Source organism: Martes martes, assembly GCF_963455335.1.
Source record: "Martes martes genome assembly, chromosome: 6".
Taxonomy (NCBI): Eukaryota; Metazoa; Chordata; class Mammalia; order Carnivora; family Mustelidae; genus Martes; species Martes martes.
In genome coordinates, this window is record NC_137893.1 from 39,997,141 (window position 1) to 40,141,319 (window position 144,179).

The 144,179-nt window shown below is 37.8% G+C and overlaps 1 protein-coding gene across 2 annotated transcripts; it reads left to right on the forward strand.

The window, feature by feature from the left end:
* The first annotated feature begins 29,630 nt into the window (after positions 1 to 29,630).
* Positions 29,631 to 102,745, forward strand: MAP3K7 (mitogen-activated protein kinase kinase kinase 7). Of its 2 annotated transcripts, XM_080805522.1 has the most exons (17): positions 29,636 to 29,943; positions 43,300 to 43,410; positions 46,496 to 46,561; positions 47,060 to 47,105; positions 48,189 to 48,327; positions 56,517 to 56,641; positions 59,606 to 59,734; positions 61,505 to 61,635; positions 63,451 to 63,532; positions 66,224 to 66,354; positions 67,015 to 67,144; positions 70,634 to 70,714; positions 79,359 to 79,423; positions 91,669 to 91,774; positions 97,150 to 97,211; positions 98,327 to 98,442; positions 100,570 to 102,285. In XM_080805522.1, the coding sequence occupies exons 1-17, from the start codon at positions 29,824 to 29,826 to the stop codon at positions 100,748 to 100,750; spliced, it is 1,821 nt and encodes a 606-aa protein (XP_080661648.1). In that variant the 5' UTR covers positions 29,636 to 29,823; the 3' UTR covers positions 100,751 to 102,285. The 2 variants fall into 2 exon arrangements, with proteins under 2 accessions (XP_080661649.1, XP_080661648.1); XM_080805523.1 differs by lacking the exon at positions 70,634 to 70,714 and having other exon boundaries at positions 29,631 to 29,943; positions 100,570 to 102,745.
* Positions 102,746 to 144,179: the final 41,434 nt, after the last annotated feature.

Consider the following 144,179-nt stretch of genomic DNA (forward strand, 5'->3'; position numbering starts at 1 on the left):
GTCTAAACCAAACCCAAGGCCTGTGCTATATGGTGTAACAGACATAGGAAAAAGAACACACTGGAGGAAAGGACGGGCACAGAAGACACACTTTGCATTCTTTACGGTCTTTCCTTGGGGGTGGCCTTTCCTATGGTCTCTGAATATTTTAATCTAAACAAATAAATGCAGACTCCAAATCTTCAGGATGTAAGCACAGGGAGCAACAAAATAGTTGGTAATCAAACCTTAATCAAAAGCACACTCTAGTTATCCTGTCATTTTATTACAATGTCTGTCAATTCAACCGATCACATAAAAGGACAAGAATTCATTCCTGGTGAAGCTGTAACTCACTGGTGCTGGGCCTTGTTTCATTATGTATTTAATTAGAAGTTTTCACGGCGTTGTTTTCCTTTCAGCTCCAAGAATAAAAAGTGAAAAATGAGAAATGCGAACTTTTCAGATGATCCTATGACTTTGAAGCCACATATCGGAATATATGATCTCTTGCTTTTGCATTTAGAAGCCCTGGGGAGGAACATTATCAGATTGATTATGAATGCATATATTTTCATAAGAATATGCAATCTTAGCCAGCTCAGCACAGGACACTGAAGTGAGTAAGTATCAAATTAAAGATTATTCTTTTTTGTGTGGAATTCACTCCAGCAAGAAATTGAACAAGGGGATTTAAAATCCAAAAACAGTAGGACCACCTCCTGAGACATTATTAATTATTAGTGGGCCCCAGCCTTCCAGTTTCTTATCTCCCTCTACACCCAATGCTCCCATTGCTTTAAATTATTATCATTATTTGTTAAATGCCTTCAATGTGCTTAGTACCCTGGCAGGCACAGAAAAAAGGTACCATATCTTCCCAGGGGCTTTCTACCTAAATTGCACAGATATAATTTAAGTTTGAAAATGGGTTGTAGTTGTCAGTTACAGTCTTTTCCAAAAGCTTAGAAGCAATAGAACAAAACTAAAAGTATGTAAGTTCCTATCCATTGCTTTTTCCTCCTGGGTCCTTCTTTATATTCCACAATATGTTTGTGGAATATATTCCACAATATTTCTGTGGAATATATTCCACAATATTTCTGGGTGGTGTACTCACCCAGAAAACAATATTGTAGAAACGTGCCAGAGGTCAGTAATGGGAGGTCAAATTAACAACACTTAGAAACAATCTTGTGTGTCTGACTTATCACCCTGCTCCCTACTGTCCTAGACTGAGGGTAGTGGGTGGGGAGAGGGAGGCTGCTGGGGAGCCTGTATTCAGAAGCAGTGGCAACTGAGGAAAGGTAAGTGGAGAGCAGAGGCCCAGAACTGACTTTTTCTTCCCTATCCTCAACTTTCCCCACCCAGTCCAACCTGCGACATGGCCAGCAGTGCCCGTACCTGTTCCAGATCTTCACCCTCCTCTCGGAAGACTTGTCCTTCCCTGACGTCTTCTCCAACTTCTTTGACAAATAACAAACATGAAATCTGAGACTTAGTCTCTGACTTAGATCCTTCTACATATATTTTTGATTCCGTAAAAATTAGTTGTTTAAAAGAAAGGAAAAATGGGGATACTCTCACACCTCTATCTGCCCCCCTGCTTTCCCATTATTACTAATAAAAACATTCCTTTTTAAAAATAAAAAAATGCTGTATTTGCTTCAAGGTCAGATGGGTGATAGGGCAAAAGCAGTGAATTGGGGCTCTATTCCACCATAGAATGAAGAAAAACGCACACAAAAATTGTAGGAAACAGATGTGGAAAAGGAAAACATGCAGACCAACCCTTGGGCCAGTGAAGAAAACAACAGGAGGATTGGTGGATGGGAGGAGGTATTAGGAAGTGTTCTAAGGCTCTGGAGAATTACTGGGGGTTTACTAAAAAGTTTCCCACCCAATAACCCCACTGCCACTGCAGTCACCACCAAACTGATAACATCCCCCAAGCCCCACCCCAGCCTCCACTAGTAGCCTTGGGATCTACCACCAATGGTTTGGCATTAAGGAATTCCCTGCTTCCACCATCCAGCAGAGAAGAGAGGAGTTCTTCTTGATTGCACAGAACCACAAGGTACACACAGAAGTTCAATGACTGAAAGCCATTTCCTGATACATCATTATGCACAGTGAATTATCTAAATTCAAAAATATATGCTTTTCCTTTAAAATACATATTCCTTGAAGGCAAAGCTCTTATAAAGTGACCAGTGCATATGTATACATTTCCAATGTATACATGCATATGTATACATGTCCACTGCATTATTGCCTACAAGTTTTACCCACTGCTCTAATTTCCAGAGCCAGTGCCTCAGTCACTGCAACCCAGTAAAACACCACCAATTATGCCCATTTCTACAACTAACAATGTCCAATTCTGCCACCTCCTCTGGCCTTCTCTTTTTTGTTTCCTATCTGTATTCATTCTGTCCTACATTCTCTCCTGCATGAAGGTGTTACACAAACAGTCATTATTGATGTGAGAATTATTCACTGAATGCCTACTATGTACAAGACATTGTGCTGAGTACAAAGCATTGGAGTACCTGGAGTTTTAGCATTCCATTCGTGTCTGCTCTAGCCCACCAATCTCTAAAATGTCAACCAGGTCTTAGTCCACTGATGCAATATGAACCTAAGTTCTTATTCCTCATACTCCTGGCATTTGTCTAGAGATTGTTGAATGCATGCATAGTTCTTTTCTTACTGATCCTTGGTAGTCTTATTATGTAGACCACAAAAACCCTAGCTCATTTTTTGAGAATGAACCTCAGTTGTTCAATCATTTAAATAAATGAAATTGCCTTCAATAGATAGTTCTGTGTTTTACAGAGATTATATAAAAGTCACTTTTTAAATAGCTATGTTCAGAGGTAATTCTGAAGAGATAAAGGGAGCAAAAGGAGATGAAAACTATAATAAAAGTAAAATAATATTAAAATAACTAAAATCCTGAAAGTAAGAGGCATAACTGTGCCATGTTTACTTAAAAACACCAATTTTCAGGGCAGAAAAAAACCGAAGCAGAGGTGAATTTTCACTTGACAAAAAGATTTACAGTATCACTTTCCAATATGAATAAAGTACAATTCAATTAGTAAAAAGAGAATATACATGCTATTTTCTAGTATATATCAATATAGCAAATCTGCAGTATTTGTACACTTTACTCAGCATAAGTTTGATAATTGATAATTGATGCCCACCTTCTCAATTTCTGGCTCCTACTTCATTTTCAAAACCTTGCCAAATATCTACAAAAATAAGAATAACCAGGTGAGCGGCACATTCTAAGAACAGGTTAAATGATTTAAGATTGGATCAGTCCTCTGCTTCTTCTCAGCCACCCAGACAAAGGCTAATATATGATTGTCAGATCTGGAATCCATAAATGTCATAAGCACAAAGCTGGATAATCCATATCAGTGCGCAGGGCTTGAGGGAAAGTGTGGGAAACAGAGGATAGAGAGGCAGAGAGATTACATTTAAAGAAAAAATTTTATAATCATAGTTTCTAAATGTTAGTTAAAGGAACATTTTAATCTTATTATACTGTATTTTTCTTACTTTTTGTACTGCCCGAATTCTTTCAATTCAAATTTCTGCTTAAATGTTATTCTTCCTGGCTAGTAAATTCCCTTTTTTTTCTCCTTCTTTTCTATAGATCTTTTATGTTCCTTCAGATTTTCTCATCCTTGCTTCTTTTCCCCTTTTCATTAGTCTATGTAATCTATTCTTCTCTCAACCACTTTATTTCTCATTTTTTTTCTCATCTTAAATCTGGTTTGCATACAATCAGATCTATAGATAACAGTATTAGCGAATACAGGATGATACAAATAAGCGTAAGATCAAAAGCATCATTCTAGTTTTATTTTTTTTTTGTAAATCAGCTTTGTGTTTTTCCTCAAGGCTTCTACCTTATTTTCTTTTTATTGTTATAAGCATCTTTATTCAGTTAAATGTATAAATGTGAATCAGTGTTTCCAACAAGAACCCAAACCCCAAGCTAGAAACCCAGAGAATTCAGGGTCTGTAAAAATTTGCCAGTGCCTCCACTTTTTGATGAGAATAGATTTGGGTCTGGATGAAGTCACCGATGTGTCTCTGAAGAAACAAATGTCAGCACGACCTATTAAAGTCAACCCAGAGCTAGGTAGCAACAATGAGCTGGGGATTAGCATTGACAGCTCCCTTAATGTGATTCTTTTGGACAGGGATTAATTTAATGTGTTGCTGTCAAATGAAACAAAAAACGAGATGGATTTACTAATGACTCTATTCTATACCACACACTTTTCCACCCCTGATCTATGTCAGAATGAATCTGACAGCAAAAGAAAATAATTTTTAAGATGAAAAGGAAGAAGACATTGCCTTCTTGACAAACTTCCAAGAAGGGAATTTTTACTGGGCTCCCAAGAGGGAGGATGAGCGTAGGGTAGGGGGCCAAGTGAAGGAAGACAATGGGAACGGCTGACCACCACTCCAACAAAGAAGCAGAGCACAAGGGTGGGGATCTGGTGTTGGTCCCATGCTTTAGCACAAACTTGCAAGATGCCTTTAACTTCTCCAGGCCTCTTTTACCTCCTGTGTGACAGTAAAGGTTGTATGTGCTAGGAGGCTTCTCAATCTCATCTTACTTCTAAACTGCTAAACTCTGAAAGGGGCCCCAAACCAACTGGGAGCATTAGCCTTGCAAAGACAAGCCTGCACTGAGGCTATGACAGAGAGGGGGCGAATCAAAGAGCGAAGGTTGATCTTTTAGCAAAACGGTTTGCCAAGTCAAATGCTAAAGCCTCCTTAAAATAATTTGGAGTCTTCTTTGTTCTCCCTAACAAAGAAACTTTAATTCGCAGTTCTCTGCGAAGACAATGTAGATAAGCCATTTTCAGGTGAAAGGTGTCTCGTCAATTAATAATCATTGAATAATCACTAAGAATTGGCAGGAGGTATTCATCAAAGTTTGATGCTCATAATATGAAACCGCATTCACCTACAATACAAACTGGGCATCCCTCTTCCTTGTGATTGTTTTGTTTTTACTTCCTATGAGGTACACACTTCTCTACTCACTTATTTGTATATCCTCCTGTAAGTTACCATGAGGCTAGTAAATAACCTCGGCTTCCCTGTGTCTGCGTCTGGGCTCACTGACAGGTACGCTCCACCACAGAGTGTGAGCACAGGCGCTGGGAAACACTGTCCTCAGAGCCCTGTCTGAAGAGTGTGGTTAACTCAGTACCCACCCGGAACAGGGTCCATCCCCAGCCCGCCCGTCGGTGGGTCCAGGTGGGGGTGGAGGTACAGGCCACGAGAGGGAAAGCGGAAGCACCTCGCGATGGCTTAATTGGGGGACCCAAGTGCGGAGCAGGAAGCACCTGGTTGCGACGGGGAGCAGAGGGATGAGACACCTCTCCCCCTGCAGGACCCCAGTGCCGCTCGCCCTCACTCCTCTGCCCAGACTCCGACTGGGGTTATCTCTGGCTAGAAATAACCCGTGCTGCGCCCCTGAAAAGCGCCCTTGGTTGGGGAGGTAATGACTGTTCCCCGCCCGGCCGCCTGCGCGGCGCCCTCCTGGAGCAGGGACTCCAGCCCGGCGGGTCCTTCGCTTTGCCTGCCCTGTGCGCCCTTTTCCCTGGGCCGCTGGCACGATCCAGCCAGACCCCGATCGGGTGAGAATCCTGCCTCCGGTTCTTAGCTCGGTGACCTTGAGCAGTTATCTAACCTCTTAAGGTCGGTGATTCCCACCCGCTAAACGGGACCGAAGATGCGGTCTCCGCGGCTCCCTGTGGGATGAAATGAGAGGACCCTACGTCCGCCTTGGACTCCTAGTGCCCTGCCCCGTCTTCGTTCAGTTCTGCTTCTTCCTCTTCTATGATCTCCTTCTCTCTTTCCTGGCTTTTGCTGTTATTTTTGATCCCGTGTTTTCCCTTGATTTTACCTCTCTAATCTCTCCCAGAATCCTTTTACTGCTTTTTCATTTCTCCTTTTCCTTCCATATTCATTATTGTAGCCAACAAATTCATCAAAGATTTGTTTCCACTTCCTAGACTTTGGGATTCCCAAGGCAAATCCCTATCATCTCTACTGGCCCACTCCCCGGGCCACCCCAAATAATCAGGCAGTCAAGGAAGAGCTCTGCTTACTATGTAAATGCGGTCTCAAGATATACGTGCCCTAGCCTCACTTCCAACCAGTAATTTTCTGCTATGCAGGACCCCTGAGACCACCGTTGCCCTAAAGGCAAGGGCCGCTGTGTTATCTTTGTCATTGTGTCCCTCTGCCAGGCCCAGAAATCTATGCAAGGGTTTAAGAACACAAGCTACCAGCAGGCAGAAACAGGAAACTGAAACTGGAACCCAATCTTGAACTGACTTGCCTTGATTCCTTACTAAAGAGAAAAACAAACTTATACATAAGGTTCTATATTCATATAGGAACACTTTTTTCAAATCTTCGATTAAGCTGAAAGATAAAGTGTAAAAAGAAATAGCACAAGATTTACTCAAGTGTTTTGTTGTCTTTTTCTAAGCCATGTTCTGTCATTTTTACCTGTAGAACTGAAGTTTAAGATCAAGTTCTTTGTTGAGATTGGTTAGAACAGGAAGAATATTGCATTGCTTAAAAAGGAGGAGTTACATTTATGTTCATTTATTGAAACATTTTAAAAGATGTCTGATAATGCTATTTTTTGTAATAATGAAAACTGCTACTCCATACACTATCATAGTATATATAATATAAAAAGTATAAATAAAATACCAAAAACTATAACCAAAGTTTGTATATGAACTTTTTAAAAAGAAGCAAAAAGCTAAGGGGAAAAATTCTTCTAAAGAAGACTAGAGAATTTTTAGTTGCTTGCCATTTACTTCAAACTTAAAAGTATCAAGTTTCCCTTAAAATTATTTCTCATTTTTATTAGAATCTAATTATAGATCACCTGTAAAATGTTGGGGGAAGGAAGACAAGTGGAGAATCAATTCTGTGCTTAGATTTTTGAAAGAGTAAAAGAACCACAGTACCACCTTGTGGGGAACTGAGATTTTTTTCATCTGTATTATGGCTGTTTTATGTCCCTTCACTATATAGTCACATACACACTCAAATTTTAAATAAAAATAAAACCTTTTAAAGTACAGAACAAAAACTTGGGTCTATGTGAATAAATTATGATAATATGCCTTCTCTATTATTTTAAACACACTAGCATGTTTATGTCAAAATAACTTTCAAGTTTTATTAACAAACTAACATAACAATATGCTAGTTTGTTCTTTCAATAAAGAAATCTTGCTTCTAATACTAATCCCAGAAATCAAATGTTAGGCATGAAACACTAAATATAAAATTATGTACATATCCCAAAAGAAGAATGTCTTTCAAAATTGGTTTAAATTTTATTAAATAGTATTTATGCCTTTTAAATTTCTTTGTTCAGTTGCTTAGACTTGAAAGAGGGATATTCTTAGACAAATACAAAACAATGTTTTACTTTTTTAAAGCTGTTTGTTTCATTACGTTTAAGACTGGTAGAAAAGCCAGACGTGTATAGAGCCTATATTTGTTAGTTTAACAACTGTTCTAGTCATTTAGTGCATATGAAAAGGGCATAGATCATAAAGATTGCATTTTAAGATTATAAGACTCCAAAGCCAAGAAATGCAAAATAAAAACTGTGTCTCTTCTATTGTACATCTGGAACTATCTTACATGACATGGATGTCTCCTGCTTCTAAACGCGTTTTCTGCAAGGCAAGAGAGAATTCTGGGGTTACCTGTAGGCATTCTTTATTCTCTGTGCTTTAGAATCACAGAGCTAGGATATCCCTCTGACCTTCAGGAAGGACTAAATCAAAAGCATCCCAGGAAGAGAACAGTGTATTTCAAACTGTGTTCGGCAAGCCCTAGGGTCTGTCAAAAGATTAGAAGGGGAGGGGAACACCAGCAGAGGCCCCTCACTCCCAGGTTCCACCAACTGACTATGATTTCATCATTTTCACTCTGATTTTCATCATTTAAACAACAGGCTCTATGGCTTTAAAAGTGTTAGAAAATCACTAATCTAACATAGCTTATTTTGTAAAAGATTAGTGAAGAATTGCTACAAGAAATGTCCTGATGCTTCCTGTACATTTACTAACAAATGCATTTTAGGAGCAGCCCACTGTGTTTCCATATAAAACATTCTTTTCCTTTAAAAAAAAAAAGTTTATTACAAAATGAACTAAAATTTAAAAGTTTGGATGTATTTTTTAAAAACTCAGTTAAAACATAAGTATATTAAATAAAAAATCTCTGTATCACCACCTCAACCTGCTCACTTCCAAAGAATAACACAATTAACAATCTAGTTTGTACCCCCCCAGACACTTTATCTCTGTGAGCACAGATACAAATGTGCGTGGGTACGTACACACAGATACATACACACAGTGTTTGTTTCAAAAAAACAGGATTTTATCATCTGTGTTTTTGCCCTAAATAAAACAATAAAGAATATCTTTCTGTGTCACTGCCTACAGAACCACCTCATTTCTTGTATTGACTCCATCTTATAACTGACTCCATATAAACTTAATTTCATTTCAAGTGTTAAATATTTGGATTTTTGTTTGTATATTATGTATTTGCCCTTGCTCTTCCCTGATCCAAAATGCATTTCTTACATTCCACCTGGCCAATGCCTACACATATAAGTTTCAGTTTTTTATGTCATGTTAGAGTAACCACACTACCAACCTCTAAGGAGCAACAATTTCAAAATTTTGAAACATAGTTTCTTAATACAACTTACTTTATTCTCTACCTGAACATTTTAAACACAGTAACACAGGATTTTTCAAAGCATATAATTTCTTTACATGAAAATAATAAACCTACATCCTTTTTGGATTTTCCTACCTCAAGAATTGGATTTATGCTTTTTGGAGAGCAATCTGCTTGCACCTATCAATAAAGTGTGGATGTTAGTTCTCATGAAAGAGTGGGAAGAAGGAAAGGAAGGGAGGGGAGGACAAAGAGACAACAACCCAGAGAGATTATAGGATATTGGGATAAATCTGCACTGGATAAATAATCATATAGTATGTTTGCCATTATTAATTTTGATAAATAGTAATAAGAATATTACATTATGATAAACTATTTTAACAAATTGGGTTTTCTTCTCAAAGAGCTGCAAAATGTTACAAAACCTCTCATTCTTCTTTACCTTTTTTTTTTAATTTTTATTTATTTATTTGACAGACAGAGATCACAAGTAGGCAGAGATGCAGGCAGAGAGAGAGGGGGAAGCAGGCTTCCCGCTGAGCATAGAGCCCGATGTGGGGCTCGATCCAAGGACCCTGGGATCATGACCTGAGCTGAAGGCAGAGGCTTTAACTCACTGAGCCACCCAGGTGCCCCTCCTCTTTACCTTTTAAACCCAATCTTTGGTGGTATATTTCTAAAGCATCCCACATATGTTCTTTCCTTTTTAAAAAATATATCTCAACATACAGATAAGCCCCTTGTAAGTCTAATGAATCTTTGATTGAAATTTATAAGTCATTGCTTTCATCTCACTTAATGATTATAGTCTTTGTCCTAAATTTATTAACATATTTAGGCCTTTGTTTCTTACCAGCCCATTCATTTTTCTATTGTTAATTCATTTTTCAAATAAAGATAAAATATAATTGGATATTCAACTGTTAAATAAATATTGCTACTTGGATAAAACCAAGGATACAGGTGAAGCTAAAGTTTTGGTTGATTTCTAGATCAGCGCTAATAAGATGGTATATAAGAGCCCAAATTCAATATGCTCCGTAGTTTAGGAGTGTCAATGTTCAAATGTCTTAAGTCTTCACTTTAATACATGAAGAGGAATGTATGAAAGCTAAAGGTCAACATAAAACATAAAGTGTTTTCCATAGTATTAGAGGAGTAACAACTAGAAAAAAGGTGTGCCCTTATCAGGGGTTTAGTTTTCAAGGATATCATTTGTAATAGTAGCAGCAGCCACCAAGATAAAGCTAAACTATGAACCCAGAGAAAATTCAGAAAGGTCTGAGTATACATATCTCGAAGACAATTGGGATTAGGTTGCCAAAGGCCTATTTCATTTTTTTCTTTTCTTTAAAATTTTTATTTTTTTAATTTCTTTTCAGTGTTCCAGAATTCATTGTTTATGTATCACACCCAGTGTTCCTTGCAATACGTGCCCTCCACAATACCCACCACCAGGCTCACCCAACCTCCCACCCCCGGCCCCTCCAAAACCCTCAGATTGTTTTTCAGAGTCCATAGTCTCTCATGGTTCGTATCCCCTTCCAATTTCTCCCAACTCCCTTCTCCTTTCCATATCCCCATGTCCTCCATGTTATTTCTTATACTCCACAAATAAGTGAAACCATATGATAATTGACACTCTCTGCTTGACTTATTTCACTCAGCATAATCTCCTCCAGTCCTATCCATGTTGATACAGAAGTTGGGTATTCATCCTTTCTGATGGAGGCATAATACTCCATAGTGTGTGTGGACCACATCTTCCTTACCCATTCGTCCATTGAAGGGCATCTTGGTTCTTTCCACAGTTTGGCAACTATGGCCATTGCTGCTATGAACATTGGGATACAGAAGACCATTCTTTTCACTACATCTGTATTTTGGGGGTAAATACCCAGTAATGAAATTGCCGGGTCATGGGGAAGCTCTATTTTTAATTTCTTAAGGAATCTCCACACTGTTTTCCAAAGTGGCTATACCAACTTGCATTCCCACCAACAGTGTAAGAGGGTTCCCCTTTCTCCACATCCTCTCCAACACACGTTGTTTACTGTCTTGTTAATTTTGGCCATTCTAACTGGTGTAAGGTGGTATCTCAATGTGGTTTTGATTTGAATCTCCCTGATAACTAGTGATGATGAACATTTTTTCATGTGTCTGTTAGCCATTTGTGTGTCTTCAATGGAGAAGTGTCTGTTCATGTCTTCTGCCCATGTTTTGACAGGATTATCTATTTTGTGTGTGTTGAGTTTGAGGAGTTCTTTATAGATCCTGGATAGCAGCCCTATGTCTGTATTGTCGTTTGCGAATATCTTCTCCCATTCCGTGGGTTGCCTCTTTGTTTTGTTGACTGTTTCCTTTGCTGTGCAGAAGCTTTTGATCTTGATGAAGTCCCAAAAATTCATTTTCGCTTTTGTTTCCTTTACCTTTGGAGACACATCTTGAAAGAAGTTGCTGTGGCTGATGTCAAAAAGGTTACTGCCTATGTTCTCCTCTATGGTTCTGATGGATTCCTCCCTCATGTTGAGGTCCTTTATCCATTTCGAGTTTATCTTTGTGTATGGTGTAAGAGAATGGACCACTTTCATACTTCTGTATATAGCTGGCCAATTTTTCTGGCACCATTTATTGAAAAGACTCTTTTTTCCATTGTATATTTTTTCCTGCTTTGTCGAAGATTATTTGACCATACAGTTGAGGGTCCATATCTGGGCTCTCTACTCTGTTTCACTGGTCTATGTGTCTGTTTTTATGCCAGTACCATGCTGTCTTGGTGATCACAGCTTTGTAGTAAAGCTTGAAATCAGGCAACGTGATGCCCCCAGTTTTGTTTTTCTTTTTCAACGTTTCCTTAGCAATTTGGAGTCTCTTCTGATTCCATACAAATTTTAGGATTGTTTGCTCCAGCTCTTTGAAAAATGCCCATGGAATTTTGATCAGAATGGCTTTGAAAGTATAGATTGCTCTAGGCAGTATAGACATTTTAACAATGTTTATTCTTCCGATCCATGAGCATGGAATGGTCTTCCACCTTTTTGTGTCTTCAATTCCTTTCTTGAGTGTTCTGTAGTTCCTCGAGTACAGATCCTTTACCTCTTTGGTTAGGTTTATTCCCAGGTATCTTATGGTTCTTGGTGCTATAGTAACTGGAATCTATTCTCTAATTTCCTTTTCTGTATTTTCATTGTTAGTGTATAAGAAAGCAACTGATTTCTGTACATTGGTTTTGTACCCTGCCACATTACTGAATTGCTGTATGAGTTCTAGTAGTTTGGGGTGGAGTCTTTTGGGTTTTCCATATAAAGTATCATGTCATCTGCGAAGAGAGAGAGTTTGACTTCTTCACTGCCAATTTGAATACCTTTTATTTCTCTTTGTTGTCTGATTGCTGTTGCTAGGACTTCAAGAGTTGAACAAGAGTGGTGAGAGCGGGCATCCTTGTTGTGTTCCTGATCTCAAACGGAAGCTGTGAGCTTTTTCCCATTGAGGATGATATTTGCTGTGGGTTTTTCATAGATAGATTTATGAAGCTGAGGAATGTTCCTTCTATCCCTATACTTTAAAGTGTTTTAATCAGGAACGGATGCTGGATTTTGTCAAATGTTTTTTCTGCATCAACTGAGGGGACCATGTGATTCTTCTCTCTTCTCTTATTGATTTGTTCTATCACATTGATTGATTTGTGAATGTTGAATCACCCTTGCAACACAGGGATGAATCCTGTTTCTAAAATAGACCAAGGATGATCCTGGGAAATACATCTTTAGGTTATCAGAAACTTCAGGAGTACCAGTTTACCCAAATGAAGGTAATAAGCTAGTGTTAACACAGAGGGATGATTTTGATCATGTTAGCAAGATTATATATGACATGTATGGGGACTTCTTAAAAGCACTGGTAAGAATTTAAGAGACCAGAATGACCTTGGAGTGGCCTGGGGCAAGGGCTAAGGGGAGGAAGGGGGGCAGAGATAACCACTGAAATACTGTTTGCTTTCTGTTACAGTGAACTGTAACACTTTGTCCTATCTATATTCTGTATCCGGGGCACCCTGAGAAAACGTGAGTTAGATAATACAACACTAGGCTCCAACTGGTAAAATTCATTATGAGACAGACACTGCGCCAAGTTCTTTCTTTCAAAGTTTGATTGATTTTTAATTTTGGAAGCACAATTTTTATTTGAATCATGAGAAGAACAAATAACTTCTAAAGAAAAATTATTTAAGGGCTCATTAATGACCGTAATTTGTATAAACTAATGTCTCCAAACTATGATAGGGAAACAAACAAACAAACAAAACCCAAAAAACAGAACAGCCCTGGCCTTTGAGACCTTTGGGGCAGAAATCATCTGGTAAAGGGTATAAGGGAATATACACAGATGATGGCAATGTTTTATACCTTAATAGGGTTTGGATCATATAGAGGTATTCACTTGTCAAAACCCAGCAAATGGAATACTAAAGATTTGTACATTTATTGTATGTAAAATTTACCTCAAAAGGTAAAAAATGTAAAAAATACTGAACTCTTGTTAATGATATGAATGTTGAAGCACTTAAAGGAAAATGTACCATCTTCTATTACTTTCACCAGTGAATATATCAAAAGTTAAGATACATCAATAGGTGGATAAAGGGTTAACTATATGGACAGGTAATAAAACAAGGAAAGTAAAAATGTTAATGTTAGACTCTAGATGGTGAATATTTAGGTTTCACAATAAAAATACTTTTCAGTTTACTGTACATTTGAAAACTTTCATAATGAAACACTGGAGAAAAAAATTAATGTCTCAGATCTAAGAAGATTTGAAGTCTAAAAGGGATCAGAGTGGGCTGATAGGTTGTGTTTATAACCCAACTAAAATAAATAACCAGTATGGGTTGGGAATAGGAAAGAGCAGTATGTCAGCTCATCTCATTTTTACTGCCTCCAATTCCCCCAGTATTCCCCAGCACCTCAGATTATTTTGATTCTCCCACCTTTGCCTGGTTATCCAGCCATTCTGTGTGTCGGGCAGTCAGTATAAAAATAATTACAGCTTTCCTCCATACCACCTCCAACTCACACCAACATCACACTTCAAACAAACAAGTTTAGACGCTGACACACTTGCCCATATTCCCAGTCTCATCACTGGCATTTATGTTGTGGCCTGAAGCTCTTTAGCCCACAGTCAGGTTTGGGATTCAGTGCTTCCATAATGACCAGTGGTTTTCTGGGATTACCCTGCCCCTTTCAATTCCAGTTCTGAAAAACTCTAGTTGGAAGGGTGGAGTTTCTGTTTTGGTTCCATTTATCTCATCAGGTTTCTGTGGTCACTCTCCCAGTTTGGTGCCTGCAGCCCAGACCATCACATAAACAGATAATGCCTACTGTACTAGAATGACCTCTAGGATAAGCAGCTTAAAGAAAAGGGCTACCAAGGGTCCTTGACATGGAAAGCATGTGTCTCAAAGAAGGGTTAAGACAGTAAAAGATAAATCTAAAGAGGCTGTGGTTAGGGTGCCTGGGTGGCTCAGTGGGTTAAAGCCTCTGCCTTTGGCTTGGGTCATGGTCCCAGGGTCCTGGGATCGAGCCCCACATCGCGCTCTCTGCTCCACAGGGAGCCTGCTTCCTCCTCTCTCTCTGCCTGCCTCTCTGCCTACTTGTGATCTCTGTCAAATAAACAAATAAAATCTTAAAAAAAAAAAGAGGCTGTGGTCAAGCCACATAGTTATGCAAGAAATATATTTAAGTCCCTACAATGTGTTGGGTACTATGCCAGGCACTGAGTAATTCAGTGGTGAACAAAATATAGTCTCTGACCTCACAGAGAGGCAGAGGTAGTAAATAAACACTAAAAAACAAATATATATAAATATATACATACTAAATTTATTACAAATACTATGAAAAAAGAGATCAAATATTAAGGAGACCCACTTTAGACTGGGTGGGGAGGGAATGTCTCTCTCTGAAAAAGTGTCATTTAAGCTGTGACCATGTGAAGGGTCAGGAGAAGAGACAGACAAGATGGAGAGAAGATGTGAATGTTTGTGAGACAGATCAATGTTCAAGGAAGGAAAGAAATCTTGTTTGCCTGGAGCAGCATGAGTAAGGGAATATAAGTTCTTGGATAAGGTTTTAGACAACTGAACATGATCCAGATCCATGCAATACTGGTAAGCATGTTACAGCCTCTCAATTTTATTTAAGTACAGTGGGAAACCATTGGGTTTTAGGCAGAGGAATTAAGTCCTCCTGAGTGCCACCTGCCCCAAAAATGGCTCCAGTTCTGGGTACTAAGGCTTCTGAAATAACACAAGGATGTCCGCTTCGAAAGTTCAGAGATTTTTATCTGTATTGCTCTTTCCTCTATTTCCATCAGGAACTTGGCATACATTTGTTGAATAAACAGTGTATCTCTAAGCATAAGAGGTCTTCTTTATGATTGCAGATTTAGGTCATACTCAGTTTCAATGGCTTTGCTCTCCTTTAAGCATTATAGACTCTTCTTATTGCTTTACAGAAGAGAGAGCTTAACTCTCTAGCATATATCCCAAGAGCCAAAGGATTTTTAAAATGTAAGTCCATGTGTTTGGTATTTTGATGATAAATCTTGTTGGGGGAAGGAAAACAATGGCTTCATATAGTGTATACAGTATTACAAACCCTACAGTTGCAAGTGAGAAAAAAATGCAAATTGTGAAGGGGTGGTGGGGACTATATGGTGGAACAGTTGGAACTTAATGGTTCATGAAAGTAACAGTTCAGGGGTAGAACTCCAGGCACCTCTGAACACAGATGCTCAGGCATTGTCATTAGGATCCTGTCTCTTTCCATCCATGCTGCAATTCCCTTACAGGTTTTGTTCTCAAGCAAGTTCTCCCCAAATGGTCATAAGAACAGTTAGTAGTAGCTCTGGGTATACAAACTACCAGTCTAGCAACCCTAGCAGAAAGAGAATGACTCTTTCCCATAGTTCTAACCAAAGTCTATTGGCTCTGATTAGCCTGACCTGGTTTACATATCTACTCCTGAACCAGTCACTGTGACCAAAGAGAGATACTATTCTTTGTAGCCACACCTAGATGGTTTTCTCACCACTGAAAGTTGGGGTGGAGGGTGGAGCAGTCAACCTCACCTGAAAACCAAGTACAGAGAAGGGTCACTATTCGAAGGAAAACCAAGATGTTAATGCCAGAAGAAAGGGAAGTGAGTATTAGGTAGACAAGTAAAAAGCCAACTACAGAGTGTTAAGAATCATTTTTATGTCAAAAAAAAAAATATTAAAGGCAGGGGTGCCTGGGTGGCTCAGTTAGTTAAGCATCTGCCTTCAGCTCAGGTCATGATCCCAGGGTCCCAGGATCAAGTTCCACATTGGGCTCTCTGCTCGGCAGGCAGCCTGCTTCTCCCTCTGCCATTCACCCTGCTTGTGCTCGTTCTCGCTCTCTCTCTCTCTCTCTCTCTCAAATAAATAAATAAATAAAATATTTTTAAAAAAATTTTTAAAGGCAGAGAATGACTAATAATTTTTTTATGGACCATACATATAAATAAGTAAAAACCTTTAAATAACAGACTCTGTGTGTATAAACTTCCTATTTCCTCAAGATTCAGCTGAGTGAAAATTTCAGGTGAACACTCCAATCAATGCACGCACTTGAAAAAAAAAAAAAACAGCTTTTAACTTATAAATGTTTATCCTGACATGACAGGAAAGCAATAAACATTTACAAGAATGTTATGCATTTCTAAGGAAGTTTTAACTTAATATTTTTTAACTAAGCTGAAATGTGAAAAGCTAAATGTGGCATGTCATATAGCAATCAAACTGCTATATGCTATTCTGCATAGTATTAAGAATTACTAGTGTTTTGGACCACTTATTTACTTAATAAAAACGTATTCAGTTTTAAGTATTTTTATACTTAATCAAAAACTTAAAAAAAAAAATCTTAAGTATAGGGGCGCCCGGGTGGCTCAGTGGGTTAAAGCCTCTGCCTTCGGCTCAGGTCATGATCCCAGGGTCCTGGGATCGAGCCCTGCATCAGACTCTGCTCAGCAGGGAGCCTGCTTCTTCCCCTCTCTCTGCCTGCCTCTCTGCCTACTTGTGATCTCTGTCTGTCAAATAAATAAATATTAAAAAAAATCTTAAGTATAAATATGGCTGAACCAAATGTGATAACAATGAAAAATGCTAATTGCAGTGAGACATTCCTAGAATAATAAAGATCTTGAAACAGAGTCTACAGTAATGAGGTCATTCTTGAAAGAGAATTCTTATAGGGAAGAATATCTGTAACTGAAGAGGGAAAAAAAAGAACTGATTAAGTAGAACTACCAGATATGCAAAATCAGTAAGCTGCAATCAATACGGAAAAGCATAATCGAGAAAATGTATTACAACTTTGAGTTTTGCAATGCAAGTACTAGGGAAAAGTATTAAACACATTGAGTGAAACCAATAATTTATTAACAACTATTAAGATTTGTAAGAATAGTATGTAAACAACAAAATAAGCAGCTCAACTTTAAGTTTCCATAAAAGGGTGGAGAGTTAAGACTAATCAATAATCTCATTAACTGCTGTGAATCTAAAGCCTGGAATAGTACCTGACACATAGTGGATGTTCAATACATTTTGTTCAATTAAAAAAATGGCATATGTAATCATTCCAGTTACTTCCATTAGTTAAAGTGAACAATTTGGTGGATCATTTGGTGAATCCAATACAGCATTTACTAGAATGTGAATTTACAATTGAATATATCCAGTAAGGTTCTGCCAGTCATATGTTGGGGTATATAAGTTCTCAGTCCTGCAAAAGTAAAAAAAAAAAATCATACCTACTATTTGAATTTTATAGACCTGCATGGCTACAACAAGACTCTATCATTATTGTTTAGAGAATACCAAGTTCTTGGTTAAGTATCCCCTAAAGGCAAATCCTGAGACAAGGATTTAATGCACCTTGTTTATTTGAAATAGTGACCTTGACAAGGACATGAGAAGATAATGCAGAAAAGGAAAAGCAGCTGATACATGGTGCATGTACCACCAACTACCTCAGTGGACACATAGGGAAGCTCTAGAATTATGCCAGTAAAGGGGTGAAGAGCCTTGTATTTATACCTCAATACCACGGTAACTGGGTTAAGGGTGATCAACTAAGGAATATTACTTTTCATGCATTTTCAGAGCACCCAAGCACGTCAACAAAGTGAGTTTTGGTAACCCAAAGTTAGCCCCCACAATAAAGATGTAATAGCTGGCCCTTAAAAAATCAAGTTGGCATGCTTGGAAATACTAAAAGAATCTGAGGGTATGAATATGGCACTCATAGTGTCTGCTACAACAGGCAAGAAATGGCAACTGGTATGTGTAGTGGAAGAGGCTCTAGAGAAAATGAGAGGATATGAAGATAAAACTCTTCATAGCACCATGCTAACTAGCTTTTAAGGGCACTATAGTAGAAGTAGCTACTACTGTCTATACTCAGTAACTCACTGCTGCTTGATGGAGGAGTGGATAAATGATTTAGGACTGTGCTACCCAAGAACAGATAAAACCAGAACACTACAGACAGCCATGGCAGCTCACTGGCAGAGAGCTCTAAATTTTACTTTTTAATGTTTACTTTTGACAACCTAGCTAAAAGGGCATGGCTTTGAGGTAGGACTTTTTCTTCTAAGAGTTATATACAGTTTTAGCTATAAAATATCAAAAATAAAAGTAATAGATTAAACCCCAACACTTTCTCCTAATATAAACACAATTAGTCAATTAAAAATCTAAAGTAAAAAAGCATCTTGAAAGAAGTGTAGTAATTTAACTCCTTATTCTCTACATATCCTAAATCTCCCACATTCTTTCTCAAAATCTAATGACATTTCACGACTAAATTTTTTGTAAAGATTTCATTTATTTATTTGACAGAGAGAGAGTACACAAGTAGGCAGAGTGGCAGGCAGAGGGAGAGGGAGAAGCAGGCTCTCCGCGGAATAGGGTGCCTGACGTGGAGCTTGATCCCAGGCCGCTGCAATCACTACCAGAGCCAAAGGCAGCCTCTTAACAGACTGAGCCACCCAGGAAGCCCTCAAGACTACATTTTTAACCCAGATTTCACATCTTATTACAGTCCTACAGCTGAATCTTGCTGCTTTCAGAAATCTTTTGTATGTCAGTTCAATATGCTTCAAATGGAGGTGAATTATCAATTCTGATGATATACTTTTTTGGGGGGTAAATTAAGCTAGAGACACAGGAAATAACGTATTCTTTGTTTAGAGGTTTACTAAAGTTGATAATGAGTCCTTTAGAAAAAGCAGAAATCAATTCTGAGCAAGAAAGTTATGGTGAGCTATATTATATGAAATTGAAACCAAAGATGACTCCATTTTTGTTAGTTTAATAAACACCGTACATCAATTCAAATATATGTTATCATTTCTCTTTTAATGAAGATAGCTAATATTGATTAATAAACTTTTGAATTGTATGGATATATGAGGAGGTGTAAAACTTACTCTCATTTAGATTGATCGAGCGTTGCTTCATTTGATCCCAGAATGAAATTTCTCTTTAGGCTGTGAATCTAGTTTGATCAGGATAATGACATACTAACCTAAGCAAGTGCCATTTATCAAGGAAACACAAGTATTTACTAGGAAAGTTAAAAAAAAAAGTAGAGATTTAAAACCCTAACATAAACTGAATGATAATATTTTTCATTATCCCCAAATTACCAATTCCTACTTAATGGCCATGCAGTAAAACAATATTATTAGATATACTCATTACAGTATGACCATATTCCTAAACATCCCTGAAGATTCATTCTTAATGATTAATTGAACCTGTACTCTTTAAAATGTTTTACTCCACTTAAATTTCATCTTTAATTTCTTCTCCCCGAAACCAAAGAATCTCACCACAACATCTGTAAATGATCAGATGAGAATGGAAATCCTATTGGAAAACTCATAGTGATGCAATCCTAAAGTATAATTATCTCATCAAATAACTGGAAAAGGTTCCATATTTTTCCAGGGTAGGCTCATATTCAAAAAATATCCTGCAAATAAAGTTACAATTAATCTATTTTTCTTAAGGGACCCCAATATACCCCAAAGCAATTTGATCATCTGAGAGTTTAATATGCAAAAGCCTAGAACTGGATTGTTAGCAGCTACAAGTAGTAGTAGAATCAATTCAATAGCTCAATAGAAGCTAGGACTAATAATCTGGCCCTGAACTTTCAGGTAAATAGATTTTGGTAATTTTACAAAGAACCTCAAGTGTCCATTAAAATGAAACATCTTCCTACAGTTACAGTGCTGGTTACTGTCTTTACAAAAGTGTCCAGAGGATGTTGGTAAAATGATTTCATAGGACACTGTGGTGAGTTCATCACAACTGTACCATAATCTTTAATACACCAACTCTTTCAAGCCTCTTTTCTTAACATATTCTATTATTAGAACTAGGTTCCCTTTCTCCAGCCTCTCACTCAGAAGCACCATACTATAGCATTGGCTTTTTAGTTCTTATGGTTACTAGTGGTTTTGCCAAGCAGGAATCTAAAGCCTAATCATCTTTGAGTGAACCAATAAAATTGAGTTATTGAATTTATAAAACCAAAGATTACAGTCAAGATCAATGTGTTCTCACCAAGGTGAATTGTTCCATAGATGCTACTGGAAACAGTCTTCAACTGCGGCCAAAAGAAATGTATTACAAATCAGGACACTAACTTCACTAACATCAATTTTTTCTTTTAAACAATAGAAAAATTGGCCCAAGATTACTGTTGTATAATTTTTAATTCTTCAAAATGAATTATTAAAATACATGCTGCTACCTATATGTGACCTTAACAATCCTCTACTCTGACCAGGCTGTGAAATAGAAGCTTAAGGCTGCCTCAGTCACATTTTAGACCTGATCAGATTCTCCAGAAGTAATACTCACTGACAGAACTCTAGGCTGTGGCTAACATTTGTTATCACATCATGTTCCTCTATGTAGTATTTCATTCATATTAACATTTCTGAACACCATATATCTTCCAGGCACTGTACTACATACTTTCACATATTGTTTCATATACATTAAGATTTAAAGATGGATTGACATTTTAATATTTAACTTTGATGTGATTCATATTCATAACAACACAAAAGAAATATTGTAATATTAATAGGAATATAGCATAACTTACAGGGTAATTCATTTAACTCAATAGTGACAGTGTGGTCAGTCAGCCTTCAAATAATAAAAAATTATTGGATTATTTAACAATTCAAGCTAAAGCTACCGGCATGAATTTAATAATCCATGATATTGCACTACAAGTAGAAAATTCCATTTAAAGAATAATCATCATAATTCCATTTCCTGAATTCTTCTAATACTTCCAGTATTTCTTCAAATATCTGAGCCTTAAATATTGATTTCCCAAACTTATCAAGTATGACAGAACAAGTGAAAACTGAAGATCAAGCTAAAACACCACTGGGGGGGCGCCTGGGTGGCTCAGTGGGTTAGGCCTCTGCCTTCGGCTCAGGTCATGGTCTCAGGGTTCTGGGATCAAGTCCCGCATCGGGCTCTCTGCTCAGCAGGGAGCCTGCTTCCCCTCTCTCTCTGCCTGTCTCTCTGCCTACTTGTGATCTCTCTCTCTCTGTCAATAAATAAATAAAATCTTTAAATAAATAAATAAATAACTAAAACACCACTGGGGGATGATTTTCATTTAGACTTACTTCCCTTAACTTTCTGAATGCCTCTGGGCATAATCGAAAGACCCTGTTTCTTTTCCTGTACTATGTGTTAACGTTTAAGTGCATTACATAATTGAATTGATTAAGAATTTTTAGAAGATTAATTAGCATCTCAACAGAAATTTAACAGAACTTTTCATTAATACCTTAATCTTGATAGTACCAATTTCCTTCGCAGAACACTCTAAATTCCCAGAGATGGCTTCTAAATATGGAGCCTCTATTTACTTAATGGAGCTTTGCACCACTGAGAGTAGCTCTGTGGGGTACTGGGGAACTCAGAGGAAAATGTGAAATGGGCTGCTTAGGAATAAGAATGCAAAGTAGGCCCCCTCAGCCTTGCAGGTTTCAAGCACTATATATCCCTTACCCTGATTGCAACTTCAGCAGAGTGGAGTGGTTTGTTTGTTGAAATAATGAATAGTAGATGGCATCCATTTTAGTGGAAAGTTTTAATTTGTGATTCCCTGAGGCTGTGTGAAATAAAACACCCTCATTTATTCCCGTAAATGAAGCCAAATTGCTTTCTGGAATTTCTTCTAAGATAGACCATCTAAGAACACTGATTTGACATATTAGTCTGTGAACTAACACATTTAATGAATGCACTTTTGTAGTGAAGAGCACTATTTCCATGAAGGTTATTTTTATTTCTGAAGTATATTCTTATCTGATTAAGTTTTTGCTTTTAAAAACCAACGCTAAATATATCATGATGTTTTAAGTTTGCCTCAGAAGCCCAAAAAATAAAAACCTGCCTATTCTATTTGATTGTACATCTGTTTTATTTATTATTATTTTAAGTAAGCTCTCCATCCAACATAGGGCTTGAACTCAGGACCCTGAGATCAAGAGTTTCATGCTCTACCAACTGAGTAAGCCAGGCACCCCGATTTTACATCTATTTTCTTTAAAATACCAGTTATTTTTGAAAGCAATCATTAGCATCACAGTAACATTTCAATTTCAAAATGCAATTTAAATGCGTTGCATTGTAATGAGTATTTGGAAAAAAGAAGAACGAGTTTATCCTTGAAAAATCTAGAAACAGAAATATCCTTTTTTAATTTTTTTTTTTAAGATTTTACTTGTCTATTTGTCAGAGAGTGAGAGAGAGCACAAGCAGGAGGAGCAGCAGGCAGAGGGAAAAGCAGACTTCCTGCTAAGCAAGGAGCCCAATGTGGGACTTGATCCCAGAACCCTGGAATCACAACCTGAGCCAAAGGCAGATGCTTATCTGAGTGAGCCACTCAGGCGTCCCCAGAAATATCTTAAAAATGAATCATTTTAAGATTGGAGAAAGATTTAAATAGACCAGGAGAACAAAGCATTTTCAAAACTCTAAAATACTTAAGAAATCTTGATGATAAACAATTGATATGCTATTTATCAATTTAGCCATTTATTAAATCTACTCTCAATGATAATATAGAAAATATGTGATTAACTCATTCCTTATACCTGAAATAAACAGTGTTTGCTTAGAAATAAAGATATTAATTTACATTTTATAAAATGATTAAATGTCTACTACTTTTCAGGTGCTGTTCTGAGTCCTGAGACAGTGGTGAGCACGATGCTTATAATCCCCGTCCCAAGTGGAACTAACTAACATCCAGTGAGCAGGAGTGGGCAGGGGTAGGAGTACAGAAAATAAACAAGGAGGCAAATAATTAAATAAGATGATGTCAGATAGGTAAGGGCTAGAGTAAAACTGAGTAATGGATAGAAAGTGAAGGAGTATGTTGCTGAAGGGAGGAAATTTGGGAAATCGCAAATCCAAGTTGAGAACAGCTTACCTGTAGACTAGCATGTAGGAATAGAAACCTAACACACAAAAAACAGAACTTCTCCTAATATGTATGGGTCCAGGGCATAAATGCCTGGACTCACATGCTACATTTCTTTTTTTCTTTTTTTTTAAAGTCAATCAGATTTTTTTTTAATATTTTATTTATTTATTTGACAGTCAGAAATCACAAGTAGGCAGAGAAGCAGGCAGAGAGAGAGAGAGAGGAGGAAGCAGGCTCCCCGCTGAGCAGAGAGCCCAACATGGGGCTCGATCCCAAGACCCTGGGATCACGACCTGAGCCGAAGGCAGAGGCTTTAACCCGCTGAGCCACCCAGGCGCCCCTCACATGCTACATTTCTAAATATTTATAGGTTATAACTTGAGATAACAACCTGGTAAAGGAAATATATTCCATCCTTCTACTTCGATGATATTAAGTTCACCAGAATGTGGTGGTATAAGCAAAGCTTGCCTTCAGCTCCTGACCTAGACCCTGTTTTCCTATTTTGGACTCAAGTCTATACTGTAAGGAACCTTACATACCCACATGTTTTACTTCCTGTAAGTACTGAACACCGAAACACCCTTCTATCTTGGTTTCCACATCATAATTTTTAGTTTTCTACAAATTCTTTGGCAATTCCTCTGCATCCACCCATGCCTTAAATATTTCATTCCTTAAGGCTGTTTTCTATCCTATTCTTTTTCACTTGACACATCCTCCCTAGGTGACCTCATTCATTTCCATGACTTAAATTATTGTCAGCAGGCCAGTACCTGTTTCCCTAGTGCCATGTTTTTCCCTATTTGGTAATTACACTTGGAAGTCTCTCAGGTATCTCTAGCTCAATGTGTCTAAAGCTGATTTCTTTATTCTTTTCTCCCACAACCTTGTTCCAGTCTTCTCTGCTTCTGTAAATAGCATCCTTCCTATCCAAGTTGTACAAATGAAAAATTTGGGAATCATTCTTTATATTGCTCTTTTCTTTCTCTCCCTGCTTCCCATCCAATTACTAATTCCAATTCCATTTCCTCAGTATATCTCAAATCTATCCATTTATCTATAACTCCTATGGCCCATATCTCTACTGTTCAAACTACTAATTTCTTGCTTTAACTACTGCAACAGCTTCTCAGTGCTTCTCAGCTTTTTCATACAGAGAATAACACTGTAAGATACTCTGAGATGAACTGTGAAGAATTTGGAGGTATCTATTTGGGGCTTAATAAAAGAATATGTTTGCTTTCCTCATACTATGAAATTTAAAAAAATCAATAAATACAAAACATTAGTGGTGATGTTAAGCATTGAATTTATATAAATATCAAATATATTTTTCAAAATTTTAATAGGAATTTTTAATGTTTTTCCTTCATAAATTTCACTTTTTACTATAAGATTTTTTGCTTAAAATGCCTACTATCAATTCCTGATCAGATCTTTAAGGATGTTCCCTTCAAACTCTTGATAGTCATCATCAAAGAGAAACTTTGTTCACACAAAGAAATGAAAAAAGTGTTTAAATACTTTTCCAGCCATTTTAAAATTTGCAACAGTTGAAATCATATTTAAGACTCTAACAGCTCTTCCTCTTTTTAAAATACAAATGTAATGTTCAAATTTTTATGATACTATGAATGGATTTTGAAACCAGTTGAACTTTTTCTTATCAAATATTTCAAAAACAAGGGAGATTTTATCTGCAGGACATAATGGCACCATCAAGGCAGTTGTCTTACAGTCAGCTTAGCTGAGGGAGTAAAAATTAAAACATTAGTTAGCTACAAACAGAAATGTCTGTTATATGTAATGTCGAGAATGCTTTAGAACTCTACCTACCTCTACTACTCCCCCAGGTAGTAGAGGCCTACCTTTACCATCCACACTGTGGGCATGTGAAACACAAACCCTTTCTGCAGCCCCATGGGCTGCGAAAGACCTGGGATAAAGATGTCGGGAGTAGCAAATATGGAATAAACTCAAATATTTAAGAAATGCATGAATTTGGGGAGTTGCTCTCCAGCAGTGTCACTGAATTACTAAGTCATTGGCTATCCTTTGTGTATTGCAGTTTTGAATATTTGAACAGAACAATGAATACTGTTACACTGAAAATAAATAAAAAATTGAAAAAAGAAAAAAAAAAAAAAAAAGAAATGGTGCTGAGAGGCGCCTGGGTGGCTCAGTGGGTTAAGCCTCTGCCTTCCGCTCAGGTCATGATCTCAGGTCCTGGGATTGAGCCCTGCATCAGGCTCTTTGCTCAGCAGGGAGTCTGCATCTCTCTCTCTCTCTCTCTCTGTCTGCCTCTCTGCCTACTTGTGATCTTTCTCTGTCAAATAAATAAATAAAATATTAAAAAAAAAAAAAGAAATCTATTTCTGAACTACCTGGAAAGAATATTTGATCAGGTTGGGCTAGTTTGTTTCTAGGACAGGCAGTAAGGATAATACTTTCTAGATACTTAGCTCAATCAGAATAGACATACGAATAATGAACATTTGTTGGTTGCAAACCAAACAAACATTCCCTGCTTTTTCTAGATTTTTCTTCTGGTTGGGAGCTTCAGATTTCAGATTTTTCTTCTGGTTGGGAGCTCCTCCTTCCCAAAGCCCATGACTTGTTGAGTCCTCACTCTAAGTTATACAAGATATTTTCAACCTCAAACCTCCTGTCCCCTACTGGTCACTCAAGGGTACAGTTGCCAAGAACTTTTTGAAAACAGAAGTTCCATGCTCTTCTGAAATAGCTACCAAAAGAGATACTCTGTCATTGTACTGGAGTGTAACTGAACAGCGAAATTTCTAGAGCCTACATTCTCAATGGGGGTGAAAATCGGAGAGAGAGAAAAAAATCTTACTCTCTTTATGTATAAAGCATAAAATAGGCATACAGTCCATAAACAGATATGTACCATATCTGTGGTATTAAAACTTGGGGGGGGAGCATTGAGAAAAAATATTTTAAAAGGCTCTTTGGGGGAGCATTAAACATAAAAAGATGGAGAAACAATGTTCTAGAGCAATGGCAAACACCAAAAAAGGCAGAAGACAACAATGGAAGTAAATTATTGATGCTATCACTAAGTTTATGAATCAAGGTTTATGACACGAAAAACCTGTTCTAGCTCAACTTTCCACTTAACTAAGCAAATACATTCCTTTTATTGTTTAAGCCATTATGTGTTGAGTTTCCTGTCATTTATAACAAATGTCATTAACTGACAAAATATGGAATTCATTATCTGATGTATTATACATGCCGATGCAACAGAACACTAAAGTGGAACTATTTTAGTCTGTTTCTGCTAAGTCTCCATGAAATTAGGTGCCAGATATCTTCATATCCAAAATGAGCCAAGTAGGATGAGATTCCCACTTAAAACATGCAAAGAGATAGTGGGAAATGGATTTCAAAACTCTTGGTCCTCATCCCATGGATAGTGCAGAAGAGTTAAAATTGAAGACGAGGTTGAAGGTTAAAGAGTAGTGATTAGGACACTGACACGAGGGTGGTTGGTGGAGAGTGCTCAAATTGAGAGAGACATCAAGAAGTTCCTTTAAAACCTTACTTATATCTCTGGAAATGTGTGTAGACAAAATTAGACTGGTAAATAAAATTCAAATTGTGAGGTCCAACCATCAATTCTCAACTCATGGAAGTTAAAGAAGTTAAAGGGAATACAAAGTAAAAATTGAGGTGAATTAAGAGAAGTTCAGCCCCACCCCATCATTTCTCTGGATTCAAACTGAATTACTTAGGAATCTTTGATTGCAAGTGACAAAAATACAACTTGACTTGGCTTAATTGAAAAATGGGAATTTACCATCCACATAATCCAATCACAGGAGGTGATCTGGACTTTGGGGATGACTGGATCCAGACATGATCAGTGCTGGCACTTTGAGAAGCTAGTGAAAAGGTTCCGGGCAGACCTCCCTGCCTGCCCTGTACCCCATAAAAAACAGTCTGCGAGCACACAGGGGAACTGACTTTAGACTAGTATCAGTGTCATAAGTCCAAATCAATGGATAAAATATAGAAGCAGAAATACTGGAGATTTCAAAATCATGTAGGAAGTTCACTTTGAAATGCATCCACCAAAAAAAATGATAGAAGTATGTGTGCATGGTTAAATAGATGGGGGGGGGAAAAGACCAAAAAAAAAAAACAAACCCCAAAACAAAACAAACACACACACACACACACACACACACACAAATAAATAAATAAATAAATAGATGGACAAATATAGAATAAATCAAGTAGAGTAAAATGTTAATGCTAGAATCTTAGTGGTAAGTATATAGGAGTTCACTGTAAAATTCTTTCATGTTTTCTGTATGTTTGATTTTTTTTCCCAACAATATGTTGGGGGCGGGGAGAGGAAATCAAGCAGAATACCATCATGGCTATAAGGATTAGTCCCTTGTCAGCAGGATACTAGTTCTAAACTGAAGGTACAGAAAAGAGACCTTACACCCCAGGCAAAGGGAGAATTAGCAAAACCTATTCATTCAACCAGAACACAGAACAAACATTTCTTGAGCTTCCACTTGGTAAACCCACTGAATTAAGATCTAGTTGTTAAAGAGAAATTAGTAATGACCTGCAGAGTGATAGCATGAGGTAATAGATGACCATCCTAATTTGGGAAATCCAGAAATGACAGGTGAACATGGTTATCCCATTGACTTAATCTGTTTTGATTTAGTTATTGGTGCACTAAGCATCATTTTAAATGTATAAATAAAGCTCTGATTTCTCACTTGGACAAATGAGTAGATGGATATTATCCTTCACAGAGACAGAAAATGCACACAGAAAAACATATTTGTACTGGGTAACTTTTGCATTTGCTTTTGGAATCTTGAAGTTTAGGTGTTTATGTCACACCTAAATAAAGATGCTCACTAGGCTGGGAATGCAGGTAATATTTGAGCATTGCGAGAGACTGGGCATCATCATAAAAGTGGTCTAGGTATCCAAGACACTGTGTATCATCCAGGGTGTATATGGAGAAGAAATTCTTTCAATCTTTTTATAGCCACTCACCAAACTATCATTATTACCAGAACTACAAAAAATGACGTGTTTTTCAGTTCAAAACTTAATTTCCAAATCCAATGGCCCATTTGTTATCCCAAATATGTTTCTTACTTCTGTACAGCATTTACTGGGTTGGCTACTCTTTAATTGGAAAGCTCTCCTCCAGTGATATTCCCGTCACCATTCCCCTCTCTTCCCCTGTTCTAACTGTTCCTTTTCTGTCTCTTACCTTACTGAGTCTTAGAATTTGGCATTTACAGGGTTTCATCCTTGGTCCTTAAGCCTTCGTTTCTAACTCCAATTTTATCAGTTCAGTTTTAGGTCAAATTTACTAAATAAAGTTTAAAATCTAGTTTAAACTAAAAATTGAGTTAATAGCACAACACAGGCAACACCTTGGAGCTACACTGACCTAGCTTCTTATAGCCTGTGACGTTCATAATCTTTTTCCTCTCTCTGAGCTTATTTTCTCATGTCCTTAAAATGGCAGCCAAAATATTTAGTTTGCAAGGATATTAATGATTAAATTATAAACGTAAATCATCTGGGTGCTCCGCACTCGATAAGTACTATTAATGCAACCCATAACTTCAGACGAATACAAGTTATAAATATCTACCTTACCTAATATTAACTTCTGTTCGTGTGCACTCAGCCTATAGTTATTCAGGTTACATGCGTTGGCTCGCTCTGTATTATTTTCTTTAGAATCTCTCATAGCGTCAAGTACTGCCTCAAAGTAACAGTAGCAACCGCTTTCTTGCATACACCGCATTGAGGGAAACACATTTCCCAAGACTTCTTAAAGAAATAGTTCAGTTTAGCTTAGAGGTGAAACTGAAAAGCTCCGTCACAAAAACTTAGTCCAACACTAGCCCATCCGTCCGCAGGTCTCTGAGAGAAAAGGGAGCAGAGATACAACACAGTTTATCAAGCAGAGTTGAAAACTTAGTTTTTATCTTTCCCGCGGGTGTCTGAACGACCAACCGCATTAATATACCGTCGTACTCTGCGCCACTTCCGTTCGCGCATTTTAATTACGTCAGTGCATCAGCTCTCGCGGTATCACCCGATGCTGCAGCCCCTTAATAAAGATCTCGCGAAATTTGTTCTACAGTTCCAAGTCGGCCACTCACTCTCCCCCACCCCACCCCCAATCTGCCCTTCCTTTCCCAGTCTCAGTCACAAAATTCTCTCCTCCCCTTTCTGGAGCTCCCAGCCCTCCACCTATTTCCGATTTCAGGCCGGAACCGGAAGTTCGGTGGGCGGGCCCGACGGCGGAAAACGCAGAGGAGCCGGAGCCGGGACTCGGCTGTGGCCGGTGTCCCTGTCCCCGCCACGGATCACCGTGGCTTCAGTCTGAAGGTCGGTCCGGAGACGGGTGGGCGCGGCTCTCCCCCGGAGTGTCGGGGTGGCAGCCTTCCCGGGCCCCCCGGGCTCCGTGAGGGATCATGTCTACAGCCTCCGCCGCTTCCTCCTCTTCCTCGTCTTCGGCCGGTGAGATGATCGAAGCCCCCTCCCAAGTCCTCAACTTTGAAGAGATCGATTACAAGGAAATCGAGGTGGAAGAGGTGAGTGAGGCCCAACACGGGGGCACCGGAACCGGCCTTTGGGTGGTGCCGACTCTATAAGGTGCTTCCCCTGGCCCCTCTGATTCTCAGGGCTCCGTCGGGTCCACTCGGGAGTCCCCACACAGGCTAGTAGGTATAGAGCATACTTTGCCTTCAGATGTTCTGGGGAAGCTTGCTTTTTCCTCACTTCGGCACTCTTGTGTTTGGTCCGGTGCCTGGAGTTGGGTTATCTCAAACAGCTCAACTGGTGAGATGGTGTGGTCCACCAGTTCTTTTATATATATGTGTTTGGGGGGGGGGGGTAAATTCATCAAAGACCATGGCCGTCTTGGAGTTTCAGTTCACTGAGACTTGTTTTAAGGGCCAACGATTGTATTATCTTTGACTTATATCAGTGCCCGGTACGTAAATGCTTGTTAAATAAATATATCATCGTGTCTAAATAAAGTGTTTCCCCAGCTACTGAATGGTTCCTCACTTTCGCTGATTCTGTAGTGTAGTAGTCATAATATTAAATGTTCTACCTTCAGTTGGACTAATTTGGATAAATTTTACTGTTAGTAATGTAGACTATGATGAAAAACTACTTCAAGGTAGCATATTCCGAAGAGATAATTAATGATTTCGGTGACAACCACAGTATAACACCAAACCAGAAATCACTATTAGAAAACCCAAATCCATTCTTCATTCTGTAATAAGTTATTTTAGAGAAAGATAATAATGTGCTTTTAACATATTGTTTGTTTATAAATATACAGTGTAGATTGATTCTAAGGACCACAAAATTTAGAGAAGTAAAAACTGTACATATTTTAAAGATGCACTTTAGAAAGTGTTAAACCTTTACCTGAAAATAGTGTCTATCAGTTGCCTTTTATTCTTCATTTTTAAAATTTGTTAAATACTTTGCAGTATATATGCCATAAAGAACACTGTGTGTCCTATGTTGCAGACTTACAGCGAATTATCTCTACTTTGAAAATCCAAAATTCTTTTTAGACAGTGGCAAGCTAAAGTAGTGAGATAATTATCATTAAACAAATAATTTTTTCTAAGCATGTTTTGGAAGAAAAATGGATTCCTTAATCATATCTTTTTGTGGCATAAAGTAATCGTTGAGAATAGCCTCATTTTGCAAGGTAGCATAAACAAGGCTTTTGGAGTTAGCCATGTGATTTGAAGCCAGTTTCCTAACTAATCCCTTTGAGCATTGTAGCTTTATCCCTTAACTATAAAACATGGATGATAATTTCTATTTAATTTTATCTGTGTACTTCCTATTAGGCAATAAAATCAAAACACCCAACACAGTACCTGACACTTACTACTAGGAAACTGAGTTCCAGAGAGGAACAGTAACCCTCTTTAAGGTCACATGGCTAAAAGAAGGCCCTATATTTTGAAGAGTGGGGAATTTATTTGTGATCATGGGGGTGTGTGTTTTCTATTGAGGCTATGATAAATTCCTTTTTCAGAAGAGGATAGTTGATCTGCTTTCATGGCTTTCTTTTTTAAGAATAAAAATTCAGTGAGTCAGTATAAAAGAATTGCAGTTTTTAAATAAGCATTTACGTCTACTCTGTGGCAACCTGCTGTACTTGTAGACTACTATAACAAATTGTTATATAATAATAACTTGTACTTCACCGTCTACCAAATGCTTTCACAGAGTTACATCATTTGATTCTTACAACCTTCATTTTCTCACACTACTTTCTAAAGCATTTTACATTATTGCTTCTTGCAAGAATGGAAGTTAGTGAGGGGACATTCATTTTACTGCTCTTCCCAGAAAATCGTTTAACTTCTGATAAAGTTTTACGTTTCTAAAGATATTTCTTTCAGTTTAGATATTGTTTCAGCCTTTCTTTAGTATACTTAGGATATTCCTGAGGAGTAAATTTTTGTTTTCAGATGAAAATTTCTAATACTAGTTGGTTGTCTATTTTAGTTTTCATTTTTTTTACCCATGTTTTTAAAATTTCACTTTAAAGATTGAATTTGGACCTTTCTGTTGTTGAAAACATACATAATTCCCATTACATTCATTTGCACACATTAAAACAGTGTTCTATAATCCAGCGTTTACTATAAGTACTTAGTTAATAACTATTTCTGAACTTAGATTTTGCTTCTAGATTAAAATCAAAAATAAGAGAACAAAGAAAGATGACCAGAAACAAAAAGTATTTTACATTGCTTTTAGTATTTCATATTATACAAATACATTGTCTATAAATAAAATTAAATTTGTATTTCTTAAGTAACAGTGTAATTGAAGCAGCATTATATTGATTCAGTTAGAAACTGTGTAAGAAAAATACGCCAACCACAAGCCACATATGCAGTCATTTCCTAGATGCGTATTTTTAAGGCATCAGCTGATTGTAATCCTTACATTCCTAATCTTGTGACTCAGTAATATCAGGGCAGCACTTCCTAAATTCAGTTCTGATATCAAATTATGTGAGGTCTCAGCCTCAGAAACTTATGTAGGTTTTTGGGGTTTGGGGGTTTTTTAATTATTTTTGTTTTTTGTTTTTTGTTCTGTTTTGTTTTGTTTTGTTTTAAGCCACCTGGTTTTTACCATTCTGGATCTAAGTGAAGAGAATGTTAGAATAAATTGTGAGGTATGTACATTGAAGACAAGGTTGCAAAATTGGTAAAAGCAGTGTGGTGTGGTTAAAAGTGTGCTGCCTGGGTATTTTAAAAAATTGAATGCCATACTGATTCTAGCGTAATATATTTCAGTAGCCTTGAACAGGTAACTTAATTTTTCTGGGCCTCTGACTTTTCATGTGAACTGAAGGATTAAGTATGATCATTTAAGGTGTCTTCCAGTTCTAAAATGAAAACACATTTATTATTTCTAGTATTTTTGCTCTGTTTCCACAGTAAGCTTTACATGATCTCTTATGGAATGTAGTTGGTAACTAACCCTGGTTAGACAAGACAAATATCCCTATTTTACAGATTCTGACAAATGGTCATAGAGTTTGATTTACTAGAATCAATTACTAGAAGCCTCATACCTAAGTAAATGGTAGAGCTGGGAAATTTGAATTTGAGATATCTCACTCATGAGTCAGTTGCTCTTTCTACTGGATTTACAGTGAAGCACTCTGACCAAACCTTATTCTGAGAATGGAGAAACAAAATACTGATTTTCTTTATGGTGGTTGGTCCTACACATTTAGTGAACATTCTCTTCTGTGTACAATACAGCTAAGGTACTGTGGAAGATGAATAGAAGAATGCTAGGATACTCTCCTTGAAATTTTTTTTTTAAGATTTTATTTATTTATTTGACAGAGATCACAAGTAGGTGGAGAAGCATGCAGAGAGAGAGAGAGAGAGAGAGAGAGAGAGGAGGAAGCAGGCTCCCTGCTGAGCAGAGAGCCTGATCCGAGGCTCCATCCCAGGACCCTGGGATCGTGACCTGAGCCAAAGGCCCACTGAGCCACCCAGGCGCCCTGACTCCTTGAAGTTTTTGACTTATTGTGAGACTAGAATAAACACAGAACAGTTAATAATTAACATTTTTAGAACCATGAATTTAAAACTGTGGCTATAGGTAACTGAGTACTGAAGCCATAATTTGAAAGTAGGGTTAATCACAGAAGACTTCATCGTATGGAAGATAGTTTGAAGCCAGATTTTGAATAAAGTAAGCATCACACATTGGGAAAGGCACAAAGTTGAATTTTCTTTGCAGTTGCTCCTCTACCTAGCATTCTTTTCCCCCAAGAACTTAACATAGCTGGCTCCTCTCACCAAGTCCCAGCTCAAATGTTTAATCCTTAGGGAAACTTTCCCAGATCTTCATCAGTTACGTTATCCGTTGTGGAACTTAACCAGTAAACAAAATTATGTATCCCCCAGCAAAACATAGGGTGCCTTATTCATACTTGTAACACCAAGTTGTAGCACCTAGTTTTTCTATAAATATTTGTTGAATGAGTAGTTGAAGTTATCACAGCATAATCATGAAGATTTAGTGCTCATCCAGTTCTTTCATATTGCATGTGATAAAACCAGAGGTTGCAGTAAGTTTGTGATTTGGCTTAGGCAGCGTTTACACTAGAAATGAAATCTGATTCTCTGTCTAAATGTTGATTCCATTATACTCCATTATACCTAGCAAATACATTTGTTTAGCAGGGATTTTAAAAGTGCTGTGAAGGGTCAGATGCTGTAAGTAAACCATGTATTGGTGGGCTTTTACTAACATCCTGAAAAGACCCTATTTGACATGGCTACTTTTTAAAAGGGAGACCTATAGTGTTGACATCAAGTATCATAGGAGCAATGTACATATTATCACTACAGTACTTATATGTTGTTAAGCTTTATTATAGAGACCCAAAGGGTTTGTTTTAAAGGGAAATATAGAAAGAACTTTGGCAGTGATGTATATTTTGTAATTTTAGAGGTATATCGGCAACATAATGGAGAAAAACCTCGTTTATAGTGGCCTGAAAAAACTGAGCCTATAGATTTGTGAGTCAGTACTTAATTGTTGATATCCAGAATTATTAATAAACTCTTCCATGTGAAACTTAATGATCTTTGGTTTCATTAGAAATCTGAAATTGTTATCACAATGAAGAGGTAGGTACATGATAACTTTTGTGTGTGTGTGTGTGTGTGTGTGTGTGTGTAGCTTAAAAGGTGACATGGGCCTATTACTTCAAAGAAAGGCCTACTAATTAGGTCAGGTGTCTATGCCAGATTTTAAAAGACTGCATGAAAATTCAAAAGTAAGTTTGGATAATCAAAACTTTACTTTTATGTTATCAAGCCTGTCTTGTCAGCAGATGGCAGTTCTATTCTGCCACAGTTTATTAATAGATATTGAAGTTCTAAGTTCTGAAATACTTGGAGGCTCTAAGTTCTAACAAATAAATATAAGATCTGCACTTGTTCTGTCATGTTCCATATTTCTAGCCAGAGCAGTGGCAGCACAGCCAGGGACCATTCACATAGTCCACAGAGCAGGGCCAAATCAAAGTGACAACTATAGTCACTGAACTAAAAATAACATGAATTGGGGACAATTAAGAAGAATTATTTCATAGTAAATTAAGAGCATACAAGCATCCTTCACCATCTAGTATAGCTTAGGTGGGCTTTTTGTTTTGTTTGTTTATTAGTTTTTAATAATATGACTTGGATAAAGGAATAGTCTTCCATCCTAAAGAAATTAGTTTTTAAAGGAGTTGCTTTCCTTAAACACACAGAATGAATTCTGATTTTGATTTTTGTGCTTTTTAATATTAATTGCATATAAATATTCCCATTATCTCTCATATTTTTCTGTCCTATTTTTTCTTTAAAAATTAACATTTAAACTTTGCTTTTACTATATGAAACTAAAGTTGTGGACCCAAAACCAAGAGGACTACACCACAGGGGAAAGATGCATATCATAAAAGAATTAATCTAACAACATTTTAATTTAGAGAACATTCATTAATTTGGAGGAAATATTTCTAAATTAACTTCCCTTTTAAAACCAAAATCCTCTTAGCATTCCTCTGTTCTTCTATTTTTACAGAGGAGAGATTGTGAAAAATAGCTAATATCTATTTCTGGGTTTGCCATTTTGTATGGATGTGTGTAATGGGGGAGATACTTGTAATTTGGATGGGTGCCCTTTTTACCGCCTTGCCGAAAATTGATCTTTGGTGAAAGCAGTCGTTCAGAATAATTGTTAATGATGATATGTCAAAGAAACTTACTTTATTTGGATATGAATGCAACCCAGAAAGCATATTGATTTGTCAACTTGAATTAGAAATTTAGTAGCAAGTAAAAAGTACTTCCTTTCCTTGTCTTGTAATTTGAATATTAGGTTTTTCATTGTTTACCTCAGTTACCAATGTGTCTCAACTTGTCATCTATGCCACTCATTTCTACTGACCTACCTGTGTGTCAAGAAAAACACTGGGTTGCTCACAAGAATCCCCTTTTCCTTTCTTCCCGCCCAAGGTAGCCTCTTGGCTACTGGTCTATGTGATGGCTTCCACCAGAATATTTTGTTTCACTATTAATTATGTTTCTAATATGACCTAATGTTGTCGTTCTCAAACCAGAATCACCTGAAGAGCTTATTAAAACACAGATTGCTGGACCTTACCCTCAAACTCAGTACTTTTGGGTTGGAACCTTAGAATTTATATTTCTCACAAATATTCTGGTGATGCTGATGCTTTTGATCCAGAGACCACACTTTGAGAGAGCCATTGAATTAATGCTTTGCTGTTTTTGCATTTGCTTTCTTGTGACACTCTTCTGGTTTGCCTGCTACAGTACTGACTGTTCCTTCCCAGTTTTTGCTGGTTCTTCCTCCTCTGTGTTCTAGATGTTGAAGTTCTTTGGAACTCAATTCCGGGTCCCCAGTATTTAGATACTGTTTTTTGGTAATCTCACCCAGTTGATTGACTAGAAATAACCAACTAAATGCTGTTATTTAGTTGCTAAATGTGTTATTTTAAAAAACATATTTCGTATATATATATAAAAAATTTCCTTGTTTTCCTTAGTTAAGCTGTTGCTTAATCTAGACATTATCCTTAATTCATCTCTTCCTCTCCACCCATCCTGCTGCATGCAGACCATCAGCAAGCTTTCTTTTTTTTCTTTTTAATTTGAGACAGAGGGGAAAAGAAGCATAAGCAGGGAGGCAGGAGCAGTGGGAAAGGGAGAAGCAGACTCCCCACTGAGCAAGGATCCTGATGTGGGGCTTGATCCCAGGACTCTGAGATCATGACCTGAGCCGAAGGCAGTCACTTAATCAACTGAGCCACTCTAGTGCTCTGCAAGCTCATTTAACCCTACTATAAAACATATCCCAGATCTGCCCATTTTTCTGCACTACCATCAGTCTTGTCCTCACAGCTCTTCTCTCTTGCTTGAGCTGCTGTAATAGCCTCGTATCTGGTCTCTCTCTATATTCTAGCTTCCCTACAATCCATTTTTCATGTAAGAGCTAGAATGATTTTTTTAAATATAAAATCATATCACATCGTTTCTTCTTAAACTCCTTCTGTTTCTTCCCATTGCACTTAGACTGAAATCCAAACTCCTTTTCATGATGGAGAGAGTCATTCAGGATCCAGACTCTGCCTATCTCTCCAGCCTTATCTTGCATCACTCTTCCCTTCTCCCACTATGCACCGCCCACACCAAACCTTCCAAGTATTTCTCTAGGTCATCACTAAAATGTCACCTTTCTCAGTGCAGCTTTACGGACTACACTGTTTGAAGTGGGGGGGGGGGTGTAGTACATACATATTTGTACACACAGTATTTTTCTCCTTTTCTTCTTAGCACACTTGTGATTTACTAAAATATATGTGTTTTCTTGTATATCTTGCTTCCTTTATATTTGTCTTTCTCCACAAGAATATAAGCAGTAGGAACAAGAATTATGGTTTATTTTGTTCACTTCTGTACCTTGAGTGTCTAGGATACCACCTAGTTTATAGATGGAGTTCAGATGTTGTTGAATAGGGAATAGTGGGTTATTTCCATCCCTCCTTATGGCCTTCATATTACTTGTTTCTTCTTTGGTTGGTTCCTTCGATCATTCAAGTACCAAGTTAGTAACATCCCAAGGTTTCTACTAGTCTCTGTCCTCTCGTCCTCATTTTGTGTTTTCTGCATGGCATTTTTTGCAGTCTGGTATTTTTCTCATTCATCTTTTTGTCTGTTGATTGTCGTCCCCCCACCTCCCTTAATTAAAAGCACATTCAGTGTAGATCAGGACCTTTGTCTTGTTTATTGCTGTATCTCTGGTATCCTAAATGGTACCCGGACATAGTAGCCATTCAGAAAGTACTTGTGTAAGGAGTGAACAAATGAAGTTCATTATTCTCTTGGCATGAACCTCACCTTTACCCCTTTTGAAAGGAGAACTTACTTGTCCTTCCTCCATTGGCCTACTCTGATTCTCCAAAACTGCTGAGCTCCCTGTATTTGAATTATCTGCCATCCCACAGTCTGTGATGTAGGTTCCAACAATTTGCTCTACAACAGCCTCCTTCCAACAGGGTAGAAAACTCTAATTTTCAGTTGCCTCACTTTTCTCTTGATAAGAGTTTTTTGTATCATTTCCATGTTCTCTTGGGGCTGAGAGATCCTGAGTAGGGCCTCCCTTTGTCTGCCTGCCTTGCATTCTCCATCATCTGTAGCTTCCCTTGTTAGCTAAGCTGCATGAGGCAGCCTTCTCTTAGGGATCTCTTTGAGAAGTGGAAGGGATAAGTGCTTTCTGCCCTCAAATCCCTAAACCTATCCTGAATCCCTAAGCCTATTCCCTGAAGAGGAGGGGGTGTTACTTTAGCCACCATCGTAGACTAACCTTTGGCTTACTTTAGTGGTTAAGTACTTAAAAAATTATTTAACTGTTGTTTTGTCTTGAATTATTTTTCTACCTCACAAGGTCAGTTCCTTTTTTTTTTCTTGTTAACTCTTAATGTCTCTACATTTATGCCTTCAAAAAAATGGGAGGGTTTTTTTTGATACTGCATTCTGAATGACCAACTGTGTATTTCTTAATATATATTTGACCTTTTTCACAGTTCCTGGTTCACAGCTCCCAAAACCCTCAAAAGTTCATAAGTGAAGAGAGATATAAAAATCTCTCTCTCTCTCTCTTTCTCGTGTGTTTTGTCTTTGTGTCTCTCTCTCTCATATGTTGGTATTGTTTACAATAGTCATTATTGTATTTATTGGCATTATTTATATTACATTATTTACAATAGTCAAGATATAGAAGTAGCCTAAGTGTCCATTGACTGACGAATGGATAAAGATGATGTGGTATGTTGGTATGTTAAGAGGCTACTTTGAACACTACCAAAGGATGGGGGTTGGTGCAAGGAGAAGCTACTTTGTGATTAGAAGGTTGGAACTTTCATTGCCATCCCCCTGACCTCCAAGGAGGGGAGAGGAGAAAAAAGGAGAGGGGCTGGAGGTCAGACCACTTGCCAATAACCAAAGATTAATCGATCATACCTGTCTAATGAGGCCTCTATAAAAACCCAAAAGAACAGTGTTCGGAGAACTTCCAGGTTGGTGAACACATAGAGATGCTAGGAGAGTGGCTTTCCTGAAGAGCTCATGGAAGCCCTCTACCCTTTCCGCATACCTTACCCTGTGGTTCTTTTCCATCTGGCAGTTTCTGAGTTATATCCTTTTATAATAAACTGGTATTCTAGTAAGTAAAATGTTAAAGTTTTGTGAGCCACTCTAGCAAATTAGGTGAACCCAAAGAGGGAGTCATTGGAACCTCCAGTCTGTAGCCATTGGTCAGAAGCACAGGTGACACCTGGGCTTGTGACTGGCATCTGAAGTTGTGGGAAGAAGGGGCAGGTTTATACAACTCAGCCCTTAACCTGCAGAATCTGATGCTATGTCCAGGTAGATAGTGTTAGAATTGAACTGAATTATAAGATAATCCAGCTGGTATCTGAGCATTGCTTGGTGGTGTGGAGAAAGTCCTCTTTGTTCATTGGAAATGGTGATCAGAATCATTTGATACACAGAAATTTAATTCTTCAAGCATTGATTCTGTGCTTCTAACGTCACTCCTTTGAATTCACAGCAATTATTTTTTTAATCATGAATTTCAGTTTATGTATACAACCTTAGGCATCTTATACTTTCTTTACTATCATTTTGTATATGTGAAGTATCTTATGGCCCTAACATGAGTGGAGGCTTTTTTAATAAGCCATGGACTCTCATCTTACAAGAATATGCCTGTTTTATGTTTCAGTGTTCCCAGAAATTAGTTTCTTTAGCAAATGGAAGAAAGTTTATCATGTCCTTTTTTGTTCACATTATGTTCCCATGATTTTAAGTTGAAAACTCAAGATTCAGCCATTATCTCAGCATTAGATGGCACTTTTGCATCACAACTAGTCATACAACACCTAACAGTTTTTGTGACAAGTGAATGATCCACAAATGTAATGTTTGGAATTCCTGCATGGGCATTCTTGAGAATAGGAAAATGAAACAGGAGGAGACTTACTAAGTACCAGTTGCTTTGAGGTATTTTTAAATACATGGTTGAAGAATATTTTAAATTCATAATCATTATTTCATAGTAATATTAATAGTCTGGTCTCTATCCATACCTTCTTAGCCTAATGTTGCCATAAAGTTGAAATTTCTTTCAGGACCTTTTTGCTACCCATCAGGGCTAATTGTGAGACAAATGAGTAGTATAGCTCCTTACACTGTTCATACCTAACTCTAAGTACTTACTCTTCTGTAGGATTTAAGAAAATGCATGGGTTTGGCTTTCTTAAGAACCCTATAGATATCACTGAGGACACTGTAAGCATCTCCCTTTTACTGTTGAGAAAACAGAAGTGCAGAGATGTTAATCTCCCCAGCATTAATAGCTAGTAAGTAGACAGAACCTGTATTCAAACTCAAGTCTGTTGGGTTTTAGAGCCGAGATCTGCTCTTTCCTTTACTCTGATGGTGCCAGCTTTAGCCAATACCTATTCATGTTAAAGTAACTGGATTACTAGTGCAATGATTGATGTTGGTTTCTTTCTCTTACAAGAGATATAACTCAACACCCAAAAACAACCCAATTAAAAAATGGGCCAAAGACACAAACAGACATTTCTCCAAAGAAGACATATAGGTGGCCAGCCGTGTGAAAATATGATCAACATCACTCATCATCAGAGAAATGCAGTTCAAACTATAATGATATATCACCTCACATCTGTCAGAGTGGCTAAAATCAAAAACAGCAAGAAACAGCGAGTGTTGGTGAGGATGTGGAGAGAAAGGAACCCTTGTGTGCTATTGATGGGAATGCAGACTGGTATAGCCATTGTGGAAAACAGTATAGAAGTTCTTTAAAAAGTTAAAAAAAAAAAAAAAAAAAAAGAACTACCCTGTGATCTAGTAATTGCACTACTGGGTATTTACCCAAAAAATATGAAAACACTAAAGGGATACATGCCCCCCCCCCCAGGTTTATTGCAGCATTATTTACAATAGTCAAGATATGGAAGTAGCCTAAGTGTCCATTGACAAATGGATAAAGTTGATGTGGTGTGGATATGTACACATGCACACGCATGCACAGGAACATTATTCAGCCATAAAAAAAGAATGAAGTCTTGCCATTTACAACAACCTGGATATAGCCAGAAAGTATTATGCCAGGCTAATCAGTCAGAGACAAATACCATATGGTTTCACTCATATGTGGAATTTAAGAAATAAAACAGAAGAACCAAGGAAAAATAAAAAGACAAACCAAGAAACAGACTCTTAACTATAGAGAACAAATGGATGGTTACCAAAGGGGAGGTGGGAGGGGGAATGGGTGAAATAGGTAACAGGGATTAAAGAGTATGCTTACCATGATAAGCACTGAATAATGTATAAAATTGTTGAATCACTATATTGTACACCTAAAACTAATATAACACTGTATGTTAACTATTCTGGAATTAAAACTAAAAACTTAAAAAAATGCTTAGAGATGACAAAATAAAATAGAGAAGAATGTGAGAATAGAGGAGAATGCATGAAAAGCTCATAGACTAGTACCTGGCACGTGGTGAACATTCAATAAATGGCCTATGGTTTAACCATTTGGGTAGTTTTATATATTATTTAACATGAGAAACATCTGTACTGCTTTGTGTAACGTATGAAATAGAATTTGAGCTATGGTTAGAGTGGCCATATATCCCATTTTACAGCCACCGTCCTGGTAATTACTAGCACTTTCTTCTTACTCTAAAAAGAGTTCTGATATAAATAATAAATTACCTAATCACCCTAGCTATAGCCAGCTTTGCTACAGAAGAGCTTTGTACCCAGGGATTTGTTCTTGAAAGTTCGTCTAAAGTAAAAACTCCTCTAAGGAAAGATAACTGGTACTTTTCTGACATAGAATAGAGATATGTGTGTGTATATTAGCATCCTTAACATTCTGGTGTTAAACTCTCTGGCATCAAACTGCAGATTGCTCTTTACGAAGGAATATAGCCTTGGGCAAGTTAGTTTCCTTCTTTAAAACTAGGTATTTTATCTGTAAAATAAGAATAGCATTAGTACCTGTCTCCTATGGTTGTGTAAATGGGGTAATGTAAGTAAAGCATTACATAGAAAGTGCATCATAAATGAGAGATGTACAGAGGTAGATATTTCACTTAAGGAGAAAGCATTGATACAAAGTACTTAGATACATTGGGAACTGAAAAATTGGAGTAGGTGACACTTAACTAAGGTCCTTTACAGTGATAAAAATCTAATGGTTTTGATTTACAAGGATAAAAAGCTATTCTTTTGTTGATTTTATATTACGGCAAATTTCAAACATTTGTGAAAGTAGAAAGCATAGTGTGAGACAGCAGTGAACCCATGAGGTACCCATCACTTAGCTGTCAACAGTAATACAATACATAGCCAATCTTTCTTTTATAATTTTCAAAAAATAACTTTAATGAGATATTTTACATATCATAAAATTAACCCATTTGAACTATTAGTCATTGGTACAAATTTGCCAAGTTATGGAACTGTCACCATAAATCAGTTTTCAGACATTTTCATCCCTTTGGTAATATTCATTCTACCACTTTACAGTTAATCCCAGTTTTCACAGTCAGTTCCAAGCAACCACTGATCTACTTTCTATCTCTATAAATTAGCCTTTTCTGGACATTTCATGTCAATGGAATCATACAGGATGTGGTTTCTTGTGTCCAGCTTCTTTCACTTAGTATAGTGTGTTTGAGGTTCATTCACATTATAGCATGTATCAATTAGTAGTTCATTTCTTTCTCTTGAACAGTGTATTCTCTTGTATAGGTAATACCTTGTTTCGTTTGTCTTTGCAGTCCCAGTGTTTTATCATCTGTATTTTTATCCTTTCACGTCTGTTTCATACCCCTACTGAACTATACAAAAGCTGTGTTTAATTTCATGAATATGATAGCTTAAAAACATTGATTGTATGTTCTTGCTTTTTATATTTATTTTCCCAAACGTAGTCTTTCTGTCCTCTCATTCATCTTGCCAGTTTTAATTTGTTTTCTTGCTCCAGGGGTCTTTGTTTTTTGTTGTTTGGTTTACCTGACAATGAAGAGCTGTCTAGACCATAAACTTTCAGAGATGGAGATAAGTTCATTTCTTTATTTCCTCACTTTAATGAAACATTGTACTTGCTCAGTGGCAAATCCAGATAGTGATGATTTCTAAATCTTTTAATAAGTCTTTCAAGTTGGCTTCAGTGTTCTATGTTGGGCTGAATCTATTTATTTCTGATTCTCATGGGTGTTTGTATTTTGTTTTGTTTTAACTCAGGTTGTTGGAAGAGGAGCCTTTGGAGTGGTTTGCAAAGCTAAGTGGAGAGCAAAAGATGTTGCTATTAAACAAATAGAAAGTGAATCTGAGAGGAAAGCTTTTATTGTAGAGGTAAGTTGAAATGTTTTTTCTAATGTATAATTCTTTACCAAAGATATTCTCTGAATTTAATATTACGAAAAAGTTATTTCCCAGTTGTCATTTCCCTGTATACTTGAACCTTAGCAATTTGGTTGAACCAAAGATAATGCTGTAGAAACATTTTTCATTCACACTCTTAATTCTAATTAAAAATTGGGGGGAAAAGACTTTCAACCACATAAATGAATTCATCCCTGAATTAAAATACAGATCATCTGTGTAATTCAGATCTATTTCAAGGCATAGGATTTAAATTTTAAAATAGAAATGGTATTCTACCCCATTATCTAAAATTAAGAAGGGAAATTTTATGCATTCATTATTGACTGAATATTTTTAGAAATTCAAATGAGATCACTTTACAGGGAAATAATTCCAAATTTGCTTTTTTTTTCTCATTTAGCATGAAAATATACAACTCTGTTCTCTTACAGATTCAGTGATCAAGAATTCAATAATCATGAATTTAATAATCAATAATAATTGTATTATCAGATTTATTCTTTATTAATTTTGAACTATTTTGTATATTAGATCACAGTAGTTCCTTAAATTAGTGGGGTTTTTCCCCTCATTGGCCAATGGATAAGTGGTCTTTACCTTACAAACCTTTCTGAATTTATGTCTGTGATTATATTTAATTATAATTTGCAATATACTTTATGATATTTTTAAACGTATAATATGGAGAATGAAAATTTAGTTGGGATACAATGAAGGGGATTTTTGTAATTAATTGAATGAGTTGAGAAATGTTGATAATTTGGGGTCCTCATGAAGAAAAGGTGATCTCTAGTAGTATGCTCCAAGAATGGCCTCAGCCTTGCCTTATTCATGATTTTTGTTTATGGTTGAGATAAGGTCTAAAAGTGCATTGGCACTTTCACAAAACTAGCTAAGAGCATATGTGTTAAATGCTAGGAATTAGGAGTCAAAACATTATAATAGCTTGGATAAAAAAATTTTATCAAGGTTATACATACAGGTAATTCAGATTGTCAAATAGTTCTCCACATAGTCTTATTTTTAAAACTTTTTAATACCCAAACCTCTTCCCATCAAGTTTTCTGCTTATCAGAGGCAACTACTTTGAGCTCATCCCTTAATTTTGTTTGTGTCCCCCAATCCAAAGACTCTAATCATTGGGATGATAAAGAGGCAGTCACTAAACTGAAGTCAGAAAAGGAGAGAATCTGGTCTGCCTTTCAACTAATATCTCTGTTCCTTTGTTGGCTTATTTGCATGGGTTCCTGGTAGTACCACCGGTCCAACCCTTTGGAGGTTTTATGAAGTTAATCTCATTTCTGCTCACTTTTTCTCATTTTTTTTTTAGGTCTGCTGTGTCAGTTACTGCTAGTCATTTGCTTTTCAGCTTCCAGAAACATGTGCTGTTTCCTCATTTGACATTCTCTTCATCCTTCTGAATTTGTGCCTTGAAAAAATGCCTTTAATATCTTGGTAGGATTTGGGGATGGAGCAGAAATAAATGCTTAAGGGACACCTGGGTGGCTTAGTCGGTTAAGTGTTTGCCTTCGGCTCAGGTCAGATCCCAGGGTCCTGGGATCAAGTCCCACATTGGGCTCCTTGCCCAGTGGGGAGCCTGCTTGCGTCTCCCTCTGCCTGCTTCTCCCACTGCTTGTGCTCTCTCTCTCTGACAAATAAATAAAATCTTAAAAAAAGAAAGAAAGAAATGCTTAAATAATGTGCCATCCGAAGCTCAGTGCTAAACCTTTAGGAGATGAAATACAATAAATATATTTTTTGTCTAGTAAATGAATATAATAAATAGTAATTGTTGTGTTAGGACTGAAAATACACAAGTGTTGACTATAGAGAAATACAGCTTTCTAGTGACATATAGTAAAAAGGTTTACCTTCATATGAGCCGGCTGTATAGTGTGGATAATAGAGAAGAGAAAGAGAGGGGAAAAGACAGAAAAGAGAGGAGAAGGAAGAGTAAGTGCAGTTTGGAGGGACACATTAATAGAAGTTTGAGGTGTAGAGCAAGAGAAATAGTACAGCCAAACTTCTCACTGACCTCAGTGTGATTCATTGGAATGGGGAAGATTATTTGCATAGGTACCTGGTACTACCATTAGGAAGTAGGGAGAACAGCCAGGAAAATGCCATAGTGATTACTGCAACAATTCATGTTGGAATTACTGAGGCAGTGGTAGTGGGAATGGAGAGGATGCGATTAATTCAAGAGATGGGAGAAGGAAGAAGACCATACACATACGCAGAAAGAATGCAGATTTTAAGTTGGATGAACCAAAGTTGAAACCCTGGCAGTAGCTATAGGTCATTTAACCTCTCCTTTAGCCCTGTCTGAGCTTTATCTTAAAGGTCCCTTTTCTTTTCTTTTAAGATTTTATTTATTTATAACAGATAACAGGGAACATAAGCAGAGGGAGCTGGAGAGGGAGAAGCAGGCTCACTGCTGAGCAGGGAACCTGAGATATGGCTCAATCCCAGGACGCTGAGATCATGACCTGAGCCAAAGGCAGCCACTTAACTGACTGAGCTACCCAGGCGCCCCAAAGGTCTCTTTTCTTATAGGCAGAAATGATAATAACTACCTTGCAGAGTTGTGAGAATTATATAATATCTGTTAAGTGCCCACCAGGACCTGGCACAGAGTGAGGTAGGCTATACAGCCGTAACTCTGAAAGTGATGATGGTGACATAGCTTCTTTTGCCTTGGATAATGAAGCTCAGTGCCCTCTCTGGGATGGTGTACTAATATTTCTTGTTAAAGTTTATTTTTTCTTACTTGTACTTATCATGGCTTGTTCATACTCCTGTTATAGCACTTCGCATTTTGCCTTAGTTATTCGTTTACATAATCTGTCTCCCAAGTAAAGTGTGAGAGCTCCAGGGCAGGGAATCTTTTCCATTCTGGGCAGGCATTTATGACACAGCGCCTGCTACATAGTGAATAATGATTGTTAAATGATTAAACTAATGTTTTATATACCCTAAAATTGTAATGACATAATGTAATCAATTCCTCAAAAATTAGCATCTTTTAAAAATAAACCTTAATTTGTTACAGCTTCGACAGTTATCCCGTGTGAACCATCCTAATATTGTAAAGCTATATGGAGCCTGCTTGAATCCAGTAAGTTTGTCACTTTTTCATTGTCACCTGTCTGTAAGCATTGACATAGTAAATGTTTGCAGGTGTGTAGTTTATGAAGCTATTTTGATCTGTTATTTTTTCTTAAATTAAAAGTGTAAAAATTACCCTTTATGTATTTGTAGTCTGTTAGCAACACAGTATATTGCAGGAGTTATCTTGGGTGGTCTTATCCACTAACCTCATCTTATGAGGCTCATGATGTTCTGTGCCAGCATCTACTCAGCACTGGAGAAAGCTTTCGAAGTTCTGGAAATTATCTTTTTACACACACCTGCATTCTTGGACAGTGGACCCCTACAAGACAAGGCCTTAGATCATAGATCCCCTTCTTTTTCCATTAGTACCATTCACATAATAGAAATCAAAAGAATAACTTCTTGTGCATTTATAAAATTAAAGATTGAACCTAGTTCTCTCTCAAGTCACCTAAGATGTTATAGCCCTGTGGTTAATTATACTGACATATGTTTCTTATAGGTATGTCTTGTGATGGAATATGCTGAAGGGGGCTCTTTATATAATGGTGAGTGTCATTAGACCTGTCTTTATCTAATAGAGTAAAATCATTGAAAAGCTTTTCATATACACCGTTAGTGACTTAATGTTCTTTACAGCTTACCTTCAGAATCTCAAAAGGAGGTAATTAAAAATAAATCTGCTAAAGATAAGAAATGAAAAGAACATTAGTATGTGAAATTTAGAAGTCTAAGTATATCAATCTTTTCAATTGATGGTACTTTTCATAATGTTAAAAGCATTTAAGTCAAGTAAAATTTGCTTTTTAAATAGATTTTAAAATATCTTCATACTTTTAATGTTTTTCTTTTTGTCCTCTCTTGGCTTTGAGCCTCCTCATTTGAGAACTCTTTAAGCATACTTTCTTCCATTTCATTCCTCTTAATTTGCTCTCTTTACAAAAAATGAAATTGTGAAAACTTCAGAAAGCATTTTAATTATAACAAAGAAACTAGGTCATTTAGTTATATTTACAGAACAGAGCTAACTTTTTCACTCTTAAGAAACACCAACCATATAGTAAGTATATTAATTGTTGCATTTATATAAAATAAATGGTTGTATTTTATTTTTTTAATTACCATTTTATTTAAATTTTTACTTCTATTCACTGCCCATGTGTTCATTGTTGATGGGTATCTCTAATACTCCATTGTCTTACTTGGTTGAATTATTTCTAGTTTTTAGCTATTGTAGAAAGCATAATTTTAAGTATCTTGACACACGTTGTTTTCTTTTTGTACTACTTGTCTGTACTTTTCTTACAGTAGTATGCCATCACATTGCTTATGTCATATTATTGTGTGAAAAACTCAATGTGGAAAAGTGTGGTGATTCATATTAATTTTGCTCAAGTGTAGGTATAACATTTAATAGGAATACTATTACATTTTAGTTGCTTATGTGATAGTTACCCATTTGAAATTATTAGATATTTCCATCTTTGTATTTAGAAAAGAATTAAAAGCAGAAGTGATGGGGGCATGAGTAGAAAAATACCCAGTCATGTGTTCCAATAGTGCTCGCATTCACCTTGTGTCTTTTTTTATATGCAATAAAGTTCTTTTTAGGTTGTGCCTTTCTTTTGCAGTGCTGCATGGTGCTGAACCATTGCCATATTACACTGCTGCCCATGCAATGAGTTGGTGTTTACAGTGTTCCCAAGGAGTGGCTTATCTTCACAGCATGCAACCCAAAGCTCTAATTCACAGGGACCTGAAACCACCAAAGTAAGTTCTAATAGTGTGGTGTCTGTCTCTGTCTCTACCGCCCAGCCCTCCACCCACTTCCTAATTCAAGCTAATTGTTGCACCTGACTTTATCTTTTCTCTTCCTTTTTGGCTTGTTTGAGAATGTTTATTTTTAACTCACCTTCATTATTTAGTCATTTCTGTAAGCTTGCATTTTAAAATGTTGTCTTTACTAGGATTTAAATCTTCGTCAGATTTTTATTTTAATAATTCTTGCTGTAGATTAGCGTACTTCTACAGTTGGTTAGCCTATAAATCTTATTTTGTGCCTGCTGTATATATTGTCACCCCCAGATAGTCAGTTCCATAAAAGCAAAGACAAGTTTGTCTTATTCCCCACCATATTCCTAATAGCTAGTACAATGTCCACATGTCATGGACATTCTGCAAAAATTTACAGAGTGGTTATTATTTGCTGTTTTAGAGGAAGGCAAAAGGACATTTCTGGCTTCTGGGTAGAAAATGAAAATATTCTGGATTTCTTCATATTAAGGATCCTAGGACTTTGAAAGAACTTAAAAACTCCCTAAATAAGTACTTTAGAAGGCTAAAACTTTAGGGGTTTTTTGTTTGCATAGGTACTCAGTTAAAGAAAACACACGTGTGGGTTGTCCCCTTTTCTCTCAGATTTTTTTTCTTCTTTATCCACTTGTGACAGAGTTTAAAAAAAGTCCACATGCCAGTCTCTCTCTTCCCACTCCCCTGCCACCACATCAGTCCTCGTGTAAGAGGTTTCCCCTAGGAAATCAGTCTCAAATATTGGATTCTCTTAATACAGGTAGCTTTAACGTGTCCCTTCTGGGTACAACTTGTCACTCTCATGTCTGATCTGATATGTTCTACATAGGTTTCAGCTCTTGGAATGACTGTTCTCACTAGTGTACCTTATTTCTACTCTCAGACTTAAACTGATTTCTCTTGCCCCAGGTTCCTGGTCAAATAATGTTTAAGACCCAGATTCATGATTATATATATATATACACACACACATATATGTATATATATATATTTTTTTTAAAGATTTTATTTATTTGACAGAGAGAGATCACAAGTAGGCAGAGAGAGAGGGGGAAGCAGGCTCCCTGCTGAGCAGAGAGCCCGATGCGGGGCTTGATCCCAGGACCCTGAGATCATGACCTGAGCCGAAGGCAGAAGGCCCAACCCACTGAGCCACCCAGGCGCCCCATGATATATATTTTTTTAACTTGACTCCTTGAGGCTATTGCCTTAGCTGCCTATCTTGAATAGTGAAGAAGAAACCACTTTGTCTTTCTTTCTTTTTATGAAGCGTGAGTCCTCTTTTGCTCCTCTTAATTAACACACGCTGAATTTTCAAAACAAATTAATGAGAATCATAGCTCTTATCCAGCAACAAATTGACTAATGATTCAAAAGATATAGGCAAGCATCAGGTACATAGCATCTTTTTCTGAAAGATCCAGAAACTATCAGATGGAACTCTTCAAAAGTATCCCTTTTCTTCTGCATTAGGTCACATTTCAGCTCTGAAATAACTATTTTTAAACAATATACATGAAAATATCTCACAAAAGGAAGTCTTTTGAGTTTTCCAACATCTTTTCTATTCCATAATTTTACAACTAAAATAACTACCTTCATTCTCCATCTACCTGTACTCCATAAATCCATAAATATTAGATGTATTTACCAAACCTACTTAGACCAGTTATGTCCTACTAAAATCATTTGTAGATATGGCCTCTAACTTTTGCTAATAAATACCGTCAGTATATTTACAGGAAGTCTGGTTTAGGTCATGCATTTCTCTTGGGCATCCTTATGTGTGCACTCATCCTGTAGTATTTCAGATTATCTTTGGGACATCATATACAAACTGGGCTTTAGAGTTAGAACTGATTTTTCAGAATGTATTGGGAAGAAGGTTCTTTGAAATGGCTGTGTTTTCATATGAAATTGTATATACAAGCACATGTACTATGTTATTGTCACTGGAAAACCTGTGGATTCTGTGGTCCGGAAGAATTCCTCTGAATGGCATATAAAGAAGGCACCTGATGATTTGGTTAGGTATTTTCTATAATGTCAGTTTGTGCCCTATTTTATTCATCTTTTGCAGGTTCGTTCACATGTACTTCAGAAATAAAAGTGTGTTTTTGATCCCAGCTGTGTGAATGTAAGCCTACAGAGAATGTTTAGGTGCATATTTCAGTGAGCCTTGAATATCATGCTCATGGCTAGTGGCATATTAAAATCTTAGTGAAGGAGTACTAATTAAAATAATAATAATGTAAAAGTCATTCAGAAAAAATTGAATCTATCAAGATGAAACAAGGAAAACCAGTTATAGTTCTTTTGTTGGGTAAAGAGTAGTTAGAGCTGGAACAAGAACAGTGAAACAGGAAGTTTTTTGTTGATGTGCATATAAAGGTAAATTGCATTTAGCATTCCTTCCACTTCAGTTATCATTGAAGTATTTGTGACATTATGGAAATGTTTATAGCAGTTTATCTGGTTTATCATAGTCGTTGGACTAAAAAGAAACTAATTTCTAAATAATCTCTCCAGTTAGAATTTTAGTATGAAATTATATATAAGGAATGTATAAAAATTGTAATTTCAATGGACCCCATATACTGCTATTGAATATTACTACAGTGTGATGGTACAACTTATCTTTATTTCTGTTTGTCATCAAGAGGAAAACCTAAGTAAGGGTGTACTACTTGGTGACTATACTTGGGTAATATAGCACCTAGGAAAATCGGAATCTTAAGTTCAGAAAATTTTCTGGAAATCTTTCATTAAATTTTTCTAACCATAATAAGAGTTATGTTCCTCCCACACACACATTCAAAGCATAAGAACGGTTTTGGGTTTGAACATTTTTAGAAGTATCTTAAAAATAAAGACATTTAAAATAAGGACCATTTTTTTCCTTCTTCCTTATAGGTTATTTTACTTTTTTCTTTAAATTATATGTTATTATTCTCAAATAATACATGTTTGTGATTAAAAACAAATTCAAATAGTTAGAAAAATATAAAGCAAGTCTTTCCTGCCTCCTATTCCTCAAAGGTAACCACTGTTTTGTTTTTTTAATGATGTATGGGTTATACTGTATATAATGTTGCTTTTTTCACTTACATGGACATCTTTTCATATCATTGTATTCAAATATTTACCTCTTTATTTTTTAACCTCAATTTTAATAGATAAATAATATTCCTGTTACCTCTTAAGTAAGTACTTGAAACTATTCTTGGTCTTATAAGCAGTCTTAGACTCAGAAGACTTGGTTTATAGAGCTATTTTTAGAAAACAGAGTGCTACTGAGTCTTTTAATGTTTTGAGATTCTGCATAGTTTTTAATGCCCTAAGTTGGTGCTTCTCAAACTTTTCTACCCCTCAGAACAAAGTTGTGATATAATGTAACCTCAGCCATTCTAAGACTAGGGGCAGAGCCCAAATAACCCTTCTTTAGGAATTTTGCATGCAAATTTTACTTCACCTGCATATATTATGTAATTTGTTTTAAAGTCAATGTTAGGATGTTAAAAATACTTAAAACTGAGTGAAAGTGATGGTCCATGGAGAAGTGCTAGCTTTAACCTAAGGCTTTGTAGACTCCCTGCCACTTATCCTGGCATACACTGATATAATGGCAAGGTTTCATACCCTGATTTGAAAACTGCATAAAGTTAAGCCATGATATCTATGCACTTAAATCCTAACAACCTGTGTGTGCTGATAGAGATTGTATAGAAATGTGGCTTTGATTCTTATGCTCACATGATAAGAATTTTGACACTCCACAGTATGGCGAACCAGATCAACTGAAAAACCATCCTACAACAAACACCCAGAGATAAATGCGTATGACAACAAATATCCTTTTACATGTATAGGCAATCTTACAAGAAAAGGGAAATCATCAGGGCAAAAAATGGAAAGCACTGAATCCTGAGAGAATTTAATCCAAGCATGGAAGCTAAAGACTATTGTGAGCTGTCATTATCAAAAATGAAAAGCCCTGGTGTTAATGACTCTTGTGTAATTGGAGGTAGGTCCTGTGTTCTGCACCAGGTGAAGTAGCAGAACTGAGATCTCTCCATAAATTTAGGATCCCTGGAGGGAACAACTTAAAAGTGGGCTAGAAAAAATACCAGTTTTCTGACTAGGCGAACATTTATTTCTTAACAGAGGTCTCCCCATATGTTGTTGCGAGTTGAATTTGCCCTGCTTGCACAATCCAGAAAAATCCCAACAAAATAGATTAAACGTGTTTTGGGGTTGGTAGTGTCCCACGGCATCTAGTAGTAATTGAAACTCCATTTTAAAGTCCTATGTTTTGGGGCGCCTGGGTGGCTCAGACGTTTAAGCATCTGCCTTTGGTTCAGGTCATGATTTCACGGTCCTGAGAGCGAGTGCTGCGTCGGGCTCCCTGCTCAGTGGGGAGCCTGCTTCTCCCTCTGCCTCTCTCTCTATCTCTCATGAATAAATAAATAAAATCTTTTAAAAAATAATAAAAATTTAAAAATAAAGTCCTATGTTTTCAGTCCAGATTTTAATTATTCCAGATTAAAATTGATCAGATATGAAGCCACAATAAAAATTACCACATCTATAAGGGTCCAAGTTACCATGGGTAAAAGTGAGCAGAAATAACACAAAGCAGAAGTAAGCCCTCAAATATTAAGACTCCAGATATTTTTAATTATCAATATGAAATATAAAGTAAATATGCTTATATAATTTACCCCCAAAAAGGAATTAAAGTGTGCAAGGAATGAACTATATACAAAATGACCAAAAGAACAAAATACAACATTTAAGAATAATTAAAAATTTAAAATAGCAGATCTGAAATAGGTGACAAGAGAATTGGTGAGCTGTGAGATATATCTGTAACTACCCAGAATACAACACAAACAAATAAATAAATGAGAAAAATAATAGGTTAAGGAACACAGGGAAAGGAAAGATAGGACTAACAGCACAGAACTCCAGTAGAAGAAAATAGGATGGAGAGAGTTTATAATTCAAGAGAGATTACGGGTACTTGGATGGTTCAATGGGTTAGGCCTTTGCATTCGGCTCAGGTCATGATCTCAGGGTCCTGGGATCAAGCCCTCCATCGGGCTCTCTGCTCAGCAAGGAGCCTGCTTTCCTCTCTCTCTCTGCCTGCCTCTCTGCCTACTTGTGATCTCTCTCTCTCTGTCAAGTAAATAAATGAAATATTTTTAAAAAAGAGAGAGAGGGAGATTGGCCAGGAATTTTCTGGACAAAGGTATGATTTCTAAACAGGATAAATGAAGTCTACCCTGTGACACACCTTAGTGAAGCTACATAAGAACAAAAACAAAAGGGAGATTTTTAAATCAGCTGATCAGAAAAGAGATTACCTACAAAGTATTGACAGACTGAAGTACAGTTTACAGCACCATTAGTAGAATCTGGAAAACTGGAATCATAACTTCACAGAGCTGAGAGAAAATAGTGTACCTGCCCTAAATTACTTTCTAAGGAGAAGGGTGGGAGTTAAAGATATTTTGAAACAAAACCTGAGAGAATTCACTATAAATGGACTTTAATTGAAGGTAGTTGGGATAGAAAGAAAATGGTTATGTAGGACAAGTATAAGATTCAAGAAGGAATGGTGAAACAAAATAAGTAAAAATAAATTAAGATAAATGTTGGCTATGTAAAACAAAAATATCTTTTTGCATATAAGAGAAGGTGGTTGAAAGGGATTCAAAATAATTATTTTTTTATAGAAAACAAGTAGAATTACTTCCACTTGTTTACACATGACTTTCAGCTTTTTAGGTAATGATATAGAGAGTGTTTTACACATTTATTTTAAATGTTTAACTTTTGAGTAAGGTAACAAAACTGTCTTTTACTTTCATAGTTCTTTTTGCACTATTAAAATACTTTATATTGATTTCAGTTTTTATAGGAGTAATAAGTTACATTGGGGTATAAAGAACCTAAAACTCTTGAGTATCAGTTTCTTTAAACGAATCCTAATAGCTAGGAATATTAGTTAAAACCAGCTGCTGTAGCTAATACTGGGCTTATCACAATAGAAATTTATTGCTCATGCATGTGAAATCCAAAAGAGGGGTTCCTGTTTGGCAGATGATCTTCCATATTGTCATTCAAGGACCCAGTTAAGCTCCCTCCGTTTTGTACTTCTGCCATCCTCCAGGACTTCGGGAACTTAAGCATTCAGCCAGAAGATAAAGAGAATGGAGATCACATATGAGAGGTTTTTTGAACAAGGCCTGGAAGTGACCCTCCCACTACCTACGTATCAGTGGCCACAACTCAGTCTTAGGTATAATTACCTACAGTAGAAGTTGGGAAATGTATGCCCCAGAGGCATAAGGGAATGGCTTTTATGAGCAGATGGCCAGTCCCAGTCACCCAGAGTATTTACTGCTCTAACCACCGGTTAGAACCACTCACGGCTCTTCGCCAGTTAAACATCCCAAAGGCTCTAACAGTCACCATCCCGTTCACCATCCGGATGAACAGCTCAGGATGACATGCAGTCCTCCACCTGGTCTGGATGTGGCCTTCCATAGTTCGGAAACAAATGAATTGAAAGGACAAGTTATCTGTCACCTCTCTCTCTCCCCATTCACCCAATACATAATAGCTGAAAGATGAGACAATCAGTAAAACTTTCCACTGGGGAAAGGGAAGCATGGAGGCATACAGTAGTTCCTAGTCTCTAGCGGTGAAGTCTTGGCATTGTCTGGTCCCTCTACCCGGATTTGTAAGAAGGGTCTTGATCAGACCTTTGGCCCTTGAAAAGGAACTCCTTTATCCATTGCTCATGATTCCAAGCTTCATCCTTTTGTGGGTTCCCCCTTGTGCATTCTTCATACCATGCCAGAAGTGGGTATTGGTGTATACTCTCCTCCAAAGCTGTACAGATTTCACAGCTGCACACTGGTTATGTAGATCTGGGCTCCGGAGAATTGTTGTAAGACTCAAAATAATCAAAAGTCTTATTTAGAAATTTGTGGTTCATTTGACAATATTAATTTCCTCAATAGTAGGCTTATGATTGCCCTGGTTCCAGTCAGTTTCATATGCCCATGACTATTACCAGAATTCTTTCTTAGGCAAAATCTTGAACCTGGTTTATTTGATTTCTGGCCATATTGCCTTTTCTTAGCGGAACATTTTAACTAAACTATTACGTTCAGGTAGGAAGTACTTTCTCTTAATTTGCTCTTTGCTGCAGTACTGAGTCTTAAGGGCTTTTGTCAGTCTTATTTCCTGCTGTTTGGAGTTTAGAAGCAGTCAGCTTTTCCAGTCTTTCAAGGCCACAGATTATCATAGGAGACAATTTTTACAAAATGTTTTGCCGTGTCATTACATGGATCTGTATCTTTCCAGCCTCCAGTTTTAGCTTTCTTGCTGCCTGTTGCTAAGCTAATATCAAATATATTAGATTTTCGTTACAGCTGCATCCACTTCTATACCAATTTCTTGTATCGGTTAGAGTTGCACTGTTACAATAGGTAAGCTCTGAAATCTCATGGCTTTACAAAATACAAGTTTATTTTTTTTCACTCATGTGAAGTCCAAAATGAAATAGTGAGTTTCTCATATGGTGGCTCAGGATCCCAGGCTCCTTGTAGCTCAAAGTCCTCTGCACTCCATGGCATATGAGGAAAGGAAAAGGAATATATATATGTGGGAGATTTTTATGGCCAGGCTTAAAAGTGAAGTACATCACTTCCACCTACAGCCCATTGGCTTGAAAAACACTGCAATAGGTAGATTGAATTTAGGGGACAAGTGACTTACAAAAGTATTGATATCCATTTACTTCCATTTTAGAACACATAATGTTGATCTACTAGAACTTTTTTAAATCCATATTTTATTTTGGCCCAGAGAGATGTATAGTCAGGAAAGATTATGGAGATAGAGATGAAGACATCAAAATGTGGATCTAGCAGTCTCCCTAAGAGAACTAGGTTAAGGTAATTTATTTTTTGCTAATACTCCTCTGAACCATTGAGCTATTAGAGTGACCAAGAAGTGTTTGACAAAAGTTGGTGACATTTTGCTTAACCATTTCTATTACCACAAATGCCTCCTTTTTTATTGTAAATAATCAAGTGTTGGTCTTACAACCTTTGTTTTTGTTATTTTGTAAACAGCTTGCTGCTGGTTGCAGGCGGGACAGTATTAAAAATCTGTGACTTTGGTACAGCCTGTGACATTCAGACTCATATGACCAATAACAAGGGGAGTGCTGCTTGGATGGCACCTGAAGTTTTTGAAGGTAAATGACAAAAGCATGTCATGATTGATAATCTGCCTTCTTACTCCATGTACGTTCAGAGTGTGTTTATGGCTTTACCCTGTTTCAGTGGTTTTATTTCTGCATAGTACATACTGGAAAGGATATACAGTTGACCCTTGAACAACAGAGAGGTTATTGGTGCTGACCATCCCGTGCAGTTGGAAATCCACATGTAACTTTTGACTCCCCCAAACTTAAATACTAATAGACAACTGTTGACCATTTATCACCATTAGTGATAAAATAAACAGCCTTTTAACACATATTTATGTATGTATTATATACTATATTCTTACACGAAAATAAACTTAAAAAAGAAAATGTTATTAAGAAAACAGTAAGGGAATTACATTTATAGTATTGTACTATATTTCTCAAAAAAAACAAAATCACATTTAAGTAGACCTTTGCAATTCATACCAGTATTCACAGGTCAACTGTACTAAAGTCTAAGAGGCAGTAAATAAATACAGCCCTAGATCTTAAATCTCATAGCAAGATTTGTGTTGTCTAGCAGTGTCCTGTGCAAGTTCAAGTATATGTACAGTCAAGCCTCATGTTCATATTCCACCTATTGCTACTGTAAAACATGCCTATTTCAACCTGAAAATCAGTATTCATGGTGCTTTCATGGTTATTTGCAGGCATGTCTAGAACAGGGGAACCTTTTGAGTCGTCCAACATATGTTCCCAGCTAAGGAGCAAGACAACACACTGCCTTCTTATTTCGGCTCTTATATTGTGTCATTTTAATGATCTACTTAGTGCTGTGTTTTTTTCCTTTTTTATGTGCTTTTTGTTGGTGATTTCATGTTTAAGATGGCCTCCAAGGGCAGCATTGACGTGCTTTCTAGTGGTCCTAAGTATAACAAGGCTGTGATATTACTTAACAGAAATATTCTAGCTGATCTTTATTCAGACATGAGTTATAGTGCTATTCCATGAGGTCAGTGTTAATGAACTCGCATATATATTAAATAAGGTGTCTTAAAGAGAAACCCATATAAAACAAGGTTATATACTGATCAGTGACATTAAGAGGTTCACAGGAACCTAACCCTGATTGCCCCCATGAGCAAATGACTCAGCTTTCACTAGTCCAGTCTTCACAGAAACTTTATAGAACATAAACACCAAGAATAACAAGAATCAGCTGAACTTTGTATTGATTTCCTAGCAATTAAAAATTGACAGTCTAAATGAGCATGCCTTAAAAGGATTGCAAGTAATTTCGTAGAAATATGATACTGAGAAAGACAAGTAAAGGATGAGATGTTTAATTTCTTTTACATCTCTGTATCTCACTCAAGTTCTAAAAGAATGATCCATGAATTTCATAATACCTTTCTGTATGAAAACATCAAGTTATCTTTTAAATGAGAAAAGTTGAACTGAAGATGTGTGATTTGTGTGTTAGGAAGTATGTCCATTAAATTCAGATATGTTCAGTAATCAGATTCTGATTATGGCTTATTTCTTTTATTTTTGATGAATTTAAAGTGTTTTTGTTTCTTTGTTTTTTAGCCACCTGAGAGAAAGAGAAATGTGTCATGCAGTTGGTCTGTTGAGTGGAACTGTTTTGCCATAAAATTCAGTTAAAAAGTGAATGAACCAGCAGACGTTAAATTGTACAAAATTAAATAGTGCTTCCTGTTTTTAAGTTCATATACAGAATACATTGATTTAAAACTATTCAGTTTTTTTAAAGATTTTATTTATTTGTTTGATAGCACATGCGTACAAGCAGGGGGAGTGGCAAGCAGAGGGAGAGGGAGAATCAGGCTCTCCATGGAGCAGGGAGCCCTACGTGGGGCTCGATCCCAGGACCATGGGATTGTGACCTGAGCTGAAGGCAGACGCTTAACCAACTGAGCCACATAGGTGCCCCTAAAACAATTCATTTAAAATGTTTTCTGTGGGGCACCTGGGTGGCTCAGTGGGTTAAAGCCTCTGCCTTCGGCTCGGGTCATGGTCCCGGGGTCCTGGGATCGAGCCCCACATCGGGCTCTCTGCTCGGCAGGGAGCCTGCTTCCTCCTCTCTCTGCCTGCCTCTCTGCCTACTTGTGATCTCTGTCTGTCAAATAAATGGATAGAATCTTAAAATGTTTTCTGTGAGTTAAAATCACATAGTATTACTGTAATGTGAAGAGCAAAAAGACTTATTTATACCAGAGGCCAGCAATAATTCAGAGTAATAAAGTTCATACTGTAAGGCTATAGTGATTTCTTCATTTCTGAAAGATGTCAGTCCCTATTACCCAAATTAGATTTTAACATTTTAGTGCTTACAGTATACTTCTTAGTGCGTGTGTGGTAGTATAGTCATTCTTACATGGATTTTGGGGGTTTGGGGAGTTTTTTTGCTGTTTATTTTGCTAATTGACCCAATTTAGTGATCCTATAAATTTTGCAGCATAATCTGCTTACTATAAATTTGTTATCCATCATTTTCATTGCTTACAACTTTAAAGTTTGCAAATTAAGAATTTTGCCTTGCCAGATATTGAAAGGAAAGTTTTATCATTTAATTAGAAATTTCTGCTGTGATAGTAGAGTAATGAATGGGGGAGGAAAATTTAAGAATGAAATTAAATTCTTAAAATGAAAGAAAGGAAAGTACAAATTTCTTATACTCTGCCCCACAGAAAGTGAAAGTCTGAATAAATAAAAGACAAATCCTGTGCCTCTCCGTGAAAAGGTAGAAAATGACCACCTTTCTAAAGTGGGTTTTTTTAGTGCATCATTAATATTCAGTTCATAAATAAATGTTTTGTTGCAGAGACTTAAGTTACTTAAGAAATTAAGAAAGAGTAATTTCTCAGCTATACATGCAGCATCCTCCTATTTTTGTACATAGTGCTCATTCTTAAAAATTTATGAAAGCAGTTGTTCCTGTAAGTCATGTGGAAAAGAGTCTTGAAATTATACCACCTTTTTCTCTAGGTAGCAATTACAGTGAAAAATGTGATGTCTTCAGCTGGGGTATTATTCTTTGGGAAGTGATAACACGTCGGAAACCCTTTGATGAGATTGGTGGCCCAGCTTTCCGTATCATGTGGGCTGTTCATAATGGTTCGTAAAAAGAAATTTTTCTTTTATATATTTTGTATATTTTCTGTGTGGACAATCATATCTACCCCAAAGAAGACCATTTATCTCTAACATTAAAATGTCCAATTCTTTATTACCAGAATACTTTGCTGTCATCAGTCTCCTACCCTCCTCCTCACCCCCAGAATCAGGTAGGGCAGGACTGAGAGTGGTCCTGTCCTTTGCCCAAGGCTGAGGAGGTCTGCTGATCCTAATAATTAAGGAAAGGACATCAGTAGACAGCCAGAGCCAACTGCCGAGGTTGGCTTTCTTTAGGGGATAGAGAAGCTTCAGATTGGACTCTGTGGAGAAAATAAAACTTAAAAATAAATAAATAAATAAATAAAATCTTTATCAAGGTTAAGGTAATTGAGGAGGTATAGCCTTTTCTCCTGAGGGAGCAAAGAATAATAATAAGAATTGTTACTTCAGCTATTCATAAAGGCAAAACACAAAGTGCTTCACATATGCTTTCTTGTTATCTTCTCGTTCATCCTTATAAGGGGAGTATGTTATTGCTTCATTTAACAGTTATACGATTTTCCAGAAACCAAGCCTTAGAGAGGGAAAGGAAGTTACTCAGGGTCATTAGATTAGTAAAGTATTGCTGGGATTCCCATCCAGATCTTTTTGATTCCCAGTGTCCCTATTTTTAACTTACATTGACTTATGAACTCAGTGTCCTTTATCCCTCCTGCTTTTTTTAGACATGTAGTTGTGATGTTTCTAACCACTGAGGATATTAGAATACATGTTCTTCATTAATCAAGTAATTTCACATTTGATTTGGGAAAATAAACTCTTCATGGAGGGAAATTGCTTAACCTTTTTAATTTTTATGTCATTCTCTAATATTTAATTTCTGTCAATTGGTTATAATCATTCTGATTATTGCATTTAAATTTTATTGGTATTTTAGTACACTATTCCACAGATCATACAAATACCTGCCTAACTAGGTCATTCATAGACTTGTCCAACGGTACCATCATATGAGTAATCCTGAGTGTTCTTTTTAGTTTCCTGTACTGCCTTTCATTTTACTACCTTTAATGTCATTGTAGAGAATGCTAGAGCATTGACTAAGACAGTGTGTTTTGTTTTTCTATTAATTGTCAGTAAATAATTGACTGTCAGGGAAGTACAGAATAAAAGAACTAACTTGTTAGTTGGTAAAATTACAAAGATTTCATTATATTTGAGGCTCTTTTTCAGTTAGGGACCTCTCTGTTAATCTTGGTAGTTACACAAAAGTTGACAGTTTTCAGTTGGTGAAGTGATGGATTCATAGCAGCCAGAAAGGTCTGCCACTGACAGAAGAGTCATTTAGAGATCAGTGAGTGTAACACCATAGTTGATGACTTTTCTGCTATGGAAGGTGATTTTTCAAACACGTTTTAAATTTTTATAGTGAACCTGAAAACCTAGTTCAAGTAAGATTACCTCAGAGCACCCATTAAGCCATTACTACTTGTTAAAACAATGTTTAGAACAAACGAGATATTATTTCTCAGTCTTACTCCTACTGTACTGCATATAAAAATTTAATTTAACTTTGCGAAAGGTGTACCTTCCCCTTTATGAAAATATAATATAAACCTAATAGACCAAAAAAAGTACTTTTATTATTCCAAAATAAATCTTAAATTACAGGATCTATAAAATAAATACTGTATTGGGAGTACATATAAAAAGCTTACACCATTCTTTGGGTAAATCCATTCTTTCCTCCCCTCTAATTTTCAATTATAGGTACTCGACCACCACTGATCAAAAATTTACCTAAGCCCATTGAGAGCCTGATGACTCGTTGTTGGTCTAAAGATCCTTCTCAGCGCCCTTCAATGGAGGAAATTGTGAAAATAATGACTCACTTGATGCGGGTATAATCCTTCTTTTGAGGGGCTTTGGATTTAGGGGAATTTGATATATACTGAGTTTGGGATTTTAAAGTGAAAAGACATACTGCTGTTTTCTGCTTTATACATTCCTGTATTGTCCAAGTTAGAATGGGCATTTATTACTCATATAATCAGAGGAGAAGACTTATTTTGGGGGAAAAAATCTAGTTCTTTGTAATGGAAGGATAGCTTAACTAGATTTCTGAACTTGCTTTTTCCTCCTGTTTAATTTAGTGAACAAATGTGTTTATTTGGGGGCCTGTTGCCTCATCTGTAATCTGAGAAGCTAAATTAGAGATCTTTATACAGGACTTAGGTATTTTCTTACTCTAATACTTGACAAACTAAATTTGAAATTTTCTTGAGTATAGATCTTCATCAAGCAGTCATTTATGCAAGGCAATAGAATGATTGTATTCCCAGACACATGTATTTCATGATTTTTACCTTTTGGTGTTTTATTACATATTTTTAGCTTCTCTTGTACCATTAAAAAGTTAAACATCTAGGATTTAATAGATAGAAATTTTTAATTTAGAAAAATCCTTTCAAATGATTATCAAAATTTCTTAGTCTATACGCAGACACTTGGAATTATTTGAATAATTTTAGGCCTCTAGTATTTGGTACATTAACAAAATCTCCCAAGTGGTACTTTGACTTTAAAAGTTCACATACTTATGAAAGTGCCTGAATTTTAGAACAGTAGAATAATATTGCTCGGTAGAAGAACCTTTCAGTCTCCTTAAATGTAGACTTCCTAGATGGCCAAAGATTTGTTTATTCTACTGAAAATGATTTAGGCAAACCAAGCTTGAACTAATTTGATTAAAGCTTAACCCATCATATGTGGGTACCAGCTATATGTAGAATTCTAGACCCTAAAGATGTGCTCATAAGAAAACAACTTAGTTTCCATAGTGAGATACCTTAAAACATTGGGATATATAAATTTGTCAGATTGTAATTGTACTTATATCTGCTTTGTCTGATTTGAAAAGAACACCTTTCTTTTTTTCTCTGAATTCTAGGTTTTTGGGTTTTTTTTAAGATTTTATTTATTTATTTGACAGACAGAGATCACAAGTAGGCAGAGAGGCAGGCAGAGAGGTGGGGGGAAGCAGGCTCCCTGCTGAGCAGAGAGCCCCATGCAGGGCTTAATCCCAGGACCCTGAGATCATGACCCGAGCCAAAGGCAGAGGCTTTAACCCACTGAGCCACCCAGGCGCCCCCTGAATTTTAATTTTTGAAGAGCAAAATTTCCAATATTGTATCTCCATTTTATAGAGGAACAGCCATAATCTGTCTTTGATATTCAAAATATTCTAACAATTATTCTCTGGCATACCAAGCTCAGTTGTCAGACTGACAATAATTTTAACAATTTGAAAGTTTGTATCGATGCTATGAGAACATAAATACATTTTACCTAATTATGAGGAATGATACTATTATATTTGATATGTTCCTCTAGAAAAATATAGCTGTTTTCTTGAGGAGTATCTAGGCTCTGTGTAAAATAGATACTACTTAAGTACATACACAGCATTGATCACAGTTGAAATTTAAAAGAGTAGCACATTATCATCATCTTTGCAAAATCACAAACTTAAGGCATATACTGAGTTTAGACCTCTATAAATTTAGTATATGCCGTAGGGAAAATAAACCACCATCTCCGCTACTTTCACATCCCAGGACAAAGAAATAATTAATGTGTATTCTTCAAGTTAATTCTTACAGTATTTATTTTGTATTAAAGAAATTTTAAACTTTGATTTACTTTTTCATATATAGTACTTTCCAGGAGCAGATGAGCCATTACAGTACCCTTGTCAGTATTCAGATGAAGGACAGAGCAACTCTGCCACCAGTACAGGTAAATGGATAGATTGGAAGAGTAATAATTTTTTTTTGTCTCTGTTCCCATGAAATTATAATCAAGAGGCACTGAATGATGTCTCCATTTGCATTTTAATTTCTTCATTTCATATGATTGACTGCAATTTGGATTTCCAGGTGCATCATTCTTCAGGAAGGTACCCAGATTAAAGAGTTACTAAAGTCTTGCTTCCAAGTCTTAGAATTCTTGTATAGTTAAATATAAAAAGATAGTATATTGTATTGCTGGGAATGTCATTCTTTATTTGAAAAATAATCATTTTTACACAGATATGGGTAAATCAGATAATATTAGAAATCACTGTAAATTTTAAAAACAGCATATTTTTCGTCATGAACACTCTACTTTTTGGTCTTTGTAGAAGAGTCTATAGAAACTCTTATTTAAGAACTCTTATTTTTAGTTCAAAGTTCCTTAGTTTTCTAAATACAAAGTAGTAGTGGGATCTGTAGTTTGTGATCATCAGAAGAGAAAGTAGAAATAAGTCTCTGACTTAGAAAAACTGTACTTTTCAAAATATATGGCATTTTAAGCACTCATTAATTTAATTACAACTAAGATACATGTGTATATGTACATATATATTTATCCCGTACTTAAAATTTTATTTTTACTGAAAAATATTTTTGCTGATGTTTCCTTCACCTCAAAAATAATTATGTTTATTTTAAGCTGGTTTAATAGTTTTTCCCAAATTCTATTTTTACTGAGTTGCTCTGAATTCTAAAGTGAACTTCTCTAAAATTCCTTTATTTGTTTCTACCACCACCTCCAAACTCTGTCCCTGTTTAAGTACTGTGACCTTCAGGCCTTTGATCCTTCCATCTTTTACTGAGCCACAGTTCCCTTAGATCCTTCCTTTCATCCTCCCTTCACTTAATTCCAGATAGTTATTATAATTTCTTGTCTTAGGCTTGTTTGACTAAACCACAAGTGGTTCAGTCTGACGCTCGGCTTGCCGTTGCCTGTAACTGTGCAACTGAATGTGGCTGGAGACAACACGTGTTTACTGTCTTCAAATGCTTTAGTGATAGAGTGATGCTGGACGGTTTTACTATAGTTTAGTCTGTCTCCTCTTGCCTAGATGACTTAATTTTACACTTTAGCATCTCTCCTCAAACTTCAAATACCTCCTCTTCACTCCTCACTTTTAGCTGATCCTATTTGCCTATTTCTTTGAAAAATTGGAGTGATCAGAAGATAGCTCCCAGAGGCTCCCCCACTACATCTGCCCACCTACCTATGTATCTGTGCCCATCTGCTCTACATTCTTTTTGTTACTATGGCTGAGCTCTCCATGCTCCTCACCAGAGGCAAGCTTGTCTACTTGTGCACTATATCCCATCTGCTCTTTGCAGCAGTTCTTCCCTCAGTCTCTTGTATCACCAGCCTTTCTACTGGAATCATTCCCAGGGCATATATAGTCTGTATTTTCATCCTCTTAGCTTCTCTCTTCCTCATTCTCTATTGCCCAGTCTATTGAGTCTTTTATTATACCACTACTCCAGAATTGCTCTTGTCCAGGTCACCATTTGTCTCCACTTGACTAAATTGAAATGATTTTCAGTTCTCATCATTCTTTCTAAAATAGATTTATTTCAGAGGGAGGGAGGGAGCAAGTGCATCCATAAGCATGGAGGAAAGGCAGAGGGAGACGGGGAGAGAATGTAAAGCAGACTCCCTGATGAGCACAGAGCCTGACTTGGGGCTCCATCTCATGACCCTGACATGAACCAAAACCAAGAGTTGGATGCTTAACCAACTGCGCCACCCAAGCGCCCCCAGTTCTCATCTTTTTTGGCTTTTAGCAACATTTGACACAGTTCATTACTTTCTCCTTATATGTAGCACTTTCTTTAGTTGGTCTCTTGGATATCATACTAGCCTGGATTTCCATCTTCTTTCTCTGGCCACTTTCTCTGATAGTTTCCTTTGCTGGTAATTTTACCTTCCCAACCTATTCATGTCAGCATGCCTAGGGCTCAGTCATTAATATTCTTCTGACTATCTCTCTATACTCGTTTTCTCAGTAGTCTCATCCAGTATTACAGCTCTGTATACCATCTATTTGCTGATATTTTCTTCCCTCCCTGACCTGAACCTCATACTTCTGTATCCAACTCCTTACTTGATATCTAATAGGAACTCAGTTAAGCATCTGCCTTCGGCTCAGGTCATGATCCCGGGGTCCTGGGATCGAGCCCCATGTTGGGCTCCCTGCTCGGCGGGAAGCCTGCTTCTCCCTCTCCTACTCTCCCTGCTTGTGTTCCCTCTCTCACTGTGTTTCTCTCTGTCAAAATATATACAAATCTTTAATAGGAACTCAAACTTAACATTTTCCAAAAACTAAGTTCCTGACATTCCCCTCAAACTTAATTTCTCCTGTTGTCTTCCCAACTTTGATTATTGGCTGCTCTGATTTACTAGCTGAGGCTAAGAACCTTGTAGTCATCCTTGATTTTTAGAAGACTAAACATTTTGGTTCCCTTTTTGTGTTATCCTTAAAATTCATTTAAAATGGGTTTGGATCTCTTCATTGGCTTGAAAAGTCTTATTTTGTTTCTGTTCATGTCTTGTTAGTTTAGAAAAGAGTTTAAGTTACATATTATTGAATGAAGCCTCTGTATTATTCCCAACCTGTAGTCATAAATATTTCTACTTTCCTAGGCTCATTCATGGACATCGCTTCTACAAATACCAGTAATAAAAGTGACACTAATATGGAGCAAGTTCCTGCCACAAATGATACTATTAAACGCTTAGAATCAAAATTGTTGAAAAATCAGGCAAAGCAACAGGTTTGTTTTGTTACTAAAAGTAAAATTATGTGATGACCTTATTAGTAGTCATAACTTTATACTAACTGAAATTATTTGTTATCTTCCATTATACAAATGCAGACAGATAAGAATAGAGACATAAAATGAGATTCTCCTACCATTTATCACTGATGAAATTATTTTCCCTTCTGATGTTTGCTGCCTTTGCCAACAGTGCAGCTCCCTGCCTGTGATGTTCCCTAACTTTAATGGTTGATGATTAATAATGTAAAAATGCAAAAAAAAAAAAAAAAAGGTAAAATGCTTATTTCTTGGTTCTGCTACCCAGTTAAAGGAGTTTGTCCTGAGTCTATCGTTTCATATTGTCCAGATATATTTTTGCTATTATTGTTTTTAAAGTATTTTAAGTGATTTCATTCATCTTACCTGCGGCATTTAGGTTAACTAATAATTGTAGCCTTTAACTCCCAACTCCAGTGACTACCCTTTCCTAAGGCCCCTTCTGGAGCTTGCTGTCCCTTACCCCTGCAGCTTCCTCTCCCTTAAAACTTCCCTTTTCTTTCAGAACAGAACAGAATCCATTAAGGATCTCAGGTGATATCTTTCTCATCCTAGGCTTCCCAGGATTTTTCAATTTAAAGAGCTTCAGTAATTCAAATTGACCTATAATTTTAACAGAGTGAATCGGGACGTTTAAGCTTGGGAGCTTCCCGTGGGAGCAGCGTGGAGAGCTTGCCCCCAGCCTCCGAGGGCAAGAGGATGAGTGCTGACATGTCTGAAATAGAAGCCAGGATTGCTGCAACCACAGGTAAAAAGGAAATAAAAATCTGAAGAGGAGTAGAAAGAGTAGTTTTAATTGTTTCAGTAGTGGGAGTATTGGGTTTTTTGTGTCATAAAATTTTTTAAAGCAGGAAATAGGCTTACAAGATACTTTCTAAGCTTCTAGCAGATAATTTATGTTTTTCTCCAGTTCCAAATAAAGCAGATATGACTTGTAAAATTATTTGGATCATAAAATATATTTTTATCAAATGTAATTCTTTCAGCTCGAACATGAACTGAAAATTTAAGTGGAAAATTAAATTTTGCCAAAACCAGAATGTTTTAGAGGATTTTTCGTGATTCTACTAGAATTTGTGCTGACTTCAAATAATAGCAAATACTTCGTTTTGAAATTAGTAGAAAAATGTACTCTAGATCCAAATATGATTTGGCCTTACTGTCTGCTCCTCTTCCTTCCAGTAGCAAAAATAGCTAAGTTGGGTATAGCTAATTCTTTTAATTGCTATATAAAAGATTGTGGTAATTTTATTCAATCTTGGAAAAGCTAGCATTTAAATTACATTTTTTCAGTTCTTAAAAGGATTAATTATAAAAGCATTGGTTAGCACAAGAACAATTACAGTTGACCCTTGAACATCACCCAGGTTTGGGGCATCAACCCGCATGCATTTGAAAAACCACATGTAGGGTGCCTGCCTGGGTGACTCAGTGTCTGACAGGGAGTCTGCTCGAGCTTCTCACTCTTCCTCTCTCACCCCGCTCCCCCGGTTCATGCTGTCTCCCTACATAAATAAATAAATCAAACCTAATAAAATTAAAGAAATAAATAAATGAAAATCCAGGGGCACCTGGGTGACTCAGTTAAGTGTCTGACTTCAGCTCAGATCATGATCTGAGGATCAGGGGGTCGAGCCCTGTGTCAGGGAAGAGACTCTCAGTGAAGAGCCTAGCCTGCTTTTCCCTCTCCCTTTGCTCCCCACCCCCTCACGCTCTCGCTCTCACTCAAACAAATAAAATCATTAAAAAAAAAAAAGGAAAGAAAATTCACATGTAACTTTCAACTCTCCCAGAACTTTACTAATATTGACGTGAAGCCTCACCAGTAACAAATAGTTAACACATGTCTTGTATATTATATGTATTTTCTACTGTATTCTTACAGTAAACTAGAGAAAAGAACATGTTATTAAGAATATTGTAAGAAAAATAGGGGCACCTGGGTGTCTCGGTTGGTTGGTTGGGTGTCTGACTTTGGCTCCGGTTATGATTCCATGGTCCTGGGATCGAGCCCCGCATCTGGCTCCCTCTCCCTCTGCTGCTTTCCCTGCTTGTACTCTTTCTCTCTCTGTCAAATAAATAAATAAAATCTTAAAAAAAAAGAAAAAGAATATTGTAAGGAAAATACATTTATAATACTATACGATATTTTTTTAAATCACATATAATTGGACCCACGCAATTGAAACCCATATTGTTCAAGGGTCAAGTGTATATGTTTTATTACCTGAGTGAACTTGTAACCTTTCTAACCAGGTTTCAGCTTAGTAATGCTGGCTTAATTTGTTTTCTTTCAGTTCTTCCAGGGGTAGAGGGAAGCTAATTATAAAAGTAAATACATTTCTTTTATGGAAAATGTGGAAATGGAAACAAACAACCAAAAAAACAGTTTTCCATAATTGTCCCACTAAAAAATAAACACTTAACAGTTTTGTGTCTTTTAACCATATATGTGTATACATGTGTATTTTCATGTATCGTGTATTTTCATACACATTTTTTAACTTAGCTAACCAGGTTGGTTGGTTTGTTTTTTTAGGTCTTTTTTCTCATTCATTCGTTTTGTTTTGTTTTCTAAATAGAATATTCTCCTTTTTTTGTGGAGCTCTTTTCAGAAAGAAGTTTTCCAGAGGACCATTATACTATACTTGTTTTCATCTAATAATGAACACTGATTGTATCATCATTAGAATCAGCTAGCTATAACAGAATATTCAGAATAACAGTGTCTTGAACACATAAGCTTTCTTTTTCACACATAAAGAAATTTGAAAGTAGGCTCTAGGATCATTAGGTACCTGAGCTCATCTGTCTCTGGGCCACAGTCCTATTGTGTGGCTTCCATCCTCAAGGTTACTTTGTGCTCCAGAATAGCTATCATAATCGGCAGTCATCACATCCACAGTCCAGGCAGCAAGAAAGGAAAATTAGGGAAAGGCCAAAGGGTCCATGCCCAGGCTCTTTGAAGGATCTTTACCAGAAGTTCCCCTTAACAACTTCCATATAGATGCCTTCGGCTATAGTAATATGGTCGAATGGCTACTCATGGCTGCAAGGGAAAAAAGGATCTGTGATCTTTTATCTGGGAACACTGCTATCCTGAGTAAAGTCAGGGTTCTGTTGCTAAGAAGGAGGGAAGAATAGAGATTGGCAGGGGACTGGCAGTCTTGGCCACACAGAAGATCTTTATAAATCATCAAGTTGAATGAAGCTCACCAGCCACTAACAAGTCTTCCTGGTCTCTGAATCACAGGTGTTTTTCTGTGGAGTGACGGCATCTCAGTGTAGTGGCAGATGAATAATGCACACAATGATAGATCTTCACACTTGGGGAACCTTTTCACTTGAAGGGTATCATTCAAGTTAGAACTGCTAAATAATGATTGCTACTCTAAAAAAAGAAGTGGTGTTATAACGGTTTTTATATCTTTGCTAGTGTCAATTTTCTAGTCAGGCACTGGTTTATAATTCCTTACAGAAGTGATATTTCACTAGGTTAAAAACAACCATATTTAAATTATCCTACCCTCTCTAAATATAGAACAGATGCTGTTGAACGTCACTGAATTTTATATAGTTGATTTTTTATGATTGTCTTACTTTGAAAAACTCATATTCTCCAGCTTTTAATACTGTTCACATTTAATGGAAATGCACCTTGAACTTTGGAAAGTACAGTAAATACTCAGTTTAATAGAAGTATATGTAAATATTTATTTACAAAAGCATAAACATTTCACACTTTAATTCAGTAATTACATTTAATCACAAATTTTACTTTATAGCACACTTCAAGAAACATCTGATTTGAACATATATTCCTGTGTTTGTGTAATTAAAACAAATATGGCAGCTTATTTCTTTTTAACTTCTCTCTCCCTTCCCACTTTTATCCTGGCCCTCCCGTTGCTTGTCAGTGATTTCACTTAGATAGTTTGTTTCTGTGAACATGTTTGAATTTTAGCTTTGTTATTACCCTGCAGCTTTGTCTCTGTCCTTTTTGTTTTCTTTTCCTGCTAATAAAACTAGTATGTGAAACATCTTTATTGATAGTTTGTTTCTCCTAAATCATGCCTTTTCTAAGCATGGATAAAAAGTTAGATAGTTCTGCATGCCATTCTGCATGAAGTATTATTAACATAACTATTTGAAAAATATTCTGTTTTTGTAGTTAATCATTTTCTGTGTTACTGTTTGTGGTTGTTTGCATGTATACTGTATATATATGTTTTTGCAGCCTATTCCAAGCCTAAACGGGGCCACCGTAAAACTGCTTCATTTGGCAACATTCTGGATGTCCCTGAGATCGTCATATCAGGTATCATAGACCAACTCAGGTGGTCTAATAGCTGTGGGACCGAAATAATGAGCCCTGGTACTTATGAAATGCTTCTTGCTCCAATTCGTCTAGGACATAAAAATAGATACCTTGCATGCAGTGACTAGGAAGACAGATTGAAAACTATACATTTATATATACTGAAGCAGACTTGACAGGATACCTTAAATCTCCAAAAAGGAGGGTAGTAAACCTTTTCCCAGAAGGGACAATACTAGCCTAGAATTTTACCAGCTTGCTTGCTGCTTTTAAATGAGCAGATGAGCTGAACCAAGACTTTTTTTGCACCCAGCAGAAAGAGGAAACAACTATTTAAAAATATTTGTTGTTCCTTGGCTCCTTTCCTTCCTTGTTTTCTACTTTTGGGGTTCCCTCTAGGCTTACTATCCCAGCCTCTTTCTGTTGGTAGCAAGTGAAATTTGAAGTTAAGAAAAAAAGAATTGCTGAATATCATTTTGCCTTAACCTAGAAAATAGAAACAAAGTAAAACCAAATGAGATTTGCTGCATGGTATCCTGCCAAAGAATCATGGTCAATTCTGATTCTTATATGCTATCAAGAGAATCTTCTTGGAAATTTCATGTTTTTATACCTAACTCACACATGGTACTTCATCTCAAATTGGTAAATTGCTTTTGTTTGTTATGGTAATAATTTCATAGATGAATCTAAATTACCATATTTGACAGAAAATTAAATGGCATATGTAACCTTCATTATTGGTTAATATATGTCATCAAAATTATCATTTATTTCTCCATCTCCTTTGGGTGTTCCTCCATCTCTTACCCAAAAAGAAATACACAGTTTTCCCCACACACATTCATGGGTATGATTTGGGTAAATTCCTCAGCACTCTATACATTGCCTGTAATTGTGCTTTTAGCATAGTATTGTATCATAGTTGAAAACCTGGAGGTCATTTTCTCCTCTAGTAAAATGAAAACAAAATAAAAACCATGTCTTTGTTACTTACTATTGATGGTATCAGCAGTTCTCTGACACAGTGCCTCACACATAGTGTTTAATAAATATGTGCTTATTAAATGAACAAACTGTTATTGACCTCCCATGGCTAGGAACTAGGATACGTATAAAATCTGTATAAATTATAAATATGCATAAAACATAAATAATACAATTCTTAGGCATTTTGTCTGTATAAAACCATTTTGTATTAAAGTAATTTTTATTCTTTCAAAGTGCTTTATTCTGTAACACCATCACTATTGCTGTTCAGAGAAAAGAGTTAACCCATTTCTCACATAGTAATTTCATTTATTGAGTCATGGCCTACTTGCAGAATTAACAGAGTACTTGAGATCATTTTACCTCTGTACTGAAAGGTACAGTGTTTAAGGGAATAATATTTTGACTAAAGAAGTGGGAACACTTAAACATGCATACTGTTAAGCTGTGATTACTTTAAATGTTTGAGTGAATCAGTAGAATTTAGAATTTGGCAGTATAATCTTAAGCCATGTCTTATGAGTAAGCATTAAGAACACATACACACACATGCATTGAATGATATAGCCAGTACTGTACAAAATAATGAGGGAGAAAAAAGAGAAAGGATAGTCTTAATGGTTCTCAACCAGGATGAATTTGCCCTCCAGGGGATATTTGGCAACATCTGGAAACATGTTTGGTTGTCACAAGTGGCAGGTGCATATATGGTGAGCAGGACCCTGGGACACTGCTGAACATCCTACAGTGTACCAGATAATCTTCCAAAAGCCAAGAATTACTGAGCCTAAAATGTCAACAGTGCCAATGCTGAGAAACTGCTTTGATACTCTTGTGTGGCCTGTAAAGTAGTTTAGAGTACACCATCCTAATTGACCTCTACAACAGTCTTATAAGTGGGTTACCAGATTAAATTACAGCTCTTTTAGGAATGAGGAACTCAGATCTAATGGGTTTTGAGTAGTTTTCCCAGAGACACATAGCCAGGATCCCAGCCTAGATCTGACTCCAAATCACATCCATTTTCTCCTCTTTTGTTTGAGTCAGAGAAGACAGTAATTCCACCTTGCTCCTGTTTAGTGTTCACATTGAAGAGAGCTCTTTGGCCAGCAGACGCTTTTTTGACACCTGAGTCCTTGTTGGAGTCAGGAAACCTTAAGTCTGCTCTTAATTGCCAGAGCAACAATGCTGTTCAAATAGAGATGGTATTCAGTAACACATTTTATTAAATATTCTTGGTGACTTCCCCCACCCCAGATAATCCAAACATTAATCAGTTTTACTTTCTTTAATAAAAGAATACAAGCACTGAAATTAACAACGATTGGACATAATAGCCAGACATTAATGTGTTCTTAAGTTGTATTTTTAAATTAAATTAAATATAAAAATATAACCCATGCTTTGGGAATATTTCAAATGTCTTACATGGCCATTTTAATTTATAAAGGAAGATGATCCTTAATTCCCAAAATTTCTTTGTACCTTCTAGAATTTTTTTCCTGAAAGTCCATTTCCCATAAGCTCTGTGGTCAAAACCTCTTGCTATATCCAAACAGGTATTCATGAATACTGGATCCCATTTGTAAGCATTTTTTTTAAATATAGCTGTTTTCTTATCTTATCTGTTATGAATAAGTATTTTGAATAATACTATCCATTGCCCAAGTGTAATATACTGAGTCTAATGTACTTCTTAGAATGAGCTGCATCTTTTAATAAGAGTGTTCTTTTGAGCATCACGAAAACTTTTATGTGTACTTTTGGCAATGTACAAATACAAGTTTTTGAAAGTGTGTCTTGCTTGAACTTTTTTAAATGTACCAAGTTTTTAAAATTGTAAAATACACACTGTTACTCTAAAAAAATACATTTTTATAGTAACTGAAATGCCTAATCTAGTCAGAGGTGAACAAATTCAGGTCTTGTTTTTTGCTTGCTCTTCAGCACTGTTTTGTATTCTGCCATCCTTCAAGCAATCTGTGGCTTACAATAACTTTTATTAATGTATTAGTCACTCAGGTCATGCAAAAATAGACCTTTAATACCTCAGGAGTTCCTATGGATTAAGCTACACAATTTTTTATACTTTTTCTACATTGACCCTGGCTCTGAAGAAGTGTTGGCGAAGTTTGTTGCAGATGACTCCCTTCTACTTTTCTCTGCCCACAAAGAGTGGCTATAGATCAATCTGGCTTTTTATTACCAAGTGACACATAGTTAAGAGCAGATTGCCGGTAGAGTATGACATTTTGCTAATTCTTCATTTGTGGAGAGGGCCCTGTGAAATAACAGTGTTCTACCTAAGCAAAGTAAATATAAGTATAGAAGTGTCTTGCTCAGGATTTAAACTGACCTACCATTTTCTGAACTATTTGTTTATTGAACATTATAAACTGATAAATTGAAATGAATTTTGAGAAAAAGAAATAGACTTTCTTAAATGTTTTCCATTAATACTTGGAAGTTTTAAAAGTGTAATCAATTCTCCCTTTTAGCCAGTTCATTTTCATTGGTTTTACTTTTATTTGAGGAAAAGATGAATGAGTGGATTATTATTAGATTGCTTTAAATTTACTTATTTTTTCCTCCAAGATCTTAATAAAAATGTGAATTTTTGTTTATTTGGTTCTTCTGTTTGGATTTTCTTGACTTTCCCACATTTTTTTGTGTCCAGGCTTCCAAGGTTCTATTTTTTCCCCCCATCTTCATCTCAGATACTCAAATGAAATAGGCATTATGAATTATGAAGTTATATAATACATTTTGATAATATTTACTAGTGTTAGAATACCTCATTTATATTTTTTTCAAAAATCCAGGTGTCAAAGATCACCAGGTAAAATGTCAAAAAAAAAAAGTTAACAGGAGCAACAACCTTTCCCCATTTAAAGCATGGAATAAGACACTGGGTACTTAATACAAATTTTGTTCCTGGCTTTAGTTTCAGTAATTGAAAAAAATCAGCAGTTCTGCTCTGGAGTCCTTGTGTGAATAATTACAGCATTTAAGGAAATCAACTGCAGTAATAAAGCATTTTGAAATCCACTGAAAAGATACTATCAAATACATACATATATACTGCCTTTGAAAGATTTCACTGAAACATTAGTCTTCTGTAGTTCCTTACTTTTTAATATGAAATCCCTTACACACAGTTTATACCAGATTGATTACTATCCTAAGATGATATATATTTCCAAATATTGCAAAAGTAAATTTTTCCAAATACTGATATTGTATGACTACCATAGTTACAGTATATATACATCTTTTAAAAAGTAACCTACAAAGTTTTATAGAATATTTATGTTTAAACACTTTTTATGCTGTTATACTCAGTAGTACTGAATTTCTTAGGTTAGACTAAATTATAATTCTTGCGTTCATGTAAAACACTTGAAAATTCTCATTTATTCCATAGATAAAAATTGCTTTAATATGCTTCCGTTTGAGAACCTTGAACAGTGATGCTTTAGTATACCTTTTATAAGGCTAAAATAATGTTGCATAGCATTTTAGAATTATAGAGTGCTTTAACTAGAGGTGATTTTTCTGTCTTACATGCAGTTCTTAAGGATATAATAAATAATAAAGATTGAATGTGCAGATTTTTTTAGTCAGTTGTGTAAAATGTTTTTGCCTAGGTCCCTGAAGAACCTGAATTTAATTGATATTTTTCGCTTGTAATACTGTTCTTAAAACTGAAAGAAATTTCAGGTGTCCTTATAATGTCAGCTGCATTTAGACATCTTAACTGAGAAAAGTTTAATGAATATTCGCTTTTAATATGCCAGACATATTTAGCTCTGTATTAGTTGGAATCCAAGCATATTTAACAAAAATAAATGGATAGTTGAGTTTCTCATACTTGTCTTTTCCTCCTTCGGAAGTTTCAGAGATCTAAGGTAATAGGCAAACAGATTGGCCTGGTGGAGGTGGGGAGTGGAGGGGTGGATGGGTGGGGGAGGGTAGTGCAGTGAGGGCTTTGTACAATCTTGGACAGCTGGAGGCTGCGATACTGTTCAGAGGCACTTGGGCACTGTTTTGCTTTCTCCCCTCAGAACAAGAATATAACCTTATAATACTATATTTGGTTCAAGAACCGTAGATTCTGTTCATAAACACTACTTTAACTGTAAGTACATCAATTATTGGTGTAGTTTTTCTGCCCCAATAGTGCACTGCTGGTGTGAAGAGACAGTGAGGTAAAAAGTGTAGATCTGGCAAGTTCCTACCTTGGACACATAGTGTCATTACCAGCTAGAAACCTTTGAATTTGGGACTCTGTGGCCCAAGGAGAGCTATGCTGAAATATTTCTGCTTCTGTTGTGTGTAGCCACCTCACCTTCAGTAAAATTCTGTAAATGTGGCTAATTAAAAAGGAAGTTCATCTAACCAACATTAAAGAGAACATTTAGTAGTCTTTACATATTGTAGCCTATCAAGATAACATTTTGTAGTCAAAAAACTAATAAAGCTAGTTTGTTAGAAAGCAAAATATCAGTAATAATTACTTCCCTTTGGTAGGAGGAAAGAAACACCCACCGTGAAGGGCCTTCTAAGGAATGAGGCAGAATTTGTTGAAATAAAAGAATATGAAATTTGTGGCAGGCTAAATGAGAACATATATTTTTAAATTACATGATTTAATGTGAAGCAGTGATATAACACGACAGTGTATAGTGCTGTACAAATTTTTTAAATTTTATATGTTTTACACATGAAGAGGACACAATTTTAATATTTTTGCTATTAAAATTTATACCATTCAGTTTTTAATCAACATTTTTAATATTAAAATATTTTAGTGAATATGTAATATTAATATTTTATTTGTTATTTATATAATTATTAATATTGTTTTAATATTTTAATATTCAAAAGTTACGAATCTCAAAATTTCCAACATTTGTCAAGAGATATCTCCAGGAAAATGTAGTGTTGATTTTTACATAAAAAGAATATTAAAGAAGTTTGGAAAATAGAAAAATAAAAGAGTAATTAAGGTAAGGAAAACAATGAGCTTCCTTAAACCAATAAGAAAAGCCACAGGAGTGTCTAGGAAGGGCTCTGTTCAAATACCAGTTCAGTAAATAAGTTGTACTTCAAAGAGAAGCTTTTTGAAGAGATGTATTCTGTTTTTGTGACATTAATTATAAAAACAACTGAATTGACAAAGCTGCTGTTTCAACCACATTTTCTTTTTGGGGGGAAAGGGGGTGTGGGGGGGCATTATGATGGGCTAGGGATATAGTTTATTCCTTTTGTTGCTCTTACTTAGAGAAGTTGTTCTAAAAAAATTGCTCCCTGTGGTAAGTCCTAAAAGTTCCAGAATTTATTACAAAATGAAATACTCAGGACATCATTTGCAGGTTTCAGATTCCTTGTTCAGGCATCTGTGGACATCATACTGACCCTCAATTCTACTTTTTTCATTTATACTACCATGTGTAATATAGGTATGCACATATCAAAGAACCATGAAAAAATACAGAATGAGTTTCTAAATTAGTTTTTAATTGCAAAAAAAAAAAAAAAAGTTCAGACTCCAGCTAAATTTACTGAGAACACAACTCAGTAATTTTCATTTGCAGTAATAGGAGTTTTACTTTTTTTTACATTCACATTTCCAAAATATGACTTAAAACTTAATATTGGAGCAACAAGTATTTGTTGATTACAGTACTTTTTTGCTTTATCTAAACTTTGCCAGATGGTTTCTGCCATGGTTATGCTAATTAAAATGCATTGCCTAATATTGCTTGCTTTGACTCATTTTGTAGCTTTAAGATTTCTTATTTTAACGGCATCGTTAACTGTGTCACCTCGTATTTACCCTACTTCCTTAAAAATTTTTATTCCCCTTCCTTCTACCCTACTTAGATTTGAGTTTGTTTTTGTTGTTATTGCAATAGTGATGTAATGATTTTTAGAAACATGTGCTGGGTGGTTCCCCAGATTCACAAATGTTGCTAATCTGAAAAGAGAATTCCAGACACTTTTTTATAAGCCTGTCTCATCTCAGCTAATTTTAGAATGATTGTGTTGAATGAAGTGTGCCTAAAATTGCTTATTAGTCATGGTGGTAGGGATCTTTTTGTCCTCAGGAAACAGGGATAGTTTAAAATTTTTCACAAGAGTATCTTGTGTGCCTGATTCAACAGATGTGCTGTTATTTGTGTTATTTTAATTTGTATCCAAAAGTTGGAACTTGCAGAGCACCTGGGTGGCTCAGTCGGTTAAGCGTCTGCCTTCAGCTCAGGTCATGGCCCCGGGGTCCTGGAATCAAGCCCCACATCGGGCTCCCTGCTCCGCGGAGAGCCTGCTTCTCCCTCTCCCTCTGCTGCTCCCCCTGCCTGTGTGTTCTCTCTCTCTCTCTCTCTCTCTCTCTGAAATAAATAAATAAAATCCTTTTTTAAAAAGGTTGGAACTTGGAATGAAATGAAATTTGAAGTAAATTTGACCTAAAATTATGCAGAGAATTCTAAAACATAGTTTAAAATGAAAAAAGCAATGATGTCTTATAAATTGGAGTGTAGCTGTAAACTTGAGTTTTTATATTTGCTACATATTTTACTGCATTAAACATTCTGTGTAAGGTCCTTTTAGTTTACATACAAAATAATAATGGGGTCACATGGATTAAGATGCTAAGTTATATTGCTCCTTTGTTTAAAATAAGATACTGAGGATTATAGAAATATAAAATTTTAAGAATGAATTCTCTCTGCTAATCTGACCAAAACTGTTACAGTGTACGTTCTCAAAGCTGCCTACTAGTTTAGAAATTATGTAGCTTTCAGAGTCAAAAGAATTTTGAGTATTGTATCAGCTGTTTCTCACAATATTTTTGTGTTTCCTTTTAGACAGCTGATCTCTCATCTTAAATGATACCGTATAAACAGCTTTATGCCCAAATAAAAGTACTGAGTGAAACTATTGCTTAATTCATTCTATTTTGCTTATATTTTTAGAATTTTCTCATAAACTGATTTTTAGATTAAATTATTATTAGCATGGAAGTTCCTAAAGCAGCCCATTTCAACAAGCTGTATATTTGAGAATGGAATGAAAGTCATTCTTCTTCAGTAGGAAATTAAAAGAGTTGTTCACCAGTAGTAAATTACTAGATTCTGACAAAGACTAATGGGGTTAAGTGTGACTCAGTATAATAAATTTAAGCCTAAGCATCCTTTTAGGCCCTGAATGAACAAGGTACTGTTGTTGGGTAAAGCCAGTCATGTCATACTACCTGCTGGCTAGCTGTCTTGCTGTAGAAACTGTAACGTAAGGCCCTTGAAATAGATGTCATCATCAGCCCCAGCCCACAAACATTCATCTATTTAAATACATGACAGAAGATGGTGCAAGAGAGTTCAGCAGCTATTCATGTGGGGTAGGAGTAGGACCTACTTTGTTGGAGGCCAGCAACTTTTGAGTTAAAACTCTGCAGCTGTTTCTCTTCCTTTCCTTACAACATTCTCTTCTTTTTTTTTTTTTTTAACAATAAACTGACGTAACTATTTTTCCCACAAACATTTTGTGTAGATCCAAGGAGCAACAAATTCCAGCTTCCTACTGTAGCAGTAACTTCCTTGTTGTCTGTTTGAATAGATCTCAGTATTCTACTTTTTTTTTTATCTTTTAAAAGGCAACGGACAACCAAGACGTAGATCCATCCAAGACTTGACTGTTACTGGAACAGAACCTGGTCAGGTAAGACTTAACGTTTGAATTCTTTGAAGAAGAATAATGGGCAGAAATCAAGAATTAACTATAATATATATACTTTGCAGAATTAGTTTCATGAGTTAATCTAAAATTGTGGTAGAGAAATTCATTGGCACCTGAATTTAAATACTTTGGGAAAAAAGAGTAGATGCCATTATTAGCTTAACTTGAAGGATAGTTTATCATAGTAGGTTGATTAATTCAGTAGTATTCCATGTGCATTACTTGGTTTTTATATATGGTTTAATAAAGAAATATCAACTTCATAATTTAACAGTTTGTTGTTATCCTTATGCTCTAAAGTGAGTCATTAGTGCTGCCTCCTTTTTACTAATGAGATAAAAAGTTTTTACTAATTATTTTACTAATTACTAATATTTACTAATAAATATTTTCCCAAGAAAATGTCACTCCTGTGGCATCACGTAAGGCACTAACATACCTAGATGACTCCAACATCTTTTAATTTGTCATATTCACTGGGTTTATATTTTCGTGAAATGTGCTTAAGACAGTATTTACTAAGCAGATGGATAAATTCTGGAAAGGCTTCTATCACAGTTACTAAGGTTTTCTTCATCTTATATTTCTGGATGTTCTTCAAAAGTCTTACCTCTTTATCACTTTCTTTATAAATGATCCAGACAGTGTTATAATTTTAGCCATTACCGACAGAGTTTTAACCAACAAGTATATAAAAGTAGGAGCTCAGCCACTATTTTTTTCTGTTATTCAGCTCAATACACTAGACACATATAATTCATGTGATTATTTTTAAAATGAATGAGAACAAATTGTGAGGTATTTGTTGATTTATTTTCAGTTGTATTACAATAAGTGTTATGAGCACAATATACATCTGAAGCAATAAAAATCTCACATTATGGTCCATATTCATGTAAAATTACAGGATTATTTATTATAAACAAAGATTTAATTTATGATAAAATGTGCTAGTACTTTTCATTCTAGAAAGGTGTTTTATTTCATTTTTATAAATTAAAAAAAACATTTTTTTTAAATTTATTTGAGAAAGAGAGAGCACAAGCAGGGGGAGTGGCAGAGGAAGAGGCAGAAGCAGGGAGCCTGACAGAGGGCTCCATCCGAGGACCCCAGAATCATGACCTGAGTCGAAGGCAGATGCTTAACCAACTGAGCCACACAAAAAAATATTATTTTTTAATAATATTTTTAAATTTTAGAGAATCTTTGTAGTTGTTAATAAAAATTTGAAAGCCCTTTATAGGTATCAAATTAACTAACAAAAAACACTTGAAATATTTAATGATAAATATCCTTGATCTTCATTTATATCTGGATATATTTTTTATTTCTCACAATGCCTATACACACACTCAAACACACACATATACACACATATGTACATTGTACATATATATTTATATGATATGAAGTAACCCTAAATCTGAAAGTATTATAAATGAATGCAGTCATTTTATTTCATTTATTTTAATGGCTTTTTCAGTATATCTGCTTTTGTGAAACCCCAGAACTTCTGAATGACATTTCCCACTTTCTCTCCCTCAGATACTTCAAGTGTTGGTGAGGGCAATTAGTAACAGATAGTTTGGCATCTGGTATTTGCTTTGATTCCTTAGAGGCTTGATGAGCTCAGCCTTTTTAACCCTGTTTACTATTGCCATTGATATTCCAGTTATGAGAAATGCTAGCCAAGTGTTCTCCCTTTGACTGAGAATGTGAAGCGTGCTCTGAGGCAGTTCAGAAGCGTGTGTGAGTGCAAGTGCTCTTCTCCGTACTCTGTAGTAAAGGCATTGCTGTCATTCGGGACTCACCTCACCATACCAGCCTTTGTTACTTCATCACAAGTTCTGTATGACTTGAGATTATGATTCTTAACCTTTTCATTTGTAATACCTTCCACAGGAAAACACTGGAACTGAGGCAGTCTGTGGTTGTGTGACAGTCATTTGCATGAATTGTCATGGACTACTGCAAAAGATTCAGAGTGAGGGGGATTTTAGGGTAGCAGTGCAACCTGTTCTAAAACCGGTGATAGATGGCCATTGTGTAGCCAGTTTTTAAAACTGATCCACTCTTTCAGAATTACTTAAGTATCATAAACTTAAGATGCCAGTTTGGGATGAGGATGGTAAATAGCAATTCTAATACACTGTGAAAACCTTTTCCTCTGAAAGTGTTAGGATAAACAACCATTAAATCTTTTTAATTACTCATGAAAATGATATTCATTATTTGAAAAAAAATTATGCACAATATGGATTTTCAGAATTGAAGGTATAGTTCTTTTTAAATTCTGGCTAAATGGTGATATAACAGATGCATAGGGGGTTTTGTTTGTTGGTTGGTTTTCGCCATGGAAATTGGTAAAGAACATGAAGAAAAGAATTTGCCCACCCGGTACAGTCATCAGAGGAAGAGAGAACTTACTAATTAAGTTTAGTAGTATATCTCATAGAGGAAAGTAAACTGATTGGAATTTATACTTTGGCTCTTGATTCAAGACTGACCTTAAAAATCATTTAGACTTTATATCTGTAAATTAAAATTAGGTTGTTTTTATACTGCCGTTGCTGTTGAGCAGAACAGTGAATGAAGCAAACCTCTGAATTAACAGTAGTTGTGATTTGTCTAAAATACTGTGTCCTTAAACATACAACTCACTTTAAATTCATTCAGGTTTTTATTAAGCCAGAAAACTTATTAAGCACATTTAGTGGATCTGGCCTCTTACTTTGAAAACATAATGAGAAAGAAAAAAGTAGCCCCAGGATGTCCAAGAACTGATCTGACTCTGAGGCCTCAAGGGCTGTTAGAAGCTGGGCATAAACAATGTTTCAGAACACCAATAGACAAGATTATACTGAGACCATGATAAGGTGAGACAATATAAGAACACTTTTTAGTGTCTCAACACAGACAAAAACAAGGTCACTGTGCCACACACAAAATACCAGACATTTTCGTCTCCCAGCTGAGGCAAGTGACTGTGCTTCTTTACCAGCTGCAGCTTTATCCTCATTCTAGTCTAACTTCCCTGGAGAATTGCCTCTGCTTTCTGGCAGTAGCTAATCTAGAGTTAACCCCTCCTTCCTTGGAACTGCTCCAAAATCACTCATCAAAAGCCCCGAATCTACAACAAGTTCTACAGTCCTTTCAGAGATACCCCACATTATCCCATAGTGAGCACTCTGCTTCACTGCAGTGAGTGTTAAACTCATCTCATCCCACTGTGGGTATGTTCCTGGTGGTCTTTGCCTACAGAGTATTGACAGTGCCAAGAAGGCCCAGCCCCCTGATGTATTTGAGCACAGTAGACTTACACCCAGATCACTTAGAGAAATGCAGTAATATTGTTGTGCACCAACTTTGTGCTAGTCAGGCCTTTATTTTTCAATTTTTTAAAAAAAGATTTTATTTATTTATTTGACAGAGGGAGAAAGATCACAGGTAGGCAGAGCAGCAGGCAGAGAGAGGGGGAAGCAGGCTCCCCACTGAGCAGAGAGCCCGATGCGGGGCTAGATCCCAGAATCCTGAGATCATGACCTGGGCCGAAGGCAGAGGCTTAACCTACTGAGCCACCCAGGCGCCCCTTTCTAATTTTTTTTAAAGATTTTTATTTATTCATTTGAGAGAGAGTGTGTATGGGTACATGAGCGGAAGAAGGGGCAGAAAGAGGAGAAGCAGACTCCCCACTGAGCAGGGGGCCCAACACAGGGCTCCATCCCAGGACCCTGGGATCATAACCTAAGCTGAGGGCAGACGCTTAACCAACTGAGCTACCCAGGCACCCCAGTAATGAATGTTACTTAAATCATAACCCTGTAATAAATAAATAAATAAATAAATCATAACCCTGTGAATTTGGTACTTTTATTTTCCTCATTTTGCAGATGAGTAAACTGAGGGTTAGAGAAACTTTCCAAAATGTCTTCCCTTGTACTGCCAGTAATTGCTATAGCCAAGTTATGAATCCAGATCTGATTCCAAAACAGACACACTCTGTCATTCTGTGTTGCATGTAAAACTGAATGTATTGCATGCTAAAGTACTCCTAGATCTCTTTGATTTCAAGATTCAAGATTTCCAAGATGATAGTTTACATCATCATTAATTATTTAAGTAGTTTTTAATAATGATGAGTTTTAGCTGTATCATATTACTGAGCAAGGCTAATTTACCTTGATAATAAATTTCCTGAGATGGCTGCACAGATTTACTTTTTATATATCTGGGTGAGCCTTCCTCAAATATCACCAAAATTACATACTTTTGTGTATGTCTGCATAACCCTTCTGGAGTTTATATATATATATAGATCTGTTTTCAGGATGTCTCTTGGGGGGATAGCAGTCAGTGAAAATCATAACCGCCAAGATAGATGATGCGATGATGATTGTTTAAAGAGTTAGGCCTACTATATTTTTAAATGGACTTAGAATCTACTTTCATTAGTCAGATATGTGACTCTAGGTAGGTTCTTTAATTTCCCTGAGCTTCAGCAATTGTATATACCAGTGGGGATCATAACACCCACTCCTTGGGGTTCCTATAATGTGTAAAAGTACCAGACACACTGTAGATGCTTAATAATGTACACCTGCCTCCCCATAGTGTACTTCCCAAGGTTCTTATTACTTCCTTGCTCTCATTATAATATATTACTATCCAGAAAACAAAAATAGCACTGGGAAAGAGATAGTCCCATTGGCATTCAGTTTTTTCTGTATTATAGGAGAAGTTTGTGTTAGGGATCATAGAAAGTATTGGCACTAAAGGCCTTTTATCACATATCAGTTATTTATTTAAGGGATATAATTTATTATACTACTACTATCTGAATTCAGTCTGCACCTCCTTCAGTATAAATAATTTTCTGTTAAAGCTCTAAATCAGAGACTTACATAATAGTTTTAAATAATTCCTGGTTCATAGTATACCTTTCTTTTGGAGAATTTAAAGACCGTATAAGAATAATAAAATTCTAAAATTTCCTTATAATGAACTACAGTGAAGCTAGAATTAGACTGATCCTATACCTTCAGATTAGAAAGAATGTTTTCAGTATTACCTGTCATATATAGATTTAATTGAGTTATCTGTGACTATCATAATGGAGGAAGTACCCTTGTAAATCCACATCACTAATTTGATACCCGTTCTTTTTAATGTTTATATTATTCAGATGTTACTTCAGCAAAATTATCATATAAATCTTTAATCTCTGTGCTTTGTGCTTATATAATTTTTTTTAAAGATTTTGTTTATTTATTTGACAGGCAGAGATTACAAGTAGGCAGAGAGATGGGGGAAGCAGGCTCCCTGCTGAGCAGAGAGCCCGATGCGGGGCTCAATCCCAGTACCCTGAGATCATGACCTGGGCCGAGGCAGAGGCTTAACCCACTGAGCCACCCAGGCACCCCCTGTGCTTATATAATTTTAGCAACTGAAGGTTTTAAATAGCTTTTAAATGTCTGTCTAAATGGTAGCACTGTCCATAAATTTTTTACTTACGAAAATATTTTCCCAGTCATTCAGGTGAGACATAAAAAGCAAAGCTTTATTTTTGCCTGTAAAATAACTCCCAATTCCTTTTTATAAATATTGAGATAAAGTTCTGGGCAAAGTCCAATCCTGTTTCATGTCTACCAATGGTAATTTGCCCTCTGGTTTAAATTTGGCTTTGTATTCTTCTGCCTTAAATTTCAGTGTGGCATTTCTGTACTCTTATAACCACTTTCACATCCAGCCTTGTGGTAAATCAGTTTTCCACCTCTCTTAAACTTTTTACAATTTGTGTAAGAATAGAATAAAGTAATTATAAATGTCTTGAAGAAAGAGGCAACCCAAATGAGTTTTATTAATTTGAGAGCACACATGAACATAAGAATTTGACCAATGATTTTTTTAGTAGCTACTATAAACTAAAACTTCTCCATTAGTAGTTTGCAAGCAGCAACATAAATTTAGCCCATAAACTAGTTTGATTTTTTTAATTGTCAAATATTATGTGATCCTCTTATTTATTACCTCATATTTTTCAGATGTTCAAGAAATATAATTGTGGTTTATTTTTAAATATTTCTTTAGTTTTTTTATATGAACGTTTTAACATATTGTTACTCATTGAAAAACCAGTTTATTGAAGTACGAAGACTTATTTAGTTAATTTATGGATGTAAATTTAGCTCATGATGGCTTTTCCTGTAGTTTTCAGGAAAAACTAGTTTTGAAACTTAAAATATTAGCCTTCAGGCACCTAGGTGGCTCAGTCAGTTAAACATCTGACTCTTGATTTCAGCTCAGGTCATGATCTCAGGGTTGTGAGATCAAGCCCTGTATCAGGCTCCAAGTTAGGCATAGAGCCTGCTTAAGATTCTCTCTCCCGCTCCCTCTCTCCCTTCCTCCCTCCCTCTCTTAAAAAAAAAAAAAAAAGCAGCAGAAGAAGAAGGTTTAAAGGACTCAGGAGTAATGTCATAGTATCTGTACTTTTTTTTTTACCAAGGGTAGCAGCATCCAAAAGTAAGAGTTAATGAATTTCATCACTGATTCTTTTTGGTATATATTCTTTCTTGTATACAAAAGGTAAATAAGCCTAAGCACCAATGTTATATCTGAGTACTAAGAGCTTATGTTATTTTATTCAATGAGTATTTATTTTGTAGTTATTATATATTCAGTAATTTCCTAAATCCTGGAGAGTACAGTATACAAATACACATGATCCCTACCCTTAGTATATTATAATATTTTTGAGGAATAACAAACATTGAGAGTAATATAAACTATTTCAGTCTCAAGTTGAGGTTTATGTAGTAGCAGACTATAAATACAGCCAAATTCAAAGAAGAAAAGTGTCTTTGTAACAAGGTTTAGTCACTGTGTTTTATAAAAAGAACTGTGATTTTAATCTTGAGAGAGAATTGTTAGGTGCTGCAAGTTCATTCATATATTCCCATCTTAGATTTACAACCTAATAATCAGCCACTTAGTGAACATTTTTATTGTGTCAAAAAATACTTCAAATGAAATAAAGTATCTGATTTTTTTTACAAACTGATGAGGCAGGTAATACTGTCCTCATTTTACTTATTGAGGCTTAGAGATTAAACAATTTACGTAAAGCCACACTGCTAATAAATAGCAGACAGAGATTCAGACTCTGGGTTGTATTGTTTCCAGTGCCTGACTTCTTAACTATTACTACTATTCAACCACACTTGATAAATGAGCTTAAAGCGCCAAAAGACAACTTATTCAAGTTCACACAGCCAAAGATGGCAGAACTGAGATTTAAACCCAGGTCTCCACAAAGTATTAGACTAAATCATGTGAACTTGCTGATACTCAATTATTTTGATGTATAAAATGTCAGATCCTTGTAGTTCAGTTGTCATATTTGCTCTTTGCATTAGACCATATAATCCTTAAATGAATATAGGGTCAAGATTAAAAGCAGGAAGAGAAAGAGGGGCATAAGGAATTGTCAGAGGAGAGATAATCCGGGTAGGTAAGGTAAAACCTGCCGATGGAGGGACAGGAGTGCCAGGGTGGGAATTTCAGAATTGATCCATTCACAACCAGTAGATGAACATTTGAAGATGCTGCTAGAATAAAGTAGTCTTCAAACACAGGATCTGGCTTTGTGCTCAGAGAACCAAGGATATAGCAAGAATGAACATAATGTGTTAAGGGGAATCTCAGCAGGGCCCTAAAGGATGAAGAAGAATTAGCAATGAGGAGAGAAAAACAATGAGCATTGTTATACACAGAGCACCTTTGTAAGTATGACATGAATAAACTAAGGTTTTGGAAAGACCAGTCTAATAAGGAGTTGAAAATTGTTTGTGGTATAGGAAAGCTTTTTTGGAATTTTTGAAGCAATTTCTTAGGTACCCAAGATGAAAGTAATATTCCATCAGTCTTTTCTTCAGAATTATTTTGTGATTTATTTCCAAAATTGTTATACAAGTGCCTTTTACAGTTTTAGTATCCTCAATCCGTTGTGAGTTTTCAAGGCTTAAGATAATAGAACTGTAGCAGTGGATGAAATACTAAAAGTTACCACATCTTTAACCCAGCCCCACCCCCTCTGTAGATAAAACAAGACTCTTGAAGTAAACTAAATTAGACATAGTACCATAATTAGAACTCACATCTGCTAATTTCTACACATGGGGACTTTCTACAACTACTGTATTGCCCCTCATTTTACTTGATGCCGTCTTTGAGTGTTTCTGTTGAAGATTTTTTTGAATTTATGTACTTTTTATGTTTTACTTTGTATAACTCCATATTCTTTTTTGAGTGTCAGTAACACTTTTAAGAAAAAAGGGTGCTTTTTTAAAAAAGAGTCTTATAGGGATGCCTGGGTGGCTCAGTTAAGCCGCTGCCTTCAGCTCAGGTCATGATCCCAGGGTTTTGGGATCGAGTCCCGCATCGGGCTCCCTTGCTAGGCAGGGAGCCTGCTTCTCTTTCCACCTCTGCCTGCCACTCTGCCTGCTTGTGTGTGTGTGCGCGCGCGCACGCTCTCTCTCTGACAAATAAATAAATAAATAAAATCTTTTTTTAAGAGTCTTATAAAATCCATTTTAACTCATATGTCCTTTGAGAATTTTTAACATATGAAATATTAATACATAGATAAGAGTATATGTAATATGCAGGTTATAAAGCCTGATAATAAAATGAACACTTATGAATCCACCACCCAGCTTAAGAAATGGAACATGATCAATTCCCATGACTCTGCCTGTGTGTGCTCCTTGCCTCTGACCTTTCTGTCATCCACCAGCTTACAATGCCATTTTCGGTGCTACCACATTTCTAGACTTTTTATAAATACTAGTTCTCTAGTTAAACTATCTTCTCTTAAATGGAATTCAAGTTTGTTAAATGTAGTTTCATAAATGGCTGTTAAACTTTGTCAAATGCTTTTTTTATGCATCTATTGAGATTTTTCTCCTTTAATCTGTTAATATGATGAATTGGATTAATAGAATTCCTAGCACAAAGTGACCTTTGCATTTATAGGATAACCTCAACTTTTCAAATGATTTTTATTGTTTTTATACTGCCAAATTCCATTTGCTAATATAATTTTTAGGACTTTGACTTTTGCCCCTATATTCATCAGTGAAGTTGCCTAGCAGTTTTTCTTTTTCTGTCCTTATTTCTTAATCAGATTTACTGCCTTACAGAATGAGTCAGGAAGTATTTCTTTTTTCTAGAATAATTTCTTCAGGATGTAAGTGCTTGATAGAACTCAACTGTAAAATCCTCTGAGGTTGGTGTTTTCTCTAATGTATAGAAACTTCAGTGATTTATATATTTTTTTAGAATTTCTCTATTTCACTTTTTCAATTTTTTATTTTTTAATTTACTAACCACCAATTTATAGTATTCTCTCATTCTTATTTTGCTATTTTTGAGGGGAGGCTGATGATTTTGTTCTTTTTCCAATTTTACAAGTTAAATCTCTAGCTTATAAACTGTCACTGCTTCTAATTTTTTTCATCTAAATATTGGAATTAAGTATTTTTCTCCAAGTGCCTCTGTAGTTGCATCCCATAGGTTTTACTGTGTTCCATGGTAAAAATCAGTTCAAATACTTTCTCATTTCCGCGTTGCTTTCTTTGAACAGTTAGTTATTTAGAAGTGTTTTTAAATGTCCAAATATATGAGATTTTTAAGGTTAACTTTGGGTCAGTACAAAACTAAATTTTTTTTAACTTTTTTGAAATTTGCCTTATAGCTAGTACATGATCAGTTTTCATAAATGTTCCATGGTGCTTAAAAAGAATGCATATTCTCCAGTTTTTAGGTATAGGGTTCATTGATATGTTTAGATCAAGCTTTCTTCTTAATGCAGTTCAGGTTTTACTGGTGTTGTATCTTATTTTTTGGTCTGGTTTTATAAATCATTTACCGAAGAGTATTAAAATACTGCACTATAGTGGTGATTATGTCCCTCTCTCCTTGCAGTTTTATTGCTATATCTGTTTGGAAGCTATGTATAGATATAGCATATCTTATAATAGGTAGAGCATGTAAATTTTGAATTGTTGTTACATAATGAATTGACTCACTAATCATGTTATCTCTTTCTCTAGTAATTTTTTTAAATCCTAAAATGTATTCTCTCTCATATTAGTAGAGCTACATAACTTTATTTTGGGTAGATTTGCCTGTCTTTTTTCATCCTTTAACTTCCTGGTTTCTCTACCCTGTGAATTAGAGCTGTCTCTTATAAAGAGCTTTTAATCCAACCTGACAGTCTGATTTTTTAAATATCTTAACTCAAGAAACTAATCCGTTTATATTATGCTTACTGATTGATTTGTTCCTTTTTATCTTATGCTTTCTCTTATTTCCCTTTTTGCTCCTTTTTTTGCCTTCCTTTGAATTGAACAAATATATTTCTCATCCCATTTTGTCTTTCTAATTTGGGGATCTCATATATTACTACTTTTAGTAACTACCTGTGAAATTTTAACACTCATAATCAACCTAAAGTTAATATCTTTACCTCATCTTCAACAATATAAGGATTTTTAAATCAGTCCTTCCCTTGCTTATGCTATTTTTATTCGTTTTGGTACTGTCTTATTATCTGTTTGCTTGGTAATTTTGAAAATTAGTCATGTTCCCATTGTTTAATATTTTCTGTGCATAGAATCATCCTTATGTTTACCAGTATTCCTGATTGCAACTTGGTCCTTCAATCAGGGAAAACTTTTTCTTAACCCTAAACTACGTGCTTTAGAAATTGTTATGTTAAGAGCTTATGGATGAAAAAAAAATTTTTTATTTAAAAATTTTAAAAATTTTTTAAAAAGAGCTTATGGATGGTAGAGTCTATTTTTGTCTAAATGTTATTTTGACCTCATTCTTTATGTTTTTGTTGGCCAAACAATTCTAATATAGTAGTTATTTTCTTTTAGCAGCTTAAAGATACTCCACTTTCTTCTGGCTTCCTTTTTGCTATTAAGAATCTAACTGGATGGGGGCACCTGGGTGGCTCAGTGGGTTAAAGCCTCTGCCTTCGGCTCAGGTCATGATCCCAGGGTCCTGGGATCGAGCCCCGCATCGGGCTCTCTGCTCAGCGGGGAGCCTGCTTCCTCCTCCCCACTCTCTGCCTGCCTCTCTGCCTGCTTGTGATCTCTGTCTGTCAAATAAATAAATAAAAAAAAAATCTTTAAAAAAAAAAAGAATCTAACTGGATGGTTTTGGGAATAATCTGTCTTTAGCTACTTTCTTCTATCTTCTATTTTCTTTGTTCTCTAGAATTGACTATAATATGACCCATGTTTAATTCATTATTGTAGTTCTGTTATTTTTTTCTGCTTGGGAGTGATTGTGGTTGGGATTTGTTATATCGTCCAGCAGTTATATAAATATTTTATGAATTCACAGTGGGTACATTTCTCCCCTCCACCCAGAGCCACTCCCAACACAGACAAATTTATTTGCTCTCTGCTTTTTTAGGGTAGATCTTTATTCCTAGTTCACTCTTTCCCCAAGACTGAAGTCTTTCTTGGGTTTTAACTTTAAGCACAGCAGTTCTCCAGTCTTATTCCCATCCTACAAAGGCCTAAGACTTAATGCCTATTCCTCTGAGTGCAGAACATAGTCAAAACAAAAGTTTTAGGTCATTGGTGTTCATTTGAAATTCCCAGGGCTAACAGTTTAAGCACTTACTGGACTCCTGATCCTGCTTTATTTCTGGTCTCAGAGCATTTATCTTACTTTCTTGAAAGCTCATCAATTTTTAAGAGGTATTATGCATGAGTGCATATAAATTTTATGTTTGTGTGTATACATATGTACAGACGTGTGTGTGTGTGTGTGTGTGTGTGTGTGTGTATAAAATCTTAGAGGATTTATTTATTTTTTTCAAGAGTATTTCAGGACCTCTAGTGATAGAAATGGAAGGCTGTCCTTTGCTTTATAATAAAAATTTTCTCTTATCTTTTTTTTTTCCACATAAAAGTCACATTTGGGGGGCGCCTGGGTGGCTCAGTGGGTTAAAGCCTCTGCCTTCGGCTCAGGTCATGATCCCGGGGTCCTGGGATCGAGCCCCACATTGGGCTCTCTGCTCAGCAGGGAGCCTGCTTCCTCCTCTCTCTGCTTGCCTCTCTGCCTACCTGTGATCTCTGTGTGTCAAATAAATAAATAAAATCTTAAAAAAAAAAATCACATTTTGTTCCTCCTATCATTTCTTCCTATAGGTAAGCAGTAGGTCATCCAGTCCTAGCGTCAGAATGATCACTACCTCAGGACCAACCTCAGAAAAGCCAACTCGAAGTCATCCATGGACTCCTGATGATTCCACAGGTGACCAGTGTATTTCCTCACTATAATTAAGAAGTTGAATTCATCATATTTGTTTCCATTTTTTTGTGTCGTGACACTGATCTTTATAAAGGCAGGCATTTCAGAGTAGATTTTCATATTAATAAAATCAAATATTTAACAATAAACTTAAAGATGAGTTTTTGAGTGAGATGAGATGAGATAGATTGTCTTGCCTTCTGCATTTTCCCCCCAGATACTAACCATCTATATTAAAGATGGTTTTCCAAAAAAATAAATAAATAAATAAGTAAAGATGGTTTTGTTCCTCTACGGAGGAAGATACTGTATTCTTGATTCTTAAGTCTCTGGTTTTCCTATTTTTGATCCATCCTACAGATGATAGTAGAAAGTCCATTATCATTTAAATAACTAAAATCAGCAGGATAATAAAAATAATCATCTTAGTCTCAGTCTTTTGTTTTAAAGGCACGAGATACCATGTACTTCAGTGAGAAAAAAAATTTCTGACCATTAATGTTACATAAATTTCTGTTAATTAGACCTTAAAAAGCCTGTTAAATTAAAACTCCCTAGTGGCACCTGGGTGGCTCAGTGGGTTAAGCCTCTGCCTTTGGCTTAGGTCAGGATCTCAGGGTCCTGGGATTGAGCCCTACATCGGGCTCTCTGCTCCGCAGGGAGCCTGCTTCCCCGTCTCTCTCTGCCTGCTTACCTGTGATCTCTCTCTCTCTCTCTGTCAAATAAATAAATAAAATATTTTTAAAATAGTTATAATAATACTAGAACTCCCTAACATGAATGACTAACTGGTCAAAATACTAGTATTAAAATCTAATGATGGAATAGTTTTATTATGGGCAAGGAGGAAGTTATGTGCCACAGTGGAATTAACTTTCCTTAGCATTAAGAGAATTCCCTGATAAATACTCAGCAGTATGGTTCTATAAAAATTTATTATTTATATGTTACTATGTCAGAGAGGGAAAGATGGTCTCTTAAGCCTTGGAAAATTAAACCATTTGTGATTTTATTTACGATCAACTGTGTTATTAATAGTGTCAATTAAATTGAAATTAAAAAGTCAGCTTTCTCCCTTTACAAACTAAAACACTCCTTGTAAGTATTTATAGATATTTGGCATGGCTTAGTCAAGTTCATAATTAATTAAAAAAAATTAACTGAGTAGCTTTCTCTCTTTCATGTAAGATACAACTAAGTTTAGCCAGGGGTGTACTGTCTAGTTTTAGTAAGTTTAAATTTAGTGGTGGCAAAAAACTCCTCTGAGTTTCACCCCTAGCAAGCCCAACCCCGGATTGTCCAGAACATTCACTACTCAGCACACATGCAGAATTTGTCACAATGTGCTTTCTCTCAGAGGTAGGTAGGGAAATGCTCTTGACAGATTTGATCATTAACATTCAGGTGAGGTTAGCTGTTTTCTGGTTCTTCAACCCTCTGTTGAGGGAGTACTTGCCCTGACATTACAGCATTTGCTGAGACCTAGTGCTCTACTCAGGGCCTCCTGACTTCAGCCTAGACTAATCTAGCCATGCCAGTCAATGGGATTATGAATTTGTGGAAGTAAAATAAAAATTCTCTTATGTCCCTCTCACTTCTGGTTTTTTTTTTTTTGCTACTTCATGTGTTCTCCAGCCTTTCAAACCCAATCTCATTTTTTTTTCCTTGCTGGGACCTAAAATACCAATAGCTAGAAATCATACCTAGGTCCAAAATTCAACTGAATTTTGTCTTTCCTTTGAAATACAGCAAGTATGTGGTTATAATTTTAGATAATTTTGAATATAATTTTAGAAGTTGAAACTGGTTTAAGCTTATATTTAATGATGTTCAGCTTTGCATTGTTTCTAAGAAAAGTACTGATAATCAAGCTAATACAATAAATTACAGGGAGGAGATATTGGTAAAGCCTTTTTCTTTGAAGTCTCCCTGATTCAGGAAAAATTTAGAAGTGCATACATAAGTTTAAGTAACCTAATTAATTAGGTAGTTTTATTTTAAAAGAGGAGGAATTTCTATCCATTTTCAGAGAAAAATAAGAAGCATATCAATTTAATAATCATAGCACATAATGAGTGCTCTTGGATTGATATTTATAATATACAGAGGACGAAGAAAGACATACATACCCAAGAGCAGTTAGAAAGATAGCTAGACACAGTAGAGGGAGCCACAGAGAGGGAAAAACCCACCGAAGAGTTTTTCTTATTTGCAAAGATTAGAAGTATAAAACATGGCCCACTGCTTACAATCTTATTAGAGTCATGATACTGACACATTAAAAATAAAAACCTCAAGCGTCCGGCTCCGCGCCCCGCGCCCGGGCGTCCGGCTCTGCGCGGACTCCGCCTGCGCCTCGGCCGCGCTCCCCGCGAGCATGGGCGTCCGCCCGCGTCGAGCCGGGGTCGCGGGGCTCCGGCCGCTGCTGCTGCTCCTGTTGGGGCTGCCGCCAGTGGCCGTGGCCTCCGAGGCCGAGCACCATCTGTTTGAGCGGCTGTTCGAGGATTACAACGAGATCATCCGGCCGGTGGCCAATGTGTCCGACCCAGTCATCATCCAGTTTGAGGTGTCCATGTCGCAGCTGGTGAAGGTGGACGAAGTCAACCAGATCATGGAGACCAACCTGTGGCTCAAGCAAATCTGGAACGACTACAAGCTGAAGTGGAACCCCTCCGACTACGACGGCGCAGAGTTCATGCGCGTCCCTGCGCAGAAGATCTGGAAGCCGGACATCGTGCTCTACAACAAGACTGAAGAAGCTGTATTTTGGCTGAGTTCCATTTTGTGATCTCTGGTGAAGCAAGTCCAGCCACTCCGAAGATGGGCCATTTTTTTGCTTTGTTGTCGTTGTTTGTTCTGTTTTCCCAAGGAAATACATCCATACATGTTTCTTTCAGGCAAAAAAAAAAAAAAATAAAAAAAAAAAAAATAAAAACCTCATCATGCTTTATGTAATTTAAAAAACTACTAAATTTGCAGTGCAAAGCTCAGTGTTTTAAAAGGTAATAGAGCAATCCTTGAATTTTTTTTTTCTATTCCCTGAATACTCTGAAACGCTGATACACTTAATTTTAAAATATGTATCAGAGGGGCGCCTGTGTGGCTCTTTCAGTTAAGCATCTGCCTTCAGCTCAGGTCATGATTCCAGGATCCTGGGATGGAGCCCAGCACTGACCACCTTCTCCCTTTCCTGCCCCCCATCCCGCTGCTTGTGCGCACTCTCGTGCTTTCTCTCTCTCTCTCAAATAAGTAAAATCTTTAAAAAAATAAAAATTTTTTAAAAAGTAAATATCAGATGACAGGGTGCTTATTTGATAAGATATATCAAGTATGAAAGATTTAAGAAAGTAATAAGAATAGAAATGTTGAACGAGTTCAAGATACTTAATTCTTCCTCTAAAGCCCAGGGGGAAATAATTTTTAATCAGTTGTACTTTTGCAGAAAGTAGTGTTCCATGGGCGCATAGTTTGAAACTGTTGTTGTGGGTAGGGAAAGAGTTAGAGAGATAGTAAGTTAAATGTAGTTTTTGTTTAGCCATTCCAGAAGAATACTTACATTAGTATATGATTTTAGGGTAGGTAAGACTGTACGAGGCACTACACTCCACTCTTTATTGCACTCCAGTATTTAATAAACATTACTTTTTTTAAACATTACTTTTTCAATCTGAAATACAAACTTAAGTATGTAAAACTGCCCCTCCTTCCTAATTCTCCATTTAGTGTCAATAATAACAACAGTAATAGTAACCATCACCACCATGTGTTGACAGCTTACTATATGTTAGCATTGCATGGTATTTCTTACATGCATTTTCTTATATCGTTTGATTTAGCTTAGCTTTTGGAGTTACTTGCAAGCACATTCACAATGGCTTTGAAAAAGAAAACTAGGGGCACCTGGGTGGCTCAGCAGGTTAAGCCTCTGCCTTCCGCTCAGGTCATGATCCCAGGGTCCTGGGATCAAGCCCCGCATCCGGCTCTCTGCTCCGCGGACAGCCTGCTTCCTCCTCTCTCCCTGCCTGTCTCTCTGCCTACTTGTGATCTCTCTCTCTGTCAAATAAATAAATAAAATCTTTAAAAAAAAAAAAAGAAAAAGAAAACTCGAATATCAGTCAGTAATAAATTATTGAAGTTACCGAACCATCAGACTGTCCTAGATTTTTATTGCATTGCATGCCGTGCCTTGCTGTCAGCCCGAACTTATATTTATCTGCACCACTCTTTCAAGGAGTCACTTGTTAGGAAAAGGGCTGAACAGTTCACTTTTTTTTTTAAGATTATTTATATATTTATTTGACAGACCACAAACAGGTAGAATGGGAGGGAGAGTGAGAAGCAAGGCTCTCCGCCGAGCAGAGAGCCCGACATGGGGCTCAATTCCAGGACCTTGGGGTCATGACCTGAGCTTAATGCAGACGCTTAACCAACTGAGCCACCCAGATGCCCTTGAACAATTCACTTATTTAACTCATTTACTCTTTCCTAACAGTGGGAAAGCAGCTACTTCTGAAATAAAAAAGTCCATATTACTTCACAGTTGCCCTGCCTGCTACTGGAGGCATAAACGTTAATCCCATGTGACTCATGCAAGTTGTTATGACAGTTTACCCCTTTTGAAATACAAATAAAAGTTGTCTGTTCAAATGCTTTGATAAAATCCACAGGTTGTTTGATTTAACCCATTTAACTGTTCCGCCCTTGACATCGAGCTACAGTTTCCCTGCTATTCATTACACCTGTGTTCAATGTACTCCCCTCAAAAACATCTTCCATTTTCTGCAGCGATTCTCATTAGGAGAGGTGGGAAGGGGTTCACATTAGAATATATATAAATTTAAGATATTCCACTGGAAGAGAATGTGTCTCCCCCCCCACTTTTTTCCATTAAAGAATGCTAATATTTAGGGAATTGACACGCATTATAGTAAACAGCATGGTCAAGGAAAGAGATACGAGGTTAGACTAGGTAGAGTCAATGAAGACTGAATTTAAAGTATAAAGGTCCCATACCACTGTTTTTGTTTTTATTTTCTTTCAGGATTTTATTTAAATTCAAGTTGTTTAACATATAATGTAGTATTAGTCTCAAGGGTAGATGTTTTTGTTTTTAATTGAAAAAGGGCTTATGACCTGTAACGTTACACAATTTATAACCAACTTAAATTATGCTAGAGTATGGTTGCATTCTGATTATCTGGTGATTGGATGTTCCGTTTTTACCTTTAGAATTCAGAAGTAGACTCTCTTCATTATAAATAACAATAACTTTAATGTATTATTTACTTTAGGAAAAAATGCTAATATTCATGCATGCTCTCTTGTGTTTTGCTTATAATTATTCATCATAGAAAATAAAACACATACTTGAATTCCAGATACCAATGGATCAGATAACTCTATCCCAATGGCTTATCTTACACTGGATCACCAACTACAGGTAAAAGAGTACTTTCTCAGTGAATGTTTACTTTTTCCTTAGAAAAAGTTTAGACATAGTCTGTCTAGAAAGTAGACAGTTTTGTTTATATCTGGCATCATATGTTCATTTATTTATGCTTTTAGATGGCCTCCTTAAACTTTCTAAAATCAAGTTAAAATGATTTGTCCAGTTAAGTTAATCAGATCTAAAATTGGTAGTCATAGGTTCTTAACAGTTGTCTTTAAATATTTCCATATATTTGTTTAAGAATACCAAGAATGTGGGGGGGGGGGTCACCTGGATTTCTCAGTTGGTTAAGCACCCAACTCCTTTTTTTTTCTCTTTTTTTTTTAAGATTTTATTTATTTATTTGACAAGAGAGACACAGTGAGAAAGGGAACACAAGCAGGGGGAGTGGGAGAGGGAGAAGCAGGCTTCCCACCGAGCAGAGAGCCTGGTGTGGGGCTTGATCCCAGGACCCTGGGATCATTACCTGAGCTGAAGGCAGGTGCTTAATGACTAAGCCACCCAGGCGCTGCAAGCATCCAACTCTTGATTTTGGCTCAGGTCCTGTTCTCAGGGTTATGAAGCAGAGCCGCATGTCTGGCTCTCCACTGGGTGTGGAGCCTGCTTGAGATTCTCTCACTTTCTCAAAAAAAAAAAAAGAATGCTAAGAATATCAAAAATAGCATTTTTGCTCTTTAATTTTAGTGCTGTAGTATAAAAATTTACATAAGCTCATTTCTGCTTAATAGATTTCATGGTACACTGTCATATTCATAGTGACTGAGAATTTAAGTAATACACTTAACTGTCTCCTCATGAGTATGAGAGCTAGAAGCTTCTTTTGGTATAATACAGTTTGACAACCTGAAATGTAAAACCAGAGGCCAGTGATACTCTGGTCATGATTCTCTGTAACAACAAAAGTGTTAAAACAGCGAGTGTGAATTTATATTCTGAGTTAACTCTGTCAAAAGGACACTGAAATTTTCTAGACCATGGTTTAACACTTATTTTTAAAAGACAACTGTTTTAGTGCTATAAAAACATATCATAGTTACTATCTTAACTCTCAGCTTGATATTGAAATTTGATTGAATTATGTTTTAAGAGTCCTGATTTATTTTTAGCCTCTAGCACCGTGCCCAAACTCCAAAGAATCTATGGCAGTGTTTGAACAGCATTGTAAAATGGCACAAGAATATATGAAAGTTCAAACAGAAATCGCATTGTTATTACAGAGAAAGTAAGTTATCTTTTATGAATAAAACACATTAGTATTTCGAGTTTAAAATACGTTAAGGTGAAATATTGTTGGAAAACATGAAAACTTTGTAATTTTTAGAACTAATCGTTAAGCATAGAGTTGACCCTTGAACAGCTTGAGGGTTGGGGTGCTAAACCCCTGCTCATCCAAAAATCCACATGTAAATTTTGACTTCTCAAAAATGCTATTGGCCTACTGTTGACTAGAATCCTTACCAATAACATAAACAGTCAATTAAGACAAATTTTATATGTTATATGTATTATGTACTTTATTCCTGGAATAAAGTAAGCTAGAGAAAAAGTTTTATTAAGGAAATCATAGGGAAAAGAAAATAGATTTACAGTACTGTATAAAAATCCATGTGTAAGTGGATCCATGTAGTTCAGACCCATGTTGTTCCAGGGTCAACTATATTTCTGACTTGAAGGTTTTTACATGTGTTCATCTTTAAGTTTAAAGCAACTTTTGGCTATTTTTTTAATGCAAAATTCATCCCTTTTGACTACGTATACTATATTAAAATTAAGGAAAATAAACTGGTGTTATATAAACATGTTTTATGTCTTAAGAATTTTAAAGCTAAAAGCTGTTTAGATTTATAGTTATAAAGATTTATTATTTCATTAGACATAGATAAAATAATTTGATTTACTAATACTCAGCTGTGTGTGGTGAGTGCTATGAAATGTGTAAGCCCAATGATTCACAGACCTGTACCCCTGGGGAAAATAATATGTTATATGTTAACAAAAAAAAATATAATAAATAAATAAATATTTTGTAGATATATTCTTTCTACGTATATGTTTAAGAGAGTAGAATTACTTTATTTTATACGTGTGAGTGTTTTCCTGGGGAGTTTTATACTTACATGTGTTTTTCTAAGAGTTATAAAGAGGCTGCCTTCCTCCTCCCTTTTTTAAGAAAACCAGTTTTCATGGTCCTTTATTTGAAATTCTAAAAAACAAAACAAAAACTTCAGTTTTCTTAAGCATGATCCTCATGAAATTTTATACCTCTGAAGCTTAATTATTGTGGTAACTGAAATGAAGTGCTATAGGACAAAATCAAGGCAACTATATGTATACATGGTAATAGGATTCCCTCTGTTAATTTTAAACTAAATAAATGAAAATTTCTTGCTTCCTGAAGTAATTTGTGGAAAGTTTTGTTTGTACTTCCCAAAAAAAAAAAACAAAAAACAAAAAACAAGCTCCTACTGTTAAAATGATTTCAGCTCAATACCTTAAAGGATATACAGTAAATAAATATTAGAGTCTGCTAATTGTAGAATTGTTGACACTTCATGTTAAAAAAAAAAACCTCTTTCTTTCACATATTTAATCTATACTTTGTTCATTTGAAAGAGGAATTAGTTGTGTTCTAGAAAAAATAAATGATGGATTAAGGGAGTGTGAAAATTGTGACAGTTTTAATCAATTTTAAATACTTTAAATGAGAAATATTATAAGAAAATCATCTAAAGGCTTTTCATTAATTATTCAGTTATATCCAGGAACTTCACTTTAGGAGTTAATATTAAACATCTCCCAAAGTTTTATCAGGCTATAAAAGTGTCTAATGGTCTTTCCTGAAAATGTTCGTAAAAGTGAGTTAACTCATTTGAAAGTGGTACTTTGTATTGTCTCACTTTTAAAATAGGAAATAGATTCTAAGTTGGTAGCATCTATTTTAATTAGCTTGCACATGTTATATGAGCCCCCACTTAGTACTGTAGTTAAATAAGACTGTAACTTCAAAGCATGAATAAAAGTTCATGAGAGTAAAAGTGGAATGTGAATGATAAAACGTGTTATTTTCCTGTGGTCAGGAAACTAGTATTTAAAAGTTGTGCTATACCATTTTATCTGCATTCACTACTTGTCTAAGTACAGTTACTTACAAAAGGATTATGGTGTTTCTATGGGTACACAGACTAGTGGGTAATAGTTTTTATTCTTGGTCACAAGTGTATTTAATAAGTATACCTAAGATGCATAATGATCAACCCAGAATAAAAGTCCTAAAAAGTTGAGCTCATCAGTTATTAGTATGAATATTTCTATCACATACAATATTTTATTGTGTGGTATTTGTTTTCAGGCAAGAACTGGTTGCAGAACTGGACCAGGATGAAAAGGACCAGCAAAATACATCTCGTCTGGTACAGGAACATAAAAAGCTTTTAGATGAAAACAAAAGCCTTTCTACTTACTACCAGCAATGCAAAAAACAACTAGAGGTCATCAGAAGTCAGCAGCAAAAACGACAAGGCACTTCATGATTCTCTGGGACCTTTAAATTTTAAAATATGCAAAGAAAGACTTTTTTTTTTTTTAGGAAAAGAAAAGCCCTTATAATGACAATTCATGAGTATTAGCTTTGGGGCGTGTTCTGAATGCCAACTGCCTGTATTTGCTGCATTTTGTTTCATCATTTATTTTCTTTTTCTTATGGTGGACATGCAGTTCAACTGTCTCCTTGCATAACATGGGGGCATCTGTGACTTGAATAAGCAGCAGTTCTCAACTTCAAAACAGATGCAGTGAACCATGGCTGTATATGCATGCTCATTGTGTGAAGCTAGCCTAACAAAAACAGGGGGTATCAAACTAGCTGCTATGTGCAAACATCGTCTTTTTTTCGAGGTGGAACCTCAAGAATGATTTTGTTCTTGTATCTCATCTCAAAAAACAATTTTTTTTTCCAAAAGATGGTATATGCCAAGTTAAAGACAGGGTATTATAAATCTAGAATAATCGGTGGTACATTATAGAAATGCAGAACATTTAGGGATAGTTGCAAGTGAGGGCTCTGATGCCAGCATCCTTCAATCAGTACTGAACTTAGTTCCATCCATAAAATATTTAAAGGTAAGTGGTGGTTGCTGTATTTAACGAAAACATATTTCATTGGACTAAAATCTGACTAAGATACATTGAACAAAATGGAACCTTTTTTTTAAGATATAAAGATTTTAATTTTGTGATTGAGTGTATGTGTGTTGAAACTGTAAAGATTTTATCACTCTAATAGTAATATCTCTTAAATGAAATTAAAAGGTAAATGAACACGATCCAGCTTAAATGATCATTCCTTCCTATAATGATTATTGAATTGTTTTAGTTTATATTTGAAAAACTAAAGAGAAATAATTGAAAATGGAAATAATTGCTCCAGCTAAAAGGCTTGGGCTTAGATTTCTTTTATGATACCAAAAGAGTAAAAAACCTGGCAAATCAGGAGAAGTTAGTAAGGAAATTAAAGAAATAAATATAAATTCATGAAGTATACTATTTATCAGCATTGGAGTAATTAATTTTCCTTGCAAGCCCATCCTAGAATGCCTGCTGCCTTTCAACACTTTTAAGGGAATTTCAACACTTATAAAGAGAAAATTTATATTGTTAACAATAACTTTGCTACCAACTTTGAAAATAAAGGTAATAAATTCATTGAAATAATAGACTATATAAGCTCTATTTTTTCAGTTGGTATTAAAATAAATCACATTTTGATACCAGTACAAGGTGTCTTTTAAACAAGGATGTCATCAACCTCATTTTTATAGCATTAATGTTTTATGAAGAGAAAATTTAAAATGAAAGCATAATTGCTGTGATTATTAGAATTACATCATGATTGTATTGTAGTTTTGCTCTGTTTCAGATAAGCAAGTTGATCTAAGAAGTTATCAAAACTATTCTTAAAAATGCTAAAGCAGGTAACTTTTTCTTCTGTCATTTTTTTCTCCTCCTTCTGAGTTTTATAATGTATTCCTGTGTATACAAGCAATAAAGGTAAAAGACAGTTTGTACTAAACTGTGTCATTTTTAGCTTCCTCAAAATCTGTTATCAGAAAGTTTCCAGTAAATAAATGTCTACCATTACTTAATTTAAATAAAAGAAAGGGCTGTCATTCCCAAACAATTTGATTACCTAACTAAAAGTATATTGTCTCAACACATCAATAGTAAAATAAAATTGACATAGAAAAGAACTATAGAATAAGGAAAAGTATAACCCATTCATAGCATTGCTGCTTGTGATATGTATGTGTCACTCCACCAAAAGGGACCTAGTCAGTGTTCAGAGACTTTTCTGATTATCTCAGAGCGTGAGATATTCAAGTGTGGATGCTAATGCTTGACCTTTCCATTAGGATTTAGCATTATAGATTTCAGATTTTATTTCTAGTCATTAATGTGTTTTTGCTATATATTACATACCTAAAGGGAAATTTTATTATTATTACATGTAATCACTTTATAAAAATTTCAAATAGGAAAATGGAAGAAAACAGTAGTGTTAAGTCATGGTGCCAAATGCAAAAAAAAAGGCTATTGAACCCTTGCTTGTTTGTTTACAGTAAGTTCCTTCATTCTCACACTGTAATTCTCCTAGACATTGAGTGTACTTCAGCCTACTTGGTTTGTTTGTTTTTTTTTAAAGATTTTATTTATTTGACAGAGATCACAAGCAGGCAGAGAGGCAAGCAGAGAGAGAGAGGAGGAAGCAGGCTCCCCGCAGAGCAGAGCAGAGAGCCTGATGCAGGGCTCGATCCCAGAACGCTGGGATCATGACCTGAGCCAAAGGCAGAGGCTTTAACCCACTGAGCCACCCAGGCGCCCCTGGCCTACTTGGTTTTAAAGTAGTTGTGTTGCAAAGCTCATACCTTTTAAGTCCTGATTAACCTTGATGGGAGAAAAGAAAAGGGCAGCAGGGATAATTAAAATCTACAGCCGGTTTTATCCAGCATCCTCACCATCAAACCTTCAAACCGATTTTAACAAGGAGCCAATGTTTTACTTATAAAAAAATTTTACTTTTTATTCTAACCCTCATTTTTGGGTAGAAATAGTGAACAGACAAGCAAGTGGCTTAAAGGCCCTCATGTAAAAAATTCACAAACAATCCCTAATTACATTTCATTTTTTTCCTCAAGGGAAAGAAAACAAAGTCTAGAGAGAGACACTCCTCAGCATTAAAAATAACTGAGTCAAATGAAAATCATTTAACATTAATTTACTTTAGAGCAGCACCGCATATTGAAGAGATTTGCTTAAAAGTTGTTTACAATTGTTTGACTTTTTGCTGAACCATTTTAGAGTACTTAATGTGGTTTTTTTCTCCCAAGTTTCTTCCGTGTTCCTAGTTTCAGCTCCTTCTTGTAGCCAGAGATCACAGGCCTTGCCTGTGATGCTCTTTTCTTTCTGTAAGTGTGTGGCTTTCAGCAGTGAACTTCTCTCTTCAAATGGTAGGAAGTTCTACTTCTATCATTCAGAACATTTTATGTGAAACAGTGTAATGCAGAAATCCTTGTGTATACTGTATACTTGAAGGAAGCTTTTTAGATTTATTTTTGTTTGTAATAAAATTCAGATTGTTATTCTAAACTTGTTTATAAAAATGGTTAATGATTTATATCAGCAAATGAGCTGTGAGGTCTTCTGCTATAGGAGTGTTTTACCTTACATGAAATTAAATAAAAACTGAAAAGTGAGTACTCTTAAAATGCTCAACACAATTGTAACGTAATCATGATTTTTGAGAGGGTAAGTCACTGGCCGGTTAACATATCCATCTATAACAATTCACATTTTTTTGTTAAATGGTACTCTTCACAATTTCATTAAATCATGATTTATATAAAGTACAATATGGCATATACGTTACTGAGTGATTCTTCTCATTAGAAAACTGATTTCCTCTAGGTTATCCACCTTACATTAAGTATTCCATTCCTTTATCAACTTCCTAGTCTCTCAGCCATCACATAATGCACACATAAACTTTTACAAACTCGACCTTCATTTTAGTAAATCAGCTCATTCATCATTCACTCATTACTTTAACAAATATTTATTGAGCACCTGTTATAAGTGAAGTTCCTGTGGCTAATGCCCAGTTACATGTTCTCTTTAGTCACATGGTAGTTAGATCATATTCTCATTTCCCAGATGGAAAATAAGGCTGCTAAAGGTTAAGACTTGTGCCTGAGTCTCCTTTTCCCCCATCATCTGTTTTAGGCAGAATCTCATGCAAGGGGACGCTGTGGCCACCATCATCCCATGATGCGAAGAAGAGCATGAGAAATGCAAATGATGGGGGGAAGATAGGAGGTCACTTGAAGGCACAGAGGCTTTGTGACCACTCTATAGATCACAACAAAGCCAACACTGAGACCCACACGTGTCTTTTAAAACCAAGTCTGCTCCAAACCATTCTGCCATACTGTAATTTAAAACGTGCTGAATGCTTCAGCTTTCACATTCATTTATTCAATGAGTGGGGTGCCTTCACTCTTCCACTCCCCTCAGCTGAATGACATGCTAAAAATGGAAATAGAAATGATATTGTGAGGCTTGGTCTAGAAAGACTTGTTCTCCACTCTCAGGAAAGGCTTCAGGCTTTTTCATTTTTGGTTTGTTTTTGTATTTCTGTTTTTACTTTTTTGTTCTTTTTTTTAATTGGGATATAATTTTTATATAAGAAACTGCATCCATATAATGATGTGTAATGCAGTTTACTGAGTTTTGACATGCTCATACACTCAGGAAACCATCCAACAAACAAAATACATAATGAACATTTCCATCCCCCTTCCCCACGGCCTTCCATCCCCCTTTACAGTCCTTCCTTCCCTTTACTTCAGGCCTCAGGCACAGTGCTTTCTAACACTAAAAATTTGTTTGCATTTTCTATGGTTGTAAACAATAAAATCACTCAATATGTACTCTTTACTTTTTAAGCTTTTTTTCCCCTCTTGAATAGTTGTTTTAATGCCTTTCACAGGAAATTTTAATTAAACCATTCTTAGTGATACTTGAGAACTTTTCACTATCAGTCTTCAAGAGAAAACACAGGTTTGAAGAGACTTTCGATGCGTCCATTGTAGCCAGCTTGATTGTGTTGTGTTCTGAAACATTTCAGATCACTTTATTTTTACATTTTCAGAACCCTAATACTTTGCTTACAAAATCCCTTGGGTTGTTTGTTTAAGTCAGCCTGTTTCTCTCTGCATTTAGGTGTTAGAAATGCAACACAGATGTGGACAGTAGCAGCCGATTAGTAGGTTCATGATAGTTTTCAGCAAATACAGTAGATCAGTGTAACTTCTTAAAAGTTACTTCTTCCATACTGCTGTTTTGCTACTCAGAAACCTGGGAAACTCTATTTTAAATAACAAAACAGTCTTCTGTATATAGTATTTGATATGGGTATCTTCTACGGATGCTGTTGGTGGTCCTGTCTGCTATAGAAATAAAAAAGATTCCACTGGTAGCTCATGTATTGGTTACTGCCAGGGCCTGTGTTCGTTTTCCATCAGTAATTAGTAACCGCTCTCAGTTTCTCATCCCTACTGCTATGAGGTCCCACCAAAACAGTTTGTGAAATGAACTGCCCTTCATGTCAGTTTTTTCAGTGAGGTCTTTTTGAGAATCAAATGCTTATTTAACTTTATCTGAGTCTTGTGGTGCTTTTTTAAAGGTTTTATTATTTGAGAGAGAAAGTGCATGAGGAGGGGAAGGCGAGGAGGGGCAGAGGGAGAAAGAGAAGCAGACTCCACACTGAGCAGGGAACCCACTGTAGGGCTCAGTCCCAGGACCCTGGGATCCTGATCTAAGCCCAAGGCAGACGCTTTTAACAATCTGAGCCACCCAGGCACCTCTATGGTGCTTTTATATTTCCAAGTAACGAAATGCATTTTTTTATCCTGTAATTTAGTGGTCATTGATCTCTTGTAGATGCCATATGGCATCAGGATAATTGCTTTGAATACACCAGAAATCACTGAACAAATGCTGGATTATTTATCTTCTGAAAAACAAAAGTAATATACAAAATGCAGTTCCTTCTCAGACTTGTTTTTTGTTTCTTCTGGTGGACACCTCTTCTTTAATTATTATGGGAGAAACTACATTAAACATTGATAAATTTACTAAATTCAAATTAGAGACTGAAGAAACCTGAAAACCGGTATAACTTTTTATGGCTGAAGAAAAAACGGTAGTATTATTTCACATGCCTTGTTGACTTTTAATCTGTTTCCTACAAAGATACTACCTAGTATCCATCTAAAATGTGAGCGTATTACTTGGCAAAAAATCGATACCACTCTTGTTTCTTTTGTGTCTTCCATGAGAACCTTTTAACAGATACTGTTTCTTTGAGGATTGGAAACATGTCTTTATTCTCTAAGCTACATATGAAATTGATAATTTATATGCTTACAAGCAATATTTCAGTACATTTGGGCTAGTATATATTAGTACATTGCTGGACAGTAGTCTTACTTAAAAATTCATACTAAAACTCATGTCCGACTACATAATTCTGTCTCCGCATTCATGATTCCACATTTTACGTATAGGACAGGTGAAGTGGTATAAGTTCCTTGGCCTAAGCTGAGTATTTCTTCCATTTTTACTGTCTTTTGCAGTCATATCAGAAAATTCTCCAGTCTCTGTGCTCCATGTACTGTAATTCATAAGGACATAAGTTTGGCTGCTGCCCAAAATAATAGCTTAAACAAGAGAGCAGTTTTTTCTTTCTCACAGCAAAAGTCTAAAGTAATATAGTTTTGCTCCTCTGCCTCCTAGCCAAAGAGGAGGCAGAAAGGGCAAGAGCAGCGAAGGTACAGTTACTTAGGCTCCCATCTGTTTGCCAGAATGTTGTCATGTGAATTTACCCTACTTGCAGGGAGGCTGAAGAAGTCTGTATAAATGGAGAGCCATATGCCTAACTAGAAGGTAGGAATTCAGTTACAAATGAAGGATCAAAAAGATTTAGAGGACAGGTAGTCTCCACCACTCACCCACTGGAGTCCTTGCATGAGTCCCACAGGGGTAGGAACTTCCCTTCCACTACTGGCCCCAACCTGGATCCTTGTAGGTAGGGGTTGACCCAAAGGGAGGGGATTCCAAAGGTTCTTCCATGCATTTTGGTGAGGATGAAACTAAGTCTCAACAAGAGGAGTTAAAAAAAAAAAAAAAGGTCAGAATTTTAATGGCTCTAAATTGTTTCCTTATTCTTACTAATAGACATTCTAGGGACCCCAGCCTCTGAAATTTGGCTTCACAATGACAGGCTATTTATTCAGGGAAATAAACTTTTTTTTCCAGTTCCCGAAGTGATTCTGTTACACTGACAGATTATAGGATTACCCACACTATAGAGCAGATAGAAGGGGTATTGCCATTGTAAATTTACTAGATTCTAACCCATCTAGTGTTGTGAAAGCTAAGAGGAGTGTGAGATTGTGATGTGTAATAAGAAATCTATATTTTCCCTTCTTGTTCCTGGCACACAGCTGGAATTTCTTAGATGGTGAGAACAATAAAGATGTCTAACTTTGTTAATGAAATGATTTTTGGGAAAGCCCCTAGGTGGGGATGGGAGTTGGTTGCCAGGGGGGCCAACTACCTGGTTAGAAGGTGGGAACTTTCTTTCATTCCCCTCCGCTGAACTTCAGGGAGAAAAGAAGGACTGGAGATGGAATTCAGTCACCAAAGGCCAATATTTTAATTGGTCATGCCTGTGTAATGGAGCCTCCATAAAAACCCCAAAAGAACAAGGTTCAGATTGCTCCTGAGTTGGTAAACACATGAAGATTGGAGGAGAGTGATGGCACATGGAAGGCATGGAAACTGTACCATTTCCAATACCCTGCCCTGTGCATCTCTTCCATCCAGCTATTCCTGGGTTGTATTCTTTTAAAACAAACTGGTGATTTAGTAAGTAAAATGTTTCTCCCAAGTTCTGTGAGCCACTCCAGGAAGTTAATCCATTCCAAGGAAGATATTGTTGGGACCTCTGACTTACACAGGCAGTCAGGTCAGAAGCACAGATGACAAACTGGACTTGGAATTGGTGCTAGAAATGGGGACAGAAGGTAGTCTTGTAGGACTGAACCCTTAACCTGTGGAATCTCATTCTGTATCTGAGTAGACAGTGTCAGAATTGAGTTGAATTGTAGGACACCCAGCTGGTGTCGAATGGCTTGGTATGGGGGGAAACACCCACACATTGTAATTAGAGTCAGAATCATGAATGAGTCAGTGAAAGATAAAATCTGCCATATCGCTGAGATTCATGGAACACAGAAACATGGAGGTAAGGATAAGATTAGGAAAGATGCAGAGGTAGAACTTCAAAAACTATAGAAGGGCAACTCAAAAGCGCTTTAGGAAAGTAGAGCCTGGGGGAGAAAACTTCCTTTCTGTACAAGGAGTGACACCTGAACATCAGAAATTCAAGAAGTTTTAAATATACAAACTTTGTCTTTTCTACCACTCCCATCTCTATGGAGGAAGTATAGAAAGTAAAGGTGATGGGTGCCTGGGTGGCTGTCGGTTAAGCATCTGCCTTCAGCTCAGCTCATGATCCCTAGCATCCTGGGATTGAGCCCTGCATTGGGCTCTCTGCTCAGCAGGGAGCCTGCTTCTTTCTCACCTGCCATTCTGCCTATTTGTGCTCTCTCTCACTGTCAAATAGATAAAATCTTTCAAAAAAAATGAAATCATTTTAGAGTTATACTGTTAGATAATTGTTTCTCACAGCACTGAGTTGTTTTTGTTTTTAAGTATTTTTTGCAAGAGAGCAAGGGGAGGAGCAGAGGGAGAGGGACAAGCAGACTCCCAGCTGAGTGCAGAGCCCAATCCCAGGACCCCAAGATCATGACCAGAGCTAAAACCAAGAGTCAGATGCTCAATCAACTGAACCACCCAGGCAGCCCAGCATTAAGGTTTTAAAAAGCAGTCTAAATAGCCATTAATCCGTGTTAAGTAAGTTATAGTAGATCTACACCAGGTAATATTTTATGTCCATTAAAAAGTATTGTGAAACTGAATAAAGGAAACCTCTTTTAAAATGGAAGGGACACTTGGCAGTCTCAGTCAGTGCAGTATGTAACTCTCACTATCAGGATTGTGAGTTCAAGCCCCATGTTGGGTGTAGAGATTACTTAAAAACAAATCTTAAAAAAATAAAATAGAATGGAGTCAGGAGGCCAGAAGGGGGAGTTTTCGTGCTCATCACCAATGCAGACCCCAACAGGAAGAGACATACCTTATACTCGCAATAGAAAGAAACCTCCTTGACTACTCCAGCAGAAGGAAGAAAAAATTTCTCCAAGCCCAGCAACTAGACCAACCAATAAGAAAATACCACAATTCAGCCAATGAGAAACTGTCACCACCCTCAACTCTTACTTTCCCCCAATAGACTTTGGTTCAAAAGAGTTCCTCCCAACTAATTCCTTTTCTCTATATAATGTACTGTTCCTGTCCTTTGATCTGACTTGGTTATGGTTTCCCATAGCTTACCTGTTCTGAACTGCAATTCCTCTGCTACTTCCAAATCCATTTTGCTGGTAAAATAACTTTTAAGGCTGACAGTGTGATAGAGTTCTACACTTGATAATATATATCTGTCCAAATTGAGTGCTTGAAAATATTGAAAGATTGACACATGAAGTAGTGTTTATAACAAAAATGCAACACTTTTAAAAAAATCTTATCAGTGTAATTCATTATATACATAAATAAAATGTACAGTTCTATCAGTAGATGCCTAAAGGACAGTTGGGAAAATTTACAAATAAAAGAACTAAAATGGAATTTCCCAAACTTGATAAAGATCACAGATCTAAACCAACAGCATATTGAATAGTTAAATGATAATCATTTTCACTAAATCTGAAACATTTTAATTAAAATCTGAAACAAAGCACAGGTGCACTGTCATTCAACATTTTTTTAAAGTTCTAGCTGATAAAAAGACCCCAAAACAGAATAATAAATATAAACACTGAAATGAAGAAACAAGATTATCTTTACTTGCAGAATGTAAAATTATATAGAAAGCCCACAAGATTACTTAAGTTCTAAAAGTTAGAGAATTTGCTGGAGTGACTATATCTAATACGTGTCAAAATTAGTTTTTTTCTGGGGCACCTGGGTGGCTCAGTGGGTTAAAGCCTCTGCCTTCGGCTCAGGTCATGATCCCAGAGTCCTGGGATCGAGCCCCACATCGGGCTCTCTGCTTAGCAGGGAGCCTGCTTCCTCCTCTCTCTCTCTCTCTCTCTCTCTGCCTGCCTCTCTGCCTACTTGTGATCTCTGTCAAATAAATAAATAAAATCTTTTTTAAAAATTAGTTTTTTCTATAAATAATAACAATCAGATTGTTACTGGAGATTTTCTTTTACTCCAACTGAAAATGTCAATAATACTATAAAATACCAAAGAAAACATTTAACAGGATATAGGGCTGATGAACACTATAACCTTAATAAATAGTATAAAACAAGATATGAACTTAACATTTTCCTAAATGAGAAAACAATATCATAAAAATTTTTACGTACCTATATGTATTATAGGTTATTTGTTTACTGTAATTTCAGCCAGAAACCCAGTGGGGTTGGGAGTAGGTTTGTTTTGAACTGGACCAAGTGATTCTAAAGTTCTTAGGAAACAGATGCTCAACAGTTAATGTGTAATTTTCATACAAACTGCACATACTTGGGTGTAAATTTGGTAAGTGTTGCAAGACGTATACTTCTGTGAAACCACCACAGTCGGGATGCTGACTCTCCCCAATTCCAAAAGTGTCCTTGTACCCCTTGATAATGCATCCCACCCCCTTTCCCAGACAACCATTAATCTGCTTTCTGTAACTGTAATTATTTGGCATTTTCTAGAATTTAACCTATAGCATATAATCTCTTTTGGCTGGTTTTTCACTCAGCATAATGATTTTGATATTCACCTACGTTGCTTGGTGCGTATATGAGTAGTTTGACCCTCTATTATTTTTCAGCAGGATCCCATTGTATAGTTGCAGCACAGTTTGTCGATGAACTTGACTACTGATGGATATTTGCGGTTTCCAGTTTTTGACTCTTAACAAATAAAGCTTCTGTGAACATTTGTGTACAAGTCTTCACATAGACAGGTGTTTTCATTTCTTTGGGGTAAATACTTGGAAGTGGAACAGCTGAGTTTTATGGTAGGTATATATTTAACTTATTAAGAAACTGCCAAACTTCTCCAGAGTAGCTATGTGATTCTACATTCCCAGCAGCAGTACTAGAGAAGTATCAGAATTACAGTTGCTCCACATCCTTGTCAACATTTGGTGTGCTCAGTTTTTTTCATTTTAGCCATCCTAATGGGTGTGTAGTGGTAACTTACAGCAGTTTCAATTTGAATATTTCCTTGACAGCTAGTGATTTTCAGTATATTGGCATATGCTTATTGGGCTTTCATATAATTTATTTTGTATAGTGTCTGTTAAATCCTTTGTCCATTTTTTAATGGGTTATTTCTTGTAATATTGAGTTGTGAGATTTATATATACTCTTGTTGCAGTTTTACATCTGATACTTGTGCTGTGAATGGTTTCTCCCAGTCTGTGGCTTGCATTTTTCATTTTCTTAATCATATTTGTCAAAGAAAAACCTTTTTGTTCTTTCCTATGAAATTATTTTTTAGTAGTCTTTATTCAAGTGTAATTAACATACAGTGTAATGTTACACTGTTACATTAATACACAGTGTTATATATTAGTTTCAGGTGTACCGTGATTGAACAGCTCTGTGTATTTCTCAGCGCTCATCAAGATAAGTGTACTCCTAATCCCCTTTATCTATTTCTCTCATTCTTTCACACATCTCCCCTTCTGGCAACCACCAGCTTATTCTCTGTGTTTAAAAGTCTTTTTTTTTTTAATATTTTATTTATTTTTTCAACAGAGAGAGATCACAAGTAGGCAGAGAGGCAGACAGAGAGAGAGAGGAGGAAGCAGGCTCCCCGCTGAGCAGAGAGCCCTATGTGGGGCTCGATCCCAGGACCCTGGGATCATGACCTGAGCTGAAGGCAGAGGCTTTAACCCACTGAGCCACCCAGGCACCCCTAAAAGTCTTTTATGTTGTCTCTTTTTTTTCTTTATTCATTTGTTTCATTTTTCAAATTCCACATGTTTGTGAAATCATGTGATTGTCTTTCTGTAATTTAATTTCACTTAGCATTATACACTCTAGGTGAAATTCCCTGAGTTAATCTACATTATAGACCCCTCCTTCCCCCCATAGGAAAGTGACCTTGCCTGAAATAATCCTTTTTTTTTTTTTTATGACTTCCTTGCCCATACCCCATTCTGGCTATAAAAGCCTTCCATTTTGGGGGCGCCTGGGTGGCTCAGTGGGTTAAAGCCTCTGCCTTCAGCTCAGGTCATGATCCCAGGGTCCTGGGATCGAGCCCCACATTGGGCTCTCTGCTCATCGGGGAGCCTGCTTCCTCCTCTCTCTGCCTGTCTCTCTGCCTACTTGTGATCTCTGTCTGTCAAATAAATAAATAAAAATCTTTCAAAAAAAAAAAAAAGCCTTCCATTTTGTACAGCTCCTCAGAGCTCCTTTCTCCTTGCTAGAGGTGATGTTGCTCAATTCATGAATTACTGAATAAAGCCAATTCGATCTTCAGATCTACTCACCTGAAAATGGTTTTTAACAGGGCAAACAGAAGCAGATTGAGAGCCAGAGGTGGGACATAACTTGCTCGTTTTGCTAGAAGGTGCATTGGATTTTAAAACTAAATGTACGTATCACCTTGAAAAATTAAAATGTATCTTTAAAATGCATGAAAGTAGTAAGACAATTTGTTAATTTACTTGCTGAGGTGCCTTCTGCTTCTTTGCTCTGAAGTTCCTGCCCCCCAGCCCGTGGTCAGGCCGCCATGGATGTGCTATACAGTCAAGGCCCTTAAAGAGCTGACCCAGCAGGCAGAAGTGCAGGAGGCGTCAGCATTTCAGGGCTGGTTTGGCCCTCTAGTTATCAGAGCCAAGTTCTGAGGAGTTTTAATTAAGCTCAAATTGGGAATGAAGGAAGGGGGGGAGGGATTGGGAGAAGAGAGGAAAACCCCATCCCTTGTTCCAGCTTGCCTTGTCATTCATTATTGCTTACATAGTAATGATCAGCCCTGCTCAGCTACCACCAGGGAAATTATCATATGTAAATAAGAAACTTGGGATTACAAAAGGTCCTTGAATGTTCAAAGTGATTAGTGTTCAACTTAATCTTCAGGGATTAGTATTTATGCCAAGTTAATAACTGAAAGGGTATTCTGTAAATGACTCATTTAGTCATAGCATATACTTATGGTTTTACACAAATTATCACTACAATTTATGGTGATTAGAGTATTAAGTTCAATTTCCACTTATGTTTGGAGGCAGCTGTTTCAGCGTCCCTCAGGTTTAATACAGCAAGTCTTACAATGGGTCATATGTTGTATCAGCGAACGCTACCCTGCCGTTTTATCGGAGACTCTCTATTATGCTGGCCTTGCAAGCGCATCCCTTGTGCAGAGAAGCAATAATTTGGCCCAAATCCAGGACTCTTCCTGCAGTCTTAAAGATCTATGGGGAGCTTGACTTTTACATTTGTTCACAGGCCATTTACTGATTCTTGAATCATGGTAACATTTTTAAAAGAACTATAAAGAATTCATGTTAACATTGTTACTGTAAATGAGAGGACTTAGAATCTTTCCTGAAATGAGGAGTTGACAAATACACATTCAATTCTATTTCCCCTCCCAAAATTTGATTCAATTCTTTCTTAACGTCAACACCTTAAGTATATGTGACAGAAGAAATGAATTTGCCCTAGTGGAGAATGGGGAAGGGACCATTAACAAAACCAAGATAACAGGCATTTAGAATTGGATCTAGGCCATCTTGTGTCCTCAGCATAGAAACTGGCTGGGCCTCCTGACTCCCAACAACAAGGTGGCATCTAACCAGGCCCAGAACCAGTCTGCCTCCCAGATCTTTTTCCTCCAGGGAATTGCTTTTCCTTCACACAGTCAGTTGTAACCCTCTAGTTTTCAGGCTCCAAAGCAAAGTTCATTGTGACTGTACCTCCTTCCCCATGTCCAGGAGCAATTTGATGAATGCCAATCTAGGAGAAAGCAGAAATGTATTTGTTACCATTTCATCTATAGATGGCATGCCTAGCTTGGAATTACAAATAATAAAAACTGGAGATTGTCATGTCAGTGAATAGTCTGACCTTGTCCTTGCTACTATGGTTCTTTTCATTTTCCTTCTTTCCTTCACTAAAAAAACAAGACGACTATTCACCAAAGAAAAGTGAAGAAGTACATCCACATGTTCTCGAAATCAGTTTGTAGGGGAGAGTCCTGTGAGATGAAAGGTCACACATTCTACTAGATAATAAAATGCCCCAATCCTACCAGCTAGCAGAATAAGAGAATTTGGAACAAAGATGGTAAAGGAAATCTTTAATCTATTTAATACTTCTAAGCCCCATTTGACTATTCTTAAGTATAAAATAAAACCTCTTCCCTCAAATAACCAAAGCACTGTGTCTCAGTAGGAGCAAATTTTATTCCTTCATTTTAATGAACCTGACTGTTGCTGGTACATGGAGCAGTCTGCTGAAACAGACTACTTTTGCATTGCGGACCAGCCACCTCCGCATTTGTCACTGTGACAGGTTGTTATTTAAGGGAAGTGGCAGGTTGTTCAGATCCTAAATGAAGTTCTAAGGAACAATTATAGCAATGTTTAAACATTTCAAGCAGCAGAACTGGCTCAGGTACTAGCTTGTTCAGGCAAGGAAAAATGTAAAAGCTGATTTCCTATATGTTTTGGATTTATCAGCCTACCAAAGAGTATGTGCTTGCTTTCTTTCCTTTTAGGATAGTCAGTTATGGGGACGCCTGCGTGGCTCAGTCGGTTAAGTGTCCAACACTTGATTTTTGCTCAGGTCGTGATTTTAGGGTTGTGAGGTCAAGCCTGCATCTGGCTCCACCCTGGGCACTGTGCTTGGAACCTGCTTAAGATTCTCTCTCCCACTCTCACTCTGCCCCTCCCCCCACCCTCTACTAAAAAAGAAAGAGAAAAGATAGTCACTTTTGTTAGCAGCACGTAGTTTTAACTGTGATAGTTGGCATAGCTAATACTGGAAAAAGCAGACTCATCTGGGGCTTCCTAAGTATGAGAATAAGCTAAAGTAGCTTTAAAACTAAGGTATCTCTCTCCAGTATTTTCTCTAGTCTTTTGTCATGTCCGCAAGTGGTTGACAGTATTGGCAGGGCCTGAACAGAGGCACAGCAGGAAACTCCCCCTTTATCCACTATTAAAGGAATGAGTAAGCAAAGTAAAAAGACATTTCATTGCTAGTAGAGGTATGTGTTCACGAAAAGGACCCAGCTCCTCTGGTTCCTGGCTTCAGAATCTGATCACATAGGCACAAAGGTACTTTGCTTGTCTATGCAAATTTTCTGTCTACCTGTGTATTCTGTTGATGGGAGTCTGCTCATAACTATAAGCTGCGTGTCACAGTGAGATTGGGATTTGTTCCTCATTGATTTTCGAATTCACCATTTATTTCCCTTAAGGGAGACAGTACGACTTGAAGCTTTCCTTGTGTGCTTCAGATCAGAAACCTTACTGGGGTGCAGAGAGTTATGATTCATTATATGTGTGGCTGTAGATGTACTCTGAAAAACTGCTAGCTGCAATTTGTTCTCTTCTAGACAGTTATAGACCAATTCATTATGCTGTGCTCTTGTGTTTTCCCTCTTTCCCTCCTCATTTATTAGACTTTGTTACTATTTACAGACTGTGGTAATCATAAGATCAATTTAAAAAGAAAAGAATATTCTTCATTATCCAAAAACAATTATCTTTGCAGGCCTTCATCAGGTTAGTTACATTATGTCCGCTATAAATACCTATAAATACATTTTATGAAGCCTTATTTATTGATAAAACTGCTTTTAAAAATACTATAATTTAAAACATTTATTTCAAAAACGTAAATCACTTTTTTGTAAACCAAGAAATGCATATTCTTGTTGCAGAATCTTTTAGCAAATACACAAATACAAATCGGTAATTCCCACCCTCCATCAGCCACCTGTGTCCCCATAGACCACTGTACCTTCCATGCATGACTTCCCACTGTTCTGTCTCCACTTCTGCCTCCTCCTTCTTCAAACTTAGATTTTCAAATTACAAAATTACCTGTTCTCATTAAACATGCCGAATAATTCACAATTACATTAAAAGGTAATAATCTGTTAAGGTAATAATCTGTTAAGAGTATCCTTCCTTACTGTTTTCAGTATTCATATGCATGTCATATTATACATGCAGACTTCTGCTTTTTTTTTTTTTTAACCAAAACAGCATCATATATCTGCCCTTCAGTTTCATATTTTCATGTAGCAATAGATCGTGGACATCAATCCATATCAACATATATGATTCAGTCCTTTAAAAAACTACATCATTTACATAATTTAATCTTTCCCTGTCAGTAGACATTTCTGAGGTTTAAGGTATTTTTTTAATCAAATATTTTTGGTCGTTATGCAATATTTCATAATTTCTTCATATATTTCCTTCTATACAGGTGCTCCTAATCCTTAGATTTCTCAAAAGGAATGTTCTGTCCCCAAATGTGATTTCACTTTTCATAGAGGTGAATTCTATTCTGGAATAAGTTTAACAAAACATGAGAAATAACAAGTATTGGTGAGGATGTGGAGGAAAAGGAACCCTTGTGCACGGTTGGTAAGAATGCAAACTGGCACAGCTACTGTGGAAAACAGTACAGAGGTTCCTCAAAAAGTTAAAGATAGAATTCCCCTATGATTGAATGATTCTGCCACTGGGTGTTTACCCAGAGAAAAATGAAAACACTAATTCAAAAAGATATAAGCTTCCATATATTTATTGCAGCATTATTCACAATAGCCAAGATACGGAAGTAGCAGCCCAAGTGCCCATTGGTAAGTGAGTGGAGAAAGATGTGGGTGTGTGTGTGTCATGAAATATTACCCAGTCATAAAAAGGAATGAAATCTTGCCATTTGCCACAACATGGATGGGCCTAAATTGGCCAAACCAGCCCTGAAATGCTGACGCCTCCTGCACTTCTGCCTGCTGGGTCAGCTCTTTATGGGCCTTGACTGTATAGCACTTCCATGGCGGCCTGACCACGGGCTGGGGGGCAGGAGCTTCAGAGCAAAAAAGCAGAAGACACCTCAGCAAGTAAATTAACAAATTGTCTACTACTTTTATGCATTTTAAAGATACATTTTAATTTTTCAAGGTGATACGTACATTTAGTTTTAAAATCCAGTGCACCTTCTAGCAAAACGAGCAAGTTATGTCCCACCTCTGGCTCTCAATCTGCTTCTGTTTGCCCTGTTAAAAACCATTTTCGTGTGACTAGATCTGAAGATCTAATTGGCTTTATTCAGTAATTCATGAATTGAGCAGCATCACATCTAGCAAGGAGAAAGGAGCGCTGAGGAGCTGTACAAAATAGAAAGCTTTTATAGCCAGAATGGGGTATGGGAAGGAAGTCATTTAAGGGAAAAAAAAAAAAATTATCTTAGGCAAGGTCAGTTTTCTTTCCTTTTTTTTTTTTTTTTTTTTAAGATTTATTTATTTTAGAGAGACCAAGAGAGCAGAAGCTGGGGGAGGGAGGAGGAAAGAGAGAAGTTGAGAAATCCTCACGCAGACTCCCCTCTGGGCAGGGATCCTGATTCAGGGCTGAATCTCAAGACCTTGAGATAATGACCTGAGCCAAAATCAAGAGGCAGATGCTTAGCTGACAGCCACCCAGGTGCCCCAGCCACTTTGCTCTGGGGGAAAGGCAGGAGTCTGTCATGCAGATTATCTCACTAGTGTTGATAGGGATATTTCAGAGAGAATGGTTCCAAATTCCATTCCTGGAGGAAGCTAGAATTTCAGTTAGGTTAGGTATTAAGTCTTGGTCTGTTGGAATGGGGATTAGCATAGGTGACTCCATTTGGGGCTTATTGTTTCTTTTTAATAACTCCATACTTGTAAATAATATGTTTGTACTGCTATTTGTTTATGAATATTGCATACCAAAATTTTGACCTCGTATTATGGTAGTGGAAGATTTAGCCAGTTTGTGCACACCTCTCCCGTTTCCTTAGATCACAATTAGATCACAGTTTTAGATTTAAACAGTGAATATTGCATTATCATGACTATATAACTAGAGTTCACAGCCTAGCCAAGTAACGTATGACTAATTATGTGACCTTTCTCTTAAAACCATTTGTCTCTCTTAGTTTCTTTTTTCATTTGTCTGTAGATTTATCACCTTGTTTTGGTCATTTTATGGTTTTATTAACACAATACGACATGTAGAAGCTGTTCATTTTCTTCGCTGCAAGCCTGGCATTGGGATTGGTGACTGATGGCCACCTGAGCTTCTCTTTCCACAATGGCTTTAGGATTCTTGGAGGAGACATTGTGAGCAATCTCCGTACAGTAAGATTTGTTGCACATTTGCAGCACTCCAAGCTCCTTGACAGTGTGGATGAGAAAGTCCTAGAAGCCACTGGGCTGCATGTGCTTTGTTTTCTTGTTGCTCCCATAACCGACGTTGGGCATCAAGATCTGGCCCTTGAATCTTCTGCCCCTGGGTTTCCACCAGCTGTGCTTGATTTTAATATATCACTGACTGGTACTGGATGGTCCTCTTTTTAATGACGTTGGCCTTCACCAGAGATCTGAGGGCAGCCAAGTAGGAGATGGCTGCCACCTCTGCTGGCAGAGCCAAGAAAGAAGTAGATTTATCACCTTAAAAAAAAAAAAAAAATTCCCAACAGATTTATCACCCACACCCATTAATAATTTTTTTATATTCTCAAACAGTTGCAGATCCATTTCCTCTCTGGAGCCATCATTCTGCAGACCTAGTACAATTCCCCTAGCTCCCATACAAACTTGGCACTTTCTTGGACAGGATCCGATCCCTGTTTCCTGGACTTCATGTCTTTCTTTTTTGTGGTTTACTCCCTTGTTTTGCTGAAGCATATCATCCAGCAACTTCTTCAGAAAAGGCACAGATGAGGTAAACTTTTTGCTTGATCAGTTTGTCTGAACATGTCTCTATTCTACTCTAGATGCTCAGTGGCCCCTACATTTCTCCCCAAGGTGTACCCAGTTCTGTAGTATGTTCGTCCCCTGAAGACTAGGTACCTCCAGGTCAGATGACCCTAAAATGGCCTTCTTGCTCAACTGTTTCCTAGACCATTTAGGCTGAGAGAACTGATATTTTCAGTCTTCAAGTCTCTATCCTTTTAGCATATAAGGAAATTCATGCCTCATAGTTACATACTTTTTGTTTTTATAATTATATCCTTAGGCCTTTTCTGTCCAAGGACATAGATTGGGATGAGGTGAGGCAGAAGTCACAAGTGAAAACTCAACTGCCTGAAATTGACTCTCCTTGGCCCATGAGAGTTTGGCAGTTTTCCAAGACAAGGAATGTAGGGTAAAATTATCTCCAGCTGCTATCTGTCCAGCTGTTGATGCCTCACCCTCCCTGTGGGCTGCAAGTTGCAGGGCGAGGCTCACATGCTCTAACACCTGACCCTGAAGAATAAGGATTGATTGGTCAGTCTCAGAGGGGTGAACTCTCCATGAGAAAATCAATACCATCTTTTCCTAAAAGGAGCCAAAGCAATTTAATATTCTTCCGACAAGGGAGAGGGAAGGGGCATCTAGGGTACTGCTCAAATTAAGGGGAAAAGGAGGAAAAAATTACATTAAATAAACGATTTATGCAAAAAACAATTCCAGCCATCATTATCTTTATCACCCTTCTCTCTTGCCTCTGTGGAGGCTAGAAACAAGAGATTTGCATTTTGAACTTCTGTTACCAGTTGGGGTGGCTAAATAACCTAGATATGGCCAGTGGGCAGTGGGGGGAAGACTGCTGGGGGCTTCTCAAAAACCTTATTCCAGACAGGCCTAGAAGGAAGCAGGCTTTGCTCCCATCGGTCCTTCCTGCTTAAGACACCGTGAGGATGTAATACTTGGAACCATCATGTGATGACGGTGATCGAAAGCCCATATATAAGGGTGGTGGAGCAGAGGATGGGAATGACCTTAACGTGCTGCCCCACCAACCCTGAGAACATACTCTCCAATTTATTAATAAGCAGTAAATGTCTGTACACAAGAAGTTACAGCAACTTGGTTTTTCAACCCCTTGCAGTAGATAGCTTACCTAACTGCTATCACCATTCAGGGAGAGCCTTTTCCTACTACCACATGCCTGCCGTGATTCTCCATGTGACTTGACTCAGGCCTATCCACACCCTGGGAGTGTGGGCAGCTCAGGGACTCAATGTAAGGTCCCCTTACTGCTCATCTGGCTGAGCTTATGTCCTCATAGGATGACAGATTCCCTTTAGGGTTGGAGTTCTGCTTTGATCTTGCCCATTGTAGGCCCTAATCCCACCACCAAGAACACCAAATACGTTAACAGCTGATCCAACTCAAATTGCCCATTCCCTGCCTATCTGACATCCAAATATGGTCTGTTCCCAGAGATCCCATCCTGTAGCCCATGATGCCCTGCTGGAAATTTCCAAGGTCAGCTGCTCGTCTGAATGGCCAGTTACCTTCCACTGGTCACCTTCCTCTCTGGGCACCAGGTTCCAACTACCTGGCTGAACCGCCTTCCTAACCTTCAGTGAAGTTTGCTGATCCTTCCTCTCCTAATCCTTGCCCAACCCCAAGGAGGTGTCTGGCTCCATGTCCTGCGCCTGAGTAACACACATGCCAAGCAGATGATATCTAGGCCATCAACATCCTCTTATTCTATTACCCATTGTATTGAAGTTATGAACTGCTTCTACTTTTTGAGGCAAGTAGGGCATAAATGTTCACTAAAGGTTAATGGGAAAGTTAATAGAGTCAGAAAGTAGCAATGGCTCAGTCATGATGATTTTGCTCAGCTAAAGACAAAAGTCACCTTTTCTTTAGCTAAGCAAAGAAGTATTTTCCATCTCAAAGTTTTCCTTGGACTGTCTTAGATTTTAGGTTTTTCTTATCAATTAAGTCTTTAATATGAAAATCAAGTTAAAGCTCTGTTGTCAGGAATGTTACTTCTTTTTTCTTTAGGTAGGGGACGATTTTTTGGTTGAAGCATTCAAAAGAATATTTTTTATCAGTTTGATAAATGGGAGGGTACCGTGATGACCAAACCAAGGTCCCTAGGGCTGTTGTGGCTTCAGAAAGACGTGTTCTGCGGTCAAGTTGTATTGTTAGAGTTCACTGCGCAGGCAGCAGCACACTTTGCCCAAGTCAGCTTTCTCCAGCCCATCCTCACTCTGCAAAGAAAGGAGAAAGGAACAGGTGAAGTTGTGCAGACAGGAGCTCCCAGCTGCCTTGCACACACCGCCACTCCCCTCTGTTTCCCCATCCTGGGAAGGTAATAGTTGCTGCTGCAAACTCCAGCCACTGTTCTGGGTGTATTGGAAGTAGTAACTTATCCAGAGTTCACAGAAACTCTCAGGTAGGTACCATCATTATCCCCCAGTTTACAAAAGAGGACACAAAAGCATGTGGAGGCGAAACTTTTTGCTTGAGGTGACCCTGCTAGTGTATGGCAGAGGTGGGACTCAGTACAAGCTGCTTGGGCTCTTAATGTTATGCTACAGTCGGGAAGTAATAGGTGAATGTTTTCAGGAAACGGATAAGGTCCTGAATAACAATGAAATGAATGTATCTTCAAAACAGAATCTTCAAGAGTAAAAACTTGGCCAATACTTGGCAACATGAGAGCTAAATGTCCATTAGAACCATCTGTCCATATTTAAAAATCAGTTATTTATGAATTGCTGGTCTTCACATTAAAGAGCTTAGAAGTGTCACGAAAAAGGAAGGAAAATATTGTACTGAACCGTGTGTCAGCATTAACAAAAGCAACGATGGGAGGCTTGTTCACCATTGAGAAGTCTGCAGAACTAAAATGTGATTGATATGTCTAAGGATGGAGATACCCTGAAAAGTGGAAAGAGGCAAACATTTCAGCAAGGGACCGTATCTGTGGGAGGGTGGGAATGGAGATCTACGGAGAAAAAAAGAAATGATGCTAACCAAGAATTCAAAGCAGACCTGGGGTGGGATGGGGAGATGGGGGGGCACCTTGAGTTCTGACTCACTTCTCATAAAAGAATTCACTTACCACAGTGGATGGTGCAGGCACCAGGACAAAGGCGTTCCTGCCTGGAGGCATTCATGGGTTAATGAAAAAAAAACAACAGTGTAAAATAGGCAAAGGCCACCCCTTGTGATATGTGCCATCATGGAATTAGTTCAGAGTGCTGGAGGGAGCTCCTGGGGGGCCCTACAGTAGCCTGGGGCCAGGACCCTATGAGCCTTAGCTGCACACTGCAGGTTGAAAAGAAGTTGGCCAGATATTACAGGGAAATGTTTCAGGATAGGAGCGCAGTGTTCAGGGGCCTGGAGTAAGAGACTATGGTACCTCTTGAGTTCTGAGGGCTGTTCCATACGGCTGCAGTAGAGGCTGTGAGGTGAGCACGGTGAAGTGAGCCAGGGGAATGGGAAGGGACAAGGTCATGATGACAGGTGTGTCTCTGAAGGGAACCAAACTGGAAGCCCAGGGAGCCTTCCTCCAAGCCGCCGTTGTGCACTGCATTCTTCCCGCATCCGTGCTCTGCTCTTTTCCCCCTGCTGTCCATTCCTGCGGAAATCAAAAGTCATAACGTGTAGGCTGCTGTGACTGCCCCGGCTTAAAACTCTCCAGACGTCCCGTGGTAGTTGTGATAAGATCAGAGACCCCTGTTACAAGTCTAGGATCCTTACCTCATCCTGCCACAGCCCTCCCCTTCAGCTCCGCCCACACCCACTTCTTCCCAGAGGGGTCTTCTCACAGCCCGCTCTCAGCTAACGCTTGCTCAGATGGGACAATTGTGCTTCCTCAGAGAATCCTTCCTTGATCCCAATCTAAAATAGGCTCCTTTGTTATGCTTTGGGGGTCTTTGGGGGGTGAAATTCACATAACAGAAAACATTTTTGAAACATACGATTCAGCGGCATTGACCACATTCACAGTGTTATACGACCACCACTACCAAGTTTCAAAACATTTTCATCACCGCAAAAGAAAACCCTGTACCCATTACCAGTTACTCCCTATTCTTCCCTCCTCCCGGCTGCAAGGCAACCATCTGTTTTCTGTCTGTATGTATTTAACCTATTCTGGATATTCTATATAAAAAGAATTGTATGATATGTAACATTCTGTGCTCCTTTATATGACTAGGTAACTTTGCACCATATAGACACCACGACGTTTTGTTTCCCCGTTCCTCCCCTGATGAACGCTTGGGTTGTTTCTGTCTTTTGGCTGTTGTGAATAATGCTGCTTGAACAGTTGTGTACAGGTATTTGAGTACCTGTTTTCAGTTCCTTTAGGTATATACCTAAGAGTGGAATTGCTAGTCATATGGTAATTTTATGCTTAACTTTTTGAGAAACTGTCAAACTGTTTTCCACAGTGGCTGTATGCTTTTTTTTTTTTTTTTTAATGATCCTTTTCATCTCTCTATCTCTTCTTCTTACCTACCTTACAAACTCTGTAACTGTCCTGGCCATATCTATTTATGCACTCAAAAATACTTGTTGGCTGCACAAAGAAGTGAAAGAATGTGACAAAACCAAGTCCCAGTTAAAACATCACTCGGGATTCAGGGGTCGGATGGATGGATGGATTAGAGGGGTCAGATGTGTGACAGAAAGCAGCAGGGGCTGGCTGCGTTCATCGGGAGCCTCACTGGACCCAACAACCAGATGAGAGACCTTCCTCCGTGTTGTTGTCACTGCCACAGCACAGCTGGCACACTGCATTGTACCTGTTCGTGGCTCGATGTCTTCCCCCATTTGACTGTGAGTTCTTTGGGACAGCCACCACCAAGTTTTTCTCCATTGCAGGTTGGTTACACGGTAAATTCTCAACCAGTGTGGGATGAATGAATGAATGAATATGAATGGAGAAACAGATGCTAACTATATGATCTTCAGCAAGATACTTAACTTTCTAAATCTTAATTTCAGTGGTAAAATGGAGACAGTGATGGTCTCTGCCTCATAGGATTCCCACGAAGAGTGAAAGGAATAAAGCCACCAAGGCTCTTAGCACCGGGCTGCCCACGGCAGGCACACACGATGGCATCGTGCACTCTTTATGACTGCAGGCATAATTAGAACAAATGAACTTAAGGTAAAGATTTCACCCTCAAAGACAGATGAAGAGTCTCATGTAAACTTTATGAGAGCAGGACCACGTCCTTCTTATTCCCTTTTGTGTCTCCAGTGTCTGGCGTGGGGCCAAGACAAACCATGGGCTGAATGTGTACAAAGTGAGACTGATCGAAGGTGGAATGGGCATCCTGGGAAGTAGAGAGCTACTCATCACGGGAAGTAATCAGGCAAACAATGCCTACCTGTTAGAGATACTGGAGAGGGGAGTCTACTTTGGTAGGACAACAGAGGAGTTAACCACAGAGATCCCTTGCAATTCTGGGATAATTTGTGTTCTTTGATTACCCTGGTCAGACAGCAGATTCCTCTCAGGCAAGAGCTGGGAATGAAGTAATATCTCTAGAGGTAGGGGCTACTGAACATAGTACTTTCATCATCTTTTATGGGAAAAGGGAAGCATTTTAAATGCTTCAAAACTGAAGATAATGAAAGAAAGTGAAATCTGGAATTTTCTTGAGTCTAAGGATGAAGGAAAGCTTCATAGGAGCCCAAATCTCAAAAAGATATCTGTACTCGGGGCACCTGGGTGGCTCAGTGGGTTAAAGCCTCTGCCTTCCGCTCGGGTAATGATCCCAGGGTCCTGGGATGGAGCCCTGAGTCAGGCTCTCTGCTCAGCGGGGAGCCTGCTTCCTCCTCCCTCTCTGCCTGCTTCTCTGCCTACTTATGATCTCTGTCTGTCAAATAAATAAATAAAATCTTAAAAAAAAAAAAAGGTATCTGTACTCACACGTTCATTGCATCATTATTCACAGTAACCAAAGCATGGAAACAACCCAAATGTCTGTTGATGAATGGATAAAGAAAATGGGTGTGTGTGGGTGTGTGTGGGTGTGTGTCTGTGGGGGTGTGAAATAGAATATTATTCACCCTTGAAAAAGAAGGAAATTCTGCCATTTGCAACAACATGGATGAAACTGAAGGACATTATGCTAAGTCAAATAAGTCAGACAGAGACAAAGTCTTCATGATCTCACTTGTATGTGGAATCTAAAATAGTCAAACTCATAGAAGCAGAAAGTAGGATTGTGGTTGACAAGCACCTTAGGGGAAATGAAGAGAGGTTGGTTTAAGGGTATGACTTTCAGGTATAAGATGAATAAGTTCTGGAAATCTAATGTATAGGGTAGTGACTATAGTTAATAGTATTGTGTACTTAAAACTTGCTAAGAGGGGTAGATCTTAAGAGTTCTCACCACACCAAAAAAAAAAAGAAGAAGAAGAAGAAGAAGAAGATGGCAACTACGGTGGTACATATGTTAATTAGCTTGATTGTGGTGATCATTTCACCAAAAAAAAAAAAAGTATCAAAACCTCAAGTTGTATACCTTAAATATATATAATTTTTTTCTTTCAATTATACCTCAAAAAAGTTGGGGGGGGGGAGCTAGGAGCCCAAAACTCTCAGATAATTATGTTTTGCTTAATGTACTTTTCTTTAGCAACTGCAGAAACTTTTGTATTTTCCAGTTGGAAAAATCTGAATACTATTCTCATTGTGGTAAAATATACATGACATGCAGTTTACATTTTAACCATTTTACTACTTTTAAGCATACAGTTCAGTAGCATTAAGTACATTCACCTTGTTATACAAACTTACCACCATCCATCTCCAGAATTTTTTCATCATCCCAATCTAAATATTTTTAAATATTAATATTTTGCTTAAGAAATCTGTTTAGAAGCTGAAAGTAAGCTGTTGATTAGCAATTAGCTTTTTTTTTTAAAGGAAAACTGGTAGAATGTTATTTTCCCAGTATAATCACATGAAGTTGCTTTCATATGAAATAAAGTAGCTGAATTTCTTGAATAGAAAAGGTGCTTTTGAGAGATTTCCTGTGTATATAAATTGATTTAAATGTCATTTGTCTGAGGGTTCAGAAAGATTAAAAACTATATAGATTTCATGCATACCAATCACTGTGGTCAATAAAAACTCTCAAAACCTTCTATTCCAAGAGTCAATAAATGACATTTTACAAGCATAGATGCTACTGGAGAAATGAAAATCACCAGCCTCAGGTAATTTGGTTACTTGCTTTATTTGTACCTATTTGCACTACAGTTGCTTTCACAGCAGGGATGTAATCAGTCCACCTGCCCACATCAGAATCTCATGGATAGGACATGAAATCCATTAACAATAAGTCATTTTTGACAGCAGAATGTAGTTTCTGTTTCCCCTTCAGCCGACCTCACGCGGCATCTCCAAGTGCTGTGTGTGCTGGACTCCACTGCGGGGGATCAGTGCAGAGGTGGGCCTGGGCCTCCCCATTCACATGGGCCTCACACATCACAGCCTGTCCCCGGGGGTGGGGGGTGCGCAGGGTGGGGGGGGTGGGGTTCCTGCTGCCCAGGACAGCTCCCCACAGGAGGGCACAGCAGGCCCAATCAGACCGATTATAATCAGCTTCATTTTGTTTTCTTTTACTTCCTCCATTTGATCAAAACAGAATCACCAAATTCAAAAGATTCCTGAGCAGCAAAGGTGAATGAAACAAACAGCTAATATCAGACACCATTTCAAAAGCAAGTGCCTGGGTAAACCTGTAATAGAATTTCCCACTTTACAACTCTGAAGATGAAGAAGGCAAGTTACCATGGAAACAAATACTCTCTTTAAAGAGAGCCAGGCTCCTCTCTTAGTCTGAGCTCTTTCCAGAAGGGAGGAGGGGTGGAAGGGAAGGCAGGCCAAGGATCTTCAACCAGAACAATGAAGTTTTCTTCTCACTATTGAAATTTTACCTGTGAAATTTGCTTGAGGGGTCCGTCAGCTCTAGACTATTTCATTTTCCTGGTTGTACAATTAAAAAACAGAAACAAAAAAAGCCCTTGAGTCAGGTATTTTAAGATACTTAAGCAAAATAACATTTTATTGATAATTTCATTCCATTTTTTTCTTTATTCAATTAGTGACACATGTTGGTGACAAGTGAAAACTGGCAGTACGTGTCATAATAGGCAAAGAGGACTCACTTGTCCTGGTCTTCCCATTCCCAAAACACACTCTTTGAGGTAACACTCTGTTGTCCATTTTTTTTCTGCCTCTGCCTTGTTCGTGTATATATACATTTAAGAGATTGTATACAAACAAAAGACCCCAGTAACCCAATTTAAAAATGGGCAAAGAACTTAAATATCTCTTTCTCCAAAGAAAATATACAAATGATAAGTAAGCACATGAAAAGATGCTCAACAATAATAATAGGGAAATGCAAATGAAATGAGATGCCACAGTGAGATACCACTTTATACCTACTGGGATGGCTGCTATAAAAAAGTAAAAAAACAAAATTACACAATAGTAAGTATTGTTGAAGAGGTGGAGAGACGAACCCTTATGCACTGCTGGTGGGAATGTAAAATGGTACAGTCACTATGAAAAACATTACCATGTGATCCCCAAATTCCACTTCCGGGTATGTACCGCAAAGAATTGAAAACAGGGACTTGAGCAGGTATCTGCACACCTGTGTTCATTGTAATGTTATTTATAATCGCATTACTTTATTGTAATGTTATTTATAATCACATTACTTTTATTTTTTAATTTAAGTGTGTAGCTGACACATAGTGTTAACTTAGTTTCAGGCGTATATCATAGTGACTCAGTAAGTCTGTATGTTACACCACAATGGCATTATTTACTGCAAGTAGAAGCAACCCAAGTGTCCACTGACAGATGAATGTATAAACAAAATATGGTACACTCATACAGTGGAATATTATTCATCCTTAAAAAGGAAGGAAATGCTGACATGTGCTACAGTATGGGTGAACCTAGGAGAAATTATGCTAAGTGACGTAAGCCAGTCATAAGAGGACAAATACTGTATGATTCACTTACATGAGGTGCCCAGAATAGTCAAATTCATAAAGACAGAAAGTAGAAGGGTAGCTGTTAGGGGCGAGGGGAGGTGGGAGTGGGATGTTAGTGTTAACGAGGTACAGCTTCCGTTTGGGAAGATGGAAAAAGTTTTGGAGATGAATGGTGGCAATGATTGTACAACAATGTGCATATCTCTACACTTAAAAATGGTTGAAATGGATATATGTCAGTTTTATTTTTAAAAGTAAAAAAAAGACTAAAATAGTACATTTTATGTTTTGTATATTTTAACACAATAACAATCTTTTAAGTTATGTGTCTGCACAAGGGTGTTTTGTATATATAGCTGACCTTTGGAAACACAGGTTTCAGCTGCGCAGGTTCACATATACGTGGATTTTTTTTCCATCAATTCAGTATAGTACCGTAAATGTATTTTCTCCTCCTTGTGATTTTCTTTACATTTCCTTTATCTAGCTTATTTTTTATAAGAATACAGTATATAATATCTATAAAACACACAAAGTATGTGTTACTCGACTGTTTATGTTATCAGTAAGGTTTCCAGTCATCAGTAGGCTATTTGTAGTTAGGTAGTTAAGTTTTAGGGGGGTCAAAAGTTATCTATGGATTTTCAGCTGGAGTGGGTGAGGTGCCACTTCTAACCCCCTGCATTATTTGAAGGTCTACTATATATAGCGATAGATAGATGTACAAGAATTTCATTTTTGCTCTTGATTGCTCTTTTACAGAAAGAGAATGACACTACACACACATTCTTTATGTAACAAACCCCAAACCTTAATAATATAATCATTTAATTTTGCTTAGAATTAGGGATTCTGTGAATCAGGAATTTCCCCCAGGCACAGAAGGGACAGCCAGCCATCTCTTCTCCTTGGTGTCTGAGGCCTTTAGACAGAGTCCAAGCTTGGAGATTGGATCATCTGGAGTCTTCTTCACTTACACATCTGGCGGTTGATATTGGATCCTCATTTGGATTGTCAACCAGAACATCTACGTGTGGACAACGTACATGGGCTGCTTCCTTGAATTTCCTCATAGCATGGCTGCTGAATTCAAGGGGTGGTATCCCAAGAAAGCAGAGCAGAAGTATATGACATTTTTATAATCTAGCCTCAAAGGTCACATTGCATCCCTTCTGCTGTACTCAGTTGGTTGAGGCCATTACAAAGATCTAGCCAGGTTCAAGGAGAAGAGCTCAGTGGGAGGAGTGTTAGGTTCTTTGGAGGAGGAGTCTGTGGGAGGGACAGTGGTATTAGGCCATCTTTGGAAAACACAGTCTGCCACAACACATTCATTAGTTTGCAGCTTGCTCTTACAGCATTTCAGGGACATCCCTAAAAGTCCCAGAAGATGTAACTCTTCAATTTTTCTCAAAATCACTTTTAAATTCCAAAACTAATTTAAACAGATAACCAAACTTGGAATACATCACAGAAAAATCTATTCACAACCCCCCTCCTTCAACCAATCACTGTAATTATTTTTTGTCTTTTTAACTCCATAGTTTTCTTATACATGAAGTTTTGTGTTCTTTTTTATTTTCCCTCAGCATTAAGTGCCCAAATTCACATCCCAGTACTAAGTTATCTTCTTTATTTTCCTTATATGCACAAAGCAAAAGAGAGTAGGGTACACCATGGTATAAAGTCCTCAGCTCAAACCTTTTGCTTGGCCTAATCCTACCTCAAACTCCCTAGAAAAATCACACCAAAGTTGCAAGTCCTCCATCTTCTTTAATGAACACAACGGCATGAGTGAGCTGTCTGGCCACAGTTACGTAAGGAGCAAGCTGGTGACTGGCCGGGCATGGAATGACCGCACGCAAGCTTTCACCCTCTTTTCTGCTACAAAACCTTGGCTTCGGGATTTCGACAAATACACGGAGCTAGCATATTAAAGACTGGCAAAGCCCGTATCTCCCAAACACTGCTCCAAACTACCGCTCATTGTCATTAGCCTGCTGTGAAATGAGAAAAAATAACGAAAATGTGGTGAGTGTTTCATAAAGCTAAATGAATTCACTTTTTTAAAAGCCGGGCTTTCTTCTGGGATCATTTTTTAAAATGTCAACATGTATTTTCTATCATGACATAATTTTGATCATGGATTTTCTTAGCATTTCTAGTTAGCAAAACAAATCTGGCAATTCGAAACACAGTCATCCTTAAGCTTAACTTTCAACAATTTTACGGTTCTGTGACATCCCAAAGTCAAGGAAACACTGATCTAGTCCCGATTCCCTCCTTACAAAGAATCTTAGGGTTGGGGCGCCTGGGTGGCTCAGTGGGTTAAAGCCTCTGCCTTCGGCTCAGGTCATGATCCCAGGGTCCTGGGATCGAGCCCCACATCAGGCTCTCTGCTCTGCAGGGAGCCTGCTTCCCCCTCTCTCTCTGCCTGCCTCTCTGCCTACTTGTGATTTAAAAAAAAAAAAAAAGAATCTTGGGGTTTGGTGTATAATGTTTGTCAAAAGGGATGACCTGGGACGCCTGGGTGGCTCAGTGGGTTAAGCCGCTGCCTTCAACTCAGGTCATGATCCTGGGGTCCTGGGATCGAGTCCTGCATCAGGCTCCTTGTCCAGCAGGGAGCGTGCTTCTCTCTCTGCCTCTGCCTGCCACTCTGCCTGCTTGTGCTCTCTCTCTCTGACAAACAAATAAATAAAATCTTTAAAAAAAAAAAAAAAACTTTTAAAAAAATAAATAATTAATTAAAAATTTAAAAAAGAATGACCTTCTGAGGTAGGGGGAAAGACTGGTTGATGTGAGAGGAGGTTCCAGAATGCCGAATCCTGCCTGTGACAGTCTAGTTGTGTGCATCGAGTGGGTCAGTTATACTCAGTTTCTTTCTTTTTTTTTTTTTTTTAAGATTTTATTTATTTATTTGACAGAGAGAGATCACAAGTAGGCAGAGAGGCAGGCAGAGAGAGAAAGAAGGAAGTAGGCTCTCTGAGGAGCAGAAAGCCCGACGTGGGGCTCGATCCCAGGACCCCGGGATCATGACCTGTATGCTCAGGGTTTCCTATCTCAGCCATCAAGTCCTGTCGGTTCTGCCACCTTCTCCCGAGGAGGGGTGAAAGGCTTACCGGGGCCAAGGGCAGAATGCCATGTCAGTGCTGGGCGCCTCATTGTGCTGTGTGCTGCCCTCCTCGGAGCTTTCCCTCACAAAAGCTGCTCAGCAGGTCCTGCCTGCTGAGAAGTGTGAGGAGGGAGAAGTGTGAGGAGGGATACTCGAACATATGAAGTATTTCCCTGGGAGTTCTTAATTTCTTAAGTTCTTAAGTTCTTAATTTCAACGAGAATATTCTCTAATTAAAATGCCGCTGCAGAATTTTTTTAAATAACAAATTACCGTCTAATTTCCCTTTGATCTGCTTTTTCCACTCGGGGTTGCAAGGTTTTACAGAATTTTCCCCAAACGCTTTGAGTCTGCAGTAATTTTGTTGCATTCTGATTGAACTTCAAAGGACAAAATGCCAAGCCACTAGAACAATCTGAGCTTTTTACCACTTCATTTATGCGATAAGCATTTTCAGAGCATCTACAATGCCCCGACGTTGTGTTAGGTGTTGGAGAATCGAAGATGAATAAATACGACCTGGTCCTTGCGCTCCCTGGGTTCACCGTTTCCAGGACCTGATCGAGTCACAAACAGAACATCGTAATGCCATGCGCGGCAGTAGAGATGCCATCACACAGCCATTGTATAAAGGGTCTTGTGAGAGCAAAATGGCGGCGCTGGCTGAGCTGACACTTCATTTATTTAGATTTTATTTTTAAGTCATCTCTACACCCAATGTGGGGCTTGAACTCACAACCCTGAGACCCAGGGAAGGGTGGCTTACTCCCCTGACTGAACCAGCCAGGTGCCCCTGAGCTGACACTTTAAAAAGAAACTTAAAGGAAGACTCAAAGTCAGCCAAACGAGGGCACAAAGGCATCCCAGACAGAAGAGACAACATAAGCTCAGGTCCAGGGGTAGGAAGTGGTATGGCCCCGGGTGTGTGTGTGTGTGTGTGTGTGTGTGAGAGTATGTGTGTAATATATGCCCATGTACATGTATGCAACTGTGTATATGTGTCTGCCCTTGTATGTGTGATGGTGTTTCCATGAGCGGAAAGAGCTGGAGCAGGTATGGCCCGGGACACTTGACTGAATTGCAGTGGGGACACGCAGGTTGATCTGCAACAAGTGACCAGCATCCTGGATTATTTGTGCGTCTTAGAGAAAGAGATTCAAAGGTTTGCTTTAGACAACCTAGAAAGAAGACTGACTCCTACACAGATAAATTTGCTTTAACATTTGTTTTGAACACATCGATTTGGAGACTCTGAAGAAACTAGTGCTCAGTCCTGGAACAAAGAACCCGAGTTCTTCCATAGAAATGATTTGCGGGGCCCTCGTCTTCTAGAGGCCAATCCAGGACTTCTCAAGGCTTGACACCCATGGGCATCACTGGAGGTCTTGTAAAGATGCAGACTCTGACTCAGTGGCCCAGGATTCTGCATGCCTAAGAAGCTCCCAGGTGCCAGTGCTGTGGTCCACGGAGCACACTCAGTAGCAAGATCCGATGCACTTGTTGCAGTCTTGGTCACCTGCCGACCCAGACGGACCATAGGGGACTCACGACCCTCAAATCACTGGTCAGTGGTGCAGTCTGCCAGAGGCCCATGTTTGGATCCTCCGGGCACCTGGGAACAAGGCCCCATCCGGCAGGGGTCCAGGCCTTCAGGTTTGGCTCCGCAGACCAAGAAGTAAAGGGTGGAAGTGGGAGCGAAGGAGGTAGAAATGGTTGTATGGGGCCAGCACATGCTCAGAAAATGGGCCCAGATACCTCCTGTGACAGGTGTTAAGATACTAAGGGGCACAGAAAGGAAGAAGGAGCTCAGGCAAGGGCCCAGGTAAAGCCTCACTCAGAGTCAGGGTACTTAGCGCTGACTGTGTGCCAGGGACCGAATTTATGCTTCATGCAGATGTCGCATTTCATCTTCATCCAAAGCCCTTGCAAAGCAGACTATAAATCCCTGCTAACAAATAAGGAACTTGAAGTGCAGAGCAATTCAGTAAATCATCCAACTTCCCAGCAGACACACTGTGGAGCCACAGTTCACACCCAGGTCTGCACGATCTGAAAGCGCAAGGCTTTCGGGTGCCGCACACCGTCCACGGTTCTTCATAACGGTGGATGAGATCCACACTCTGTGCCTCTGCCTGACGTATCCTACCCTGGATATTTGAATCCAAAGCAAGTGATCTGAGCCATGAATAAAGGAAGCAGCAGGCCAGGAGGAAAGCAGGTCAGGAGGAGCTGGCGTCTGAAGCAGACCTGGCATCCGGACCACTCTTGGAAATAGAGTCCTGGCCCTCTTGGTGCTGAAGGTCCTCTGCCTCCACGTAGGCCAGCCAAGGGGAAGAGCCCTCGTGGTCTTGGCCTGTGCCTCCGTGGATAAAGTGGCTGGTGGGCATCTGAAAGCCATCTTGAATAGAAACTTTGGCAGAAGTGGTATATTTACCTGAGAAGAAAGAAGACAGGGCACTAAATGGGAAGACTATATAATATGACAAAGTGTCTAGAACACCATAAGCCGTCAGTCACTGGGAGCTGCTTTGCCTCTTGCTGCTGTTGTCATGGGGGCTCTGTCTGTGCCTTGCTTCAGAACCAGCCAGAGAGAGACTAGGAACATTCCCAGGCACTTCAATATGAAATTATCCCAGGAAGCCAGAGCCTCAATGGGTCCAGCCGAGCGGCCAAACCAGCCGGCTGAAGCTTCGTAAAGTGCTCTGGAGGAGCAAGGGCCTCGCCACGCTGTGCACGCGGACATCAGCCTGCGGGGGGCACCCGGTCACTGCTTATGCCTGCCTGTTCGTCCTCGCTCTCACAGCCCAAACACTGTGCTTCTAGGGCCAGGAGCCTTTCTCTAGAAGGAGCCTCAGCCTGGAATTGAAAGACCCACTCTGCTCCTCCCTGCCACACTTGGTCTCCTCAGAGGTGGAGTGGGTCCCCGCTGGGCTGCCTCCCTCAGGACCAAGGGAGGGGACGCCTGTGAAGGGAGCTAAACAAAACCGGCGGAGGCCTCCACGCACAGAAGCAATGACATTACTCCACAGGTGTCCGGCCACTCTATTCTAATTTGGGAACTTATGCTTTATTAAAATCTTATTACCATACCCTCTGTATTTCCTCTAAACGGCCTCGAATCCTCTGAGGAACGAGGAAGCATTGACTTGCATACACACCTCCATACAACAAAAGTCTACGTGGAACCAAAAAGCAAAATTACACATATAGATCTAAACACACCTATAGGTATAGAGATACACATCTGTATGCATACGGGCACATATTTCTCTATCTAGACATAGATAAATATTTTCTCCTCTGTACTCAACTCAAAGGACCACTTGGAAAAGCAGGTGAGACATTTGCAGTTAGTCTAAAAGATTATTTAAAAACAGAAATAGCTTGGAGCAGACGACTGGAAATCATTCCTTGCTGCAGCTCCAATGAAGAAAGCTGTCTAATTCTTGGAAATTTAGACATTCTGCTAGTAATTTAGCACAAAAATGGGCCTGGCTCAACCTGCTCTTCACATTTTGATAATTTAAAAGGACATAACGGAATTTTATTTTAGTGGTAATTGCAAACTCATGCAGAAAATGTAAATGCACATTTCATGATTAGCTTACAGCATAAACTATGGCTTCTATTAATGTATTCCAATTTGTAATTCTTTTCACAGTATGAGATTTGAAAGCTGTGATTAAAATTAATTAGGTTAAGTAAAGTTTATCCCCCCTGAGCACTGCTATTGGGAAAAAGCAAGAGGAAAATGCGAACTACATCTGGCTCTGTAGGAAGCTGTGTCTTCACAAGAAGTCGGCTGACTTCTTCTCTCCCCACAGAGGTTGCATGCTGCTTATTTGGCATATCTCAAGCACCATGTATCTCCTCAAGGAGCTAATTGAACCATTAAACTATTCTTTGCTGGCTCACAAAACCACATAGACTGTGACTACATCATCTTCAAATAAGGGTATTAGGTAGATCCATCAATTGTTTAAACACAATAAATCTGGGGGTGGGGGGAGACACATACATCTGGTAAACCTAAGGTAATACAGGCCACCCAGAATTCAGTACCGTAATTGTTGTGAAAGAGGCGCCAAATGAGGGACTGGCAATGAAGATAATGACTAATTAACACCTGTATGGAGCTCTCTGCTTCGCACATTGTCTTAAATATTACCTCACTTGATCTCCTCAACAGTCCTGACAAGGAATCCTTACTGTTGTCCCATTTCACAGATGAGGATACAGGTGTTCAGTGAGGTGCCCGGGATCAAAAAGGGCTAGAGATCAGACCCATTTCTAATCCTACACTCCTATGGTTCAGCTCTACAGCTACTCAACAAAACAAAACAAAAGTTTTAACCTATGTCTGACCTATGTTTTCTCTATGGGTTGAACGTCATTGCTCAGTCTCATATAATAGGAACTAAGGCAAAGGTTAACAGCTCCAGAATGGTGTCCTGCATCCCAGTAAATAGAGAAGCAATTTGGAGGGCCAAGACAAGACAAAGTGCAAAACTGGCACAGGGACACTCTGCTTCTCTTGGAGATCCTGGTTGAACTTCTCTAGTCTTCCTTTATGGTCCCTTTGCTTAATACCCAGCAACTTGTGCAGCCCTGGCTCCCCTTGTTTCCTTTGGCACAGTTTAGTCCCGGCTTCTGGTCCAAGCCCCGGGAATACAGTCATGGCTAACATACACCTGCTTCTGAGCTTGCCTGTCCCATGTCCCGAGTCACGATGTTCCCTTGCTTCCTGTGACTCACCCTACCTGGATCTTTACACTGTCTGCTCTGAGTTCATTCAAGAAGGAGTAGATGGCCCTATCATCAACTTGTGATGATGTGTATTAACACGGTCTATATAAAATTTAAAGATGGGAACTTCCAGCTCGTACGATAGTAGATTAGTAGGAAAGATGGCAGAGTGGGTGGGACCTCGTAATGACACTTATATCCAGCCACATGGAAAACCGCAAGCTCTGAGAGACTAAATGCAGGATAAATCCTTGATTTTAAGGTGGAAGATGGTGTAAGAAGCCTCTTCTATTGCCAGTGGAGGTGGGACCAGGGAAGCCCAGTTACATGTTCATGTGTAGCTGGTTCCTACAACATACTGCTGGTGTGATTTGGGCCTCTGCTAAAATACCAACAAATGAGCTGGGAGTTGTCTCCAGAACCAAATCAGTCTCTGCTTGCAGAGGCTCCCAGTAACCCTGCTCTTTGCCCTGCTCCCACCTATGAGGAGCACAATACCTGCAGATATGCCTTAGCTGTACTGGGGAAGAACATTCCATGAAAGCTGCCCCGCAGCAGATGCACTAAATGAACCTGTGAACTCTTCTTTCCTAAAAATCCATCCAATTCAACAAACAGGGACAGCACTGAACCAGGGCTGTGGAAAAATAAGAATAGGAGATGTGGCCTCCAACCTTCAGGCCCAGGTGCGGTCTAGGAGAGGAGTGCAAATTCACTGTCCTGTGCTACAGGTTAGAGGCAGCAGACTATCACGGAAAGTTTATAAACCAGCTTCAATTTCTGTATTTGTAAGTATTCCCTTGGGAGTATATACAACACTTGGTAAGTTTTAAAAATTAGCTAAAAGTATGCTTATAGATTATTAACTCTTGGGATTTTTTAACCTATTACTTCAATTTCAACCTATTACCCAAATTTTGCGTTTTGGGGACTCAGCATTCTGGGGTAAAACTCTTGTTTAATTGTTGCTAAATTGAAGAAAAGACCACCCACAGAGGACAAGGCCTTGTGAATACTGTTTGATATTCTTAAGGTACCTAATCCAAGGGTAGAGTCCCATATTCCGAAACTATTAAGTCTCCAGACATAAAGAATATTTCCCTGAAATTCAGGAATTAAATGAAGGACTGATTTTTTTTTTTACATGATAGTTAAATTAAAAAAAGAACAAACAGCATATGGTTAGAAGTTGGAGAACACAGTTGGTGGTAATGTTCTCAGACCTTTCCCTTCTCCACACAAAAGTGTCCATTTTCCATCTTCTGGAACCATAGAAATTGGAGGTAAAGGGGGAGTTTGGAGAATATTTTGTCCAGTTTCTCCATTTCACAGCAAGAAAACAAGTTCAGAGATTCACATGGACTCTACAGTCCTGGCTTTGCACTGCCTTCTCCTAATCAGACTAATTCTATTTAATAGAATCCCCTTCCAGTAAACCCTGCCCAGTATAGGCAATGTTCAACAGTGGGAGAAATTTTCAGAAAGTTCTGAATGCTGGGCTTTGGGTCCAGCATTCCCATCTCCCAGGCAGCAGAGGCAAACAGACTTGTGGAAGGAAGTAAATAAAGGTTATAGTTTCCAGCTTTGAGGTGAGATGTCACATTGTCATAATTTTAAAGAACCGGCAACTCTGAACAAATGAGCTCCCTCAGCCCGAGTTTCCTTTTTACATAATAGCATCAACTCATTATGCTTTTGTGAGGAACAAATGCAACAGTGAAGCCTTTATAAAAGCAATCCATAAGTGTTAACTGATAATTCATCCATAAGTGTTAACTGATAATTTATATTAGTATCAAAAGCAGACTATTCTGAACTTGTACCATGAGTCTGGGGATTTAGAATGAGGTAGACCCTGCCTCAGATGGGATAAGTGGCCTTGAGGGCATGACTTCCCCTCTCCCAGTCTCCTTATGCAAAGGGCGCTCCTTTACTCTCAGGGCTGCTTTGGGGATTAAGTGATACAGTGTATGTAAATGAGTGATTAATGCTCATCTTCAGTACATGCTGGAGAGCTGTTCATCTGTACTTAAGCCAGTCATGATGAGACTCCTTTCAGGAGAACCAGGAAATCCTGTGGCACAGGTCTAGTGGCCCGAGTCTGACGTTCTCCTTCATGCCCGGCTACCCTCTTCTGAGTGTTTTAGAACTCTGGTTCCTCCCACCTTGACAATTTTCCTGGCAAATATCTCCCTCCACTTGAGTTTATGTGGCAGCTCCTATGTTGCCTTCTATGTCCAGCTTCTCTTTTCTAATGCCAGCTCTTGAGCTAAAACCTTCCAATGCCTGGACTACAGCTCTTATAGGCAGAGAAGGGGGCCAGGCCCACCCCAGACCTGTGGTGCCCATTTGGGCTGTATTCGGTCTAGGGCGTAAGGGTGATGATACATTACATATTAATTTCTCATCCTTTTAGGTTATCTATTTTTGCAAACGTTCTTTAATACACATGATACACACAAAGATTCGTAGTGAAGCATATGTTTAAAATGATTTTACAGATAGGTGTGCACAATCAAGCAATTTGGGAGACCTCTGCCCAGAGGTCAGCTGGGGCACAGGATCCACTCAGAGCCACAGCCAGCCCCATGGAGAATGAGAAGCAGGGGACTGAGCTTAGGGGAGCTTTGCAGAACACTGGGAAGATTTCAAAGATCAAACAGGGGCTGAGCCAGGCAGGAAGTTGTTCTGAGGATGTCTCTCCACCCAGGTCACACTAGAATGCCCAGGGCCAGGGCAGAGGCTGGGGAAGACCAGCAGAGCCCTTCGCCTCCACCTGTGGGAGGAACCATTCGGCATAAACTGTGTGTGTTCTCTCTGCAGTCAACCCACCTCAAGAGTGCGCGCATTGTCCTCTAAATGAAATTTTATCCTGGTAAACTGGGTGGCTGTGAATGGCAGGGCTATCCCTTGAGTCTTTTTATTGTTAACTCTCTCTATGAGCACATCCTGGGCTGGATCTTTCCCACTTTTTATTTGCTTTTTATTTTCTGTTTTCAGCACTAACAAGAGAGAGGGGTCTCCCCTTCCTGGGGAAGAAGAGGAGGTTGCCTGGTTGGTTTTAGTGAAGGGTGGGTGTGGGCATCAGGGCTTGGAGAGGCAGAATCCACGTGAAATGGGGGAGCCAGATATTAGAGGAGAACATCATGCAGTTGATAAAGGGGCTTCACACCTGAGCCTCACAGTCACCTAAACCCTGCTATTGTTAATTTCCATTTTTAACACACATCTCCAAAGGAGCTAGTGGCTCAAATGAACCTTTAGACTCCCAGGCTGGTCTTTTGGCCCTACCTTAAATCTCAGCATTTCAGTGCTTTTGGGGGGATGATGAGATTAAATTAAATTAGGGGACTAACTTGCAAAGCTGTGAATAAAATGTTCATCTTACAAAATATCCATGAAGAAGTTACAGCTGTACCTTGGTAGTAACTGTACAGCTACCGGTCTGACTTGCGTCCAGAATCCTCCCCAGACCTGGCCTGGCTTTTTGTCACCACTAGGTGGCAGTACAAGCACAGCCTTCCAGGGAGCCCTTCCCATCCACTCTCGGTGACAATGACAAAGTGAGAGGTTTCCTAATCAGGCCGGGCTTAGTCAATTCACAACTCTGGTGTTGTGGTATCAGTTTCAGTGTGTTTGGTGATCTGGAGTTTTCTCTGAGCTCTCCAGCCTTACCAGAGGCTGCATAGCTTTGCCGGGGGAAGATACCAGCCATGGGACTTTCTCCTGAATTTACTACAGTGAATAAGGGAAGAGCTTAACTGGACTCCCCACCCTTTGAATACCAAGTAGTTGCCATCCCTGTGAGTAAGCAGGGCTGCCTGGGATCCTACAAAGAGACATCCCAGGTCTCCTGCACTGTGCTGCAGAACCAAATCTTTGGGCGGCTTAACGTCCCAGGCACTTTCAGTGATGTGACCAGCGACAGAGGAACCACAGTTCAAAGGAGGTCAGACTCGGAGGCGGCAAGTTACTGGGAGGAAATTTCTTCCGAAACATTGTGTGTAGCATTCACACGGCAAAGAATGGCCTATTTTAGGGTGAACCAGCCTGCCTGGTTCTAGAAAGGAGAACCCAGCACTAAAATTAGTTATAGGGTTAATACTTATTCATGCACATTGAGCACACAGTCAGTACTGTAATACACACTTAGATCACCTCACTTCATCCGACTGTGACTGAGACGTGTCCACTCTTACTACCCTGATGTCCGGGACTCTGAGGGTCAGAGCTGAAGCTCTTTGCTCATGGCCTAGTGTTAGAGTCCAGGTCTCTCTGATCGAAAGCCTATACTTGTCTCATGATCGTTGCGAGACATCCTTTAGCAGCACATGGCGTCTCACCCCTCCTCTGCCACAGAAGGGGGGCACTTGAGAGTGGCTCGTATTCTATTGCAGAACATTTTGGTGAGTAAGAGTAAGATGCCAAGATGGAGGGCCTGGGCCAGTGCTACCCTCCCTCTGCAGCCTGGGACCTGCCGGCCTGTCTCAGCGAGAGGTTCACGTAGATGGGCTCATCCCCAAGGCCAGAGAGGCTTAGCAGTGATCCATTTTGATCCTGACAAGCAAAGGAAGACCAAGGTAGTCCAGATGACCAGGCAGGTGGCTCAGCAAGACAGCCAGTGATGTGTGGCTGTTCCTATGTACTCACCCAGGCACACACTTTTTTTTTTTTTTTTTCTTTAAAGAGAGAGAGAGAATGAGAGGTCATGAGCAGGGGGAGGGGCAGAGAGAGAGGGAGAAGCAGCCTCCCTGTTGAGCAGGGAGCCCAATGCGGGGCTCGATCCCAGGACCCTGAGATCATGACCTGAGCTGAAGGCAGACGGTTAACGGACGGAGCCACGCAGGCGCCTCTAAACGCACGCTTCTTAGTTTTAACAAATCCAGTTTGATCAAGTGGCAATCACCGCTTCTCTTTTGTGCCTCTGGATGGAAATTCTTAGGTCTTAGGGTCAGTTTGGAGGTACGACAGTGCAAGTCAAAGGTTTTTGATTTCACTCATGGAAACAATCCCGGAATTGCAAATCTCCCTTAAGGCTTATTTCCCAAAATGCTTGTTCATGATGACATTTTCCTCGGTTGGCATCAAAATGAAAACAAAAGGACAATGTGGTCGCTTTTCCATTTATTTATTTATTTTCCATTTATTAGATTTAGAAGACGATCCCTAATGTGTAGATTCTGTCTTTCTTACTTCTTTATGGTTAAAATCTCTCTCTTAGGAAATAGAGGAAGTTGATTTGTATCTTTTTTAAAAGATTTTATTTATTTATTTGACACAGAGAGAGGTCACAAGTAGGCAGAGAGGCAGGCAGAGAGAGAGGAGAGGCAGGCTTCCTGCTGAGCAGGGAGCCCGATGCGGGGCTCGATCCCAGGACCCTGAGATCATGGCCGGAGCCGAAGGCGGACGCTTAATCCACTGAGCCACCCAGACACCCCATGATTTGTATCTTAATGATGTTCCCTGGAAAAAATAATTTGACAAGCCCATGCAGTGCTCCCCTTTTCTTTTTCTCTTTAAAAAGTTTTACAGATTAAAGTCTGGGAACCCCAGCTCTGGACAGTCTTCAAACGTCCTTCCCTTGAGCACACTGGGAGTGTTTCATGCACTGCCATCTAGTGGTCATCCCTGCACACACTCACAGACTTCTCTCTGAGAAAATAAATGGTAGGCATGTGAACACATGGGGTGGGGGTGTGTGTGTGTGTGTGTTCAATTAGGTGCCGACAAGCAGAGATGTGTTAGCATGGAAAAATGCAGGTTTTGAAAACTGTGTAGAAATATTCAGAGTGAACAGACCTCCTACTCCAAACCCATGTGGGCAGAATTGAAAGCAGGTGTGTGGGATTAGCACTCTGTATTTTTTCCAACATCCACCACCGAAAGGGCAGCAGCACAGAAACGTTTGTGCTCAGGAGTGCTATCAGCTAACAGGACATGAGAAATTGTAGAGGAAAAGTTTGCAAGACTAAACTGGAACCAAGTGTGTTCACAATTTAACTCATACCTTTTGAACAACAGAGACATCCCTTCAAACTCTAGGAAGATCCATCAACCTTTCAAAAATGGGTAAATATGTATTTCTGCAAGAGCCTGGTGTCCTTAGGCAAGGGGGATGTGGGTTTGCAAATACCAGACAGTCTTCATCTTATGAGTGACCTGCATTTGGACCTGGCCTACCCTGCCCCGTCCTCCATGGCCACCTGCAGCCTGTGGAGCTCTGTCCTCAGCCTCCCACTGTCCTCCTCCTCTGAGCTTGCTGCTTATCCACTCGACAAAGTGGAGTCCCTTTCAGACTGCAATAGAGAGAGACAGAGAGAAAGGGAAAATGGGAAAAATCCAAAAAGCCCCAAGGCCAAGTCAGACAGGTGATGGCTATTGGATCCTTCAAAGACCTACATCTGCCCAACCCTATAGTGCTCCGTAACTCAGCTGAGTTGTCCTGAAATGAGTCCGGGAAAATCAGTCTCCAGACACTGGCACACGAGCAGGCAGTCTGTAACTGGCTAACAGGTGTGCTCTGAAGTGTTACACGTATATCGGCTCTATTTGAAATTCGAAATAGATTTACACATAAAACCAAAATCTACAGTCGTCAGGCTCCCGGGCTGGTTCAGGAAACCCTTTAACCTATTCTGTGTTTCTGAGCTTTCCCTGAGTGGGGCGTGTGGATGGGGATGGGGAGGGTCTGCAGAGCCTTGACATTGAATCTTTTACTAATTCTCGGTAGAAATTCTCAGCACATCAGAAGAGTACCTGGGGGGGAGGGGGAGCTAGAAATAAAGAAATAAATCTAAATATAATTAATCACTGTTGCCAAGGGGAATGTGTTCAAAGAATTCTTAGAGAAGACAGCAGCCAATAGCTCAAGGGGGGCAACTTCGAGGATACACGGAATTGTCACCGTGTCCTTGCTCTTCCGGGCTCTGGACACCCACGGCTGACTTTTGCTCCTTTCAGTTTCCTCCTCCTCCACTGTCTGCCTGTCAGGCTGTGTGCTCCAAGACAGCTCTGCGCCCCTTGGGTCTGGCTCACCGCAGGTGTTCAATGAGCATCTGACAGACTGAACTGCCAACAGCAGGCATCATCTATTTCTTCCATTCATTCCATGTATGTATATACATTCAGGGCCCGCTGTGGTGTAGGTGTGTGCTAGGTACTGGGATCAAGACGGAGCAGGGGAGATAGGGTTCCTGCCTGTATAGTGTGTGGCAGGCCGAACGATGGGCCCACCAAAGCTGTCTTCATCCTAACCCCTGGAAACTGTGAGTATGTTGTTGGCAGAAGGGACTCAGCAGAAGTGACAATGTTAAGGATCTTAAGATGGGGAGGTTATTCTGAATTACCCAGGTGGGTCCAATGTAATCATACAGGTTCTTATGAGAGGTTACAGTAATGCAGGGCCACAAGCCAAGGAGTACGGGTGGCCTTTAGAAGCCAGAAAAGGCAGGAAACAGATACCAACCCCCCACCCGAGCCTCTAGCAGGCACACACCTTCCGTTTGGTGGAGTGAAACCGATTTTGGAATTCTGACCTCCCAAACTATATGATAATAAATTTGCATTGGGCTTAAAGCCACCCAGTTTATGGTCCTTTGTTACAGCAGTAAATGAATACACACTGAATATAACTGTAGCTTATTGAACATTTTGCATAATGTTTAACAGACATTTAAAAAGTAATCCTAATAAATTGTGATAATAGAGGGAAGTAGAGAGTGTTGATTAGCCCATTCACCTTATTGTCTCTTCAGATTGCCTTAATAATTCATTCTTCTCTTGGCCAATCAGAGGACTTCTCTGAGCTGTACCTTTCAGAGGTAGCAGGAATTCACTCTAGCTTCTGTGTCAAGTTCTGAGCCTTCAAATGCTTATAAAAACCA

Bases quoted from the DNA above. Each gene is read 5' to 3' on its own strand.
- MAP3K7 (XM_080805522.1), top strand. From the start codon at position 29,824: ATGTCTACAGCCTCCGCCGCTTCCTCCTCTTCCTCGTCTTCGGCCGGT. The intron at 63,533-66,223 runs GTAAATGGATAG...CTACTTTCCTAG, and splicing joins CAACTCTGCCACCAGTACAG to GCTCATTCATGGACATCGCT. The intron at 70,715-79,358 runs GTATCATAGACC...ATCTTTTAAAAG, and splicing joins CCCTGAGATCGTCATATCAG to GCAACGGACAACCAAGACGT.